The sequence below is a fragment of the Magnolia sinica genome, chromosome 8, assembly GCF_029962835.1.
Source record: "Magnolia sinica isolate HGM2019 chromosome 8, MsV1, whole genome shotgun sequence".
Taxonomy (NCBI): Eukaryota; Viridiplantae; Streptophyta; class Magnoliopsida; order Magnoliales; family Magnoliaceae; genus Magnolia; species Magnolia sinica.
In genome coordinates this window covers 17,298,744-17,442,922 of record NC_080580.1, presented here as the reverse complement: position 1 = coordinate 17,442,922, position 144,179 = coordinate 17,298,744, and the positions used below count along the sequence as shown (strand labels likewise).

The 144,179-nt window shown below is 41.6% G+C and overlaps 3 protein-coding genes across 4 annotated transcripts; 1 reads left to right on the top strand and 2 right to left on the bottom strand.

Moving 5' to 3' along the window:
* Positions 1-34,329: 34,329 nt before the first annotated feature.
* Positions 34,330-80,744, top strand: LOC131253009 (ABC transporter B family member 6-like). Of its 2 annotated transcripts, XM_058253828.1 has the most exons (11): positions 34,330-35,055; positions 61,012-61,066; positions 61,163-61,338; positions 61,485-61,685; positions 62,853-63,112; positions 63,206-63,516; positions 63,664-63,887; positions 63,992-64,332; positions 69,675-70,468; positions 70,594-70,835; positions 78,934-80,744. In XM_058253828.1, the coding sequence occupies exons 1-11, from the start codon at positions 34,669-34,671 to the stop codon at positions 80,161-80,163; spliced, it is 4,221 nt and encodes a 1,406-aa protein (XP_058109811.1). In that variant the 5' UTR covers positions 34,330-34,668; the 3' UTR covers positions 80,164-80,744. The 2 variants fall into 2 exon arrangements, with proteins under 2 accessions (XP_058109811.1, XP_058109812.1); XM_058253829.1 differs by lacking the exons at positions 34,330-35,055; positions 61,012-61,066; positions 61,163-61,338; positions 61,485-61,685 and adding an exon at positions 61,849-61,868.
* A 1,671-nt stretch (positions 80,745-82,415) lies between these two features.
* Positions 82,416-98,696, bottom strand: LOC131253008 (photosynthetic NDH subunit of lumenal location 1, chloroplastic). Its single transcript, XM_058253827.1, has 8 exons — positions 98,525-98,696; positions 98,361-98,457; positions 90,049-90,132; positions 89,441-89,514; positions 88,770-88,892; positions 88,539-88,610; positions 82,888-82,984; positions 82,416-82,695 (listed from the first exon to the last, which is right to left on the bottom strand). The coding sequence occupies exons 1-8, from the start codon at positions 98,573-98,575 to the stop codon at positions 82,592-82,594; spliced, it is 702 nt and encodes a 233-aa protein (XP_058109810.1). The 5' UTR covers positions 98,576-98,696; the 3' UTR covers positions 82,416-82,591.
* Positions 98,697-100,937: 2,241 nt separating this feature from the next.
* On the bottom strand, positions 100,938-102,026 carry LOC131253883 (RING-H2 finger protein ATL32-like). Its single transcript, XM_058255005.1, has one exon. It carries the CDS (start codon positions 101,767-101,769, stop codon positions 101,044-101,046), a length of 726 nt encoding a protein of 241 aa, XP_058110988.1. The 5' UTR covers positions 101,770-102,026; the 3' UTR covers positions 100,938-101,043.
* Positions 102,027-144,179: the final 42,153 nt, after the last annotated feature.

Sequence of the window (144,179 nt, the reverse complement as noted above, 5' to 3'; positions counted from 1 at the left end):
TCCCCTTGCTGCAATCCAGGTCCCCGTATTATATGAGAAAAAAGCTTGATCATTACGGCTCTCAAAAGTTACTTTGATCTGAGGACGTTGACTGTTCAAGCAATTGAGAAATGGATGGTCACTATTCATCCTACAAGACAGGCTCAGTGATTCGGACCATTACATCATGTGGGCCCCCCACCTTTGATAATCCATCCTTCAAACAAAATCACTTTGATCAGATGATCATGAACATCCTATCAATGACAAGAAAAATGAAATTGTGTGGACGGGAGGATTCTCAGCTTTTTACTGGCCCACCCCACCGGTGATGTATACCAATCTAAAACAAGAACGGTCACATACAACTCCGACATTCTGAGCTGCCCATGCTGCACCATTGTCTGGCCTGCATCTCACATGTACGCTACATTTACGCTGCGTGAAAGGTGAGATGGGTGGAAACGGATTGGCTCTTCCCCCTGCCACCAGCCTGGTAGCTGGTGGTCGGTGCTCTGTGGGCCCCACCATGACGTATGTGTTTCATCCATTCCGTTCATCCATTTTTATAGATCATTTTAGGTGTTGATCCCAATAATTTGGGGATATAAATCTAAGTGGGATCACACCACAGGAAAACAATAGTGACTAAGTGAGATCACACCACAGGAAAACGATAGTGATTGGATATCCACCATTAAAATCCTCCTAAGCCCCACTGTACTATTTATTTCAAATCCAATCTGTTGATTGGGTCATACAGACGCAGATGAAAGGAAAAAACAAAGATAATTTGATCCAAAACTTTTATGCCCCCAGAAAGTTTTTAATGGTCTATGTTCATTCATCATTGTTTCCTTTAATATGGTCCAATTAAGAACAGGATATACCTCATTTTTGGTCTCACACCATAAAATGATCTAGAAACATGGATGAAAGGCATGAATGAAACACATATATCATTGTGGGGCCCACAGGGCACCTACGACCAGCCATTGGCTGGTGGCGGGGGGAGTAGCCAATCCGTTTCCGAGATAGGTCGGGTTAATCCACCCACTATTGGAAACGGATTGGCTACTCCAACTGCCATCAGCCCCATGGCTGGTGGTTAGTGATATATGGGCCCGGCCATGATGTATGTGCTTCATCCATGCCGTTCATCCATTTTAACAGATCCTTTTATGGCTTGATCCCAAAAAATAGAGGGGTATAAATCTCAGGTGGAACACACCACAGGTAAACAATAGTGATTGGATATCTACCATTAAAATCCTCTTAAGGCCCACTGTACTTTTTATTTGACATCCAATCTGTTGATTAGGTCATACAGACCTAGATGAATGGAAAAAACAAAGATCATCTTCATCCAAAACTTTTATGGCCTCCAAAAAGTTTTTAATGGTCCACATTCAGTCAGCACTGTTTCGTGTAATGTGGTCCACTTGAGATTTGAATATATCTCATTTTTGGTCTCATATCCTATACTGATCTAAAAGAAGATATGAACAGCATAGATGAAACACAACACATACACCATGTTGGGGCCCACGTAGTACCGAATGGCTGGGGAGTAGCCAATCCGTTTCACCCATTAGGTGGGCCTACGACACCCTGTCTAGGTGGGGCCACCATGATGTTTGTGAGAAATCCACACCGTACATCTGTTTTTCTATATCATGTTAGTACATGAGCCCAAAAACGAGTGAGATTCAAAATTCAAGTGGGCCGCACGACAGGAAGAATACTTACCATTGAAACCTCCCTAGATCCATTGTGATGTTAACATGCCATCCAATCCGTTCATAAGGTCATTCCTGCTGGGATGAACTGAAAGCATACAAATATTAGCCTGATCCAAAACTTCTGTGACCGCACGGATGTTTCAATGATCGACGTTAAATCTCACTGTTTACTGTTGTGCGGTCAATTGAGTTATGGATCTGCCTCATTCCATGTTCTAACATGATCTGGAAAAACGGATGGACGGATGGATATCTCATAAAAATCACGGTGGGCCCCACATAGCCTGTGACCGCAGGAATCCACGTCCCCAAACGTGCGCATTGTGTTGGACAATAGTCCGACCATGGATTCCAATTGCTGGAAAACAGCCTTGGGTACGTCGCCTTCAGTTCTGGGGCTACTTTTGCTAACGTGGGACAAACGGATTAATGTGCATAAAATCCACGCCGTCCATCACATTCACTACTCCTTTTTTAGGGTTAAACTTAAAATCAGGTTGATTCAAAACTTACGAGGACCAACCCAAAAACATTATAACTAAAATCTCTAAATTTACATGGAATGGCCCACCTGAGTTTTATAATATTGTGATTTTTGGGAAGTAATTTCATCCTAATGAGTCACATCATATGAATGGATTAGATGGTATTTAAACACCACAATGGATCCTACGCAAAATAATGGTTGATGTTTTATAACAATTGTTTCCTTCAGTGTAGCCTACTTGAGTTTTGGACTATCATAAGCTTTGGTTTCAATGGTTAAAATGAGTCAGCATACCTGATGAACGGTGTGGATCTCATGAAACTTCCACCCGCGTGGCTCTTGGAAAGCCAATAGTACAAAGTTGTACCAATTCTATTCCCAAAAGTAGTTTGATGCGGAGTTGGGTGCGGATTTCGTACTACCCCACCAGGACCTATCTAGAGACGAACGGTCCTTGCCGGGGCACTGTAGGTCCCACATTGATGTATATATTTTTATCCACATTGTCCGTCCATTTTTATAATAATTTTCAGGAATGAACCTAAAAAGAAGGTAGAACGAAGTCTTGAGTGGACCACACCACAAGAAGCAGTGGTGATAATGATGCCCACCATTGATAACTTCATTGAGCCTACCAGAAGGTAGGTCACGAAAGAAGGTAGATTTTCAAATGTAGTTGCTCCATCCCCTCCGTTTTCGCCTGTTTGGTTTTCTAGCTCAAGTGTAATTACCTTATAAATGAGTAATTATTATTAACGAAGCTAATTACCTGCATCTTTTCCGTGCTGGCTTGAAAAGTTACTTTTTAAGCACTTAAATTAAAAAATTTGTAAAATAAATATGGGACCCACCATAATGTGTGTGGCCTATCCACACTGCCTATTCATTTTGCCAAATGAATTTAAGACATGAGCCCAAAAATTAGGCAAATTCAAAAGTCAAGTGGACCACACCACATGAAATTATGAGAATTGAATGTCTACCATTATAAATTTATTGAGGCCCTTAGAAATTTTAAATCAGACTTATATTTATATTTTTCACTTATCTATGTCCATGTGATCCTATGAACGGGTTAGATGGTGAAAAAACCTCAATGTGGGCCCAATAAAAGAATCAACTTTTAATGGTGGACAAATTAAGTCCATTATTTCCTTTCATATGGGCCAATTGAACAGTAAATCTTTCTAATTTTTTCGGATCAAGCCTCAAAATATTCTAATAAAATAGATGGTCGACACGGATATATTATATACATTATGGTGGGGCCACGGATTTAAGTCAACATTTTTAAACCGATTTTCTAGGTAAAATTACTAACTCATTTCTAAACAAGTGAAAAAATGTAATAATTACTTTTTTTATAATGATTTACCCGGATTATGAAAAACCAAACAAGCCCTAAGTGTGGTATGCTTGAGCCTTAGATCTGACTTCTTTTGAGATGGATCGATGTCACTAATAAAATACATGTATCAAGGTGTGCCCACCGAGCCCCTAATAGGAAGGGAACGGATTGGCTACTCTCCTTGACACTAGCCACTGGCTGGTGGTCAGTGTTCTGTGGGCCCCACCATGATGTATGAGTTTCATCCATGCTGTCCATCTATTTTTACAGATTATTTCACAGTATGAGACCAAAAATGAGGTATATCCCAATCTCAACTGGACCACATTACAGGAAACAGTGCTGAATGAGCGTCGACCATTAAAAACATTTTGGGGGCCATAGAAGCTTTGGATCAAGCTGATTTTTGTTTTCCCCTTCATCTGGGCCTGCATGACCTAATCGGATATCAAATAAACAGTACAGTGGGCCTTAGGAGGATTTTAATGGTGGATATCCAATCACTATTGTTTTCATGTGGTGTGGACCACCTGAGATTTATATACCTCTAATTTTTGGGATCAAGCCCTCAAAATAATATTTAAAAATGGATGAACGGAATGGATGAAACACATACATCATGGTAGGGCCCACAGAGCACCGACCATCAGCCACCGGGCTGGTGGCAGGGGGAGTAGCCAATCCGTTTCCGATAGGACCGTCCATCTCTAGTTTGGCACTGATGGGAGGTACACAATCAGCATCCGAAATAAATAAATATTCGGTACGCCAGTGGAATCTGTGAGCCGTACTTCTCCTGCGCATAAAAGATGACTTTTCAGGAGCTTGCACGAGCGTCTTCAAATTCTTCCTGATGTCGCTGCTACATAGCTCCTGAACAATTGCGACCGTTCATAGCATTCATAGCATAGCCACAGTGCAAAGGACGCGAGTTAGCTACTACAGCGTCAATAGCGAAACTAGCTAAGTTACGTCACTAATTTCCGTGGGCCCATCACGATGCATGTGTTATATCCATACTACTCGTCCATTTGGTGAGATCATTTTAAGACATGAAGCAAAGAATGAGGCAGATCTAACACTTAACTGAACCTCACCATAGAAATCAGTGGAGATTGAAAACCCACCGTTTTAACTTATTGGCAGCCACGAAAGTTTTAGATCAAGCTGATATTTGTGTTCCCGTTCTTGCAAGTATGTGTTAACTTATGAACTACTTGGATCTTAAATAAACATCATGTTGGGCTCCGTGAAGGTTTCAACCCTGGGATCAGGGTCCCCACGGTTTTCTATGGTGGATCCACTTGAGTTCTCTATCTGCCTCATTATTTGGCTCATGTTCTTAAGGGCCCGTTTGGCAGGTCGGATTGGAAGGGATTGGATGGTATTGGAAGGGATTGGAAGTTAAATCCCAAGATTGGCCGGGCGTGCCAAACAGAGTCGGTGATCTGATCCCAATCCCATGGTCTTAAGACAATCCATGGAGAACACTACCATTACCTTTAAATCCCATCCAATCCACCTTAATCCACTCAAATTTGCCTGAGACATGTTTGGTTGGAGGGATTGGAAGGGATGGGAAGGTTTAATCCCAGGATTGGCCAGGCATGCCAAACAGACTGGTTATAGCAATCCCATGGATCTCAGGACAATCCACTGACAACACCATCGTTACCTAAAAATCCATGCCATCTACCCTAGTACTATTCAATGCCTTTCAATCCATCCGGCCAAACGGCCCCTAAATGATCTATCCAAATGAATAGATATTGAGGATATAACATGGCCATCAAGGTGGGGCCACATAACTTTGTGACATACAACTGAGGCTAACAGTAGATAATCTGCGCCTATCTTGATACATGTGTTTTGTCTACTCCCGTCCATTCATTTTACAGCATTAGCCCTAAAATGAGGCAGACCTAAATATCAGGTGGACTATATTATAGAAAATAAGGGTGATTGAAGGCTTGCCTGTTGAAACTTGCTCCCAAAGGCATACTCCACTATTTATTTGATATTCAAACTACTGATTAGGACACGGACTTTAATGAAGAAACACAACAGTAAGCTTGATCTAAAACTTTTGTAGCTTCCAATAAGCTTTTAATTACGGTTTTCAATCACCACGTTCCTCTAGTGTGTGAATCACGCCTTAAAATGAGCTGAGAAAATGCATGGACGACATGGATAAAATAAATACGTCATGATGAGCCAAGGACCTTTTCCAACAGCCTCGGTGTGGAGTACTAGAGGGGTCATTATCGAATCAAATCCTCATTTTGGTAGATGTGAGGTCATCTTATTTTAATTAATGATAATTATATATTACAAAACGAAATGTCTTTTAGTACATTATTATTAGTGGGCCCACCATTGCCAAGTGGGAAATTCATCCTTATCAAGAGGTCCGTGGGTAGACCGACTGTATGGTTGTGTAGCTTAATTTACAATACCATGTGTGAGGTCCACTGTAGCATGTGTATGACCTCCATCATGTTCATCATTAAGGGCATCTCATGTTCTCCTTACGCTCCCAAATCGGGGCCATCCAAATGCCGTGAGTTTTGGACTGGCCTGACTTTTGCACGTTCATTCATCTTACCGGGGCACGTACTATGAATGGATTGGATGTCATATACAAAATATTGTGGGGCCCACATACGGTATATAAGGTTTTTAATGGTCGGATTTCTATCCCATCTGTTTGCTTTGGCGTGGCCCACCTGATATTTGGATCTGTCTGTTTTCTGTATTCCGAAGTGAACATGTGAGAGTCCGCATGATGGACAGATTAGATATCATGCACCCATTAAGGTGGGCCCACACGTGGCGCCGTAGCTTAACCTGCAACGCTTCTCCTTTTTTCACACACACACCCCTACACGCAGTCGCACCACAGAGGAGGCTGGAATCCATGACCTCATTAAACTCCTGAAGTTTAACTTACGAAGCTGAGAAGTAAATCAAATATAAAAAAGAAGTGATAAGCCTATCACCTCCCACACGTGGCACACTTGTGGATCAATTGTGAAAGTTAGTTGGTTCCTTTCTCAAGTGGGAAAAGGACTGAGTAAACTCTCTGGGGCCGCCGTGATTTATGTATTTTATCCATGTTACTCATCTATTTTACTAGCTCATTTTAGTGTATTAGCCAAATCTTGAAGCATATCCAAAGCTCAAGTAGACCACAACACAGAAAATAGGATGAATTGAACACCCACTGTTGAACTTCTTAAGGGCCATGGAAGTTTTAGATCAAGTTGATATTTGTGTTTTCCCTTTTGTTTGCGCAATTCAACACGAAGGCCACACATGTTAGTGAGGGCATGTATTCAATTTTCATGTACGATTAGGAAAGTGCGGGTGTGTCAGAGTCAGTAACTTCTTGAGAATTTCCATACTAAGAACATATGACATCCAAGAGTAACTGGTAGAAGGTCGTATTGGCCCAACTAAGTTCCCTAATCATTTTAGAATTAGTGGAATCAGGAAGATTAAGACCGAATACCCATGTTAACTAATCATGAATGGGTAGCATTGTGAACTTACCTAATCTAAGCGCTAGTCGTTGAGCACAAAAAATCTTGTCTTAACTTATTCTAGAAATGTCCCAATTAGTCGAATTAGCTCTAGACCATTTGTTCATGGTCCACCAAACTTGAAAATATAGCAAAACGTCTGTCTTGTCGGGCTTGATGTCCATTGCATATGTTGAGCTAAGATCGCATCTAGGATTATACAACTTGGGCTCGCAGGTTGAGAGTGTGGAATGTGTGAATGCCTAACATGAACTCAAGTTAAATGTTCACCCTCTACTGTTGGCCGAAGTTGCGTCTTTCATATCGTTGGATCACAATCAAACTTAAGACACTAAGTCAAGTTGATGCCCTACACATATTTGTGTAGCCGCAACCTCAATTGACAATCGGTGACCGTCAAACAGAATTAGAACCATACCCATCGATCCACACATCCAAATAATGAAGCAGTCATATTCATGTGTAGATCTCAACTAGGCTCACCTATCCCATAGTGTAGATTGATCCATACACCTCCCTGTGCACCTTCGCCCTTTTATCCCTTCAATCAGAACCTTAACTGCTCCTAGATCCTTTATCGAATCTCTTTCATCAATGATCGGAGGTAATAAATGGATCGTACTTTCTAATATAGGTCTTCTTAGGTTGATTTCATGAATCTTACAATAGCTTGTATATTGATTAGGTTTCAGTGATATTGCATAAAACCCTAACCCTATAAGTGTTCTAAGCTGGGTAAAATGCTCTTAAGGTGTGGACCATTCTTTCTAGGTTTCCTTTTATCAACCCTCAAGAATCTCGGTAAATGAATTTGTATTGTGAATAGGTTTATGTATGATGTTATTCTTAGGTTTAATTTATTTTTGCAAGCCTTTTTATTAACTGCTCTCAATTACTAATATGGTCGATCAAATGTCTGAATGAATGAAATTACTAATTTTAGAGTTTGTGCATAACCTAGATAAGTTGCTTAGTAATTATCTAGCTTACTTGTTTGATAAGTAAAATTGTTATTGATGTGAGGTCAGCTCATAAAATGTCTAAGTTAGGGGGTAGCCCGTATTGGATCGGCCACTCTAGGCTTGTTCTATCAACCAGGGTTGAACACGGACAACTGACAGTAGCTGGACTACACTGAATGCTTTGCACCCAATGCTAGTTACACTAGGGTTCTCCCATGTCAATCAGATCAATCTAATGCATGGTTGATCATAGTATATTTATAATGTTTGATAACACTCAATTGAATATAGGATACCGTCATCCCCTTTGAATGAGTCCACTCACAATCATTAGCGCGTTACGATCCTACTAAGACTCAAGAGCCGAACATGGTGGTATTAGTATCGTGTTCGAGCTGTCAGCCTATGCTAGGGTGATGAGCCTCCCCGTAGTGACTTTTGAATAATGAAAAAGGCAAAATGTCTACCATGCGTAATTGAATAGGATGATAAATCCCAAAATAGATCAAGGGGCATGGTTAAGGAGTCGTTACGGCAGCGACGATCCTCATGATCCGGTTAAGACCCATGATATAATGGCAGTACCCTAACTTCTCTAATATGCCGTATGAATTGAACTTAATAACTACCTGACTAATCATGCATATCAATCGCATGTGTTGGTAATGTTGGTGATGAGCCACATTGCCCTAGGCTAAGTAGTTTGCAAAAGGTGTTGTACTCACGTGATGAGGGAATGTTAGCATATTACGAGATATGTGTTAAAGTTGCTTATTAAGGGAGTGTTGGATTGTGAGGATCATGCATCATCATATTATAGCATCCATGCACTTAAAAAAACGAGATAGGAAATGATTATTTATTCATGCTATCATTACCTACGTTATTGTGTTGATAACATGCACAATTTTGAATAAATAATAGCATTTAGTTGATCACTCATCTCCACTTCAGGATAGTATTTTAAAATAGTAACTAGATGTTGCTATAGATGTACATATCACCGAGGCCGACGCCTTGGAGGATGCTTACATGGACCTCGAGTAGTTTTCTTACTTCTAACTCTCTAATGGGCAATTCTAGTCGTCTCGCCTCGTGGACCGATTTGATGGATGTTTTGATGGGTAGACACTTGATTTTGACACATTTTATCTTTCTTTTGAATTGTTTATTAGGCCCCAGTTGTGGACCCCACACTTTGGGTACCTGTATGATGTATATTTTGAACTTGTTACTTTGAGTTGGAGACATTTATTTCAGAATATTATACATTGTTTAGTTTAGTTTTATGATTGCTTGGATATCGGATTAATCATATAGAGAATTTATGCTTTCGTAAAACAAAAAATGACACCCAAAATACTATGGATTAAATTCATGTTCGACTCCTAAAATTCAGGGCATTACAAAGTCGTACTCGACATAATGTTTGATTAAATGGTGGTACCCCTGTGTTGAGATTGATTGTTTAAGACGAACTTCTAAGATTCAGCCGCCCTCTCAACCACCGGATATAACAATGATAAGGTGATTTATATAAGGGTAGAAGTTAGTTCTTCATGATGGATTTTTTTTTCCTTGTGTCATAAGGACTTCTTCTTTCACTAGTAATTGTAACCAATGTATTTCTCAATGGAATGAAGATGTACATACTAAAATAGAAAGATTAAAAACAATGTCAATTTTTATTGATACATAAATAATGATTAATTTAATCAATAGATTAACAAATAGAACTATTGAATAAAAATAAAATGAGAGATGAATACTTGAACCGTCTATGAGGATAGACAATTTAGGCAAATGGTCAGCAGGATATGACCAGGATGTTTGATCTTCCAAATAGGAACTCGGTTGATTGGAATCCAAAAAAGGACGTGGATATTTATCCTACTCCTACGGTACTGTAGTGGTGACCTTGGGCAATGCCAATATTGTCACGTCCCAAACTCGGAAAACGGGCTCACAAAATTCCCGATCGCCGAATCCAGTGCTGACCTCCGTAGTGCCCCCATTCTCGGATTCCGACACTTCATGCCAGATTCCGATCCGGGATCCTACAAGGAGGATTTTCGAGAAATTTTTTTGTAATAGAGCATAACCATAAGCATAACCAAGTCACCAAACAACATCACCACATATCCACTATATCGAAAACTTTAAGTACAATGCGAGAAGGGAAATACGGGGTGATCAAAAGCTTCAAAATAAACTCGATGTACACTCCGCCTCGCTCGTCTAACACTACCGCACGCAATCGTGCATAAGCTTACAAAAGCTTAGAGGGTGGTGTAAGTGTGTGCACAAGGTAAGTGCTAAGTGTACAATATTAGAGTAATGCGAAAATATGTGGTAAGTCCATGAATACTATCAACTGTACCAAAGCTATATGATGCAGGCATGAATGCTATCGGCCATACCAAGGCCATGCGATGCGAGGCCTATGTAGCCAAATGTCATATGCAAGATGCAAAGCAAGCATGTCAATCCTCATCAAGTACACATATCAGTACAGTTCCACTCTGGATATCACCGGGGTCTAATACACTCACACTGACTGCCTCTTCTTGCACAGCCAAGCAAGTGGAAGAACCACACTATCTGCCTGACCAATAGTCTGTCAATACCTACTCGGCTCGTCGATAGCGGACTCATTTGCGAGCTGGTCAAACTCAGCCTAGCTTATAGCCCCCTCACTCGGGCGGATAAGGCCACACCCCCTTCCAACCAACCACGACACAGTTGGAGACGCGGCCTCATGGTATTCGACACTCGGGCACTCGTGTATCCACTCGGTCTAGACGTTAGAGCATCTCCTGGTACCAAAAAGGTTCTAGGACTTTCACCCAAGGACATCCTAAGTGCCCATAGTGCTATAACCAAGTATTTTTGGTATTCGATACAACCATCCACGATGTGCCTGTGGAGCCACGGCCCCGATGTCGCTAGGGCGTGCGTGATCAAGTCACACATATGCAAGATGCATGAGTCACACCGTACAATCATGCAACAGCAATCTCATGCGTACCACGCAATCATGTGGGGCACTCCGTCTCATAAGGAGTCCGTAAATAATCTTAACCAACGGCTTATATTATGATCAAGCATTCCTCATATCAAGCATACATATGATGCATATGGGCATGTATCATGGAGCTATACTAAGCATGTTATAAAGTCAGGACTATCAACAAGTATGGGCCTATCGATGGGCCTTAAGGAGAGTTACAATGCGGACATTTAACCAACATTGTATTTACAATGTGGACGTCAAACCAACATCGCTCCCAAGGCATGGCTCGCCATAAAATACCATTACACAAACCATATGGAATCACACATTGCAATGGACCCTAAGGACATCCCATTGGGCCTCGACCCATGGGCCTTAGACACATTAAATGGGCCGTATCACATGGGCCTTACATTCGTCAAATGGGCCGCATTAATGGGCCTTGGAATCACACATTGCAATGGACCCTAAGGACATCCCATTGGGCCTCGACCCATGGGCCTTAGACACATTAAATGGGCCGTATCACATGGGCCTTACATTCGTCAAATGGGCCGCATTAATGGGCCTTACCAACGGGCCTTATGTACATTGCAAGGGGTTATAACCCACGTGCCTTAGAATATATCAGAATGGGCCTAATTACATGGGTTTTACATTCATCAAATGAGCCACATTAATGGGCCTTACTAACGGGCCTTATGTACATTGCAATGGGCTATATCCCACGGGCCTTAGAATATATCACAATGGGCCTTGTAACATGGGCCTCAAATACATTGAATGGGCCCCATCACATGGGCCGTACATGTATACCAAGGTGGGCCATACCAAAACACAAGCGGTGATGATGATTCCCACCATTAAAATCCCTAAGGCCCACCAAAAAAATATATAATATAATATAATATATAATGTATACAATATAACATATATAATATAATATATATATATATATATATAAATATATATATATACATATATATATATATATAGATAATAATATATATATTTATATACACACACCACACGCACGCACGCACACAGCACGCACGCACACACACGCACGCACGCACGCGCACAGGGGGGGTCCCACCGTCCAGGGAGGACGGTGCGGACGAACACATACAACAAGGTAGGCCCCACCGTCTGTCTGGACGGTGGCTACAACACATACATCACTGTGGGTCCCATGTGGGGCCCACCATAATATTTATATGGCATCCAATCCGTCCATAAGGTCACTGAGACCTATATGAAGAGTATAAACAAATTTCAGCTTGATCCGAAAACTGCCGTGGACCCAAAAAGGGTTTTAATGGTATACATTCAATCCACTGTTTCCTTTGGTGTGGGCCAACTGAGTCTTGGATCTGGCTGATTTTTGGAGGGGACCCACCTCAAGGGGTGGTCCACCTCATGGACGGCGTGGATACAAAATATACATCATGGTGGGACCCACATGAGGGGCCGTGGGTCCCTGCACGGACGCTGCTACGCGCAGGCAGCGCCTGCGCCTCTGGCGCTGTCAGCGGCAGCAGGGCTGCTGCCCTTAATATATATTTTTTTCAATGGTTTTTCATACATGGGGCCCGCATCAGGTAGATCTACCCCAGCCATTGGTCTCTACAGACCATAACAAATCCATCGAGTCCAATGTTGGATATTTTTTGGCATGAAACAAAGGTTCAAGTTAATTTAAACGGTGAAAACCACTGTTTTGAAAGGTATGGCCCACCAGCTGCTTGGATCGGCTTCATCTTTTAGCTCAATGCCTAAAATGATTTGAGAAATGAAATGGACGGTGTGGATTAGTCCCAAACATCAAGGTGGGGCCTAAACAAGTGGGCCACCAAGAAGCTTGTGAACCAAGCTTATATTTGTGTTTTTTTTTTTTTTTCAGTCAGGGACGTCCCTGGACAGGGACGGCCTGTGCACACGGCATGCACAAGGTGGGCCTTGCTCCTGTGGGCCACCAAATGGATGAATGGTAAGGGTAAAACATATATTAAGGTGGGGCCCATCCAAGTGGGTCACATGGCCACCCCATCACACACAAGGATAAATAAATAAATAAATAAAAGAGAATGAGAGAGAGAGATAGAGAGAGAAATGGGACACGCATGATGGAGGGCTCCGCCACTATGAGCCCTCCCTTACAAGCAATCATACATTGAGTGGGTCCCATTGCATGTGGGCCCACCAAATCAAGGATCAACGGTGGAGATCCCTTCTCCACCAAAATGAAAGGTCTAGATGACCCTTTTCAAGCTAGAAAATAAACATCATGATGGGGTTCATAGAGAATGGCCCCATCACGGAATGATCATGAAGATCAAGGTGGGCCATCGACCACATCTTAAGGTCCCAAGTGAGATCCATACCATTGATCGGTAGGCCTCACTTGGTCCATCATCAAAACATGAAAACCTATCCTATAAGGCACCCACCGGTCGATCTTCTCGGTCCGTTGGAATGCCGGCCTCCTTGAGCTTCACTTTAACGGTGGAAGATGGTGAATGAAAGGCTAGGATGGAGGGTTTGGGATGGGAAAGTGGACCACACACATGCACTCTCTCACATGGAGAAGCTTGGACGAGAGCTCTCTCCTTGGTTGCTTGGAGTTGAGTTGAGAAATGAGAAAGAGAGAGAGAGAGATGGGATGTAAAGAGAGAGAGTGATGGATGTGAGTGATGGGTGAGGTGATGTGTACTTGACTAGCATGGGTGTGTAAGAGAGAGGGTGAGAAAGGGTTGACTTTGAGAGAGAAAGCATGGGTTGCTTGTACTTGACATGAGGTGATGGATGGGACTGATTGATGGGATTGATTTGACACATTGTAGAGATTCTCTTGGGATTGCAAACGCGCGCGTTTTCTTGAAATAAACGCCGGCCCACATCTTCTGCCAGGGTATCGGATCGGTACAAGAGACGAACCGTCTATGAGGATAGACAATTTAGGCGAATGGTCAGCAGGATATGATCAGGATGTTTGATCTTCTAAATAGGAACTCGGTTGATTGGAATCTAAAAAAGGAAGGTCGTGGATATTTATCCTACTCCTACGGTATTGTAGCAGTGACCCTGGGCAGTAACGATCTAATATAAACCTCAAATGTTCTGTAGCATGGCTAAACAAAAGTAGATGGGCTAAACTATGTTATGTTAAGATAAAATATAAAGACTGTAAAGATAAATTGTGTTTGGCATGGACCTCGAGCTCTTTATTGCGTTCTTCTTTTATAGCTCCTAGAGGCGGCAAAACCTTCTTTAGATCTCCTTGTTGATCCAGGATCCTTTGTAGCCACGACGTTTATATGATCTTCCCACAAGCGATATCTGTAAATCCAAAACTGTTTTCAAATGTCTTGCTAGCATGACTACAAAAATTTGTAGACCTTTAGGGATCAGTCTTGTTGGACCCAATTTAGTCACAAACTATTTTCAAATCTCCTATACTGTGACCATGAAGATCTGTGGATCTGGTGGAACTGAACCCACTAGATCGGATCAATACCCAATCCATTACTTCTCATCCACTCAGATATTAATTCAATCTTTGAATCTTCGTAATCCCTACGAGAGCTCCGAATGTCTTAGGGAAGATCTTTCATTTTTTAAGGATTGTGAGAGGCGGCCTTGCCAAGCATATTCGAATTTGTCATATGATCATTGCATTGATGGGTCTTTTATAGATATGTTGGGTACGCTAACTCAGTCATGTGTCACACCAATTAGGGCTATGTGTCGTTTGATACTTCATTTCCTCTTGAAATGTTCATACAGTTTTGTGTCACACTATTTATAATGAGATATGTGTCTTTGTAAGAAAAATGGGCAAAAGATATCATTGTACACGAGTACAATTCAATAATTATTAAGCACGTAGTGCTAACACATGACAATATCTTATTGGTCCATGGGAGTGTGATAAGAATGGGTGTAAACACCTTCATCTATGCCTTTTTTACCTTATGAATGGGTTGGATGACAAATGAGCATCACTATGGGCCCTAAGAAGGTTTCAACGGTAGACATCATTATTCCCATTGTTTCCTGTGGTGTGGTCCACTTGAGCTTTGGATATGATTCTATTTTGGAATCATGCCATAAAAAGATATGTACAAGCTGATATACAACTTGAATGAGACACATACATCCATGGTGGACCCACAAAGTTTAATCAGTACCCAATCTGCTTCCCCTCATAATGGGCCACACATTCAAGTTGACTACGAACCATGAATAATTATCTCTACGTCAAATGTTACTGTATAAATGTCACCCTCTTTACCTTTTTTAATAAACGTGCACCAAACTGGCACATATGATACTGATATATCTTCGACCTCTACCGAAGAGTAGATTAATTGTTACCCAAGTAACAACTTAGTGGGTGTTACCCTAATCGTGTGGGACATGCCTTGATGTATTTTTTGTATATCCACACTATTCATCTGTTTTTACATCTTATTTTAGAAAGTGATCCCAAATTATAAGAAGATCCAAATCTCAGGTGGACCATACCAATAGAAACAATGATGAATAACCATTAAAAAAATTTTATGAGCCACAAAAGTGTTGGATTAATTGTTATTTTTATTTTCCATTCATCTATATATTCTTGACATTATCAACAGGTTAGATTGTAAATAAACATTACTAAAACCTTGTGATGGGCCCTTTGGGTTTTTTAATGGTTAAGCATTCAATCGCTATTATTTCTTGTGGTGTGGTGAACTCGAGATTTGGATCTACATAAATTTTAAAACCCCGTCCTAAAATGAGTTGGAAAAATGGATGGATGACATTGATATACAATACACTGTTCACAACCCCAAGTGCAGGGTCGCGATGTAGTAATAACTTGGTAAGAATGAGGTCAAATCCACAGGGACTAAACATGTACATATTTTGAAAATAACTAGAAGTATAACTAGAATCGGAAACTAATCTAAAATCTGGAATAGTTGGAGTAATTGTGAATAATGTTGATTTAAACTATCAATTAAAAGGTGGGAACTAAGGTACCAAGGATCCACTTGTAGCTATCAAAATGTTACCTTACTTGAATTGGAGTCATATCCTATCTAGTGGAAGATAAATTATTCAAGCACAATTTGAACTTTCATTGAAATAGTTCACACATGAAGATCCATTACATTAATTTGAAGGGATTCCATCATCCTACCATGCCCAGGAGACAATAGTAAACAATAGGATTTACCAATCTTCACAACTCCAAATAGATTAAGAAGATATCAAAAGCTTCCACAGAATCTATTGTAATTGAAGTCACAATAAATCATAGAAAATTGAAAATATTCCTTAAATCAAACTAGAACTCAATAATTGTTTAACATAAACAAGAATCAAAGCAAGATAATCGTCCCAACATGCTACAAGCTTCACCTCTTAGCCCTAGCTAAGAAGTTTAGTTCACCATAGACATGATTGAAACTAAATCTCTCAAATAAAACATAAAAATTAAACTACGAAAGGAAGAAAACTTCGTGGTGGCTGCTCCACCCTTTGGTTTTGCTCCTTAAAACCTAATTCGTGTTTTGAACTCCTTAGAAAACCCCTATTTATAGCCTTTTTCCGACTGACTTTGAAAACCACCTCAAATATACGTAGCATAGTTACGCTTCAATCGAACCGAAGTCGAGTTCAAGTTGTGATCGGATTCTATTTCAACAGTTGCCTGATTTTGGTCTCACCGAGCTGGGTTCAGTTAGACTGAACTTAAGTTTCGGTTGGACCGAATTTTCCTTCGATCAGACCAAATTAACTCTTCACAGCGCTGGAGCTTTTTGTGCACTTTCGATCGCACCGAATCCTTCCTTCAGTCGGACCGAATTATCCGTTGGTCGAACTGAATTAGCTCTGAATTTCATCTTTGGTTGTTGGACTGTTTTGTGTGATTTCGGTCGGATTGAACTTAGTTTCAGTCGGACCAAACTGGCTTGTCTTCTACTTGGAGCTTTGTAATCTTCTCCAGTCTTTCTTCATCCTTTGTATTTGGTTTTCTTGGATCTTAAGGTCTTGAAATCTTCAATCTTGGTCTCCTAAGATCCACTATTTTCTTTAGTGATTCTTGAGCATCAAATCAATGCTTTTAGCATTCTTTTCAATCTAAGTTCTCAGATTCACCTCGCAATATAAACATGTATAAAATATATCCATTAAACATTATTATGTTTATAAAACCATGATATAAACAGGGGAAAATATGCAATATTTGACAGTCAACACACATCATCAAGGTGGGCCCTGCGACAGGGGTAACACTATTACCCCTGTAACACCTAATCCCCCCCCCCCCCCCCCTCTCTCTATTGTGCTGACATTGTCGTTCTTACAATTTCTCTCCTGAAAATGATACTTTTGTTTTGTCCATTCATTTGGTGGCCACAAAGGTGGGTGAGCCAGTGGATATCTATCAATAAAGATTTTCATAGTAGCCAACAAAGGTACACCTGACATAATCATGGGACCTAGTAGATAGGTCATATATCATAACCATAAAATCCCATTGATCAATTACTCTAACCTTAAATAATGGATATATGTTTGTTTAATATGGGTCGTTAACTCTCTTTTGCCTTAATCATACCTTGGATGTGCATCCAATCAATTGACTACTGAAGACTTCACTTCATTATGACATTTTAAAATGAAGCCCAACTATTTAGAATGTTTATTTATAATAACTTGTGCCCCACTTTTACAATTTATGAATGAATGCATATGAAACATCATAATCTGTTAAGTATCAATGTTTATTTCTTTCGCCTCATCTCAGCTTTATGTAAGATTACTCATGTAAATGGGTTATATTCATACTCTCATGTACATGCAATATGAGGCTCGTATCCTAGTCTATATCATTCTGTAGACTTTTGCGGTCCTCCCGGTCGAATTCTGGCAACCCGCGACTTGTAATTAGTATTTACACGCAACCCTGAGTTGTATCCCATATTCTAGAGTCGGCTCGACCTGAGACTTTTACCCTTGCAACCGCGCCGTCACCACGGTTCCGACGCTGCGTCTCGTGCACTGAGGCGATACCCGGGCTAGGAGATGTGGGCCCGCGTTCAGTTCGAGAAAAATGCCACGCGTTATAAACTTCAAGAGAATATATCTCATCAATCAAGTATACATCACACATCAAATATCAAGTACAACACCATCGCTAAAGTCAACTCTCACTCTTACAACCCTTACCTATCAAGTACACCCATCACTCAATCCCCATCACTCCATCACTCACACCCATCCCCCTCTCTCTCTTTACATCCCATCCTCTCTCTCTCTCTCTCATTTCTCCATTTTCAAGCAAGCTCCCAAGAGAAACGTCCAAGCTCTATGGGAGATAACTAGTGTGGCCCACCTTCATATCACCTAATCCCACCCTCCAAGCTTCATCTCAACCGTTGAAATTCATCCTTCGGAGCTCTAGATCGCATTGATGGAAGAAAGAAGAGGAGATCGATGGTGGGTGATTTTATGAATTGATTTTGTGATTTGAGGGCTCACATATGTTGGGACCCATCTTGATGTATGCATTGTATAGGGAGGGCCCATAGTGGCGGGGTCCCTCTGCTACTCATGTCTCTCTCTCTCCCTCTCTCTCTCTCTCTCTTCCATATTTTGCGGCCCACCATGATGAATGTATTTTATCCATGCTGTCCACCGAGTGGGCCTACCTAGCAATCCGTTTGGTCGGGCCAGTTTAGACAGAAACCCAAATATCAGCTTGTTTCAGTGCTGGTGGGCCACACCCACGTGGACCCCATCTCAGCACACGTGTGTTGTGTACGCACTATCCGTGGTGACCCACCATGATATATGTGTTAAATCCAACATCCAGGCTGTCCAGGGCCTGGACGTTATAAAAAAATAATATTATATATATACATCACATATATACATATATATATATATATTAAAATATATTATGTTATGGTGGGCCCCACATGGGACCCACCTGCTGGTTGAGAATTTCATTAGCTGGCCAACCGCACACCAGCTATACAGCTGCGGTAGGTGGAAGAAATCCACACCGTCCGTCCATTTTTCTGACGGGTGGGACCACCCACACGTGTAGCACGTGTGGGGTGGGGCCCACCTCTGATATATGTATTTTATATCCAGCTCGTTCGTCTGTCTTGAGCTGGATGTGGGACCCACCTTGTATTTATGTACCATCCGTCCCTGGATGGTGTTGTGGGGCCAACCATAATGTATGTGTTCATCTCCACCGTCCAACGGACTGGACAGTGGGAACCACCGTGAGGTATATGTTCATCCTGGCAGTTCGGCCATGGACACCACCATGTTGTATGTATTTCATCCACACCGTCCACATATCTGGACGGTGCTAGATAATGTTTGGACGGTGTTGATTTTCTGGATAGTGTTTGGACGGTGCTGTCCAATGTTTGGACTGTGCTAATTTGCATGAACAATGTTTGGACGGTGCTGTCCAATGTTTGGACGGTGCTGATTTGCATGACAATGTTTGGACGGTGCTGTCCAATGTTTGGACAGTGCTGATTTACATGGACAATGTTTAGACGGTGCTGTCCAATGTTTGGATGGTGCAGATTTACATGGATAGTGTTTGGGCAGTGCTGTCCAATGTTTGGACAGTGCTGATTTACATAAACAATATTTGGCAGTGTTGATCATCATTAATGAGCCATCTGCCCTATAGAATGATAGTGTACAGTGATACACATGTTACACTTACAACTATTGAAATGATTTTTGGTGTAATCCAAGCTCTCTCTTGTGGCCCATTGATGCGGCCCACTTGTTGTATATTGAGGCCCATTGGTGCGGCCCATTGATGCGGGCCACTTGTTGTATATGAGGCCCATTGGTGCGACCCATTAATGCAGCCCACTCGTTGTATATGAGGCCCACTGGAGTGGCTATTGATGTAGCCCACTTAATGTATATTGAGGCCCATAGGTTACGGCCCATCATGATGTATATTAAGGCCCACGGGTCGTAGCCCATTGTGATGTATTTGGGGCTCATGGATCGTAGCCCATGGTGATGTATATTAGGCCCGTATGAGTGGCCCATTGTGACATATTTCCGGCCCATGCGTTGAGGATCAATGTGATGTATTTTCGACTCGTATGATGAGGCCCATTGTGATATATTTTTGGCCCATATGATGAGGCCCATTGTGATGTAATTCCGGCCCATTTGGTAAGGCCCATTGTAATGTATTTTCGGCCCATTTGGTAAGACCCAATGAGATGTATTTTCCGGCCCATATATTGCGGCCCATTTGACATATATGAGGCCCATGTATTGCGGCCCATTGTGATGTACATAAGGTCCATGAGCGAGGCCCGATGTAATGTATATATAGCCCTCGAGTGAGGCCCATTATGATATACGTTAGGCTCTTGTGTGTGGCCATGGGCCCACTATATATTTGGCCCTATGAGGGTCACTCCTTGGGAGTAATGTTGGTTAAATGTCCACATTGATGGACAATGATGGTTGACTATCCTCATTGTGACCTTTCCTTAGGCCTTGTTAGGCCCATTCTCATCATTTTCTAAGTAGGTTGACCCTAATTATTGAGCCTCATAGGAAGTCTAGTTTATTGCGCGATAGAGAGGGTAAGGAAGCCCACTTATTGCACTTAGACTCGGATCTGCCCTCGGTGGGGGATATTATGACGCTCCATCACTGTGATCACATATGGGCGGGCGCCCATGGGCGGACACTGAGTAGGCAGGGCATGAGGACCTGAGCGAGCTATCAGTGATTGACAGGCTACTGTGCACACAATGAAGGCAGAACTTTGTCTCACATAGTCCGATGTTGTGGTGGCTATAAGTTGAATTCTTTCCTTAACTATCGTGACACGTTTTAAATCAGTGAGTTTATCTTGATATTTGGACTAAATCCTTCATCCTTTTGTGGACCCTCATCATTCATATGCATGTTGTGATGGATGATTGATTAAAGCAGATGCCATTGGGTTGAAATGTTTATGAGACTCCTTGTGAGACGGAGTTATCCCCACATGATCGCGTGATACGCGCAGGTTTGATGTATGGCCTAGATGAGGTTAATGGTATTCGTGGCTCTTTAGGATTTGCATATTTCATTACATCATCGGCATATGATATTTAGCTCTTTATGATTCCACATTTACATAGTCGATCCGCATTGCATATTCTGATATCGAATGATTTATAGACTTGCAGTATTTCCGCTTACTCTGATATTGCATACTTGGCACTTATCTTGCGCACACACTTTCACCACCCTCTAAGCGTTCTATAAGCTTATGCACGATAGATGCATGTAGGTGGCGTTAGGTTGCAGTAGCGTTGAGCTTGGAGCGTGCAGCGGACTCCTGGAGCTTTGATTTTGACAAATGTATTTTCCTTTCAGCATTGTATTCAAATGTTTATATTAGTGGATATGTGATGATGATGTTGCCTTTGTGATTTGGGTATACTTATGGTTATGCTTCTTACGAGATAAATGTACGTTGGAAAATCCTCCTTGTAGGATCCCAGGATCGGAACATGGTATGTGGGCGCTGGAAGCCGATAATGGGGTACTATGGAGGCTGTCGGCACCAGATTCGGCGATTGGAAATTTTGTGAGCTCGGTTTCCAAGTTTGGGGTATGACATACGATCATGGCATACGTGTGGAGAATTTGAGTTGCTCATTGTGCATATCTCTCGCAAAAAAATTAACCCCAAAAGGCCTCCTCCGGTTATCAAGTAGGCTAATGATATGAGAATTGGACTGCTACAAATTCCACAAAGGGTCCAGGATGGGCTGTACGACCAACACTGTTGGGCCAGGGTCCTGTGATTCGCATGATCTTGTGGACTTGTGCATGTGGGGTCCATGAATAGGTGATTCAATGTGTTAATATGATGGGCCCCACCAACGATGGATGATATTCGTTAAAGATTTCCCTAAATGGACGGTTGAGAAGAAACTACTGTAATAGTCCATATTTAACGGTAAACATGGCCAATATCAAATCCCCGATATCTTTCAATCAGGAAGATCTTTGGGAAGAGGTTTCTAGGGTTCTGATGTATTGAGAAAAATGTTAATTGTCCTTATGTGCTGGTTTGTACATACAAGCCCATTACTTGGTTATCTTGACCATTGATTTAGAGATACACACAATGGATTATTAATGACTAGAAAAAAAATCCTAGATTAGACAATCTTGATCCTTGTATTAGTGGCTTGTGGTATGGGTAGGGACTAGGAGAAACAGAACAACAGTCCTAAATAACAGTAAAATCACCTAATATCCAAAAGTTCTTGTGCATGCTTCATTCCTTGCGGGGCCCTTGTACTAACAATCTGGATTAGAGGCGCATGGGCCATGCTTGTAACCTGGTTCAAAATAGATGCATCACAAAAATATTCAATGGTTTGGATCACATAACTAAGAGCATTCACGTTGTACAATTTCAACCATTTGAATCCACGTTGGGTCCACCACGGCTTACAAACGGAGGGCTAGACTCCTATAATAGTTCACCACTATTTGAAAATGGGGGGTTGGTTTGCATTCATACATGCGGCACATTTGTATCGCTATCTAGACTGTCCAAATCTCTTATCCATTTGTTTATAAAGTACAACCCAAAATTTCATTAAGATTAAGATTGGTGATCATCTGACTAAATTTCAATCACTTTATTATTTTACTATTAATCATCCACTTGATAATCATCAATTAGATGGTTGGGATTACTCGGTTAGTTTGATTTTAGAGGTAGTTAATTTTATCACTATCATTTGATGATCATCTAAATAGTTGAGTTGTTTGGGCCCACCGTCACGTGTGTATGACATGACATCCAAGTTGTCCATCATTTGGGACTCTCATGATCACCACACCAAAACCAGGCAAATGCAAGATTAATGTGGTATACACTGTATGAAACAATATAAATCCCTAAAAAACCTCCAATTCACAATGTGGCCATTTTCACATGGTGGGTCTCTATCCCCATTGTTCTTGTGGTGTGGCCCACTTGAGTTTTGGAGATGTCAGACCTTCTATGCTTAAGGCAACATGGATATACCTGATGAATAGGGTGGATGTATTTCCCACATCATTATAAGTCATGTATGCATTGCTTGTGGACTAAATACATATGACAATCAATTCTGATTATTTACACTCATTTCCAGTGCTCTGATGTGAACCAATGAAAAACCATTACAAGTCGACACTACGGGTTTAGTATTCACGAAAATTATACCGAAGATATATTTGGTTGATCTTCCTTCGGCAATATGCATTTTGTTATTAATGCGGTAGCACAAACCCTTACGCATACTTTTAGGGGAACGAACAAACTGTCGTATGCCACGTGGCCATGATTAATGGACCAATTAATGAGGCAAAGTGCCTGACATGTTTATAAAGACACACCAAAAAAAAGAATTATATCACATATATGGTTATGATGAACTCAACAACGCTTTCTCTCACGGTCCTTTTTAAATGAGAGATATTCCTAGATACGTTTGAAGGGTTGACAGTAATCATGAAGATTTCAAATATGCAAAGATTGGATAGATATTTAAGAGAATCTGGTTATGGTTCATACCGAAATCTAAAGAAGACAAACTATTGTTCGTACACTAATTAGAATTAATAGAATGAGAAAGCTCGATGGCTGTTTCGACCACTCCAGGACCACAATAAAAAATGAAAAAGAGTTTAAGGTCATGCAAGAAGTGGCTTGATTGGAGTCATTAAGATGCAGACCATGATCGATTTGAGGTCCGGGATCAGCGGTAGACGTTCCCCTGATTGATCTATTTTTAGGCGCAACATCGTCTATGGTATCATTTACACAAATAGATGAGAAACACATATCCAGATATGCACGGATCTTCCTATTTAGAATGCATGTCGTTAAAATATATTGAGGATCAAGAATTAGTAAAGAAATCCAACGAGGATTTTACTGCATTGACAACCTATAAAAGGAGCATGCGATGAAGAGATTGACGCCTACCATAAGACAAATATATATTCTTTACATTTATTTTTTTCAGTTATTCTAACATAGCATAACATAGCTTAGTTTTATCTTAGATCATTATTATCTAGCGTCATAACTAAAGTACTATAAAAATATATTAAATGTCTACAACCCTAAGTTATTGGATTCCGATCTATACAATTATATCTTTCGGGTGACATCTTGCTGACCATTTTCCCCAATCATCTGTTCTTACAAATAAGGTAAGGTATTTATCTCTTTTGTTTATTTCTCTAGTTTATGTTTTATTCTATCAATTGTCATAAGTCATATATCCAAATAGTAATAAAATCAACATGGTTTAAGCTGCTTTTTATTTATCTGTCCATCTTAATTCCTTCAAGAAATATTAATTGTAATTAATGGTGAAAAAAGTCGAGAAGTCGTAAGGAAAAAAATCCATTAGAGAGGACTATTGCTTATTCTTTTACAAATCACCTGATTGTTGATCACAATCAGTAGCTGACTCGATAGCTGGATTTTCAAATCTAACCCTACGCATTCGTTTTGGCATGGGGGTTACCAATGTTCAATCAAACATTGGGTCGAGAATGACTTTGGCATGCCCACACATCATAATCACACATGAAATCTAAATACAAGTCATCGATCACATGCGTGGCTTTTTTGTTTCATTGAACTTGCAGACACTTATAAAAAATTTAAAAATCATGTAATAGTTTTATAACGCCCTGAATTACAGGGGTCAAATGCGCACTCAATCACCAACATTCCAGGAGTCACTTTTGCTTTGCGGAAGCGTGATATTTCATTTTAGTCATAATAGTATCAAATCAATCATAAGAGTTAAGCTAATCAGTGTATATAAGTATAACTGCAAGTTGAATTATGATAATCACAAAATACATACAGTCGATCCCAACAAAGAAGTCTACTTAGCTAGGGACTCAAATATACGTGTCTAAAAATACATATAAAAAATGAATGTATAGTATCCGTGCACAACAGATCCAACAAATAACTGTAACGAAAGCTAGTTGGCATACACCTGCCCGTCTGAGAATTGAAAATACAGTGTTTCATTAACGGGGTCCATGTATGCCTTGTGTAACATCCCGAAAAATGTCACCCGAGTACATAGACTTTGATCCCGAGTTCCCGGGTGTTAACTTAATAAAATGTTCATGTGTCTTCATTCATATTCACATTCATTTCACACACAAATAGTCAGATTAACGCATTTCAACTTAACGGAATCAAAGCGAGGTAGAGATGACAAAGTTGGATAATATAGGGATAACACCTAAAAGTTACAGTTTCAAAAGTGGTGACTACCTATGCGAGGATTATACAAACCATAATAACTACGATAAGATATAATTAAAAATTATTACCAAGCGAGAAGAAGCTAGGGATCTACTAAGCACCCCAAGTGCACCACCGAATAGTTCTATTCTTGAATTATCTGCATATGTCAAATATGAGGCGTCAAATGCCAACATAGTGAAGAAATATTTTTAAGATTGTTACTAAGGACATTTCAGTGAATAACAGGTTCGTAACAAATACATATTCATACATGTAATATACTTAAACATGTTACTTTTAATGCACAAATTCTAAGCAGATTATAGATGTTACCAACACAATCAAGCTCAGGTAATGATGGCATAACGAACGAATAATTTTCTAATCTAGTTGTTAAGTATATTAATGTTATGATGAAGTGATGCATGCTTCTTACGATACATCACTCACTCATAAGTGACTTCGATGCCTATTTCATAAATACCAACGCTCCCTCATAGGCAACTTAAACCCTAAATCACAACTTATCCTAGGATATGCATAATTAGCCAAGTGATTATTAGTTTCAGTTCATATAGTTGGTTGGTAAAGCCAAGATACCATCATTATATCATAAGTCGTTATTCAGATCATGTGGCTCATTACGGCACGTGTCGGCTCCTCACCAGTATCCCTTGATCCAAATTAATGGATAACACGATACGAGTCATCACCCAACATAGAGTATGAACAATTAATTCAGAGGTGCAAGCTTGTTACTCAAAACGAAATCAATACAGAGTGAAGGGCTTGTCGCCCAATCTCATTTACGCCCAGTTGTTTAAACGGTACTCTGGCATGAAACTATCAGTTGACTAATTTGACGGGGTCATTCGAACAATAATCTATCGTCTCTATCAGTTTTCACTGGTCACTACGAGGAGACTCATTACTCCAACATAGGTCGACAGCTCGAACACGGTGTCCTATACCATCATGCTTAGCTCATGAGTCTTTGTAGGATCGTAACATACTAATGGTTATGAGTAAACTAAATCAATGATAATGATGGTATATTATATTCCATTGATTGTTAAACAATCACCAAGTATAAGAATGATCGAGCTTGCATATTAGACTGATGCGATCGACTACGAAGGACCTCGGACAAACCGACATTGGGTGCAAAGCATCCCGTGTAGCTCCAACTACTGTCGATCGTCTGTGTTCACTTCAATTGGCCGTATAAGCCTGGGATAGCCTCCTTAAAGTGGGCTATCCGTATATTCAAATAATTTACGGAGCTCGATCCACCACCACAAGACAATGATTATATTAACATTTCTTAGCATTCGACATTGAAGAATTTTAATGCTAAGAGTTTTATGTCATTCAAGTATTTTATCTAACATGTTATCAACCCAATAGGAAATAAACACACTCAGTTATTCTAAAATGTCAGGTAGAAACTTGAGGATGGATCTTCACCTTATAATTGAAATCCTCAACTCGGATACGGCTCTAACATCGGGAATTTGGAAAAAACACTCTAAATCTAAATTAAAGTATAATAATATCATTAATGGTGTGTATTTAATTCTAATTAAATGTTAAATAAGAAATTATGCCTTAACTAACTTGATTGGAAAGATCCTTCAACTCGGTTCGACGAATCGGGTTCAGAATCAATGTACAACCGAAAACCTAACGGAGTTGACCTGATTATGGTTCCCACGAGAGTATGGACCGCTCCAATTGAAAATTAAGATTCAAAGCCCTAACATACTTAACCCTAATAATAGGGTTCGCAAGAATCACGGAAATGAAATGGGTTTTTTAACCTTAATGGCTTGAAATGTAGGAAATGAAAGAAAGAGACAAAAAGATAACTAGGAAACCTCTTACCTAGCAAGGGATAAAGAATCTATTCCGAAATCATTGGATTTTGGTTGTGAAAAATGTGAACCCGATCGTAGAAGTGAGACCTTACAAGATCTGGCTAGCACGGGGATCGGATGGCGAGATCTAGCACCAGGTTCTACCATTTCTCCCTTCACCCTCTTCTTCTCTTCCTCCCTTTCTCTTTTTCTCTTATTTACTAGAAAAAAATTGTATGGGGAGAGGGGGAGTGAAATAAATGAGTATTTATAATGTCAGATGTGGTGTAAATAGCCATAAGGCATATGTTTTCATTATACTAGCCATATGAGAGGTTGTTTCTAACCTTTGGAGTCCACTATAAGGTGTAGGGGTTGTTATAAACCGTATGATAGTTGGCCCTAGTGATGATCTACGCATGAACATGATCAACCCGACATTCGGATGCACCGATCGATGAGTATGATCAAAGGTATGTTCAACGGTCACTAACCATCGATCGGGCCCATGACTATATGAATTTGTGTAGGGTATTACTTTAGGTTATTGTCCTAAATTTGGGAGCGATCTAACGGCCCGAAAGTCACAACTTGGGCAAAGACCGGATGGAGACAACTAACTTAAGTCATTGATTAATTTCAAGAATATTTGCATATCTCATGCACTAACCTTGCCAATCTAAGTTAAGCGATGCAAGGCACGATCTTGGCTCTATGTCTCGCATGGATGTCAAGCCCACTAAGACGAATGTCTTTCTATAATCTCGGGTTTAGTGACACACTAATGAACAGTTTAAACTTGTTCGGATAATCAAGGCATTATTGGAATGAATTAGGTAGTGAGATTTTTCGTGCGCAATGATTAGGATTAGGATTAACTAAGTTCATAGTGTGGCCTATTTATAATAAACAGGAATGATAATTTGATCATAATCACCCTAAATCGTTGGTTCTTAGGCTAAAGGAGTAAATGAGTAAGTTTGATTCGTTAATTAAGATTCAAACCCTAGTTGTCTCGACTTTTATTAGGTCATTATTTAGTTATGGTCTTCTTAATTAGTCAACGTTAGGTCGGCTAGGTTTGGGCTTTGGATGAAGAAATCATGAGGCTAGACTCGAGATTTAAGAGATCGGGTGGATTCGTTGGCTTCTTGCGGTTGATTAATCGGATTTGTGTAGTTCTTTATTGGTACCACCAGTGTGTAAGCTCACCTCGAGAATTAAGGGTCAGTAAGTGACAACATAAGATAGTTATATCAAAATCTTTTAAGGGTTTTTGAAAATAAAAAATAGCAAAAATTTAGAACGCTGCACCTCGTTTAGGGCATGGACTTGGTGGTACTTGTGTCAATAACGTCTAATGGGTATTTTAAAACACTATCTTAGGAGGAAGTAAGTGATAAACTCATTATTATTATTTTCTTAAGTTACATAGGTTTTCAACCCAATCAAACGTAGTTAATGATATCACAACATTAAAACCATTTCTTATACTAGTTAATTATGTACATGTATGTTATGATATGCAAAATATATCCTGAGTATAAAATAAGAGTTATTGAAACAGTACTCTAATACAAAACAATTGGTCAGGTATACAATAACAGCCGTTTGAACAATACTATGGTATAAAACAATCAGCCAAGTATACAATAAGGGTCGTTCAAACAATACTCTAGCACAGAACAATCGGGTATACAATAAGGGTCATTCGAATAGTACTCTGACGCGGAACAATCGATCGGGTATATAATAAGGGTCGTTCGAATAGTACTTTGGCATAGAATAATCGACCGGACACACAATAACGCCCATACAATGTATGCATGTTTAACTCAGTCTTTATTAGTCCCTTTACATACAACCATATTGGCGAAGCTAAAATACCTCCATCATATTACGAGTTGAATAAATTGGATTACGTGGTGTGTTGCCAATGTCCCTAAATCCAAATAAGTGTTCGTCACCCCAACATTAATCATAAATAATTAATTCAAAGGTAAAGGGCTCATAGCCCAAAGAGGTTAACAACACGGTAAAAGTCGTCACATGAAATCAACAAGTATGGTAGGCTCGTCACCTCCAACATGCTCATTGGACACTATGGGGGCTGTCACCCAGCATAAGACGATAACTCGAACACGGTGTCCCATACCACCATGCTCGACCCATGGATATTTAGTTAGGATTGCACTAATGGTTGTGATTGTCACTCTAATTCAATGAAATAGTAGTATCCCAAATTTTATAGAATATCACACAATAATCAAGCACATAAAATGATCAACTCTACATTTGACTGATCTGACTGATCACAATGAACTCCGACGAAATCGGCATTGGGTGTAAAACAGCTCATGTAGTTCTGAATACTGTCAACTGTCCGTGTTCTACCTTGGTTAATCGAACGAGCCTGGGATAACCAACCAAAGGCGAGTTGTCCAGTCATTCAAACTGTTAACAAAGTTTACTCCACAACAAAAATGATGCATATTATTAAGTACATTATTTAAGGTATAAGGCAATTTAATATCATACCATGGTAAGCTAAATCAAATATATGTACAAATTCTTAATCAATAATTCAACCGATTTATATAAATACAACTTAACTAGCAATGTATAATGATTCTAAAATTAAAATTCCATATCATTCAGACATTTCATCAAGCATGTTATCAAACAGTATAAATAGATCATAAGAGATACAATAATAAATTATTTATGGCATTTATAATATACAAAAACTCAACCCAATCATGAATTTACTAACTAAAACTATCAATGGATGATAAAATGTATCTTCGGAGAAATGATCCTCACCTTATAAGGGGGTTACGCGATCTAATTGCACTTAAGGTTATAGTTTTTGAAAAAAAAAACATCGATTCCTAAACTAAATTCAAATGGATTCTAATAAAAATACGAAATCTATTATTAAGTTATTAAATCAAAAGGCAGGATGCGATTCTTACCTCCGATTGCACATGGAGGCAGGTTCGATAGCAACTAGGGATTGATCGAAGGAATCCCACCCTACAAGCACCAAGCTCTCTCTCTCTCTCTCTCTCTCTCTCTCTCTCTCTCTCTCTCTCTCTCTCTTAAGCTATGGTAAAATTCGTATGAAGGAGAGAGGTTGCCCAAATGAGGGTATTTATAGTCTCAAGAGAGGTTTTTTCAGCCCTATAAATTGGTTTAAGTGTTAGCTAACCCTACGAAAAGTTGATTTTAACTTTTGGGGTCCACTATGGAGTGTATGGGTCAATTCATGCCATATAATTGTTGTCCCAAGTGGTGACCTATGTAAGGCTATGATCATTCCACAATTTAGACACGATAAATCGATGACTATGATTAAGAGATCAGTTTGATGGTTACCGATCATCGATCAAGGTCGTGGCTATAAGGATGTTTGTAAAATAGTAATTAGGGATAGTGCCCTTAATTTGATCGTGAACTAACAGTCTAAATGCTTCAACATTGAATAAGTTCAGATGTGTACGATTAACTTTTATAAGTTTCTAGGGAACTTCATACATCTCATATGCTCATCTTGCAAGTACAATTTGAACGATTTAATGCGCGGTTTTAACTTAATTTTCCATGAGGGACATCAAGCCTGGTAAGATGGATGTCTTTATATAGCTTCGAGTTTAACAGTCCACTAACGGAAGGTTTAGAGCTCGTTTGGTTAATCCAACCATTTATATAATGAATTGAGTAGCGTAGTTTCTTGTGCGCGATGGTTAGGGCCTGGATTAGCTAGGTACATCATTTGGCCTTCATGCGATTAGCAAAATAGGTGGTTTGGTGCAAATTATCACAAATAATTATTTCTAGGCTAAACAAGATAACTAATTGAGTTTGTATGGTTTCTTGACAATAACATTTGCTTATTTGCTAGGGTCACATACATTAAAATTTACGGGACTTTACAAGTTTACTCTTGAAAATACAATTACCTTTTATTGCACCAAATATCATGAAATTTCTCAGTGTTTTAATTAAGGGCCTTTTATATTAGAAATTGTTATGGTAATATAATGAAAAAGTATTATTATTATGATTTTATTGTCGCAAAATTAAGTGCAACAATTATTGATCAAATACAACATAAATGAATTTTTTTATCATTGTCTTTTTAAAATTGCACCATTGCATGAACCATTTCAAATCCAAATAGGCATATCGCCATGTGGATTCGATGATTTGATATTAAAGTATTGAAAAGATATAAACCAAATAAGCCGATTCTTGGTTAAATGCTATGTTTTTTGGAGACTAGCAAAGGATCATATAGTGGCTTGGGTTTGAGAGTATTTGAGTATATTTTAAATTCAACGGTTACCTTTTCTACATATGATTGTCATATTTGGAGGTAAAAGGAATTAGAAGATTATTTTAAATATACAGTTTTGGTATGTTTTGAAATCTCATATTTTTACTGGGATTTGTGTGCAACTTAATAAAAATGCATTTTTTGGCTTCCTTTTAAAGAAAGAAAAGTCGTACGTATAACAAACATGTCTGTAGGCTACTAATCTGTTGTATGTACATATATACGTTGATAGTACCTAAAATAATCCAATGATCGACTAAATACTAAAATCACATCAATAGAAAGATCCCAACTATCTAAGTTTTTGCCAACTAAATAGATTGTTAAAAAATGTCAGTGAGTCACTTATTTGTGATCTTGAAGTCTGTGGCTCACCCGAGACTCAAAAATTTATCATTTTTTTCTAAAGTATATATTTTAGTAAGTTTATTATGCTCATTCTAGCAAATACCAAATATGCATACTAATTGGGGGTATTAAAGTTAACTTAGTTAACTAAATTTATATCCTATAAGTATATTAAAGAATTTAATTGCATACCAAATATAAGCTCCAAAACAAAAGGTTTGGATTCCAATGTGTTATATGTATTTAAAAAAATTATAGGAAAAATATTAATGAAAAGGAAATCTCCTGCTGCCTTTTCATGCATTCAAAGGAAAAACTTTGTTTCACATTAGATGGGAAATTGGAGAAAAATGGGCTTATAAAGCATCATTCACTTATGACTCTTGTGAAAAGAGTTGAGTTGTGCCTAATACCATATGAGCACATAAGCCAGCGTAAGGGAGAAAATGAACCTAAAAAACTTTAATCGGTGGAAATTTTAATTAACCAGGTTTTATCAAAATCTGTGATGGTTTTTTTTTTTTTTTTTCCATCTTAGCAGTTGAATGTGACCCACTCATTATAAGGCCGCTTTTTATCGTGTGAGGCGTGCATCCTCAAATGGGTGCATCTCAATGGGTACATCATGCCTCAAATGATGCATCCCGTTAATCGTGGCGTTTCGGATTTTTAATAGATGCTTTTATCCTTTTTTTTTAAAAATAAAAAAATGATTTTTCTCTAATAAAATAATATACGAAGAAAAAAAAATCCTAGCACCATTTTCTAAAAAATATGATCCAAATCAATTCTCTTTGGCCATTTAAAGGACGAGCAAGGTGTTGTGGTGATGAGGTGCGAGAATTTCAATCACTGGGCTTTTATATCTTAGGGATAACATGTTGGGAGCTTTTATACCTGCCAAAATAGTCCGATGGGCATGAACTATCTCCGAAAAACCTATGGTGTTTCCGTCTCATCTTATTGACAAGTTGATTTTGTATTTATCATACGCTGGCGTATTAAGTTCCAAATTGCTTACTATTCGATTATTTCCTTTACATCAATTTATTGTAAACTCAACGCTGTGTACTGTTGTGAAACACATGTGGATTTGAAATTGCCGTAATTTCATTGCAATCACAATTTAAATTCAAATGTACTCCGAATACAAGCTCCAGTAGTTATAAAAAACTTAAAATGAAGGTACTTTTTTAATACATTATTATAGTAATCTTCAATCCAAACATGCTTTAGACGTCCATGATCCTCAATAACAATTATTGCAATATACTAGCACAACTTGCTATCAGTTTTTTTATTTTTTCGAAAGTTATTTATAAATTTTCAACTACATGCTCATCGTAATGGGAATGATGGGCTGCAAGTGGTTGTTGGGCTTTAACCTCTCACACAGTAATAAATTCTTGCTCACCTTCTAAACAAATAAAAAAATTTTAAAATATAGTTTTATTCTCATGAAAATCAACAAACGAATATTGGGAGAATTAAAAAATTTCATGAGTCTTAATTTCCTGTTTTTTACCATGAAATAATCTAGGTTTTAAGGCAAATAAACATTTAAAAGTGAAAGCAATTTATTATATTACTATATATTCATATTTCAAAATTTTTGTTAAAATTTTTATTATTTTATTTTTGATTTTCTAATAATATCGAGAGATAAACGTCAAAACACTAAAATATCGCGATAAATTTCCAGGAGAGGAACTGCCGAGCGACGCGACTTACATGCGCCACCCCATGAAGTTCTTGTGATTGGGAGCTATGTGGGGCCTACAAAGATGTCCATAATAAATCCACTCCGTCTATAGGTTTTGGAAGGCTACAATAGTGTCGGATTCAAAATATAAGGCAGATCAAAAACTTAGAAGGGCCACACCACACGAAATAGCGAGGATTGTATGTCTACCATCGGAAATTTGTGGGGTCCACCGAAGTTTTGTATCAGGATGATATTTATGCCTAAAGTTTATATGAGTGGTAAATAGTCGGCTGGGAGAAGGTTTCAATGATGGATGTTTTTGTTCTCTCTTTCGTGTGGTGTGGCGTATTTTAGTTTTGGATCTTCTTAATTTTGGTTTCTCATCCTATATTGGTATTGTGAAACTGATAGACGGAGTGGATTTATCATGAGAATATCCGTGGGCCCCACATAGCTTCCGACCACAGGAACTTCCTGTGGTCGGGAGGCACAGGCAAGTCGCGTTCGAGAGCGAGATTTCTACCTGTAGATGCAACGTGTACAGTCTTGGCACGTGCGCGCGTGTAGAAGCCTGGTAAAAGCTACTCGCGCGAGTAGCTTAGAAATTCATCTGGCAAAAAGCAAGAGACGTGGTGGAATGCACAAAAGGCGCAACGTAATGATGCCTGCCACTGTCGGATAAACTCTCCTAAAACACCAACAACCAAAAGCTATTGGCTCTTTGCTTTTCACGCCCCTCTTCCAAAACAAAAACCAAAAAAATCCCACTTTCTGCTGTCCAAACGCGCCTCCGCTTCTCAAAAAATCAAATTCACTCCGCTTCTGACCCTATCTCCCCCCAATTCCATTTCTCACACGCATCTGTTGTAAGACAAACCTCAGTCTCTCTCTCTCTCTCTCTCTCTCTCTCTCATTTCTCAGAGAAATCCATTTCTCAAGGTTTCCATGAATTAGGGTTAGGGTTTAGGGTTTTAGGTCTCTTCCCTCCATTGCCGGCACAATGATGGTCTCTCGCGGCCTCTTCGGGTGGTCCCCGCCGCACATCCAGCCGTTGACGCCGGTCTCGGAGGTGTCCGAGCCGCCTGAATCGCCCTCCCCGTACCTCGATTCGAACGCCGAGCCGGTGAGTTTGGAGGATGACGGTGGGGGCGGGATCGAGGAGGTGGAGGAGATCGAGCCGCCGCCTGCTGCTGTCCCGTTCTCGAGGCTGTTCGCCTGTGCCGACGGGTTTGATTGGTTTCTGATGGTTGTTGGGTCGGTTGCTGCCGCGGCCCATGGGACGGCGCTGGTCGTGTATTTGCATTTCTTCGGGAAGGTGTTGGAGTTGCTGAGTAGGAAGGGGTCGGGGGAGGTGTGGGAGGATGATATTTTTCGGGAGTTCACGAAGGTAAGTTGCGGACATTCTATCAATTATTTTTTTCTTTCCAAATTTGTGATTTTTTAAATTTAATTTAATTAATTAATTTATTTTTTTTAAATTTTGTACTTCTAACATTTTGTGCCCTTGATTGGAATGTATTATCTTGATTTTTGATGGATGTAATATATTATATTTATTTCAATAGCAAAATTCAGATCAGCGGGGATTTGTAGGTGGTTGACGATTTGTTAGTTCTGAAACATTTTAGTTTGATGTTGGTGATTTCTTTAACTATTTTCGTTTTATAGCCAAAACATAGGTTTTGAAATGAGTATTGTGCAAATAGAGTGACCAAGGGGCATTGCTGCCTTTTGCAACTGGAATGGCAGTTACAACAGGTTGTTTAATGAAAGTACAAAAAATGAAAAATCCATAAAACAAGGTGGAATGACTATAAGAACTAACCACTGTAACATTTTATTTGAGTCAGATATGACATTTACTTGTTGAATATAACATGTTCTACAACGGTTGCTATTTCATGAAAAAAGGGTGTTCTCTAAGGAAAAAAAGGGTGTTGGATATGCATGCCATTAGTTTTACATCTCGTTGTACTTCGAGCTGTTACTATTATAATGGTTGTGATGTTGGCCATTTAGCATTTTGTCATCCACAACTAAAACCTTCTTATGATTAGGCGTTGTCGAGGGATTAATTTAACTTTTTTCAAATGTGCAATTGATGGATGGATTATGTGACAGAGTTATTCCTCATCACGGGTTAGTTATTTAACCATGTGGCTGTTTCTAAGGGTTTTGAGGAGACTGATATCTGCTGGCATTGGAAAGGAGTGGATTTGATTCGACAGAACATTCAGTAACTTATTATATTGGTAAAAAAGTTACTTATGTAGTTACGCATACTTTTAAAATGCATTGATATCAAGCTGAGTGATTCTTTTGGCATCCATTTAAATTGCCACCAAATCCCAATTTAGGTGCATCCTTATGCATTTTCAATTAGAATTGGAAAAGGAAAGGCCGTTGGGCCATCTTTTGGTTTATGAAGCCAAAAAGGTGTATTTATCTCAAATAACCATAGCTTCACAAAACATGGCGAAAGTGGCAACATATTTGGGTGTTGAAGTGGGGAAGCATTTGTTTCAAAATGTTGGCAAGTATAAACATCTAGGAAGCACCATGAAAAAACCCATTTAGGAAGCAGAAATAGGTGTGCGAATGAATAGCATGTGAGTGCAAATCAATAGCACGATTTAAATTGTTGCAGAAGTAGTTTTGTGCATCTAAGATAACAAGAATCCTGCATCACAAGCATCCTCATTTTTACTAGGACTATAGAGGACCATTGTTCATGATTCAGAGCAAAAAGGGTCCACATCATTTGTCGTTTGAGTCCCCCCAAATGGGGATTACATTGGTAAGGGCTTCTAGTTGTAACTTTTTGAGACATTTTTGCATGGCTCTTGGGGGGGAAGACATGGAGCCGAATGATCTCTTTAAGGAAGATGTGAGCAATGTGGGAGGCATTTATAACATTCTTGTGTGGGATAAATTGTGATATTTTGGAGAAGCAATTGACTACCACGAAGATAAAATCATAGCCTCATTATGTTCTTGACATGCGAGCAGCAAATCCATACTAATGTCCAGTGTTTTAAATAGCGGTAGCGTGATGCGTAACACTCAGCCCTCTATAGCGTGTAGTGTAAATACGTAGCGTGTAGGTCAGTGTAAGCTACACAATACTTCTATTTTTTAATTTAAAAGTTGGATAAATATAATAAATAGTGAAAAGGAAAAAAATAAAAATGCCTAAAAGATGATTCATTTTATCAATTATACGCATGTTCAAACAAGTTATTAGTTATCATTTATCAAAAGCCAATCCACATATATAAACTAAATCACATAATTATCGCATCAACAACTTTCTAAGCAAACTACTTTAATTAATAATGTCTAATTGAAACCAAAAGTCACAATTATGAAAATAAATAAAAATCCCATAGGTTAAAAATATCAATTACAATACAAGTGCCACATTCCTCAACATTAGATACAAAGAAAGTATAAAAAAAATAAAAAAAATAAAATAGTAAAAAAATACATTGTAGCGTACGCTACATATGCTACGCGCTACGTAGTTGTAGTGTACACTACGACCTTGTAGCGTACGCTATAGGGTATTTACGCTATTTAGGACACTACGTAGCGTACGCTACCACTATTTAAAAAAATTGCAGTAATGTCTTCCCATGGATGAGTTGGTATATGTCACAAGTTTGTTGCTACTTTAGCTCTTTGACATATATTTTTCTTGTTTGAAGATTGGTGGAATTTATTAAGAGGCTAAGAGGCTAAAAGAAAACAAGAAGCAGTTCGACATATCATTTATTTATGAACAAACAGCACCACATCACGGTTCGATCGAGGCCAATAGCAATGGTCACAAACCACAATAATGGTCTTATCTTGACGAAAACGGCCCCTTAAGTCGTTACCATGTAGCTCAATGATGACTTGGAGTTGTAAGGATCTTTTGAGAAGCCAAAGTTTGTTCCCTTTGAGGATATAACCTTTCACGATGCTAAAGTTTGTCATTTCGCCCTTTTTTGTACTATTTTCAATTTTTTTTCCAAAATATGACTTGGTCTTATAATTTTCCGGTAGCAGATCAAATCCAATCATCTCAAAAGACAATATCTTGGGGAGACAAGATTTTCGACTAGGTGCATTTGCCTAGCACTGGATTTGTCGTGAATGACAAAGGTGTAGTCGTGTAATTAGGATACTTACCTAGCATGCCTTGCATCAAGCTTCCTTTGGGCATTGAGGAAGTGGATGGCCTCATGATCGGAGTATAATACAAGCCCTTTATGTATCAAGTAGTGATGTTAAAATCATTGGGTTGAATATGGCGTAAAACTCAACGTCATATGTGAAATACCATCTCTTGATATCGTTGAGTTTCTTGTTAAAGAAGGCTATTGGGTGCCCCATTTAGCTTAAGACAGCCTCAATGCCCAAGTAATGCATCACATTCTAACTCAAACACTTCATTAAAATTTGGCAAGCAAGCACCAAGTGTTTTAGTTAGCTTTTCCTTGATTAAGTTGAAACTCTCCCGGGCTTCTCGAGTCCAAGCAAAGTCTTTGGCCCTTATGCAATCAGTCACGTGAACAATAATGCTACTATAGTTCTTAATGAACCGCTAGCAAAATGCTATTAAGTTGTGAAAGCTTCTAACTTTCCAGACCGATTTTGGGGTTGGTCACTCCACGATTGCTTTGTTATTGCTCTTATCATCCTTGATGCCTTGATATGAGAATGTAGCCTCGGAAGACTACATTGTGAGTCATGAACGCACACATCTTGAGATTGATATAAAGCTCTCCCCTTTGCGAAACTTGCAACACTTGACGCATATGATTAATATGGTCATGATCAGAAGAACAGAAGAACGAAATATAAGAATATCGTTAAAATGAATGACCAGAATTTCCCCTTCAAAACTTGATTCATAAGTCTTATGAAGGTACCTGGTGTATTTGACAATCAAAATGACATGAGAAGCCAGCCATTCATAAAGGCCATCGTAGGTTTTAATAGTGGTTTTCCATTGGTCATCTGGCTGAATATGAATTTGGTGGTATCAACTTTTCCATTAGTCATTCGACTGGATATGAATTTAATGGTATCCACTTTTAAGGTCAAATTTTGTTAAAACCTTTGTACCATGTAGCATGGTGGTAGACTCTTAGGAGTTTCAACCCCCGATCAAGGGTTCGAGCATCCATAGGTGGTGAAATCCCACTATTGTGTGAGTGTGTGCGTGTGTAAAAAAAAAAAAAACTAATAAAAAAAATGAAGCATGCCCAACATGTCATCAAGTTGGGGAATTGGGAAGTTATATTTTATGGTTATTTTATTGATGGTTTGGCTATCAACACACATCCTTTAAGTTCCATCTTTCTTAGTGGTAAGAAGGGCGGGTATTGCTCATAGACTTGGGCTTTCTTGGATAAAACCTTTCTTTAACAACTCTTTCACTTGCCTTTGGAGTTCGGCATGCTCCATAGGGATCGTGCAATAGTGGGGTAAGTGTCGTAATGTGGCACCCGACACCAAATCGATTGCGTGTTGGATGTCACACATGGGTGGTAACCCATCTAGAAGCTCTTCGAGTGTAACATTAGAAAACTCTTACAAGAGTGGACCACCATACATTTGGGTATTTCTTTCATTTATTCTTTAGGGACGTCCAGTGTTTTAAATAGCGGTAGTGTGTTGTGTAGCGTTCAACCCTCCGTAGCGTGTAGCGAAATAGCGTAGCGTGTAGTGTAAGCTACGCAATACTTCTATTTTTAAATATATATATATATATATATATATATATATATATATTAAATAGTAAGAAAAAAGCAAAATATATAAATGTCACATTCTTAAAAATAACAATGCAAATCTACCCCTTCACGCACCTCATTGGGCCCCACGTGGGCCACACCATAGAAAATAATGCACATCCACCCCTTTATGCACCTCAGTGGGCCGCACCATAGAAAATAATGTACATCCCACCCCTTCACGCACCTCAGTGGGGCCCATGTGGGCCACACCATAGAAAATAATGCACATCCCACCCCTTCACGCACCTCAGTGGGGCCCACGTGGGCTATACCACAGAAAAAAAGTATAAAAAACAAAAAACCGACAGTAATCGGCATTTTAAAAGGGAAAAAATGAGAAAAAAACTGAAAATACCAAGTTATTTTCATTGTACATCGAAAAAATTCAAAAAAAAGGAATGAGCGTACCTATTTTTGTCTCAAGATGAGATTGAATCAGTGAAAACTGCAAATGTTGAAGCTCCACAGCGATCGGTTTGCATCTGAAAGCAGTTTTTCCAACTCAAGATTGAAAAGTGGGGAGAGGAGCAACGTGTAGCGTCGGTATGCGCATGACAGCAGATTTTCGACCTCAATAGTGAAGGGCAGGGAGAGGAGCAGCGTCGGCAACATCGATTTGGGCCTGTAAGGGGATTTTCGATCTCCAGATGGAAGGGTGGGGAGAGGAGCTGCGTCGGCTGCTTTTGGTTTGGGTGTGGAAGCCTTTCGAATAGGGTTTTTTTTTTTAAAACTTAAGTTGTGGCTTGTGGTGTGAGTTCACCACTGTTTCATGCAGTGAAAAAAAAAAATACCAGACAGGTAGCGCACGCTACCTACGCTACACGCTACGTATCTGTAGCGTATGCTACGTGCGCTACAGGGGATAAACGCTATTTGCGACGCTACGTAGTGATTTCGCTATGCTACGCTACGTAGCGTACGCTACCGCTATGCTACGGGCGTTATTGAAAACACCGGGGACGTCTTGGGCCACAAGGGCATAGATATGGGTCATTTCCTTATAAGTCCTTTCAAAATGTTTTAAAGACAAAAGATTAACATGTTGTTCCTTAAGGACATGAGGAGAGATTTCCTTTTAAGGAAAAACACGCTTTACTTATTAAGAGAGAATAAACATTTTTTTCTTCCATCATGATGGACATCTTGGTCACATTGCTATGGTCACCCAAGTAATAAGTGGCAAACATGTATAAGTAAGATATGCAACCAAAGTTCATCATAATATTTACTAATGGAGAATTTTACCAAACACCTTTCATCAATCGGGACTTCACTTCCCCTTTGAACCAAGAAATTTTGTAGGGGTTGCGATGCCTTTCACATTTTAATTTTAATTTTAATTTATCGACAAATTTTTGACAACCACATTTTCACTATTCCTGAATCAATCAAACACCAAACCTCTTCGACCATAAGTGGTACAAAAAGCATTAAAAATATTGCCTTGTAATCGATGGTCATTTTCTTAGCTTCTAGGGGTGGTTAGGATTCGTTTTATCACTTTCTACATGATTATTAGGGTCGCATACCTCTTGGTAGGTCTCATTGTCATCTTCGAAATCATAGCTAATCCCATTGTCATTTTTATCTATTAAATTCAATCGGTTGCTAACTTTCTTTTAAGGACACTTATCAGTTGAATGTACTCTCTCCACATCGAAAAGGTGTTTGATTGAGTTCCATTGCGGTATTTCGAAATCACAGATAAATAATTTTGACCCACTCAAGTATCTAGTTATCAATTGATTATCAGTTTCTTGCAATCCACCCGGCTTAAGTATAATAAAATTCCTTGGTGTAATTGGCCACTTTGGTCACTCTTTTGTCAGAGATGGTGAAACTTTCGCGATAAAGTTTAACAATAATCGAGAGGGAGGAATTTATCATCCCATTGACCTTCATTTCAGCAAGTGTTAATTTGTCAATTTCATCTCCACTCATGAATCAATTGGCATTGTTGGCACTAAATTATGGTGTGACCTTTGCGTTTTGTTGCGATGAATTTACCTTTCCTCTCTTTCAATAATTCTTTCCACTTAAAGAAAGTTTCTAAAGAAGCAACCAAATCACAATAAGATTTAGGGTTGAGTTTACCATTAAAGTCGGGAATGTCTACCTGAATGCTCTTGTCGGCGTTTTCTAGAGCATATGCAAGTTGCTTTGTTGCGCAAGTTGGTTGTGGTGGAACTTGTCGTGACAAAGATCTAATAAAACTTGAAGAATTAGAGTGCATTTATTCATTGAACAGATCGGGAACATTGAATGGTTGACCCATATGTGGAGGAGGTTCCATTGGGTTGTTCACGGGGCTTTGAGTTGGGAGTCTTACACAAAACCTCCTTCATCATACATTGAAGGTGGTTGTTGGCATGTTTCCATTCCTCAACTTTGGTACGCATATGGACATCTTCGAGTAGAGCTGTATGGTAGCATTGGTCTTATCCTTGCACCATGAAAATGCACTCGTGCCTTTGATACCAATTCATGTTGATTCAACGGACAAGAAGGAATAAAATACTCAATAAGTGGTAGAGAGAAGAAAAAAAGTTGATTGCTTGATTGAAAATGGTGGTGACTACACACAGTAGATGTCTTGGGTACTCACCCAACTACAAGAGAGGACTCACTCTTAAAGAGGATATGAAGATATCACAATGAATGGAAAATACACCATACCAATTCACGTTGATTCAAGAATAAAATACTCAATAAGTGGTAGAGAGAAGAAAAAAAGTTGATTGCTTGATTGAAAATGGAGGTGACGACGCACAGTAGATGTCTTGGGGACTCCCTCACCCAACTACAAGAGAGGACTCACTCTTAAAGAGGTTATGAGGATCTCGGATGATGACTAGAGCGAACTCGAGGAGAAGGCTATGATCCCCACCTGTCTGTGTCTATCGGATGAAGTCATGTATAACATTCTGAATGAGGAATCACCCCCTGGAGATGTGGAAGAAACTAGAAGAACTATACATGGTGAACTCCCTTATGAACAAGTTGTTTGTGAAGAAACAACTTTTTGGGCTACGAATGAAGGAATTATCCGATCTCCTAGAGCACATGAACTCGTTTACAAAGCTATGTAGCGAGTTGTTAAGGCTCGGAGTGACGATCGATGATGAAGATAAAGTCGTGTTACTTTTAGCATCACTTCCCACATCATACGGCCATCTTGTCACTATGCTGTATGGGAAGAATACAAAAAAGCTGAAAGAAATCACAGTGACTCTCATTTCTAACGAAATGAAGGAGAAGTCAAGCGATGAATAGTCTCAGGCAGGAGGGTTAGTTGTGGAAGAGGGTTATGGATGTGGGAGATCCGTGGAGCAATCTCGGTCTGACAAAAAGAAAAAGTCTAGATTGAAATCAAAGGCTAAGGATGGATGCTTCTATTGTGGTGTAAGTGGGCACTTCAAGAGAGACTGCCAGAAATGGAAGGATGACCTGAAAGCAAAGGTAAAAACAACATGCACGAATCAACTAGCGTAGCGGAAGAGAGCTTAGAAGATCTCCTCTCGGTCTCCTCATCTATGAGCCATCTTTTAGATACTTGGATACTCGATTTAGGATGTTCGTATCATATGTGTCCGGATAGGACTTGGTTTGATTCCTACAAGTCCTATGATGGTGGGAGTGTTCTGATGGGGAATGACACATCATGCAAGGCCATTGGAATAGGGACCATCAAGGTAAGGATGTTTGATGCAGTCGTACGAACTCTAGGTGATGTTAGGCATATCCTAGATCTGAAGAACTTGATATCCTTGGGTGTTCTAGATACGAGCGGGTGTACATTCACCATTTTTGGCAGTGTAATCAAAGTCACTAGAGGTGCAATGGTGTTTAATGAAGGGACATAAGACATGAAATCCATATAAGTTGGTTGGGAGCACGATTGTAAGTTAGGCTGCTATCACCTCACATGCAGAAATCGACACAGATGACACTAATCCGTGGCATATGTGGCTAGGGCATATGAGTGAGAGGAGCATGATGGAACTTCATAAATGGAAACTATTAAAGGGTGTTAAGGTGTGCAAGGTGAATTTCTACGAGCATTGTATCCATGGGAAGCATTGAAGGGTAAGGTTCAAGTCTGCTACACATACTAGCAGTGGGGTGCTCGATTACATACATTTTGATGTTTGGGGCCAGTGATGGTACCGTCTAAGGGATGAGTATGATACTTTGTGAGCTCCATAGACGATTACCCGAGGAAGGTTTGGGTCTACTTCTTAAAGCATGAGTCTGAGGTATTCGCTAAGTTCAATGAATGGAAGGTGGGAGTAGAAAAGCAAACCGGGAGATATGTTAAATGTCTCAGGTCGGATAATGGTATAGAGTACAGAGAGACAAAATTCATGCAATTCTGTAAGGAACATAGCATCACAAGGCACTTCTCAACTCCAGGGACCTCACATCAGAACGGGGTGGCAGAGAGGATGAATAGAACTCTATTGGAGAGGGTGAGAAGTATGCGGTTGCATGTGGGGGGCTGCCTAAAAGCTTCTTGGTAGAAGCGGTTAACATGACATGCTATATTGTGAATTGGTCACCATCTACAGAGCTGGACTCCAAGGTTGTAGAGGAAGTCTTGACAAGTAAGGACGTCAATTACTCATGATTGATGGTCTTCAGGTGTCCAACATACGTCCGCGTACAGAGTTGACAAAGGACGAAGTTGAATTCCAAATCTAAAAAGTGCATGTTTGTCAGGTATGAGAAATGTGTCAAGGATTATAAGATTTGAGATACAGTTTTTCAGAAGGTGGTCATTAGCAGAAATGTCATCTTCGATGAGGCATCGATGTTGAAGACCAACAAGGACGCTGTAGGGAAGTCATAAACACATGGTGATACAGAGAGATTATTGGTGCAGGTCGAGTTGAACCGGTTACTGAAGGTGAAATCCAACAAGAGCAAGAAACTGACCGAAACAATCAGTATGATACACGGGAAAGTATAGCCAGGAACAGGAAGAGAAGAACCAAAGTTCCAGTTCGATATGGGTTCGAGGACATGGTTTCTTTTGCATTGTTCACAGGGAGTGGAGATCCCTCCACCTTTCAAGAGGCTAAGTCTGGAAAGGATGACAACAAGTGGATGCTGGCCATGGCGGAGGAGATGGAATCTTTACACATGAATCAAATATCGGAGTTGGTGGAACTTCCAAAAGGTCAGAGGGCTATAGGGTGCAAGTGGGCTGTGAAAGACAAGGAGATAGTCTTGCTTAAGTCTTTGTTAAGCAAGGAGTTTGATATGAATGATTTGGGCACTATGAAGAAGATCCTAGGCATGGAGATTCATAAAAATAGAGTCTAAAAAGTTGTTGCTGTCTCAGAGGGGATATGTGCAGAAGGTACTAGAGAGGTTCCATATGGAAAGTGCTAAGCCAGTTAGCACGCCTCTAGCAGGTCACTTTAAGTTGTCAGACAAGTCATGTCCAAGCACAAAAGAGGAGATTTCAGACATGTCATGGGTGCTGTATGCGAGTGAAGTAGGGAGTCTCATGTATGTGATGGTTTGCACGGGGCCGGATATCTCACATGCAGTTAGTATGATTAATATATATATGATGAATCCAGGAAAGGAGCATTGGAATGTTGTTAAGTGGATTATCAGGTATCTCAAGGGTATAGTTGACATTGAGATCGTGTTTGAGAGACATGGAGCTTCAAGTTGAGTTGTAGGCTATGTGGATTTGGATTTTGCAGAAGATCTAGACAACAGGACGTCCACTACGGGATATGTTTTCACATTAGTAGGTGGACTGATATGTTGGAGATCTACGCTATAGTCTACTATAGCGTTGTTTACAACTAAGGTAGAATACATGGCGGTGACAGAGGCGTCGAAATAGGCATTATGGTTGAAGGGTCTTGATAGGAGAACTTGGGTTGAAGCAGGAGGCGATTTGGTTGCATCGTGATAGTCAGAGTGGTATCCATCTAGCGTTGAATCAGGTGTATCATGCGAGAACCAAGTACATCGATATGATGATGCAGACACCAGGCCATTCAAAGTATATCAACGCAGGAGGCGTGCATTACTTGTGTCAATGTGGTTAGATGACGGATACGGGTTGGGTCTCTAGAGGTTGAAGACCTTACACGTGTTCATGACATGTGTAAGTTGCTTAGAGGAGACATTGGGACCATTGGATCGCGAGGATGGTGTGACCGGACCGTTGGATCGTCACGGCCCACCTTCATTACACCACCTTCACGGCACTATTATCGGGGGCCCATCGAGCATCTTAAATTTACATTTGATTTTTGAGTTAATTAAGTTTTGAGACAGTTTGTTCACAATTTTGTGCGAATTTCTTTTTTTAGTAGGGGTATTTTGGTAATTTCATGTAATTACGAATTTATAAGGGTTGCCCTAAACCCATAGCATGTTATGTGATGTTTTATGAAAAAGAAAAGAAAAATCTTTTTGCTTCTGACGATTTCGTCTTCGACTTCCAGTGATTAGAAGAGGGTGTGAGGCCCAGGTAAACGATTTCTCATCCCCTACTTCTTTCTCCTTCTCTCTCTTTTCTCAAGGTAATCTTTTCTTTAATCTCATTCTCTGCTTTTTCTCCTAAAACCTTTAGATCTAGAAGATTCTTTTTTATCTAAATCATTAGATCTCAAAAGATTTTCATCCCCCACATAAAATCCATCACCCAAATCTAAATCTGAAGAACCACTAATTCTTTTCTGAATTTTCCAGATTTCCTAATCCAGGAAATTCCTATTTTTCTGGATTAGAAAATCCACTTGGATCGTTAGATAGACCTATTGCAAGACGAAAGTTCTATCTTTCGCCGGTTCCAACTAAACTCAGATTTTAAGATTCAATACTTCATGTTTGTGATGGATGGCCATAATCAATACTATATTAACCTTATTTCGTTCTTGTTTTATGATGTATAAGGCTGATATTTTATTTGTTTTTTTTTTTTTTTAAATTTTTATATTGCATAAATCTGACCCTTTCATATACCATGTTCATTTAAGGTTGTATTAGGTTGTCCCACATCAAATTTTGGTATCAGAGCTTAGGTTCTTGCATTGGGTCGTCTAAGATCGAGTTAACAAGAGTCTAGATTTTTATTTTTAATTTTATTTTTTTTAGGGTTTCATACATCGCATATAGAGTCTAGATCAGAAATTTTCAGATTTGCAAAAAAAAGAAAAAAGAAAAAAAGAGAGTCTAGATCTGAATTTTTTCACATTTGCATCATTCTAAAGGTTAGGATCGTCGGTGTCTATAGTCTTGTGTCACAACAATCTCCTAGAGTCGTGTTTTAGGAAACCTAAGTTGACTCTTATTGTGTATGCCCACTCGGACTGGTAGAGGATTTGGTCTACACCCGATTTTAAATATGGAACAGTTGACTGAGATGCTGAACACGATCACCCAACGTTTGGCCGCCATTGAGGCACAATCTAGGAACACAAATACCCGTATGGATCAGATAGAAGCGTCCCTAAGAGAAATCTTCGACATTGGAGGGGATGAACAGTTTCACGTAGGGTGAGTAGTTGAGGAACGGGTAGGAAATCGTGGTAGAGGTCGTGGAACACATGGTTGAGGGGTAGTACGTGGAGGGGCGCGAAATCCGCAGCCTGCTGTCGAGTATCAAGACCGTTATGATGTCGATGAGAGGGTCTTAAAGAGTGTTAAAGTAGATGCTCCTAGTTTTGATGGGCGTCTTGACCCAAAAGCATTCCTTGATTGGTTAGCGGATATGGACCATTATTTTGAATGGTATGAGATGTCTGAGAACCGACAGGTGCGGTTTGCGAAAATGAAACTTGTGGGCCAAGCTAAATTGTTTTGGACAAATACGGAGCGTAGGATCGAGAGATCAGAAGGTGTCCCAGTCGCACATTGGGTAGAGATGGAGTTATTAAAAGAAAAATATCTTCCTCTCTCTTACCGTCAAAAGCTCCTAGATCAACGGCAAGCATCACGCCAAGGATCTATGTCGGTTGCAGATTACATCGCAAAATTTGAGTATATGATGCGGTGTGATATTCAGGAGGATCCCTTAGTGACGCTGGCACGTTTCAAAGTGGGTCTTCGTGTGGATCTGCAGCATGAGCTTATGACTCATGCAGTGAGTGACTTGGATCAGGCTTACCAAGTTGTACAAGAGTTAGAGCTTTACCTATAGTCTCCTGTCACGAGGGGCTTTGAGTCCCGAGACTCTACTGTTAGATTTGGTTTTCAGGGAACCAAACCTAACATTGGAAGTTAGCCTAGGGCACAGGCTAGTGCACCGCCTAAGCCTAAGGATGATAAGGGAAAAAGTGTCCTTAGTGCCAATCCTGGCAGTGGTAGTCATTTGAGATGTTATGAGTGCGGAGGTACAGGTCATTTCGCATACCAGTGCACAGCAAAGACTCGCGGGAAAGCCTTAGTCATAGACGAGTCAAATGAAAATGCAGATGACATGAGTGATTATGAAGTTGAGGAATATCATCTAGAGATAGGTGCTAGTGATTATGAAGAAGAACTAGAGACTACACCACTAGTTGTAGTTAGATGTGCTTTAGCACAGGCCAAAGAGTGATGATTGGCGCAGAAGCACACTTTTCTACACGTTTATCAAGAGCGGTGACAAAAATTGCAAAGTCATCGTGGATAGTGGTAGTTGCACCAACGTGGTCTCAGCTAGCACAGTCACTTGTTTGGGTTTGAAACCCATTCCTCACCCTCAACCCTACAAGGTTTCTTGGGTTGACACGTCTTCTATGCCTTTGTCCCAGCAGTGCTTAGTCCCCATCCAAATCGGTTCATATAAAGACATGTTGTGGTGTGATGTTTTACCTTTGGATGTAGGTCACATCATTCTAGGGAGGCCGTGGTTATATGATAGAGATGTCATGATTTTTGGTCACTCGAACGTGTGTACATTCACGCATGAGGGCAAGAAAATCAAGATTAATCCGTTGCCACCCAACAGCCACGTGGACAAGGCTAGGGATGTGAAAACGAGTGAGTCAAGGAAGGATGTGAGGAAATCTATTCTGAAGTCTCTACATATCATAAATGCAAAAGAGTTTGAGAAAGAGACAGAGGATGATTCGACGGTGTACGCCCTAATGGCTAGGGAAGTTACACCCGAGGTTCATATAGAGTTAACCCCCTGAGATGACTTCGGTTCTTGAGGAGTATAGTGATGTATTCCCTGAGGATTTACCGGATGCGCTTCCACCTATGTGGGACATCTAGCATGCCATTGATTGTCCCAGGGTCTACTTTACCGAACCTTTCTCATTACAGGATGAATCCTGTAGAGCATGCAGAGTTGCATAGACAGGTAAATGAGCTCTTGCAAAAAGTTTTCATTCGTGAGAGCATGAGTCCGTGTGCCGTACCAGCGCTATTAATGCCAAAGAAAGATGGTACGTGGCGGATGTGTGTGGATAGTAGGGCCATTAATAAGATCATGATCAAGTATCGGTTTCTGATACTGAGGCTTGATGATATGTTAGACATGATGGCTAGATCCACCATTTTTTCCAAGATCGACCTCAAGAGCGGGTATCACCAGATACGCATACGCCCAGGAGATGAGTGGAAGATAGCCTTTAAGACGAAGGATGGGTTGTACGAGTGGTTGGTCATGCCCTTTGGCTTGACTAATGCACCCAGTACTTTTATGCGTGTGATGACCTAGGTTTTGAGACCCGTTATGGGGAAGTTCTTAGTGGTTTATTTTGATGACATACTCATAGTGCCACTAAAGAGCTGCATATCGACCACTTGAGGCAGGTCTGTAGTGTCCTGAGGGCGGAAAGGTTATGTGCGAACCTTAAGAAATGTTCGTTCTTGTCTGATAGGGTTATCTTCTTAGGGTTCATAGTGCCGTTTGTAGGGATGCGAGCAGATCCAGAAAAAGTCAAGGCCATAGTTGACTGGCCTGAACCGCGGAACATACATGAAGTGAGAAGCTTTCATGGCTTAGCCACATTTTATCGTCGGTTCATTCGAGGGTTTAGCACTATTATGGCTCCCATTACTGATTGCATTAAAAAGGGAGAGTTCATATGGTCTAAGGCAGCAGCTAAGACATTCAACGATATTAAGGGCAAGATGATAGAGGCTCCCGTCATGCGTCTTCCAGATTTTTCTAAAGTCTTTGAAGTAGCGTGTGATGCTTCAGGCGTAGGTATAGGAGTACTAAGCCAAGAGGGTCATCCAGTTGCCTATTTCAGTGAGAAACTGAATGAGGCAAAACAAAAGTATTCCACCTATGACAAAGAATTTTATGCGGTAGTGCAATCGCTACGTCATTGGCGTCATTATCTTCTACTGCAAGAATTTGTCTTGTTTTCTGATCACGAGGCTTTGAGGTATTTGAATTCCCAAAAGAAACTTAACCCAAGGCATGCCAAGTGGGCTGCGTTTCTTTAGGAATATTCATTTGTCCTGAAACATAAAGCCAGGATCGAGAACAAACCAGCCGATGCCCTTAGTAGGAGAGTGACATTGCTTAACTCCTTGAGTGTAGAAGTTGACAGGTTCGGGCAATTAAAAGACGAGTATCCCATGTGTCCAGATTTTGGGGGAACATACGTGTCACTCTTAGGTGCCCAGCATAATTCGGGTGAGTTCGTGCTGAAAGATGGTTTCCTTTTCAAAGGAGACCGACTTTGTAGTCCCCTCACTTTTCTCCGGGATTTCCTTGTTTGGGAGTTTCATGATGGAGGTATTGCTGGCCATTTTGGTCGAGATAAGACCATTGCCCTAGTGGAGGATCGATTTTATTGGCCAAGTCTCAAGCGAGACGTAGCCAAAATTTTAGGGCAATGTCGAACATGTCAACTGGCAAAACAAAATAAGCAGAATACTGGATTGTACACGCCATTGCCAATGCCACGCACCGTGGCAAGACATCAGTATGGATTTTGTGCTTGGACTTCCCAAGACAATTAAAAAGCACGATTCCATTTTTGTGGTCGTGGATCGTTTGTCAAAAATGGCTCACTTTCTCTCTTGTTCTAAAACCTTAGATGCGTCCAACATAGCCAAGATTTTCTTTGAGGGGGTAGTTCGATTACATGGTTTGCCTAAGACCATAGTGTCTGACAGGGATGTCCGGTTTACTAGTTATTTTTGGAAGACATTATGGCATATGATGGGTACGAGACTCCAGTTCTCGTCTGCCTACCATCCTCAAACTGATGGCCAAACTGAGGTTGTGAATCGAAGTCTCGGAAATCTACTACGATGTTTGGTGGGTGAACACATTAAAACTTGGGATTTAGTCCTGCCAGTCACCGAGTTTGCATATAACAGTTCAGTTAATAGGTCTACGGGTATGAGTCCATTCGAGATTGTTAGTGGTTATAAACCTAGACTACCCATAGATTTGTTACCTATGTCAGTCACCCAGAGGACCTCAGAGTCAGCCGATGCATTTTCCCATCACATTCATGAGTTGCATGCAGAGATTAGGAGGCGGATAAATGCTAGTAATGAACAATACAAAATTTCGGCTGACTTACATCGTAGAATTCAAGAATTTAATGAGGGTGATTATGTAATGGTTAGGATGAGGCCAGAACGATTCTCACAAGGTACCGTTAAGAAGTTACAAGCACGCAATGCTGGACCTTTTAAGATTTTGAAAAAGATTGGGTCCAATGCGTATATGATAGATCTTCCACCTCGCATGGGGATTAGTTCAACATTCAATGTGGAGGATCTAATGCCTTGTTCAAGCCATCCCATAGACCCTAATTTTGTTCCAAACCATTGGCCAATTTCTGAATTTTCTTCCCAACCTACACGACCTATGCCTACTATACCTGAGATAAGAGAAGAAATTGAAGGAATTGTGGATGAGCAAATTGTTTCCACTTGAGACGGTGGATTTCAGAGGTACTTAGTGAAGTGGAAGAACAAATCATCATCCGACTGTACATGGTTGACGGAAGCAGAGTTGCAGCGACTAGATCCAGATTTGTTAGAAAAGCACAAGAGTTTTATCTCGCTGGAGTCGAGATCTTCTCAGCCGAGGGGAGTTGATGCGGACACCAGGCCATTCAAAGTATATCAACACAGGAGGCGTGCATTACCCGTGTCAATGTGGTTAGATGACGGATGCGGGTTGGGTCTCTAGAGGTTGAAGACCTTACACGTGTTCATGACATGTGTAGGTTGCTTAGAGGAGACATTGGGACCATTGGATCGCGAGGATGGTGTGACCGGACCGTTGGATCGTCACAGCCCACCTTCATTACACCATCTTCACGGCACTATTATCGGGGGCCCATCGGGCATCTCAAATTTACATTTAGTTTATGAACATTTGAGTTAATTAAGTTTTGAGACAGTTTGTGTACAATTTTGTGCGAATTTCTTTTTTTTGAAATTTTTTTTAGTACGGGTATTTTGGTAATTTCATGTAATTACGAATTTATAAGGGTTGCCCTAAACCCATAGCATGTTATGTGATGTTTTATGAAAAAGAAAAAAAAAAAGCTTTTTGCTTTTGACGATTTCGTCTTCGACTTCCAGTGATTGGAAGAGGGCGTGAGGCCCAGGTAAACGATTTCTCATCCCCTACTTCTTTCTCCTTCTCTCTCTTTTCTCAAGGTAATCTTTTCTTTAATCTCATTCTCTTCTTTTTCTCCTAAAACCTTTAGATCTAGAAGATTCTTTTTTATCTAAATCATTAGATCTCAAAAGATTTTCATCCCCCACATAAAATCCATCACCCAAATCTAAATCTGAAGAACCACCAATTCTTTTATGAATTTTTCAGATTTTCCAATCCAGGAAATTCCTATTTTTCTGGATTAGAAAATCCACTTGGATCGTTAGACAGACCTATTGTAAGACGAAAGTTCTATCTTTCGCCGGATCCAACTAAACTCAGATTTTAAGATTCAAAACTTCATGTTTGTGATGGATGGCCATAATCAATATTATATTAACCTTATTTCGTTCTTGTTTTATGATGTATAAGGCTGATATATATTTTTTTCTTTTACATTGCATAAATCTGCCCCTTTCATATACGATGTTCATTTAAGGTTGGATTAGGTCGTCCTACATCACATGAGGTTCCACAAGATAAAAGCACTCATTACTTTAGGAGATATTCAGTTTTAGAAGATTCATACGGACAAGAATGCCACAGACATGTTGACAAAGTAGGTGACCATAGACAAGTTCAATCACTGCTTGGGCTTGATTAATCTCATTAGCCATTGACGAGATTGGGCACCCTTGCATAGTTGTGCGGATGGAGCTACATTCCAGGTAGAGAATGCAGGGAGTGGTTTATGCTCAAAGTGGAGGTGAGTAGGGGGATCTTCTGGGTGACTTGGCAGAATACAAGTCAAGGTGGAGATTGTTGTGTAAATGCATGGGATTCTGCATAGTCTGGGAAACAAAGTACGGCCTTGTCAATCGGACCGATAGAGTGTTGGTCCGATCAACAATGTACATGATTTCTCAATTTGGGAGCAGAGTCGGGCTTTGTTGGTCCAACTGACGGCCTTGTTGGTCTAATTGATAGTTAGCATCGGTTCGACCGGCAGACATCGATTACTTATGTGGTTTTGTGGAAATCGGGGTATTTAAGCCTAATTGCGATTAGGGCTTGGTAATACTAGTGTTTTCTCTCTAAGGGCAAGGGTTTTGCGAGGTGAGAGGGTTCTTTATACTTGTAAGGGCTTTGGAAGTGATTTTCTCAAGGGGCTAGGGTTTTCCTAGGTACGCATCTCAAGGCGAGATCGGGTGATTTTGTAATTGGAGAAGGTGAGTGGTGTAAACTCCAAGGTTTTTTATTATAGTGGAGATCTCTGTCGCTTTGTGCCGTAGTTTTTTCCCGCAAAGTTTTTTCCATGTTTAATGTTGTGTATTCTGTGTTTGCTTGATTGTTTTGTTATCGATTTGATTGTTCTATCTTCGTTGAACGTGCTTTTGCAAAGCGCACAGATTGGTGGTTGTATTATATCTGAATTTCTAATACCTAGGGTTGATCCGGGTTTGTTGGGTTTCGGGATTACAACAATGTTGTATCAGAGCCGTGCCCGGTTTATCACAACATTTGCATTCATTAATGGATTTAACCAAAGTTGTTTGAACTTTGTGTAATTCCATGTGTTTAATAGTTTTTTTAACTAAAATTTGTCATCTTGTGTTTAAATTTGTTAAAATGGGCTTGAATGTGTTTAAATTTCTACAAAGATGTGGTAGGTTAAATTTGTTTCATATATTTTTGTTCATCCCCACAATTTCCCAAAATTTCTGAATTTTATTCTCTTTATAAATTTTCATTTTTTAAAATTATTTTTAATTATTTTTATTAATTTCTCTGGTTCTGGTTGTATGACTCATCCAATCTTGTATTAGTCATACTAGTTTTGCTTGGTTCGCTTGTGGAGAATTGAGTTACATGCAATATGGATGGCTGCTTGGTTGTCACAGTGAAGAGGAATAGGATCCGAAGGAGGATAGCCAAGTTCTTTAAGAAGGTTGCGAAGCCACACGAGCTCACACGTCGCATGAGCCATAACACAATATTCTGCTTCAGTCGAGGACCAAGCAACAATCAGTTTCTTTTTGCTTTTCCATGTTATAAGATTGCCACCTAGGAAGGTACAGAAGCCGGATGTAGAGTGGCGATCACAAGTACTATCTGCACAATCAGCATCGGAATAGCCAGAAAGATGAAGATGACTATGCAGTTGAAAGTGGAAGCTAAAGACCCGGGGTTGATTTTAGATACCGAAGTATGTGGTAGACAGCCGTGAGATGGGAAGTATGGGGAGCTTGCATGAATTGGATAACAACGCCCACCGCAAATGAGAGGTCTGGGCGAGTAATAGTCAAGAAAATAAGCTGGCTTACAAGCCGTTGATACATCCCGCGATCCGTAAGGAGAGCACCATCATCTGGTCGAAGCTTCTGTGAAGTATCTATGCGAGTGGTAGCGAGCTTACACCCTGACATGCCGGTCGCCATGAGAAGATTGAGCGCATATTTTCGTTGTGACAAAACCAATCTGGATGATGAGTGACCAACTTCAATTCCGAGGAAGTAGCGAAGAGGATTAATATCCTTGATCTCAAACTTGGTCTTAAAAAAATTCTTAACCTTCCTCATTCCAACAGAATCACTACCGGACATGATAATATCATCCACATAGACAATGAGAACCATAATGCCCGTCAATCGACGACATATAAAGAGAGAATGATCGGCATGACTACGAACAAAGCCGAACTCCAAGAGAGCCTGACTGAATTTTTCGAACCATGCACGTGGGGATTGTTTGAGTCCATAAAGAGCTTTCTTCAACTGACATACAAGCGTAGGGTTGTGAGGAGCAATAAAGTCAGAAGGTTGATGTATGTAAACTTCCTCTGCAAGGTCCCCATGGAGAAATGCATTCTCAACATCAAGTTGAAACAAGGGCCGTGATAAATTAACGGCCAAGTAGATCACAACGCGAATCGAATTAAGCTTAGCCACCGGAGAGAATGTTTCAAAGTAATCCACACCATGAGTCTGTGTGTTAACGCTTAGCAACAAGATGGGCTTTATAGCGATCAATGGAGCCGTCTGGAGGAAACTCGATTGTATAAACCCTTAGCTCCATTGATCGTTTAAACCCATCGACATCCAACAGGTTTATGACTTAAAGGAAGTGGCACAAGGTCCCACGTATGATTCTTCTCAAGAGTAAACATTTCTTTTATCATTGCCCTCGTCCAGTTAGGACTTTGAAGAGCATGTGAGAGAGACCGAGGAATAGTCTGTGATGAAAGGGAAGCTGCAAACGACTGAAAAGACGGTGAAAGATGATCATATGAAATGAAATTACTAATGGGGTGTTGAGTACAAGATTGTGACCCTTTGTGCAAGGCAATGAAAAGATCTAAACTCGAGGTAGGAGAGTCATCTGAGCTAACATCCAAAGTGAGCGGAAGGGTGGATGGCTGAGCGTGTGAAGATTTATCTCGACGATGATACACCCGCAGAGGCTTAGGCTCACCCAAATCACCAACAGGATGCTGAATGGAGGGGAGAGGAGTTTCCCCATGATTACTAGTGGAAAGAAGAATAGGATAAGAGTCATACTCCCCCTACAGAGGGATCGGCCTGGAGTTGAGAAAAAATAAATATCCTTAAAGAAGGTCACATCGGCAGGGACATATTTCTTGCGAGTCAATGGGTCAAAACATTTATACCCTTTCTGACTCCGAGTATACCCTAAAAAGACATTTAATTGCCCTGGGGCTAAGTTTATCATTACTTCCATCCAAAATTTGTACAAAACATGTACAATAAAAAACTTTAGGCGGTAGAGGAAATTGATTATCATGAGGATACAATATAGTAAATGAAGATTTGTGAGATAGGATACGTGAGGGTATACGATTAATAAGAAAATTAGCAGTTAGAAGAGCATCACCCCAAAAATGTTTAGGTAGATGCATACCAAGCAGAAGGGTGCAAGCAACTTTAAGAAGATGACGATTCTTTCATTCTGCAATATCATTTTGTTGAGGTGTGCGAGCACACGACGTCTTAGACAAAATACTATGTTCCTGCAAGAAGGACAGAAAGGGAGTAAACATGTATTCCCCCCCATTATTAGAATGGAGGGTTTTGATGGAATATTGAAATTGAGTGCATACTTCATGATAAAACACTTTAAATGCATCAAACACTTTTAGATTTCAAAAAATAAATCCAAGTCATGCGTGAATAATCATCAATAAAAGTAACAAAATATCTAAATTCAAAAGTGGAGGTAACAGGAGCTGGTCTCCAAACATTCGAGTGAACCAAAACAAAAGGTTGAGATTTCCTCCCAGAAGAGCTAGGAGGAAACGTAGCATGATGATGTTTAGACAATTCACAAATATCACAGCATAATGGTTTAGTGACAAATACGGAGGGAAACAAAATTTTTAATCTAGCTATTGATGGGTGGCCTAAGCAGCAGTGCCACCGTGTCATGGACTCTCGATCCAGAGAAAGGGTATTAAAAGCGACAATGGGTGTATTATCTAGAAGATAAACGCCTCCTCTCTCATGCCCCCCCACCAATCACTCTCTTCATTTGTAGGTCCTGAAACAAACAATAAGAAGGGAAAAAAGTAATGGAATAATTTAATGATTTAGTAAGAGAGCTAACAGACAATAAGTTTAATGAAAAATGAGGCACATGAAAGACCGATGACAGAGACAAAGAAGAAGAAAGAGGGATGAAACCAATCCCAGAGATGGTAGTTTGGGTTCCATCTGTGATTGTGACATACAGTGTGGGGAGAAGGAGAATAAGAGGAAAAGAATTGAGACTTACCAGTCATATAGGAGGAAGCTCCAGAGTCTATGACCCAAGAGGTAGGAGAGGATGATGCAAGAAGAGCGTACTTGACTGGGCCGAAGCTGCGTGAGATGGCTCAAGAATATCACGAATGTGAAGCCACATAAGGGCATCATATGCAGCCCGAGAAATGATAAGAGACTCTCCTGAAGTAGACTGCTCAGCTGTTGGGGTGGAAGACTGTCTCAGGAGCAATTGTGGATGCAAAAAAAGCAGCGGCATACGTAGAATGACCATGTATCTGCCAGTAATAATCAATGGTGTGACTAGTTCCACTGCAATGTGAACAAATGCGGGAACCATCATGTCCTCGTCCACGTCTACTACGACCATGAAGACTACGGCTGCCATGACTGCGATCTCCCTCGCGGCCTTTACCACAACCACCAAAACCAAAAATGTGCCTTGAACTCAAGTATGGTACCCGAAGGCCAAAAGAGGACTGATCGCTAGCAAGATGTGCCGAACGCTCGTGTGACACAAATGAACGAGAAAGAAGAGTAGAGATAGTAGCATGCGACATATGGCATAGACTGTCGTCAATGGGAGAAGAGGATCCTGCACAACAACCTGATCTCGAACATGAAGATAATTGGAATTCAACCTAGCTAGGAACTGCATGATATAATTATCATCCCGCTGCTTATGGGCATGTTCATGATCCTCTTTACATTTGGAAGGAAGAGGCTGATACATATCCAATTCATCCCACATACCTTGAAGCGTCAAATAGTAATCTTTTAATGATCTTGAGTTTTGTTGGAATCGACCAATTTCTTGAATAAGCTGGAATACCCATAAAAAATTCTAAGATTCTGAGAACATATTATGAAGCGTATCCTAAATGCCTTTAGCCGAGGATAAAAACATCATTGAGTGGCTAATCGAGGAATTCATAGTATTCAACAACCATGAAATAACTTGATAATTCTCCTTTATCTAAGACTTTTAGGTAACATCTGTAGAGCTTGGGGGATCATCTAAAATATACGATAACTTCTCACGGGCTCCTAAGAATACTTTTACAGATTGTACCCATTGAAGATAGTTGTCACCATTCAACTTATTGGAGGTAATCTGCAAGAGGTTGGATTCAAGAGACCTTATGCCAAGAGATGAGGGCCCTTTGTCAGCCATAGGAGAGTCTACGAGAGATAAGCCTATGCCAAGAGAGGCCCTATGCCAAGAAGGATTGATTCTAACAACTCTATCTCACTTAATCCTTCAAGATAATAAGAGATAAACCTCAAACAAATAGCAATCATACAAAATAACATGAAACTTAGTAAAAAACGGCCCATCCGAGTGAAAAACAGCTCAGTTGCACGTCCGTTTGAGGTTAAAACCCTCTCAAACATGGATCTTAGGTTAAAAAATCTGCCATGGGTAGCTTGGGAGGAAGATTTCGGTCCATCTTGAGCAAAGAAACCAAAGAAAAGCTTACCAATTTGAGATAGATCGAAGAAAAACGGAAGAAGAGCCCGATTTTCGAATTTCTCTATTTCGCCCAAAATACCATGAAAGGAGGTCCAAAAAATTTTCAAAAAATCATGACAAATCTTTTAAAATCAAGATCTATCAAACTCCTAAACTTTTATCTCTAACGGATTCCATGTGTCCGTACAACGCTGACGTTAGCCATACGACTGCTGACTTTAGCAAGGTGACGTGCTGTCTCTTAATCTGTTGGATGCGGAATGCCTGAATCTATGTTCTGATACCAAGTAGAGAATGGTTTGATGATAATAATGTGAAGAAAAGAGGAGAAGATTGAGAGAGGAGGAGAGTTTGGGAAAGGTGTTGTGTTAGGCTTGCTTGCCCTAACACACAATATTTTATTATAATAGAGCATATAGCACACTGTAGGAGAAGAGGAAAGTGTGCACATGCACATGCACTTACACTAAAAGGGCTACATACACAATACACTAGCATTCTCTATATAGACATCAACCTTCCTTTCCTCCTTTGCTTGGGCTCTGGAACTGGCCATGACAGAGCTCACAATCACCATTCTTGGTCATCTAGTGAAAGATTTTCTAGGATATACTTCTTTGATGGTAAAGGGTTCATTTGAGTTAGGTCTTAGTTTCTAAATAAGAATGCAATGGTTGAAAGGCATTAACTTCTATAAACTGTGTGACTTAGAATTTCTGATGGACCTCCATGCCCGGCCCATTGACAGACAGGTAGCCTGAAAAGCCTGTTCCAAGTCAGCATGACCTGCACGGCTTGTCCTGGACTGGAGTTTGCTTGCAACCTTAGGACCCCTTATCTTTTAGAGTCTATCATGTTGCTTCTCTGCCCCTACTTTATCTCTAGGAATTGAAGGGCTCTGTCCATGGGTATTGGAGATATCCCAATTCCTTTTGGTCACCTGTTTCAAACAGAAGTCCCCTTTTTTTAGAGATGAATTCAATCTAGGTCCTCACCATTTACTTAAGGGTGTGTGAATGGAGTTCTTTGGTTTGAGTAAATCAAAGAGTGTGTGGGGCTTCTTTTCAGGTGGGTATGTTTGAATGGATGAAAGTGAATCATGATGAGGCTTTGCTGATTTTAAATGAATTGGGATCGGAACTCCAACATTGTCTAGGAGATGGCCAGTATTGAGAAAGGAATAAGTGGAAAAGTTGAGATAGGGGAAAACGAGTGAAGGCAACTGAAAGAAGGAATTCCGGAACAAGGCTAGACATCTTCTTTTTAGACCTCTAGGAGGCTGTGATAAGTGTAAGCCTTGTTGTCATCAAGCGTTCTTTTCTGGTTTGCTTCATTTTTCTTTCAACTATGAACTGGAGATTTCAGATCCCTATTGGCTTTTTTCTTTTTGTTAAATTTAAAGGTTGGACCCTCCATTGAAAAAAGAAAAGAAGAAAAGAAAAAAGAATAAGAAAAAAAGAATAGACATCTTCTTTTTGGGCCTCTAGGAGGATGTGATGAGTGTAAGCCTTGTTGTCATTAAGTGTTCTTTTCTGGTTTGCTTCATTTTTCTTTCAATTATGAACTGGAGATTTCTGATCCCTGTTGGTGTTTTTCTTTTTGTTAAGTTTAAAGGTTGAACCCTCCGTTGAAAAAAAGAAAGAAAAGAAAAACAGAAAAAGGAAAAGAAAAAGAAAAAAAGAAAAGTAGAAGAAAGAAAAGACAGAAAAAAGTTGGAACCCCTTACCTCAATTTTATGCACTGAGGGCATCATCACTAGGACATGTTTCCGATGATGTCGTCTGCCATGTGAATTTCATAGCCATCTCGTAAGGCAAAGTAGTTTAATAATTGTTGAGATGTAGTGTTATCCAAAAAGGTAATAGGAACACTCCAGTGTTACTGATACCACCACAAGTAATGGTGGTACCGGAATCTTGTGGACCTCATGTGGTCTGTGCATGCCATTCAACCTATCAATGGTGCGCCCACCATTATGGCGTGATTCCCCAAAAACAATGCCGGCCAACCATCAGGAAGCCCACACCTAGGGGAACAATGAAAAGCGCTAAAAAATCTCCAAATTTGTTGGGGACCATTTAGTGGTTGGTTTGGCCAGATTTTTGTGCATCCCCATCATTAGGGTGGGTCACATCTTTTGCACTGTGGATTCTTTGCACATACCTCTTGGGCCCCATCACTTGAATTTGGTATACTCGGGCAGTTGTACATTGGTTTCTATGCTGTGGTCCACATGATTGGTTCAGCCTGATAGTTTTGCTGGGTGCACTTTGTGGTGGGGCACACTTGTTGAATGGATTGGATATCTCACACACACCCACCCACCCACCAGGGGGAGCCTGGAACAGTCTGGTGCTGTCATTACTTATGATGGCACTGGTACCACTTGTGTATCCTCCAAAAGGTAATGGGACAAACTTATCCTCTTAGCTTTATAGCCATTTTGGCTTTCGACCTTCATCCCTAACAATTCTAATTCGCTAATCATGAAACTTGTCATATAGTATCAATTTGTTAGCACATTAGGCATGTGACTGTCAAATATAGAGTTATTTGGGTATCAGATTTATTCAGTGGTTTTACCTCACACCCCCCACCCAAAAACTCACATACTTGAGCCTCTTTATGTTCTTTATGTTTGTTGTTATTGTATGTGCCACAGCTGCTACAAGTTTGTACGAAGACCTGTTCTCAGATTTAATTCACATCTGTCACAAGTTCTGCTTTAACTTCTCCTTTTTGTTATATTATTATTTTGCAGCATGCTCTGTACATTGTTTATATAGCGTCAGGTGTTTTTGCTGCTGGATGGATAGGTAAGATCAAACTCTTGTCATTGTCAGTCCTTAATGCATCGTGTCATATGCGATAAGCATTTGGAACTTTGGGGACTGATTCAATCTCTGCAATAGAGGTCTCATGCTGGATTCTTACTGGAGAGAGGCAGACTGCAGTCATCAGGTCAAAGTATGTCCAAGTACTGCTAAACCAGGATATGAGTTTTTTTGACACATATGGGAATAATGGGGACATCGTGAGTCAAGTATTGAGTGACGTGCTGCTCATTCAATCAGCTCTTAGTGAGAAAGTATGTTTCTTACTCAATGTTGCTTCATGCAACAGACAGCTTTGTTTCACTTGGCTATTTTGTACCTTCTCTTGTGAATTCTACATGCTTCATGAATGCTGTATTTAATTGGAGTTTCCTCTGACAATCGGGTTTTTATGCAACAGGTTGGAAATTATATTCATAATATGGCAACATTTTTTGGTGGTCTTGTCATTGGACTGATCAACTCTTGGCAGATTGCACTTCTGACATTAGGCACAGGCCCTTTCATTGTTGCTGCAGGAGGAATATCAAACATATTTCTGCATAGGCTTGCTGAAAATATTCAAGATGCATATGCTGAAGCTGCGAGCATTGCTGAGCAGGTTACATTTTCCCATTTGTATAATATAATTTGGAGCATTTCAAATCTAAAAGAAGCTGATGGCTTGAAAATACACTGCTTTCCATTTAAAAATCTATTTGGGTTGGCGCTCGTTGTCCTTCATCCCTTGAGGGAGGGAGGGAGCCAAGTGTATGGTGGATGAGTCACCACTGTTTCTGAAATGGTAGGGAACGAACTTTGAATAACAGCTAGTTAAAATACAAGAACCTTCTTAATTCTTCTAATTTCTGATGCTCCAAATTAAAATTGTGAAGTTAGCAACTCTTTGACACAATTCTCAAGTTTGCTTGGATTGAGATGTCTATTTCATATGATATATGCAAATAGAACATGCTCTGCTATCATAATGTTTGTGTGGTTATAAATCACTTGATCTCTTTTTCTCCAAAGTAACTTGGTACTCTTTCATCATGTGGTTTGAAGCCGTCTTCTCAAGTAGCAGAAGAAACCGTTGCAGAAAACCAAAGCATTGGGACCTGATACTCAATGGTGGATGTTTTTGTTGCAATGGTTTTGCCAATTGAAACTCGTCTGTTTGACATAAACCATATGTGCAAGGCGTGCATTATCTGCTTTAATTCATTTTTTGGGATTCCGTATTTCCTTCTTCATTATTGACTTAATTCAGTATTTCTAACCTTTTCAAGAAGTAGTTTGTTTAACAAATTGCAGTCGAAAGAAAGTTCTGTTTTTATTTTCTTAATACCCTTTCTTTTTCCTTTGTGTTATTTGCATCATTGTCCAAGGGTTGTTCATTAGCCCTATGCTAGCTCTAGTTTAATCTACAAAGAGGCAACTGAAATTTTGGTTGCAGTTGGCTGCTTTATTCCATATCTTTATATTGCCATTTTGTGACAGTTCAAACTGGACATGCTGATAGTGCTCTTATAAAAGACGAAAGCAACTCAAGTTTCAAAATATCTTGTTAGCATTGTCTTGTCCATCTTTGATGCTGGCTTAGAAGCTTCTGAGAGTTAGTCGCATTTTGAAGTGGTTGAAAGGCAGCCAACACTCGACTTTCCTTTTAACGAATAGAACTAGAACTGTCTGGCCATAAAAAAACCATGACTTGGTTGCGTTGTGATGCTTGTGAAGTGTGTCATATCAGTGGCTTGGAAGCTGAACCTAATTTTTTTTGCTCATATAGGCAATCTCTTACATTAGGACTTTATATGCATTCACAAATGAGACGTTGGCGAAATATTCTTATGCAACTTCACTTCAAGCAACTCTGAGATACGGTATATTGATAAGTCTTGTGCAAGGACTTGGACTCGGATTTACATATGGACTTGCGATATGTTCTTGTGCTTTGCAACTTTGGGTTGGGAGGTTCCTGGTTTCTCATGGAAAAGCCAGTGGTGGTGAAATTTTAACAGCTGTCTTTGCTGTTATTTTGAGTGGCCTGTGAGCATCTCTTCTTTTTATGCGCATCCTACAATGTTCTATCACATTATCTCCCATTTCTCTTAACGTGTTTGTCTTATTTTCTTTTTATAGTGGACTGAATCAAGCAGCAACAAATTTTTATTCATTCGAGCAAGGGAGAATTGCTGCCTACAGACTGTATGAGATGATAAGCCGCTCGACCTCAACTGTTAATCAGGATGGAAGTACCTTGGATTCGGTGCAAGGAAACATTGAGTTCCGCAATGTGTATTTCAGTTACCTGTCTCGTCCTGAAATCCCCATCTTAAGTGGGTTTTACCTAACTGTGCCTGCTAGAAAAACTGTGGCACTTGTTGGCAGGAATGGCTCAGGAAAAAGTAGTATAATTCCTCTCATGGAACGTTTCTATGATCCTACATTAGGTAGTCTTAACTACATCATGAACATCCATTTCTATCTTCTTCTTCTTCTTCTTGTTTTTTTATTCTTTTCGTTTCTAAAGTATGACTGAGTATATTGTGATCCTTTTTATCTGCACAATTCATTGGATATTTTATCTTGTTGTACAGGAGAGGTTCTTTTGGATGGGCAAAATATTAAAAGCCTGAAACTAGAATGGTTAAGAAGCCAAATAGGACTGGTCACCCAGGAACCTGCCTTGCTAAGTTTGAGCATTAGGGACAACATTGCTTATGGAAGGTCAACTGCTACATTGGATCAGATTGAAGAGGCAGCCAAAAAAGCTCATGCACATACATTTATCAGCTCACTTGACAAAGGATATGAGACACAGGTACAAATTGGGATATCAATTTGAGCTCATCTCGATGGATGGTCAATTTCTTTTTCCCTTTCATCTTCCACTATTTTGTTTGATGTTATGGTTATCCTTTTCAGGTGGGTATGGCTGGCTTGGCATTAACTGAAGAGCTAAAAATAAAACTCTCAATTGCTAGGGCAGTGCTTTCAGATCCATCTATACTTCTGCTTGATGAGGTTACTGGTGGCCTTGACTTCGAAGCAGAAAGGGCTGTTCAGGCGGCTCTGGATATCCTTATGCTGGGACGCTCAACTATAATAATAGCTCGGCGTCTTAGCCTTATAAGAAATGCTGATTATATAGCCGTGATGGAGGAGGGTCAGCTTGTTGAAATGGGTACACATGATGAATTGCTTACACTGGATGGCCTCTATGCAGAACTCCTGAGATGCGAAGAAGCAGCAAAGCTTCCTAAAAGGTAAGTTGCATACTCATATGAAGCTTGTTATATTTGGTCCCAAACCTATTGGTTTTCTGCATTTATTGAAGCATTGTAGCCGTTATCTAGAAGCTTATTGCTATTGTTTTGAGCATTCGTTAAGATCCTACTAACTGTGACTGTGAGCAATGTTTTTTGTATTGTCATCGACGGATGTTTCTCACCCTAGGGATATGAAAACATATTGGTTATCGCTTGGGAAATTTCGGACGTATCGCGTAATGTATTATTGCTTTTGGGAAACATGGGGAAACATTGGGAAACTGGTTGAATTTTTCAATGGAACTTTAGGGAATATTAAAAATGACATCAATACACACTTAGAAGTCAAAAGATTACAAAAAATAAGTGCATATAATTGGTTTCCTTTGTATAGTGTCCTAATTTATGCACTGTTTGACTGAAGTGATGTAATTATATTCAAAGTGAATTCATATAATTTATAAATGTAAGAAAACATGTATGGAAACCCAAGTAATACATTCAAAAGCACAAGAAGTAGAAAACTAGAAATATACTTGTGAATGATGTGTGTGGTTGTGGCTTAGACTCACATATAGTTGCATAGTGGCTGAAAATCACCATCTTTGTCTTGATGGGGCTGGGCACAATACTACACAAAATGACAATACTGTGGTCAGTTCATTATAGAATGATACCAGTGAAGATACTCTTTGACATAACACTGGTACTCATCCTCTTAGAACTGGATCTATATGTCCATCCGTGGGTATTGTGTAATCATCATCGTTTGTGGATGATATGAATCTATAGTTGGATATGGTGTGGGTACATATGAAACTCCTGAATGCATCTGCCCATAGTCATACTGTGGATATCCCTGCCTGCGTGCGGAAGCGTACTCCTGCCCGTGGTTGAAAAACTGTGCTGTAATTGTTGGAGTTGCTCGCCACATATCCACCAGGTCCATAGTTGCCATATGATCCATACCCATACTGTGACCGGGGCACAGGACTAGAGCTAGCTTGCTTATCACCAATGTCTATTGACCTCATGCTCCATGATAAGAGCTCATCTACATTAGTTAGCCGTGGGTTCTTATTCTTCTTCTTAAGAATAGGACGAGTGTAAGCCTTATTTTGGATGTTATGGGGTTGTGGTTCTTGTGGATGAGAACCACTGTCTTCATCCTGGGTTGATCAAAATCCCTCTCCCCAGTGAACATGTTTAAAGGCCTCTGAGTTTGACTCTGAGCTCGGGTCGAGCTCTGACTTAGAGGTTGAGTCTCACTCTTGTCGCCTACATAGTACTGTTGCCATCCTCGTCTCCACCAACACCATCTCCATCGTCATCATCATCATCGGGCCCATCACCTCCGCTCCTCACATCACTCTCGGTATTGGATGGTGTGGCCGCCACGTGTCCCATGAGAAAATGACTGTTGCCGGTTGTCTTCCACATTCCTTATCAACAGGTCGAAAGCTTTCGGGGGGAAACTAGCCTTCTCTACATGAGCGTCAACATCAGTGCCTTGCGACGTTGCCTTCTCTGATACATGTGGATCTGGGCGGCCATCTGCTCAATCCAGGTCATCTTACTTAACCTACTCATAAAGTGGGTCATCTGTATCATCGTCATGGTATGCATGATGATTGATGACTAATCATCATTAAGTCCAACGGGTCTTCTACTCTTCTTTTTTTCCCCTAGCTTATGCACTTAGCAACCTCTCTCGTAGCTTAATGTTGTAATGGCAATAAACTAACTTCTAAAACATCTCATAACTAATCTATTTCGCTTGTTGGTGTGAATGATAGAGAAGGTGCTCCAGTTTCTTTTACATGGTGATGAGGACATTGTCTGTGCAAGCACATTGATAACCAATCGTTGCAATGTCTCGTAGCTGCTCTTGTACATGACTCACCATTTGCCCACGAAATTGATCACTGCCCCCTTAGTTTTAACTTTAAATGATGCAACAACTCACATGATTTCATCATCTTCCTCGATGATCTCGCTGCCTCACACGCCCAAACATACCCTCTGCATTACAGAAAGTGACAATCTGTTAATGGCATTTAACATTAATTGTGAGCATAAAGCCTTGGAGGAAATTAGAGAATAGCTAAGTGCATAACATATTTACCTCGTTGCCGGAACTGGATTTCCCTGAAGAATTGGGGAATATCATCTTATATACATTGTGCAACGCGTTCTTCAAGCTATTATCCTCGGGGAGTCTACGATTGTAGTGATACTTGGGATCTAGGGAGTGTGAAATTCAACATGGTGCACATACTTACATATTAGTACAAGAAAAGAACTATGCATGCTATGCAAAGAACCAATAAATTATTGAAACATATGAAAAATTAAATATAACTTGTATAATTACTTACAAGCCTTATGAAATGGGTGCGGAAGAGTTCTTTTTCGGTGGTCATCAATTATTTCATGCATTCATTTATATGAATTGAGGATTTTAACCTTGACGGCTTCTTTCATTAACCGCATGGATTTGTACAAGGAACCCATCGATGGATATGTCTAGTTATCCATTGTCCTTAGCACTGTATATATGGGCTCCAAAATACCCACTATACTTCTCATGCAATCTCAGAAGGAGCTGCTTAAAACAAGCTCTTCGATCCTCCATGCCATTCTCTTGCCACTCCGATTCCAATCAGAATACTCAAAGCTGAAGTGCTCTCTTAGCCTTTGCCTTTGTTTTAGGAGGCTGTCCAACATGTTGAAATTTGTGGCGAATTGTGTTGCCCCAGGCCACACTACATCCCCACCACATCTCCTGCATATCTTGGCTAATAGCTAGGTGTGGTTATAGATGAAATTTGCGATTACCCTGGTATTAATAATCACACTCTTCACTGAAGGTGTATCCCCTATTGTCTCAAGCATGAGATGTATACAATGGGTTGCACATGGGGTCCGGCACAAGTTCTACTTCATTAAATCATTCCCCGCCTTTATAAATGTGCTCTCATTGTTTGTGGCGAACTATACGTTGTTCTTCCTCCCAACTTCTTTCATGACATCATGCATCTTTTTAATTTCATTACTAGCAAGCATATATGGACTTCAAGAATATGGTCCTATAGTAGACCATGAAATTTATGACGAACATCCTCGTTGGTCCCGTTTATCCTTCAAACATCAAAGTAATGCTGTGCGTCTCCCATAACAGCCTTAGCTCATCAACATAACGCTGTACCTCAATGACCTCATCATCTAAATACTTCCCCTACTTCCCCATAAGCTCACATGGCGTGAGTGACACCACATTCTCACATTTCATTGCACTTCAACGATCATGTTTTTAAAGTGCAGGCACGCTGATGCATTCACTGGTATGTACTCATAAAAAAATAATAATTAGAGATGAACTTTCCCTCTCTTCGTCACATCTCCTATGCTAAATATTTCCGTTAGTCTTCTACTTTCCCATCTCTTTATGCGTCGTTGGATCTGAAGGTACATTTGTCATCCACACATTACTACTACCCCCTCCCTAATGTAGGGGCGTTCTCACACCGGGCTCGAGTGGGGTGGCCTGTAAGATGTAGGGGCTATCTTAGGGTGGGCGGCTCATGTGAGATGGGTGGCTTGTGTAAGGCGGGCCCTATTTGTGTGAGGTAGGTAGCTCATGTGAGGCGGAACCCACGTGATGTGGGGCCCACGAGGGAGGTTCAGCTGATGACCTAACCCATGGGATGTGGGGCCTAGGCTGAGATAAAGGGATTGATTTGCCATGCTCTATTAGTTCGAGCTTTTAGAGCACATGGTTAGTTGTCCTGCATCAAAGTGGTATTAGAGCAAGATGTCTCGTATTCGAGACTCCTCACTGGGGGTGATTAATGCAGGGAGATTTTCACACTAGGCTCGAGTGGTGTGGCCTATGGGATGTAAGGGCACACTCGGGGTGGGTGGCCCTTGTGAGGCGGAACCCATGTAATGTGGGGCCCACGAAGGGGTTTTCGGCCAAGGACCCAACTTATGGGATGTGGGGCCTGGGCTATGAGGTAAAAGGATTGATTTGCCACACTCTATCAGTTCGAGCTTTTAAAGCAAGTGGTTAGTTGTCTTGCATCCCTCTCCCCCTGTGCTGCCATTCGATATTAAGATGTCTCCTTTTTCCTCCCGCCATCCAATCTCTGTGGATGGACAAACAATTTCCATAATTAAGTGAATGGACAGTCAAATGATAAAATGGACAGCTGGATTGGTGTAGAAATGCATGTTCACATATATTAATTGATAAAATGGACGGTTGGATTGATGTAGAAATGCATGTTCATATAGATTAACAGATGGGTGGATGGTTGGGATGCCTGGATGTATGGATATACAGATAATCTAACGGTTGGATGTCATGATTAATGGGTGGATGATTAACAGATCAAGTATCTAATGGTTGGATTATTCTATAATTGCATGGATATATCAATTAATGGCCGGATGATAAAATGGATAGTTGGATTGATGTAGAAATGCATGTTCATATAGATTAACGGATGGGTGGATGGTCGGGTGCCTAGATGTATGGATATACAGATAATCTAACGGTTGAATGTCATGATTAATGGGTGTATGATTAACGGATCAAATATCTAATGGTTGGATCCTATAATTGCATGGGTATATCAATGAATGGGTGGATGATTAAATGGACGGATTGGATTTCTTAAAATTTTTTATAGCCCTAAAATTCACTAGGGTCATTACACTATAACCATACCCTTGATCTGCTTATGTTTTAAATTTTTTTCAGCTTTTATTTGGAAAACAGGGCATATCTCCTTGTATCCGTCAATATGGGAGATAATACTGGTTTCTGTGGTGACTTGTACAGTATGTACACAAACTGAGTTTTGTCCTTGTTTGCAACGAATACAGTTCCTAAAACTTGGGACTCGTTACTGAGATCCATTCATTAGAGAAATTTGGACTTCTGATTGTGATGACAATTCATTTTCCGGGGTGGTGGATTCTTTTGAAGGATTTTGTTCTGTTATCTTCTTTAGAGTTATAAACAGCATATGGCTCTCTTACTGGCCCATCCAGATTTAAGAATTGATTTTGTGCTGGAGTGCTGTTATGCTACTAAAATTCTTTCGGAAAATCCAGATTTAAGAATTGAGTAATGTTTGTGTCAGACCTCATCATTGGATCTCATTGTTTGCAGTGTCAATTTTAGTATTATTGCTACTGGCCTAATTCTCGCATAATTTAATGTTCTGGCCTCATGGCATTCTCTGGATCATATGCTTTTCTGTAAGCTTTAGGAGTGTAGAACTACGACAAACTTGCTGTTTTCTTTTTGATGTTTGTGCATGCTGTTCTAGGATGCCAATGAAGAACTATAGGGAAGCTGCAACTTTCCAAATTGAAAAAGATTCTTCAGCAAGCCAAAGCTTCCAAGAGTCATCATCTCCTAAGCTGGCCAAATCACCATCTCTACAGAGAGTGCCTGGGGGCCATGGATTACGGCACCAGGATGTGAATGTTAACTCACAAGAATCACCGAAGACTCATAGCCCACCTCCTGAGCAAATGTTTGAAAATGGGATGTCCTTGGATGTGCCAGAAAAAGCACCACCATCCATAAAAAGGCAGGATAGTTTTGAATCAAGATTACCTGAATTACCCAAAATTGATGTTCATCCTGTACATCGTCAAACGTCCAGCGCTTCAGATCCTGAGTCACCAATTTCACCACTCTTGACATCTGATCCTAAAAATGAGCGTTCTCACTCCAAGACTTTTAGTCGACCCCTCAGTCAATCAGATGAATTGCCAAGTACACAAAGGGACTCAAAGGATTTGCAACATCAGAAACCTCCTTCCTTTTGGAGGCTTGTGGAGCTCAGTCTTGCAGAGTGGCTTTATGCTCTTCTGGGGAGCACTGGTGCTGCTATATTTGGTTCTTTTAACCCCGTTCTAGCTTACATCCTTGCGCTGATAGTGGAAGCATATTATAGACACACTGGTGATCGCCTACGCGATGAGGTGGATAAGTGGTGCTTGATCATTGCGTGCATGGGTATAGTGACAGTGGTTGCCAATTTCTTGCAGCACTTCTATTTTGGTATAATGGGGGAGAAAATGACTGAGCGAGTTAGGAGAATGATGTTCTCAGGTAAATGGCATTATCTGTATTGGATATATTTCTTCTCTGGCTTATGCCAATATTGTTTATATGGAATCATATCATATCTGGCAAATTGTCTTATTTGTAACTAACAGACTTGTATCTCATTTCAGCAATGTTGCGGAATGAAGTTGGATGGTTTGATGAAGAAGAGAACAGTGCAGACACCTTATCAATGCGCTTGGCAAATGATGCTACGTTTGTTCGTGCTGCTTTCAGCAACCGACTATCTATATTTATCCAGGACACCGCAGCTGTTATTGTGGCTCTTCTTATTGGGGTGCTGCTGGAATGGCGATTGGCACTTGTGGCTTTGGCCACTCTTCCAATTCTTGTACTTTCTGCTATTGCACAGGTTTGCGTTTATGCCTGTATACCTTTCTCCATAGAAATGTGTCTTTATTTACTGCAAGGTTCCCATTCTGGGGAAATTTCAATTTTTGAAAGTGAGGAATGGCTACATATGCCTCAATGGATGATGTTAAGTTACCACCCAACTACGTCATATGCGTCAACTTGTCTTGTACTTGAGTCATCCATCTGGTGAGAAAATAAGGCCATTCCACCATCTTGTTGTCCACACCATACGAAAAGAATGCCACATGTGGTTCACCTGATGACGAGATGACCTGGTTTTTGCATCTACAGTTTCATCATTGGACCTACCTTTTAGAAAGAGCAGATGATGTACACTGTACACATGTGACTCATGGGCATGTGCGCCACATGGTGACCAATGTTCAAAATATTGGTTTGATACACTAAGGTGTTCTGTAGCGGTGGTGATGCCCACCGTTACTGATACGTTGTATTGGTGTAATGGTCGATACGGGGGGCATAACAATCGATACAACCCTTGTATCGGTCTTTTTTTTTTTTTTGCTCGAAAAAATCCAGAAAAATGTAAATATTCCAAACATGCATTCATTTATAATATTTAATATGCTTATGGTAGTGGAACAATGTACTCTTTGGTGAGAATGTTGTATCAGATTGTCTGATGAATTTATGAACTTGACAACCTGGAATTGACTACAAAACTTTTACATTTAATTTTGCATCTAATACCAAAGATAAATATATTAAAATGAATGAAATACCAAAATATCTTACATTTGCAGGTGCTTGCTATTATTTACCATATTTTAATGTACACTACATACCTTGGGACTCGCATACATTATAATATACATTCCATTTAAAGTTTTCAACATATTAGACTTTTGTGTCCTATCCTGTGATTCATGTCTTGTCATCTCCAAGGAAAAAAATAGTATTGTTTGGTTAACCCCCCTACAACTTAATCATGGGTAACTTAATTGTTTGTCAGGAAAGTTATTTTAAGCACAAGTTCGGTAGTGTCAAGTGTATGCTTGCTTGGTGAATGTGTGGGTGTAGAAATACTTACTTTAAATGTTAATAATATTAAAAAATACTTTCCTTAGTAAAAACTCATGACTAAGTCACCCTTACCAAAACAAAAATCTGCTTTGTTGTGGTTGCTTGACCTTCACGTCCTTGTCATTATCCGGTTGTAGCTGTGGAACAGGTGTTGCATATCTATAATATATAGTGTTGGAGGGAAAAATCAGGTCAACGAAACTAGAGGATGATTGATCCCTATTAGGCAACGACCTCGATCCTGAGTAAGGATATCCAACAGTGCTAGACGTATAGCTTTGTTGTTGCTTGTACTCGTACTGCTGAGTGTGAGACTTATGGATAATTTGAATTTGGATCTAGATATCTGTATCCATATGAAACATGTGGATCAGGATGACTACTCCAGCATGAATGGGGCGCAACAGGCTCCGTATATTGCCATTGGTCATATTTGTAAGAATATTCATAATGTCCATGACCGCAAGTCTGATGATGTCCTGTGCTCCTTGAGTGCAGCTGGTGCCAACCTCCCCATGATGCCCCTCCCCCCTGGCTGGTTGCATCGTGACTCAGTAGACTCACAAGTCCAACCTCGTATACCTCATCAATTTTCATTGGCCTTGCGATTTATAGACGACTGTATGGTGTGTTGTGCAACAACAAAAGTAGAACCAGTATCGGGTGCATCATCATCACAATTGTCATGATCATTCGTCTTGGTCAGTGTTTTAAATATCGACGATATCGGCCGATATATCCTACGATATATTTTGTATCCCACCTGTGCAATACAAAACACACAATTAGTGGGATATATCCCCACATGTTCGATCCGGTGAACATTTTTTATTTTTTATTTTTATTTTCGATCCTTTTTAAATCCATTATTTTTCATGTTTTGCATGGCATGAAAAATCATGGATTGGGAACTTTTATTTCAAGATTTGGAGGAAAAGGACCGAGTTGCGGAAAATTGGAAAAAAATCAAAATCAAACATGTATGTAACCTAATCTAGTGATTCTTCTATTGCTTTTAAATGTATTGCTTGTGTTTCTACATGTCTTCTTACATTTATAAATTATATGAACAGACTTTGAATATACTTGCATCAATTCAGTTAGACACCGCATAGATTGGGACCCCATACAAAGAAAACCCATTATGTGCACTTGTTTTTTGTAATGTTTTGATTTGTAAATGTGTATTGATGTCTTTTTTAATAGTCACTAAAATTTCGTTGAAAAATTCGACCAGTTTTCAAACTTTCCCCATGTTTCCAACAACAACGATACATTACACGATATAGCCAATATATCCCATGCGATAACCAATACATATCTGTATCCCAAGGGTGCGATACGTAACGCAATACCGATATTTCGAACATTGGTCTCAGTATTGTTGCTGCTAGTGTTTGTACTCTTCTATTGGGTCAGGCTTTGGATGGAATTTGGGTCCAAGACAACCACACGCCTCTTGTTGCGCCACGCGTGCCGTTGGGTCATCGACTTCTAATTCTTTAGCCCTCTTCAACCTGTTTCGCCCTTTCCTCCAACCAAGGCAGAAGTGGGTCATCCTCATCATAAATGGTATCCAAGTTTATTGGACCGTAGTTGGTGTCACCGTTGGCATATTGCTCTTCTTATGTCACCGCATTCTTAGCCTCATATTGTAGTGCATAAAGACAAGTTAGTCCAACATCTTAGTTTGCAATTTATTTTTGTTCTTTGAATGAATGAGCGTAAGACAACTTTTAGTTCCTCTCGTAGCTAGAGGAAGTAGTGTGACTCAAAACTTTGATTGCAATCATTTGAAGAGCCGTCGCACTCTCCAAAATTCATCCACCATTCAATCGATTACAACTTAACTATTGCATGTTGTGCGAGAGCATCTCCAAAGTTGCCAATTTTCAAATGTATCCAATTCATTCAATGCCCTTATTTGCACATCTGAGTTAGGCTTTAATCTCTTTATCACATTCTGTAGCTTGACACAAACTTCATCATCCTCGACAAATGATTGGGCATCTCTGTACATTGGATTTAAATAGTAACTTGCTGCATGAATATTGTGGTGGAGCTGTTGCATCCATCTCTTGTCGATCATCCATATGGGTCTAAAGGTAGCCACGTGTGCCTTCACATCCACATAATCAGCATCCGTCCATTTCTCCCTAATCTCCCTGTTCGTGGGTGCCTTAATTACTTCGCTTGCTTTTGTTGCTGCGTTGATTACCACTTGCCAGTGTGGAGAGTTGGCTGCATTTGGGGGTATATTGGCATGTATAAATAATTTAGTTGTTGCCCTACTCATCTTCTCAATGAAAGTTCTACACCACATTTGTTTGATCTTCTTATGTTTACTTGACTCTTTCCTAAACAAGATCGGATCACTAGAGGGTCTCGTGAACTCCACATTCACATCCACGGATGCATCATGTGAAGATGTCTCCCATAGGCTACCAAACATATGTCATAATCCACTAAACCTATCCCCACTTGCAGTTGCGCTCCCACTGGCCCCCACATCACTTACGGACCACCTCCCGCTATACATCCGCCGACGTTTTTCATCTTCACAAACAATGCACACGCTTTACCTCCTAGCCATAGTCACCTCCTGTTCTGAATGTTCGTCAGATTCAACATTCTCCTCATCATGAATAGAGGTGGTTATCGAGTCGAGTCGAACCGGATTGGGTCCAACTCGACTCGATTCGATTTTTCCAAGAACCTGACCCGAACTCGATTCGATCCGGGACCGAGTCCAGTAGGGTTGACTTGATCCGATCTGAATCCTTGCTGGCCTGACCTGAACCGAGTTCGACTCGGTCAGGGAAACTGAGTCGGATCGAGTTGAGTCTGTTCGGAGACTCTTTTGCTAGGAAGGAAAGGAAATCGGGAGAGAGGGGAAGAAAGGAGGAGAGAAAGAAGGAGAGGAGGGAAATCGGGAGAGGAGGAGGGAGTGAAAGGAGGAGAGAAAGAAGGAGAGGAGGGAAATCGGGAGAGAAAGAGGGAGAGAAAGGAGGAGAGCCAGGGCCGAATGCTGCAGCCGATGCAACAAGGTCCCGACCTCGGTCGAACCACAAGCGAGCCAGGGCAAAATACAAGGAGAAATAAAAAATAAAATAAAATAAATGGAACCTACCTGATGAATGGAGGAGGATGAGCGGTGAAGATGGGTTGCTGGGTTGCTGAGTGGCCGGATTGAATGGGTGGGTGTGGAGCCGCTCGTTTGGGTAGAGAAGATGATTTAGGGATTAGGGCTTTCATTCGGGTGAGGGTAGTAAAAAAAAAAAAAAGAAAGTAAAAATATGTTATATAGGACCCGACCGGATCGGATCGGATCGGTTCGGATTAGCCACTAACCCAAACTCGACTCAATGTACGGTCAGATCTGAGTGGGCCTACTCGATCCTAGCCTTCGGTTCGGGTCAGATCGGATTTGACCGGTTTGATCGGGTCGGATCCGTCGCATTGGGTCAGATCGTGCCCAACTCTAATCATGAAGGTCCATATGATCAAGACCAAACACCTCCTATTAGGCCGCTTTCAAAATCTCACTTTTCTTCTTCTGTACGACAACTTGTTTCCCCTTCGACTCATCCAAACTTTGTTGCATTAAGATCATTATCTCTTAACACTTTGGTACACCCCGTGACTTGGCCCTTTTGGTGTGCCAAATGTTGTTTAAGTTATGTGATTCCACCAGTTATCAATCCATAACAATAGTTGCACTTAATTTGGTGCCTAATACCCACCTATCCTCTCACAATGTTGACATCCAATATCTTCACTTCCCAGAGGACTGCTATTTTCTTACTAGTTATGGCTTATGGGAATCCAAGTCTAAACAAATTATTTATGGCAGAACGAATTAATTAAGTAAATTTCAAAACTTTTAATTGGATCCAAATGGATTAAGTAAAGTTCGAAGCAATAAAGAACGAATTAAAACCTTATTGAGCTTCAAAACCCTGCCCAAAATAACAAAATATGAACATAAAGTCACTAATCCAAAAATTAAAAAGAAATAAAAAAATAAAAATGAAGCCATTAATATGAAAGAAGCACATGATTATGATCATTTATGCATGGCACATCGTATTGAAGCATTGAATCAATAAAAAAATGGAAAATAATTAATTTTCTTATTTTAAAAAAAGGGCATAAATTGATCTAAAAATAAAAATTTATAAAAATGATAAAATGGCATTAATAATCTGTTATAAGCAATCATCTATGAATGACACATTAGATTGGAGCATCGAATTAGTAAATAAATTTTTTTTTCCTATTTTTTACGAACCATAGAAAATATTCCATAAATACCAAAAAATATATAAAATGGCGTCGATAATATGAAAGACGCACATGATTATGATCATTTATGCATGGCACATCAATTGAAGAGTTGAATTAGTTAATTAGAAGGAAAATATAATTATTTTTCTTGTTTCTCAAAAATGGTAGAATATATTTCGTAAATACAAAAAATCTAAAAAATTGAAAATGAAGTAATTAATCTGAAAGAAGTACATGATTATGATTATCTATGGATGGCACATCAAATTAAAGCATCGAATCAGTAAATCAGAAAGAAAAATGGGTACAAATACCTATTTTCGATTTTTCAGAAAAATGGCCCACGGAGCCAGTGTTCAAAATATCGGTATTGCATTACGTATTGTACCCTTGGGAAACGGATATGCATCGGTTGTATTGCATAATGTATCGACGTTGTTGGAAACATGGGAAAACATTCGGAAATTGGTTGAGTTTTTTAATGAAACTTCAATGATTGTTAAAAAAGACATTAATACACACTTATAAATCAAAACATTACAGAAAACAAGTGCACATAATAAGTTTTCTTTGTATGGGGTCCTAATCTATGTGATGTCTAACTGAATTGATGCAAGTATCTTAAAAGTCTATTCATATAATTTATAAATGCAAGAAGATGTGTGAAAACACAAACAATACATTCAAAAGCAAAAGACGAATCACTAGATCAGGTTACATACATGTTTGATTTTATGTTTGGACACAAAGATTGCAACTGATTTGCGATAAAATGGGAAATTGTGATTTTTTTTTTTTTTCAATTTTCCACAACTTGGCCCATCTCGAAATCGAAGTTCCCAATCCATAATTTTTCTTGCAAAACATGAAACATCATGGATTTGTAATAATTTGACACTGATTTAACATGATTTATAGAAAAAAAGGATTGAAAATAAAAAATGCTCACCGGATCGAACATGTGGGATATATCCCACTATTTGTGTGTTTCGTATCGCACAAGCGGGATTTTAGATATATCGTGGGATATATCGGCTGATATTGTCGACACTTAAAAACACTGCACGGAGCGTTAATTTGCCCAAATCACTACTATCCAATGTTTTGATCCTAAAAACACTAAGAGTAGTCAAAATCAGTAGTAGAGTGATTTTGATGGCTGAAAAGCGAGAAATTGTAGGAAAAAAATGGAAGTTAAATAGGCTAGAAATTTTCTGTATTTCGACTATGAGGGGTAGTGGCCGTTGCGTTCCTCTTTTTCTAGACCCTCCCATTTTAGACCCGAATCGGGTAACGACTACAGCCGTTACTGTTACGCAAAACATGTGATATTTCTTTTACACTATGAAAACTTGGGGATTTTTTTCCAGGGAAATATTGGGTGAACTTGGGGATTTTTTTTTTCTTTCCAAAAATGCCAAATTTCCTCCAACCCACTTTGTTCTGCCAAAATAATGCATTTTTCCCTGATTTGATTACAGTAGAAGCTTGAAAATCATGTTTTGGGGCTTCAGAAAGGCAGATCCAAAATTTTGGTAGGAGAAAGGAGGGATATGGTTAGAAAAATGGGTGAAAAGAGTGAAAAATAAAGGAAGGAGCTTATAAAGAAATGAGCCCCACTGGTCTGACCTGGCTATATCGCTTGAGTCTCACCCAACTTGGACAAGTCAGGCCGAGTCAACCCCGCACCCCTCTAAATAACTGACTCGTGGTCTCAAAGTGCTTCGTAGTCCAAGCCAGCTCGAATGAGTCTTAAAACCATGGAAGGAGAGAGCAATTCTCTGGTACCAAAATTGGTGCAACCATATTGAAGGAACAAGTTTCAAATTGATTTGTACCTTCTGAGATGACCCAATCAGGAATTACAACAGATAAATTGGACCGTGAAGATGAGATAAAGCAACACATGCTAGGATGAAATTCAAGCAACTAATACTGTGGTGGGGAGCAACATGCTAAACACTGCAAAATAAACCTTTTCTTTTTCAGTCAATCAATCAGTCATGAACTACTCACAAACGTTTTTTTTTTTTTTTTTAATACATGTGTGTGTGTACTTTCTTCAAAACAAATGGAAGCTCATATATTCCTAACCTTTCATTAGTTCTTCTCCAAACCATCTAATCCCAATAAAATTTTGTAAATGGCTAAAATATTCCCAAATCCTGTCACAACATACTTGTTGTCTGTAAATCAGCCATGGTATCGGGTTTGCATAATCTTGGGTTATTTGTAAGCTAACTCAACAAGCTTGCAAATAAGACTTTCACATGATTTGTACATTGTTTGATACCTAAAAACTGACCCACAAAATAAATTACAAAAAATAATAGAGGTAAACTTTCTGAACATGATTTACTCAGACTTGAATAACTAATAAAATAATAAATGCTCTGGCCTTGTGGATCTTGCAGTCCAATTGGACTATTTGCCCCCCTATATCTGGAATGTTGGATTTGCCAGATCTTTGATCAGAAGTCAGAACCCCTTGGTTCGGCTCAGTCTTCAATTGTCCAGCTTGTGAGATCATCTGTGCCCCATCTGATGTTGGTGTGATCTTCATGTGGTTGCCCGCCTTCTGCACTGATCTCGTCCTACGCCTGTGACATGTTGGCATGTGAGTGGGTTGCATGCATTTACCGTTATAGGTGGCATTTCCTCATTATTATTGTTATGATTATTACTATTATTGTTATTTATCACTGATAGGACTTTTTTTATCCTTTCTCCTTGGATTCTGAATGGCAGTATATCTGTATCTGCAGAAAATGTGGCTGGCAGGATTCTCTAGAGGCATTCAAGATATGCACAGGAAGGCCTCGTTGGTCCTTGAGGATGCAGTCAGAAACATCTACACAGTCGTGGCGTTCTGTGCTGGTAACAAGGTAATGGAACTCTACAGATTCCAGCTTGATAGAATATTCAAGCAGAGTTTTCTACATGGAACGGCCATTGGTTTTGCCTTTGGCCTCTCACAGTTCCTGCTTTTTGCCTGCAATGCTCTCCTGCTTTGGTACACAGCCATCGCTGTGAGAGATCATTACCTGACTCTCCCAATGGCTCTCAAAGAATACGTCGTATTCTCTTTCGCAACATTTGCACTGGTGGAACCTTTCGGCCTTGCACCATACATCCTCAAACGGCGGAAATCGCTCACTTCCGTGTTCGAAATCATAGACCGTGTCCCCAAGATAGACCCAGATGATACTGAGGGCCTTAAACCACCCAATGTCTATGGAAGCCTTGAGCTGAAGAATGTCGATTTCTGTTATCCGACACGTCCTGAAGTGATGGTATTAAGTAATTTCAGCCTTAAAGCCAATGGTGGACAGACCGTAGCAGTGGTTGGAGTTTCAGGCTCTGGGAAGAGCACGATAATCTCATTGATAGAGAGATTCTATGATCCAGTTGCTGGCCAAGTCTTATTGGATGGTCGAGATTTGAAGCTGTTTAATCTGAGATGGTTGAGGAATCACCTAGGTCTGGTTCAGCAGGAACCCATCATGTTCTCGACTACCGTCAGGGAGAACATAATTTATGCGAGGCATAACGCGACTGAGGCCGAGATGAAGGAGGCTGCAAGAATAGCAAATGCCCATCACTTCATCAGCAGCTTGCCTCATGGCTATGACACGCACGTAGGCATGAGGGGTGTTGATCTGACACCGGGACAGAAGCAGAGGATTGTCATCGCTCGGGTTGTGCTGAAGAATGCCCCCATCTTGTTATTAGATGAGGCCAGTTCCTCGATCGAGTCAGAATCAAGCCGGGTGGTGCAGGAGGCGCTTGATACGCTGATCATGGGAAACAAGACGACCATACTCATTGCCCACAGGGCAGCAATGATGAGACATGTAGACAACATTGTTGTTCTCAATGGTGGCCGGATTGTCGAGCAGGGAAGCCATGATTCTCTAGTCGCGATGAATGGTCTGTACGTCCGGCTGATGCAGCCTCATTTTGGCAAGGGCCTTCGGCAACATCGACTCGTTTAGACAGCAGGATTTTCTGGCCAATGTAATTTATGGTTTCTTTTGTTCTCTTCACCCATTTTCCGCTTGTCGGAGACAACGCTAACACCGAATTGTCTCGATGATATTTGTTGTGGGTGATTGTATAATGAACGGGTGAAGAAGAGAAGGGATGAGCTTGTGAGTGTTCTTTTGGGTTGGTGGTGGTAGTTAACATTTGTGCAGAAGTAGGATTAGAGATAGGGTTGGGTTTGCCGGGGTGATGGGGCGGGCCATTCACTTGGAACAGTGTGTGATGCATTCTTTTGGGGGCTGGCATTCTTGGTGCAGGATGGCATTGTCTCCATGGTATATTAATTTGTTATAAAATCGGGAAAAAAAATGTGTTGTTATAATCTATACTGAGGTTGTGGTTTGAGAATGGTAGATGCTGTGATTCAATTTTTCTTGCACAGGTGAAGATTGTGCTCCCTCATGCTTTCTGTCCTTCTGTTGCAGCTCAGGAAGTAGAACTTGGGAACCATGACGGTAGCCTTCTACGGTCCACACATCAGTTGTAAATTTGCTGAGAAGTTCATATGATTGCGTCTCTTTCCTCAGTCCAACTCAATGGCAGGCAGACGATGGCCAGACAGAATTACTTGTCCTTTGTGCATTTTCTGTACATAGTTCCCAGTTTTTCTGTGAGTTCATGCGAGATATTCTAAAGCTGTTCTTTGAGGCAGAGCTGTGATCTTGCTTCACGTCAGATTTGCACTATTCATCAGATGGAGGCACTACTGACATGCTAAAGATCGGGCTGGGCCCCACTGATCAGGTTAGCTGCACATGCTCGTTTAATATAGACCTTTGCCAGGGTGACATGCTCCTGGTATGTGTTCAGCCCACAGGATAAGTGGCCCAGATCTCACACATTTCACCAAATTGGGGTGTGCGCTGCGAACCAGCCCTCTGAACTCTCCTCAGTCAAAAACACCTTGGCATTTTGCAGTGGGATCACATGATTGCTTTCAGGGGAGTTATTTGATATTCTGGCAGTATGTTGAGGTTGATCCGCAGGTATTGACACATTAAACAAAATCGAACTGTCCAAATGGTGGAACCCAGTGTGGAATGTGGATAGGTTGTCATCTGAAGGGAAGATTGATTGAAATTAATCTAATCCGTGATTAATGATCATTTGCTTGTTGGGTCATGACCAACTTACTCTGTTCATTTTGACCATTCTTCACTAAAACAGGTTTAGTTTTAGGCTACTCAGGAAGAGGCTGTGAGAGGTAATTCAAAATAATGTAGCCTTGTCTTGTTGTTTCTTCATGCCACCTGGGTGGGACAACTTTTGTCTTTTGCTTGCAACCTCTCATGTGCCTGCGTAGGCCACCTCAACTGATATCAGGCTTGTTTGGATTTGGGTTTTGGGCAAATTTGGAATCTCCCATTTGTGTTGAAATTTACTCCTAGGCATTTGATCGGTAGCTTTGAAATGGACCATGAAAGTGATGGCCACTTTGAATTCTTGGCCATTCCAAGTAGGGGCCACAATCTAGCAGGTCCGGACCCACTCCACCCCGTGCCACATGTATGGAGGATAATTAGTAGTGAGCTGTTTGAGTTTTGACCCGAGCCCTATTGAATCATTTTCCATTTTCTTTCAGTATGCAATTGGAAATGCATGAGGTTCATACAAATGCAAGTGGCCTGCTGTGAACATGTCCTGATCCAAAAATCAGGCATATCCAGCTTCTCATTGGGTGGGCTACCTGTATGAGAGAAGCAGACCAGGAAAAACAATCAATGGTCTATGCTAAACATCATACGAGTGCTGGAAGACATCCAGCCTGATTTTTGAGTCAGGTGGACCACACCTGATGAAATGCGTAGATCTTAAAAATGCTTGCGGGTTTGCACATTGGCACACCTGTCATCATGACACCGAAATCAATCTCAATCAACCATGGGTGTTTGAATGTCTCGAAATTTTAGCTTGTTTCCCATTAAAACGAGTAGAATAATGATTTCTAGCTGGTTTGAAAGGAAAATTGAAATGACTCAATGGCAGAATGCGCATTGCAGACAAATTTCATGCGGGTGGTCTTGAAGCAATTTCATTGTAGTGGTTTGTTAGTCCTTCCAAACACAGCCTAAATCATGTAGTCATCTCTTTGAAAATGAACAAGCATCCCTGAAAAATCTTCTCAACCCTCACTCGTGTAATTGAATTTGGCTATTTTGTGAGCTTCTGATGGGTGGACAGGTTGAATCTACAATATCAAAGCTGTGACAGACCCATCCATTCGTGTCCTTAATTTCCACAGAAGCAAAAGAAAATATGGATCTTTATGGTTGTGTATATACAAGAAACATAGATAACAATTTTCTTTAGCGAATATTGAATATTGAATCGGTAAAATCAATCGGCAATACAACTAACTTTTGGACTGAAAATTTATCTTCAGATGTCCAGTAGTTTGAAAGAGTCGGCGACCACTTTAAGCTTTTTCCGCAGCCTGCTCCATCGTCTTTCGTTTGCTCCCACGATCAGTGTATAATATCTCCCTTTCCAAAATGCAAAGAAAGCCAAAGTTAGATGTAGCACAAAATGAGAATAAGATGGAATGTGGACATGGTTTGGTGCATGTTGAAGAGACGTAGCCTTGGAGCCCATCTGCTCAATGCAGATGTCTGGATGCATCAAAATCCCAATCCAAAAATAGGGCCAAAATGTCAACAAGTTAGAACTACTAATACCATTGCCGATTGCTATGGTTGCAAAGGCGCTACGAGAAAAGTTCGGCGATGCAAGCTCATACTCAAAAGTCCAGTAGTTCTTCCCATTAGTGGTCCGCTGCAGACAATACATAATTTATTAATTAAAAACTGTGTCCGTAACGTAGTGGGTGCGTGGAGAAAAGAGGAGATCACCTCTTCTTTCCCTACAATAGTCGTTGAACCCACAAGGAGAGAATCTCTAAAACTGATAATAAAAACGGATATTATTCAATGAAATGTGTTGTTTACAATGGACCTGATGGACTCGTATACACAACGCCCTAGATGACTCGAAATGGAAAACTTTTCTGAACTAGTAAAGTTTCCGAATCAGTAAGCTTACTAAAAATAGTAGAACACATCTAATCCTACTCAAAAACTTGTAATAAAGTCTTGTTCGACTTTGTTTTTTTTTTGGACGACACAAGGTGTCTCGCCTCTTTTGAGGCGAGACTATTCCCTGGGAATGCATGCAATCACCAGCAATCACGTGCATCGGGCAATGCCGGGGAGGGGAGTCAAACCCACACCCGTAGGGAGCAACCCCATGGTGCTGGCCGCTCGCCCAAACCCCATCTCAAGCATGGTCTAGAGAATCTACCTAGAGAAAACTATCTTTGGTGATTGAGGGCCCATTTGGAAGTCACTGTATTTCATTTAGCAGCATGAGCATTTTTCTCATTTGGGCCACTTTTAGCATTGAGCTCAATTGTCAGTTTGGGCTGATCTGACATCGACTCCACTCAATGTCAGTTGGGGTTTCCACAAAATTTCCCAGTAAAAGCCTATTTCAAAACGTAAGGGAAAGCAATTTTAAATAGGATGAAATGCGTTTTTTTTTTTTTTTTTGCCTTTTGCAAAACTGGATCTAACTTACAGGATTGTAAGCAAATAGATCAATTAACTAGATAATATAACAAATGCCAAGTACTAGTAGAGCTCTACTATAAAAAACCAGTGCGTGAAAATCATCAATCGTCCTCCAAATTTTAGTTACTATCCAAAGGGGTATGTCATGGCTTGGAGGTAGACTCACGAGTTTCAACATAGAGATCATTGCTTCGAGTACCCATTGTGGTGTGTGTTGTGAGTGTGCGTGTGTAAAAATAAAAATAAAATCTCTACTGCAGTCGCATAAAAGGGCAAGTAAACAACAATATTCAAGAAACACAATTACCTCATCTCCTGACCTTTTCATCATGGGCTTAGGCTAATAATCTTTCGGATCCTCTAAAAAGCACATTGCAAATGAAACTCATTTTGGGTGACATGTATAAAATGGGATTGCACATCAAGTTTGATTGGCTTTAGGACTAGTTGGGGATTCTTGGATGTGTATGCCCTAAAAAGCCAACAGGCCTAGAGTATTGGAACTTATCACTTGTGACCATTTTCTGATGATTTAAATTAAGTTATTATTGACTTATTTATTTCACGATTATATTATTAATTGTATGTGAAACTTGGCATTATAAGTTTAGTGGGTTATAGGAATTCCTTTATGGAGTCTTTTTAGCTGGCCCCTGAGGAAAGAATGAAGTGGGCACAACAGTCAATAAGGCTAAGGGTAAGTTGTTGTATCACAGCTGTCAAGTACTCTAATTCCATAACCACTCCAACGGGTCTGGGTGACTTGGGATTAGTTTTGCCATTATCACGTGTGAATAGAAACCGACGACAAGTTCGATTTGGATTAATCTCTACCATCGGACATTTGTTGTTTGTCCCTTCACCACATGGGAGTGTGGATGTTCACTAATTTATGGGTACTAGTGATAAAATCGATTAAATATTGGTATTGAAGGATCAAATCAACTTTCCTAACATGGAGGCCGGTCATGCTTGGATTAGATTGACTTGATCATGTACTAGCTTTGACCAATCTTTAGACATGAGGTTATGAAAGGACTTCATGGTCTAGTGTGGTGACTTTGACATACCTTTAGAGTTCACTTTAGTCGCCAACATCTAGGTCTGATTGGTTAGATATATTAGGATTAAGTAGAAGCCTAATGTATACTGATATGGGACCCACTATTTTTTCCAGGACTCAGTTTGTGATACATCTTATTAATTAGATTCTCCATCAAGCCTTATATAGCTGGTTAGCAACTCGAATTGTTTCCAAAGGTTTCTCGAATGTTTTTATGTTGGATATTTTGATTTCACCATTACAATGTTTTATCTAGCTTGGTGAAAGTTTGATTGTTGGATCTTTTGGTCCACCTCATGTGTTTGCATTGGATTTTGGGCCAAAAGAGTGGACATAAGGCTCGAAATGGGCTAGGACTAAGCCCAGAAAAATGAAAATTTTGAATAAGGGCCTGGCTTGACCAGTTCAAAATCCACGCCCTTGCCTAGTCCATTGCCAAGCCGAAGTGGACACGACTAATAATGGAAGGATTTGGGTAATATGGGTGATAGAATAGACAGGTTAACGGGTTTTCGATGATGTAGGCCATTTTGAAGTCTAGAGTTGTCGACCTGTACTTGGGCTAATTGAGTTCAGGTCATGCTCGGTGCAGGCCCTTTTGGGTCCAGGTCTCATTCTCGAAGACCTGGACTTGGATTGGATTGAGTTTGAGTACTCGTTGGGTACCCATTGGGTCTTTAGATCTAGATTTCTAGTTGGGTTTGGGTAAAATAAGAGCATTTAGATGGTCAGGCTCACAGGATGGATGGATTTAGATCGCACAAACATGTAGCACATTGGCACATGCATGGTTTGTATATAGCTCTCTTACATGCATGTGGTTTAGGAAACCTTAATACATACATACATAGACACACACACACACACATCGATTTTAACTGAGGCCTAGTGGATGGGCCTGACCCGATTTCTTAGCGGGTTTCAAAAATTGGATAGAAACCCTTTAAAATTGGGTTGGGTCCATCGAGTAGCCAAAGGTCCGTGTGCCCATTGACAGCCAAGGTATTTCGTAACAGTAACGGTGGCCATAACGGCCACCATCGTTACCTTTACGATACGGGTTATAACAGCCGTTACGGCCCCCGTAACAGCTGTTACGGTCTCTCTCTCTCTCTCTCTCTCTCTTATTCTATTGAAAAAAACCCGAAAAACCTGTATCGGCCCCGTAACGGGCTGTTACAGGTCCATTACAGCCTTTATGGGGGATGTAACAAGTCGTTACGGGGGCTGTAACGGCCTTTACGGGTCATTTTATCTGTAATGGCCGTTAAGACTTTTACGACCTCATAACGTGTAACGGTTGCCACCGTTACCTTTACGTAACGGCCTTTATGGAACACCATGTTGACAGCCCTACCGAAGTCCATGGGGGTGAGAACTACTGAGAGTTGTTCTCCAAGAGAAACGTAATTGCTCCTATATAACATTTGATCCTATTCCCAAAGGTGATAGCCCTTCTGATGAGGACATCACTTCACGTACACCCTTGCGTACATATCCATGATCGTGCTGAAGACCCTATGTGTATATGTGAGCATTTGGAAGACCCCATACTGGGCAGATGCACATGGGCTACTTTATGGAGTGATCTAGACCGTTGGATCGGAGGGACGTGACGATCGGGCCGTTGGATCACATGATCGGGCCATTGATCCTGAATTGTCTACACTAGTTTTCTTAGATTTTATCAGCATTATAGGATTTAGTTTTTATTTTTTATTTTTTATTTTTATTTTATTTTTTTATGTTATGTTTGAACATCATTATGAGTGCTTTAGTTGATTTTAGTTAGACTAGGGCTATTTTCGTCAAAATTCACAAAACATGGTGTTAATTGTAATTTTTCAACTTTCTTAAAGCTATAAAAAGAGGGTGGGCATGTGACCCTCTCCCTCATTAGGTTTTGTGAAAAAAAAGAAGAAAAGAAAAGAAGAGAAAAGGCTCTTGCTTTCTTCTTCTTCCATCTTCATGCGATTTGAAGATATATTTCGATGCGATTTGGAAGAGAGATTGGTGCGACGTTAATCTTCATCAACGGAGGTGCGAGGCTTCCATCTATCCCCACACCACCATCTCTTTTCTCCTCCATCAAGGTATTGTCTTTAAGTTCTTCGATTCTCACAACCTAAGCCTTCGTCTTCTCCTAAGCCCCTTTCTTCCATTCCTGAAACCCTAACCCTAAATCTAAAATCCCTAACTTTCCTACTTTCCCAAATTACCCAAACCCTAATTCTTACTCTAGGTTATATTAGGTTTTCTACTTTGAAATAGACTATACCCTATACTAATTGGATGTTCCTACATCCATTAGATCCTAGTTTCTTCTTATTTAATGATCTTGTGACACGGTGTTGGTAACTTAGGATAGGATTATGCATGATGTTCTTCTGGTTTTCATGAGATTCGTGATGATTATGGCAATGCTTGTGTTTTTTTTGTTAATTGTCTTAATTCTACTACTTGATGTCACATGTTCTTTGGTTCATGCATCGGTCCTGCATCACCTCCCCCCCTCCAAAAAAAGTCCAGAGCAACGAGAAATGATATAGGAAAAGAAAATTAGAGAGATAAAAAGGGAAGATGGATCTCATCTCTTCTGTTCTCTTATTTATCCATCCATCTATGTGTCCACCTATTGGACAGGTCCCTTTTCTCTAATCACAAGCCTATAGTGTGATTGAAAGAATATTCTATGGCCTTCCCTTTGTTGGAGATAGATTGAGGAGAGACCTTATCATCGAAGAAGAAATGATATAGGAAAAGAAAAGGTACAGAGAAAAGGGGAAGATGCATCTCATCCCCTCTGTTCTCTTATCCACCCATCCATCCGTGTAGTCCACCTATTGGATGGGTCCCTTTTCTCCAATCACGGCCCTGTAGTATGATTGAGAGAATACTCTGACCTTACCTTTCTAGATCGAGGAGAGACCTTATCATCAAAGAATGAACGGAAATGAATCTACACATACCAAAGGACATGATCACAAGTATAATCTAGACCTTCTGTTTTGATTATTAGAAATCTGACTTCATCTAGATGGGAATAAGATCTTAGAAAGTTAAAAGTCTGAGAATTTTTCGAACTTACGCTTCTGTCTTTCACAAAATCCCAACATTTAACAACGATACAAGTTCAGTAACCAAATTCTCCAAGTATATGAGGAAATGGACTCTCTTTCCTACTAGAAGGAAACTAAACTTTTCTGATCATGTCTCCCATACAGTAGAACTCAACTTATGACAAACAAGCTGAAAGTGGTTCCTAAATCTTCTTCTGGATTCATAACGAATTTCGAGTATTCATCCAATTCTTATTTATATACATAGAAATTTAGAATGAATTTAATGCCATCTTGATTTGAATTTCAGTAATTAGTTCAATAAAGCTTAAATGAGCAAATTGCAACAGTTGTCCATAGTATTTGCATTGGGAATTAGGTTCAAACATGAGATATCTTAGCTAGGGGTGGACTGAAATGAATATAACTTCATTTTTGGGGGCCCCTTTTAATGTGATTGATTATTGCAATTCATTTCATTAGTGCATCCAAATGGAAACAGATGATAGGTACATAAATCACAAATGCTAGAAGGAAGCATCATGGAAAAAAATAGTTCTGCAGGCACCTCAGATCAGACCATAACACAAAATAAACACATACACAGGAAGCAAGAAGAATTCGGAAAGAACATAAACCTCCTGGATATCAAATATGGTTGGTCTTTGAGTTGGCGCAGCAAAAATGTTCTTCACCAGGCTGAAAATGACCTGCGAAATAAAGGGAATTCAGAACAAGAACCATACAACATTCAGATAAGTAGCCCATTTTTATCTTTTCTAAGGAGACAACATAGCAATGCTCATGGCTAGCTGAAGCTCAAAACTGTATTGATAGAAGATATGAACCAACATGATAAATGGTTTTACCTCATCCATTGGACCCAAATCTCGGATGTCACTTTTATCGGTTGGTTTGAAACTGACTCTAACATTTTGTAACGGTAGAGTGCGATCTTTAAATGCCGAATCATGGCCCCGAAAATCAAAGTCCTACATGAGGAGAAAAGAAGAAGAAGAAATTTTAAGGTACAACACAGGGATCAGGAGCTGTGATTAAGCCCATGCACACCTCTACATGCTGCCATAGTGCCAACCTGGCATGTGTGTAGGACATCCTAGCTTGGTATCTGGTAGGCCTCTCTGGTTAGACGAACTGGCCCAAAAATCAGGCAGTCAAATGATGATGTACAAAAGCCCAATGGGCAGTATTGGGCAAACATTTGTGGCCCTCCTGATGAGTTGACTGACTTGATTTTTAGGCCAGGTTGTCTGAATAATGAGATCCATCAGAGGAAACAGCTCAGATCACCGCATATGGAGGTGCATTTGGCATTTAGCAGAATTAATAAATATATTGTAAGATTCTCTCAGAAACTAGTGAGTTGGACTCTCTCTCTCTCTCTCTCTCTCTCTCTCTATATATATATATATATATATATATATATATATATATATATCTCAAATGGAACATCTATAACTCTTGTTTGCAACTGAGGATTTGAATCCTAACAAGTAACAAAACCCAGTTTGTGACCTACCCTCCAATCTGAGGGATAATAATAGGTGTACCCATCTGGAAAATCGACAAAAGCTTTGAAGTTCTCTGGTATTTCTGCACAGATAACAGAACTTTCATTTGGCATAACCACATGTTTGAAGATTGAAGAGAAGAATTCTACAATAATAAATAAATAAATTAGCTAAGCCCACATGTCCTCATTGAACTGGCACACACATGGGTCATCCAAGCCATGCAGTAAGTAGGCCCCACCAACTAGATGGCCAGATGGAGAAAGGGCCCATGAACTCATTAGATTGGCCACACGTACTAAAAAATGGGTTCTTTAAGAAAATGCCAACACTCCACATCCAACATACACGTGTCGCCTCCTAATGAGCAAGCTCATGTAATCTTTGGGCCAGGTCATCTACACTGTGGGTCCTGCCACAAGCACTAGCCTGATGTATCACATGCAAGCCATGTTGACATCCATGGCAGCACTTAGAGGTGCATGCGATGAGCTGATTGTGGGCTCAGTAGAACTCATAAAAATAAGATACGACATCCAAATGCAAATCACTCATATAAACTTATCAATGGTCCAAGGAAAACCAAAAGCATAGAAACAGTAATCTGAGATGGCACCTTCAGCCAAAGCAAAGCTTCCGGAGAATATACTTGCCGTCAACGCCCCTATTCCAGACAATGCCGACCTTCTTCCAATAAAACCTGAACATGCAGAGTTGTATGAAAAGATCATTAGTTTTAAAAAGAAAAATAAATAAATCTAGCTAGAAAACCAAATTAAAACATGGGCCTATATAGTCATGTAACACTTTAATTTCACAAAAGGTCTAAGCATACAAGGACTCACTTTGACATTTGCAGATAATTTGCCGTATCTGGTTTAAGGGGACTTGAAAACTCTGACACGTGACTCACTTCATTTAGCTATTGATCGGGAACTTTCAACACGTGTGTGGTGCACAAATCATTATCATCATCATAGCCTTGTCCCAACTATTTGGGGTCAGCTTTATGAATCCCATTTTGCCAATCATTCATGATTGAAAATCTGTCGTACTGCATGAGTACACATCAAAATCCCATTGTCAGAACCCTTCATGACTCTCATGCCTTCAGTTTAGCTATACCACTCACTGTATTGACAATGGGTCTACGAAAAAAAATAATCTAGGAGGGCCTCTATGGAAAGAGAGGTAGATCTCTCTCTCTCTCTCTCTCTCTCTCTCTCTCTCTCTACGCGCACACCCTCACACCCACACACACCATAACGGGTACTCGAACCCATGACTTAAGCTTTGAAACTCTTGTGAGTCTATGATGCAGGACAACTAGCCACTTGCTCTAAAATCTCGAACCGATAGAGCATGGCGAATCAATCCCTTTATCTCATAACCCAGGCCCCACATCCCATGGGTTAGGACCTCGGCCGAACCCCCCTCATGGGCCCCACTTCACATGAGTTCTGCTTCGCACGAGACATCTGCCTCACACGGGCTGCTCACCCTGTGTGTGCCCCTGCATCCCACAGGCCACCCCACTCAAGCCCGGTGTGAAAATGCCCCTACATTAGTCTACCACTAAGCCATGCGTAGGGACCCAAAGGTAGAGATCTCTTGCTGCTAATGGAAAGATGTCACTTGACACACATGTCTATGAATGCTCTTTGGCCAAGGAAGGGTTCTCGTTGGATGGAAGTCTGAAATTATTAAATGCACAAAAATCAATCATGGTTGAATGGCCAGAAATTAACAAGGGACACCAAGCTATGTGAATGGCTAACTTGAAGGCAATCTAGGGACCAATGTAAACTGCAACACACATAAGAATAGTTAACTAGTAATGTGATGGGCTGTGTACAGCTTACCATATGTCAATGTGACGAAACTCTTACACAGCATATGAAAAAAAAATATATTGGATTTGAATGGAATGCAAGAGAATAGCAACGGTTTTGAAAGAAATTGTCCTTCGGATTTTAGAGCTGTGTTATAATGCTTGGGCACACAAAACAACATAGCATATTTCATGCAGGTCAGTGACCATAATGGCAGAGCCAGCCTTTCCATGGTACAAATCATTCATCATTATCCAATGTTGCTCTTCACTGCCAGTAACAGCGGCAATAACCACTGTCATTGCTAACAACAACAACACTCGTTGTTGCCATCAAAAGTGGCAACAGCTGCCGCTGCGGCCTCCAGTGGCCAAGGTATTCAAAAATGGTAATGGTGCCTCTAATGGCCCCGTAACAATATATATATATATATATATATATATATATAGAGAGAGAGAGAGAGAGAGAGAGAGAGAGAGAGAGAGAGAGAGAGAGAGAGAGAGAGAGAGAGAGAGAGAGAGAGAGAGAGAGAGAGAGAGAGAGAGAGAGAGAGAGAGAGAGAGAGAGAGAGAGAGAGAGAGAGAGAGAGAGAGAGAGAGAGAGAGAGAGAGAGAGAGAGAGAGAGAGAGAGAGAGAGAGAGAGAGAGAGAGAGTGCATCTGCCCTATATCGGAGCGTTACAAGCCTGTAATGGCTGTTATGGGCGTTTTTTTTTTCCAGAATTGCAGTTACAGCCCCAAATCATGTAATGGCCCCTGCCATACCATTATGTAACAACCATTACGGCCATTACATGACCTTTTTTAATATATGCCGGAGGCAGCAGCTGCCGCCGCCACCACCATTGCCAGCGGTAACAACTGTCGTCACCATTTGTGACCCCAATGTGAGAGGTCAGTGCAGAGTTTTTCTTTTTCGTTATTGTTTGCGGCCGTTCAATATTAACACGTTGTAGTTCATTCCCCTTAGTTCCTACCTACACGTAATAGATCATGGATAGTCATAAGGCTAGCTTCACAGAGTTAGTAGATGAGCACCCTAGCTTGTGCATCACCACCATCAACTAGATGGTCACAATTACCTTACTTGGTCACAACCTGTGAAATTTATCTTGGGGAAAAGAGAGTCTTTATCTCTACAAGCAAACTTGCTCCACCTGCTGGAGACCCATCTTGTGAAGATTGGGAATTTGATAATTTCACTGTCATCGGTGACATTTTTGGCCCATTGATGATGTGCTCAATGGCCCAACAGATTTGAAACACGGTTGCAAAGATGTTCTTCCACCATGATAACCTAGCTTGGGCATATCAGTTTCATAGGGAAATCACGAACATGCACTAGGGAGAATCTACGATGTAGGCATATTATGCCTCCCTTTGATAGCAACAGGAGGAACTCGATCACTACATGCCATAGTCCACCCCTTCTGAAGACATACGTAAGTGGCACGAAAAGCTACTGCATCTTCAAGTTCCTAGGCAGGCTCATTGATGACTTTGAACCTCAATGCGTTCAGGTTTTGGGGTGAGGGTCACTTCCCTCTTTCTCAAGGCCATTTATATTCAGAGGGAGGCTAATAGACGTGCTTCCACGATGACATCTACTGCTGAGAGGTCAGCCTCTGCATTTGGTCCAAGTGAAGTAGGAGAGGATACATTGCAAAAGGCTAGACCAGCGAGCATACAAATCGCCCACCTACACACTTTACTGATATGGATAGTTTGGTTTGCACTCACTTTGTTCAATACTACCAATTGAGATATCGTTGCTATGATCTGCATCGACACCTTTGACATAAGCCCAAACATGGGGCTAACACTATTGTGGTTGAGGGGGAAAGCCATTTTGCTGAGAATAGTATTGTTCTTGAGCCTGGTCATGGTGTAGGGCACCATCATTTATCTACATATGCTACTGGTACATCAAAGGATCACTCAGGTATCTCTGCAAATCATATCTCCCAACATACATCTCATTCTAGTACATTTTGGATCATCGATTCCGGTGCTACAGATCACGTGACTAGTAAGGAAGGTAACTTTCTTATGTGTTCTTCCTTCTTCTTTTTGGAATAAGCTAGCTTATGGATCTTATTCCAAAGTCTCGGGGAAAGGCTCTTGTCATCTTAGCTCATTTCTTACTCTGCCATCTGTTGTTCACATTATGTCATTTCCACCTAATTTTCTCTCTGTCAGTGCTTTAACTAAACGGTTTCATTGTTCTGTCACTTTCTTTCTAAATTCTTGTGTTGTTCAGGATCTACAAACTGGGAAGATTATTAGTGGTGGACATCAGTTTGATGACTTGTACTTGCTTGATGTGAGCAATACATCATTCTCCTGTGGTGCAACTCTCAGAGATAATAACAAGTAATCTCTCCAGCTTTGGCGTAATCGTTTAGGTTATATTTCTGGTTGTGCTCTTTATAGCCTTTTTACAAGTAAGTTTAGTTCTAATCTACATTCAAATGTGAAACATGTGAATTTTCTAAGCAAGTTCGGACTTCTTATCTTAGTAAAGATAAGACTACTTCTATATTTGAATTAGTTCATTCTGATGTGTGGGGTCCTACCCAATTGCTTCCATGTTTGGTTTTAAGTATTTTATTTCCATTATAGATGGTTATTCCAAATTTATATGGTTGCATTTGATGAAAAGCATAATTAAGGTGTCTTCCATAATTTAATCATTCATCAAGTATTCAACATACAGTTTAGTGAAATTGTTAAAGTGTTCAGTCAGAAAATGCTAAAGAATACATGAACAATGAGTTATAGAACTAAATTACTAGTTGGGGAATTGACTGTCAAACATTGTGTGTGTACACACCCCAACAAAATGAAGTTGTTGAACAAAAGAATCATCATCTACTAGATATAATTAGAGCCACGATGACTAAGACATTTGTTCCTATGAGGTAGTGGTCACGGCCTCATATATGAAAAATTGCGTGCCATCTCGGTCCCAAGGAGAGAGTTACCCTCTTCAACTTTTGAAGGCCAGTTCTCCTTCTTCAGCATACCTCTCTAAAAGTGTTTGGGTGTATGTGTTACATTAATATCATTGGTCCTTCACAAGACAAACTCATGTCTCGATCGATTCGATGCAATTTTTCCTGGTACCTGGAAGGAGTATAAATGTCATTGTCCGGTTACCAACCATAGGTATGTTTCCAAAGATGTCACTTTCTTTGAAGATGTTGCTTACTTTAGAACTAGGGTACCTATCTCATTGTTTCCTCTTTGAGTCTTGGATGATATAGGCTTGATGCTACCACAAACATTGAACGGGGTGATCCTGAGAATCATAGTTATGCACCATCGACGCCTAGGCTGTAGAACCTAGTAATACTTCGTTGTCACCTGATCTTCCTATTGTTGTTTGAAAATCTAAGCGAACAGTTGTTCCCCTACCTCTGTATCATATTGATTGTAGCATGACACACCCCATTGGTAATCATATTTCTTATACTTGTTTTTCTCCATCTTTCCAAGCTTTTTCTGCCAGCCATTTGTCTGTTTCTATTCCTTCTACAATTGCAAAGGACTTGAAGGATCCACGGAGGAAGGCAACAATGATAGATGAGATGACTACGCTTGGTAGGCAAGGAAAGTGGAAGTGATGTAGGACAATTAACCACTTGCTCTAAAAGCTCGAACGGTTAGAGTATGACGAATTAATCCCTTTATCTCATAGCCCAGGCCCCATATCTCATGGGTTAGGACTTCAGCCGAACTCCCTTCGTGGGCCCCAAATCATATGGGCCGCCCACCCCGAGTGTGTTCCCGCATCCCACGGGCTACCCCACTTGAGCCCGGTGTGAAATGCGCATTAATCACCCCTGGTAAGGAGTCTTGAACATGAGACCTCCCCCCGTAGGCCCTAAATCACATGGGTCACCCACCCTGAATGTGCCTCTGCATCTAACGGGCGACCCCACTCGAGCCCAGTGTGAAAATGCCCCTGCATTAATCACCCCCGATGAGGAGTCTCGAACACGAGACCTCCCACTCTGATACCAATTTGATGTAGGACAATTAACCACTTGCTCTAAAAGCTTGAACTGTTAGAGTATGACGAATTAATCCCTTTATCTCATAGCCCAGGCCCCATATCTCATGGGTTAGGACTTCGGCCGAACCCCCTTCGTGGGCCCCAAATCACATGGGCCGCCCACCTCGAGTGTGTTCCCGCATCCCACGGGCTACCCCACTTGAGCCCGGTGTGAAATGCGCATTAATCACCCCCGATAAGGAGTCTTGAACACGAGACCTCCCCCGTGGGCCCCAAATCGCATGGGTCACCCACCCCGAATGTGCCCCTGCATCCAACAGGCGACCCCACTTAAGCCCAAGGTGAAAATGCCCCTGCATTAGGAAGTCAGTCACACCCCCAAAAGGACATCATGTTATTGGATGTAAATGGGTCTACGCTCTCAAGTATAATACAAATGGTTTTGTTGCTTGGTACAAAGTAGGTCTTATTGTCAAAGGGGTTCACTTAGAAGTAAGGGGTTGACAACCATGATACATTGGCCAATCTCACTTCCATTCATGGTGTTCTCTCTATTGCCGCTCATAGGAAATGACCCCTTTATCAAGTTGACATTAAGAATGCCTTACTACATGGAGACCTTCGGGAAGATATATATATATATATATATATATATATATATATATATATATGCAACCATGTTTTGGATTTCCTCCTAGTGGCTCATAAGGAAAGGTGTAACGACTGCAGAAAGCTGTATATGGTCTCAAGCAGTTCCCCACGTGCGCAGTTTGAGTGTTTCATTTCTACAATTCTTTACGTTAGTTTCCAAATGTGTGTTTCATACCACTCTGTCTTTGTCAAGCGACATGGAACTTCTATTACTCTTCTATCCATTTACGTGGATGACATTGTGGTGACATGTAGTATCCCATAGGAGATCTCCTTAATGGAAATACGCACTTGATCTCTTACGTTCTACTCATTCTACCAGCATGGCTTGGAGCGTGCCCAGTGGACGCCTCATTGAGGTGAATCATAGATTGTTTTCCATGGACTCAACTCCTCTTGCCAACCTTGCTCAGTATTGGCGGCTAGTTGGAAAGCTTATTTACATATATATTACTTGACTGGACAATGCCTGTTGTCAAAAAGGGATGTCTTAAATCTATCTGAGATATTCGACCAGTCGAGGGACTGGCTCGACTAGTCGAAGGTCCCTTCGATTGGTCGAAGACAGTTCGACTCAAATTCTAGCAACGATGTATTTGGGATTTTCGGGATGCTCGACCAGTCGAAGCCTTGGCTCGACTAGTCGAAGGTTACCCAAATTGCGTAAATTTGAGGCAGTTTCTGGACTGTTTTAAAGTCGGTGCAGAAGTGTGGTTTCTTAAACTATAAATAGGAGTCCCTAAGGCCATTCTAATATATTCTAAGGCTTCTTAAAGGTATTCCAAGGGTTTCTAAAAGGGTTTTAGAGTTATCAAAGGGTGTAGCAAGGGTGAGATTCAAGGTTCAAATCGGGTAAGTCCTCTCTCTTTGTAATTTGTGCTTTCATAGTGGATTTCTGTCGCTTTGTGCCGTGGTTTTTTCCCACAAGGGTTTTCCACTTTAAATCTTTGTGTTCTCGTGTTTACTTGGTGCTCTTGGATTGCTATCCTAGATCCATATCTATGTGATTCCGCAGCACAAACCCCAACAATGCCTACATAGTGAACATGGTCAGTCAGTTCATGCAGACTCCTTGTGCCCATCGTCTTGTAGCCATCCATCATATTCTCCATTATGTCTCCAGGAAAAGGCATTTTTTTAAAAAAGAAAATCATGGCGATCTCAATATCTGTGCCTATTGTGATGTCGACCGGGCTCTACCATTGGTTTGTATACATTTGTTAGCGGCAACTTAGTGTCTTGGAAGAGTAAGAAGCAATCAGTTTTTGCTCGTTTTTCTGTAGAAGCTGAACATAGATCTATGTGACATGGTACAAGCAAGGTTTCCTAGCAACGATCTTTTATGTCTGAGCTAGGTATTGTCTTCGCCTCCCCTATTGCCTTGTACTATGACAATCAGGCAGCAATCCATATTGCGTCTGATCCAATCTTTCATGAGAGGACTAAACACATCAAATTTAGTTGTCACTTGTATGAGAGAAGCTGTCAAGTGGTGTAATTTGTACACCCCACCTGACTTCCAAAGATCAACTGGCTGATATCTTTACAAAGGCAGTTGTGGGGTCACATCTTTTTGATCTTATTTTCAAATTGGGCATGATAGACATCTATGCTCCAGCTTGAAGGAGAGTGATAGAGTGTGGAGAGTGTGTACATTGTTTTTTTGTGGTCCTTTGAACCACCATTTTTATGTTTATAAATAAGAGAAAGGGGGAGGAGATGCTATCTAACCATAGTTTTTCCTGCACCATAGTATTCAATCATATATCATTTCAGGGAGGATCAACAGTATTTCATTGCCATCAATATGGATTCTTGAAAAGAATGAGACAAGTTATTTGGATAATTCTCATCAACTAACTCCGAAGTATTGTATTCTTTATTTGATACGAATAGTTGAAGCAGATTCTCTGAAGGAAAGATGGGATGGGGCCCATCAAATGAAAGGTTTGGATCATGCAAAGGTGGGTCCCACCAGTAACTTTGAGGGCCTAGCAGAAAATCTTTGTGCTCAGATATAATGTACTTTGTGGTCCAGCCCAAAAGGACATTGGTTGATAGATGATTCTACCAAATACTCATCTGGGCATCAAAAAAACCAAAATTCAGATGTACAGATTGCAATAAAGATCAACTCAATTGAAAATTAGATATGCTGTGGTCGATGCTCAAAACAGAACAATCCTCTACAAAAATGCCCAAAGCACGAGGAACTTTCTAGAATCAAAGCATAACAAATATCTAAATTGCAGAACCAACAAAAGCTCACATCAAATACTCTCACACATATTTAAAAAAAATGCAATTTCCATGTGAATTCGAAGAAATAAAGAAATGGGTATGTTAAAATTTCCATTGAAATTCACATACAAACCCAACAAATTGCAATTTTCATGTGAAATTGAATAGAAACGAAATGGGTGTTTTACCTTTTTCATTTAAATGCATTTCTTTTGAATGCGCCTTTACAGTAGATGTAGGAATTGCATTAGAACGACTGATAGATGGCGAATTCGGCATGTATAACTGCAAAACATCAAAATTGAGAGAGAGAGAGAGAGAGAGAGAGAGAGAGAGAGAGAGAGAGAGAGACCTGTTTTGGAAGGGAAGAGACCCAGCTTCCTGACAGAGAGGAAGCTGCCATTTTTGTGCTTGCAGAGAATAAACAGTTACTTCAAAATGGATTAGGCCATCTGCAATCTGTGCGCCTTCTTTCTTTTCTTTTCTTTTATTCCCCTTTGATTTTCTTCGGGAAATTTGAACGGATAATGTAACGTTACGTTTTTATGGAAAGTCATTTGATACTCTGGCAGAGTATGATGGTTGATACACAGGCACTCAGAAATCCTAAATATAACATACCATAAAATAGTTAACCATTAAACTTGTAGATCGCAATGTAGAAAGCCTATCTTCCAAAGTTCATATTTATTAAATGATCCTAACCTCCGATCAAAGGTCTTTTTTTTTTTGTTGAATTAGGACTGTTGATCATTTTCGTTTTTAAACTTACACCTATCAACCATTCAGGATCTCAAATTCGTGAAATTTTGGGTCTATGAACCATCTATAATGGGACCCACGGTTTCAACGGCTTGATTTGAGTTACCTGTATGCCACCTGTGCAAATAATTTGTGCCTGTGATCATTTTTCCTACTTTTAGATGGACGGTGATCTGTGGGCCCCATCATGATGTATGTGTTTCATCCATGCCGTCCATCCATTGTATCATTATTTAGGGCATGAGGTAGATCCAAATCTCGAGTGGGCCATATCATGAGAAAAAAGTGGTGCATTAGAAACTTCCTAAGGTCCACTGTAACATTTATTTTCCATCCAACCTGTTGATTAGGACACACAGATATTGATGAAGGGGAAAAAAAAATTTCAGCTTGATCCAAAACTTTTGTGGCCCTCAAAAAGTTTTTAATGGTTGGCGTCCAATCAACACTCTTTCCTCTGGTGTGGTGCACCTGGAACTTTTATCTGTCTCATTTTTGGGATAATGACATAAAATGATCTGGAAAAATGGATGGACGGAGTAGATAAAACATATATATATCATGATGGGGCCCACAGAGCGACGTCCAGTAGCGAGTGGCTGCTTCAGTCCACGTCCTATTGCTATACACCATTGTTTTGATATTTATGATGCTTCTATATTCATGCGCATGGAAATTGGGCACTTGGCATCATTTACCTCAAAATAAACGGTCCAAATAGTGGGGCCCTTTGTAGATGGGCCAAAAAACGAAAATCACACTGAATGCATGACCTTCACTAGATGATTCTGAATATTTAGGACAAAAAATAGTTAACGGTCCACACAAATACATGCCCATGAAACTGATGCCATATGATGATCTGGTCATTTGTATTCCCATACGTTGCCCGAACAACAAACTAGCCTACGCGTTGAACGGTTTGGATTGATTCAAAGGTATACTATATGTATGGTGGATGACGCATGAGCATAATCCACCATATCTGAGACTGAGTATGGTACAGGACCCAGCCTGAGTAAACTGGACGCGGATTGCCTGGTGCCCCAGTCACCAGAGATATGACCCAACTCTGTGGGGCCCACCATGTTGTATGTGTTTTATCCACCTCGACCATCCGTTTTTAGAGATCATTTAAGTGCGTGATCCCAAAAATGAGTCAGATACAAAGCTTGATTGGACCACACTACAGGAAACAGTGGGGATAATGACATCCACCGTTGAAACCTTCCTAGGGCCCACGGTGATGTTCTTTTATCATCCAACCTATTCATAAACTCATACAGTCATGGATGAAGATACCAAAAAAATAAACAAACAAAGATCAGCTTAATCCAAAACTTTTGTGGCCCCAAGAAGTTTTCAATGGTAGGATTTCAATTTCCAGTCTTTCATGTGGTGTGGTCCCCTTGAGCTTTGTATATACTTAATTTTTGGGCTTATGCCCTCAAATAATCTTAAAAAACATATGGACGGCGTGGATAAGATACATACATCACAGTAGGGTCCACAGAGTTATAGCTACTGAGTTCCACAGTGGGAAATCCGTGTCCATTGAAATCAAGGCCTACTCATCACGTGGGCCACAACAGTATGTTGAAAATAAACCATCGGGTATCTATTTTTCTCATACACGGACCCGATCTTGTACACGTGTGCCACACGCCACGTGTGCGGCCAAACCGCTCTTCAATCTGTCCTTGAAAGTTACATTTTCTTCTTCTGATTTTCATACTCTCGGGAAATAATAATATAATTCCTTCCACTTCTCAATTTTGACGGTACAGATTTCACAGTCGTCTGGCCCACCACGAACACGTTCCAGCCCAAATCAATCCGGTCCGTTCATCAGGTGACCAAACACGTCCAATAAAACAAGGACAGTTGGAAAAAAGAAAATAACCAAAAAAAAAAAAAAAACAAATAAGACCACCCAGCCAGTACAAGTTGAAGGCGTGCCCCACCTGATGAACGGCCCAGATTTTACCCTCACTTGGATCTCCCTACATTTCTCCTTCCTCATCGATCCAACCCTTGAATTTTCATCAAAGAACACTATCTAACCGCCCAAGTTCTTACTTCATGAATAGAATATCTAATCCATTCACATTAGCCGTTGATCATCGAAGGTGGGCCATCCCTATGATCACCCTGTTCATGCAAACGATCATTCGCAACTGCAGCCGATGATGAAACTGCAGATTCCAATCTGGACCGTTCATCACTCTCCGATCTTCTCCAAACAGGCGAATTCTCCATGATCTCCGGTTCTATAACAGCATAACCATGCCATCTTTCTCTATAAGCTTCTTCTCTCCGTAGTGTCTGTAACAGAGCAAACATGGAGATAGAATAGTCATCCTGACCGTTGAAATTAATCACAACATTCGATCGGCAGAGCGGGCAGCTGGAGTGGGTCCGGAACCATGTATCAATGCAAGAGATATGAAAGATATGGCCACAGTTCGGGAGCGATCTCAACCGTTCACCGTCTTCAAACTCGCCCAAACAAACGGCGCAGTCGGTATCGGTGGGGCCCACTTTGCCAGCGTCCACCTTCTTGAATTGGATGGTGGGGAGCGCGTTTATGATGGCAGAATCCAGAGCACGGCTCTGGAATTGCGATGAAGGGTCGTCGAAGATGGCCTCATTGAGGAGGCGATGACGTGGGCCGTCCATTGAGTGGGGCCCAAATAAGGGACACTGTCGTCTGAGTATGTTGTAGTAGCTGAGGAAGAGGAAGATTGCGCAGACGACTGCAACGAGAGAGATGACGATCGGGTTCCAGGTGTTGCCTTGAAGGCCCGGCGGGGATGGTGAGGGACCCGACGGCATGATTTTAGTGAAGGATTGTGGAGGGTGTGTTGTAGATTTTTCATTTTATGTATTGATGTAGATGTGTTGTTTGGATTTTTAAGAGAGACTTAGAACAAGATGGGATTTGAAGAGAGGACAAAGGTGGGCCGATGAGATCGATGCCGTTGGGATCGAGACAAGGGCGAGGATCTTAGGTTGGTGATGATTCTTATGGATCAGATCCACTGATGCTTTCCTTGAGTGATCAGGTTGGCCCCAAATAGAGCCGTACACTAGTCCGGTTAGCTCGATTGGCTCGCTTGACTTGACTTGGCTCGGCTCGAAACTAGATTCAGACCGAGTCGAGCTGGTTTTTGGAGATCGAAAAAATTTCGAGCTGAGTTTGAGCTTGTCCAAGCTTGGCTGGACTCACATCGAACCTTAAGTTGAATTGATTTGGATTGAATTGGTAGTAAGAAATGGATACGAAACGAATCAATATATATATATATATATATATATATATATATATATATATATATATATATATATATAAAACTTTACATTATAAAACTACTATCATACCTTGATTTTGATGTTGCCGGCTCTATGTTTGATGAAATACTTATAAAATGTTGCTACCGTTTCGCATTCTATGAAAAATTTAAGATGTACTTTATGTGTTTGAGAAAATTTCACAGCCTTGAACTGACGTGAGCTACTCACCGTACCAAGCTGAGCTTAGTTCAAGCTAGGGTTTGTAGCTAGTGGCCTAGCCGAGCCAAGCTGTGCCATGCTCAACTCAGTTAGACTCATGTACAGCTCTACTGCCCCCCATCTATGGTTTCTATTTTTCTTTGTTCTTTTTTATATCTGTATCATTTGGGGAGCACCTCATGATTCGAGGGGCCTGATTCTTAGATGTTTTGGTGTACCTGTACCATGTACTTGATGAACGGTTTGGATCTCTCGAAATAGCCTTCATCTTACGTAATTGTCTTTGTCATGCTAAACTCCATCAGTGAAGACAAAGGTTCATTTTTTAAGAATCCTCGAAATCGCATACATCTTATATGTAAATGCCAAACGCATGATCCATATTCTTATTCTCTATGCAACTACTATCAGGACTTGATTGGCACGGTCCGCCACTTATCAGAATCCGAATTTAAGAAGACAAACGGTCCAGATCCGAAGCAGAGATCTGGTGGGCCATGAGCTGGGCCAGTATTTGGCATCCATCAAGCAATGCCTTCCAAAACCCAATTCACAGATCAACCGCTCAGATTCATCGAATGGAATGGCCCGCTAGAAAAAAAACTGGCCATATGAGCGTAGTGCTTTTCGTGTTAGCCACCCCCGCTAGGGATCGATACCAAGGCCTCAAGTGTTGAAAGGAGGTATCTTCACTCAGTCTGCCAGTTGAACTATGGATCTGGGTGTTTGAGCGTAGTGCTTGACGGTTGGATCAAAACATTCATGGCCCACTTCCACAAGGCCCACATGAGACATCAGTAGGGCTGTTCACGAGTCAAGTTAGCTCGAAAAGCTCGCTCAACTCGGCTCGAGTCAGCTTGAATGGACTCGGCTTAAATAGCCAGATCAAGCCGAGCCAAGCTAATTATTTGAAGCTCGAGTTGAGTTCAAGTCAAGTTCGACCAGGGGGCATTTCAACTCGACTCGACTCGAAGCTTAAACTCGAGCTCTACTTGGCTCGATTAATAAATATATTAAATATTATATATATATATATATATATATAAGTTTTAAGTTTAAACTTTACAAAAAAAAAAAAAAAACAAACTCTAGAATCTTTACTCGACCGCACACACCCCCTTCCCTTTCCCTTTCTTCTCTTTCTCTGCCTACTGCCAGCCGCACGCCCACCCCGACCACCACCACCAGTTTTCATTTCAGCTTCACAATAGTATGATTTCAATATCTTGAGATCTGCTTCTTAGGCGAGAAACCCAAGAAATTTGAGATGAGTTCTTCTCAGATTTGTTAGAGCTTCAAGGAAATCCAATGATCTGATTGGCTAGAGCTTTTTACTTGGATTTTTGATATGTGTTATGCTCTATTTCTTTTCTAGTACTTGGATTTTTGCTGGTGGAAGAAGATCAAGAACAAATCGGTTCTTACAGGTTTTATCATCCAATTCGAAGCTTTGTTTGGTTTTTTCATCGGGTTTTGCTTTGATTCTCTTAAGATTTTTGAATTTTTCATCAATGGAGGAGGATCAAGAATAGAATCTATTACTCTCTTACCCAACAAGCTCGAGCTCGACTCGAGGTAAACTCGACTCGACTCGAACCACAAGCTTGACTCGAACTCGACTTGATAGCTTTGGCAAACAAGCCAAGCTTCGATGTTAAGCTCGAGGCAAAGCTCGAGCTCGAGCTCGAGCTCGAACTCGAGTACATCATGGACAAGCCAAGCCAAGCTTGGCCCACCTCGACTCGACTCAGCTCGATGCCCACCTCTAGACATCAGTGGAACAGTAGTTGGTCTCAACCCACCATCCATATATTCAACCTACTGAATTTAAGCCCGGCTCACCGGGCCTACTTATTGGGCCTTAGGTTCATGGGCCTAAAACTAGTGTTCTACAACTCTCATTTGGGCCCAGACATGCCACCATGAAGTTACCTTGAGGGGAGGATCTGTTCCATCTAAATAGTTTACCACAAATGAGTGGTCTTGTTGCAAGAATCTGGACCCCCCTCTGTTGAACCCTGAGTGCTCGAGACGAACCCTGGTCCTGCACAGAACAATAAACCAAGGAGACCCTGGTTCAAGCAGGGGACCCTCCGATGCCAAAGTCAGTCTAGGGAAACTGGGTCTAAGTTATGTAGAGTAGAGTGGGGGTGCGAGATCTTGCGTACTTGTTGCAATGGGTTTCCCTGGTATTTATACATGTGGATCGAGAGGGTCAATGTCATTAAACTCCATCAAGCGGGCATTGCGCGCGTGGAGATATCGACCGTTATCCTTTAGATCGTGTTCCCGATTATCCTCTCATATGCCTTATTGGGTTGAGCTCTGTACGTGATCTTCGGCCACGTTCCTATCTAGGCTAGCCTCACAACTCGGATTCCTGAGCCTGAAGAGAGACTAACCTTACTCGGACCTCCAATTCAACCTTTCCGAGCCCCATAGTTGGAGTCTGCTAGGAACGCCTATCTTATATTCAATCTCTGGTCCAGCGGCTAGAGATAGGGCTCGGGTCGGCCAATTTAGGGCCGTAGTTCTTCAGATGAGAGCTCGGGTCGGCCAATCCAGGGCCGTAGTTCTTCAGATGAGAGCTCGGGTCAGCCGATCTAGGGCCGTAGTTCTTCGGATGAGAACTCGGGTCGGCCGATCTAGGGCCGTAGTTCTTCTGATGAGGACTCAAGTTGGCTGATCCAGGGTCGTAGTTCTTCGGATGAGAACCCAAGTCGACCGATCCAAGGCCGTAGTTCTTCGGATGAGGGCTTGGGTCGCCCAGGGAGCCCAACTTGCCTCTCTTCCAGAACCCTAGTTGTGGAATCGTAGTCTGGAGGTGTAGCCGGCCCTGATATAGCACTGTCCTTTTGTGGTTTTACTCATCGGTTCGGTTTGCTCGAGTTGGCCCTTATTGGCTCAGACCAGATTTTCCCATAACAGAAGACCCCTACTCTCCTGGTTCGAGCTCGGACTTGGAGAGTAAATGCCTTAGGAAATGAGGCATCACTTTCACTTATGATGACAGGTTAGGGTAATCGAAGCACGATCGCCACTATGATGATGCTTCGGGATATGTACGCGGTACGACGGCTGCAACCTTTTGACTTCTGACCTCTGGATGTGGACGCGTGGCGGCGGTTACAAATTTTAATCGATAGGGCGAGCGGGGCGATGCCGCGTGTCCATAGGGAGGCGAGAGGCTGCCTATGCCATAAATGACATTCAATGCCAATAGCACTCGGCCCTGGGTGCATGGGCCTAAACGTATAGTTTCCTTCCACGTGTCCCCATAGACTCGATGTCGAGCCACTCTAGCTTCGGGGACAGTTGTCTGCAATGATGGCGCTGGGCAAGTGAAGGTTATAAAATTCTTCCCCACTCTCACTTGGACTCTCTTGTATTTGCTTTCTTGCTTTTTCGCTCTCCATTCCCCCTGCTTTCCTCAGATTGCTTTCTGTTGGAAAAAGGGTTCTCCTTGCCGGGAAGTGAGAGTTTGCCAGTCGGAGAGGGGATTTTGCTCGACGAAAGCGGTCAGAGAAGAGAGAATTTCCACCGGAGTAAATCGCCCAAAGCGCTGTGAGTCCTCCACTGTCTTAGCTTTTTCTTCCATTATGTCAGGCAACTCGGACGAAGTCCAAGAGGTCCGATGGATGTATGTGGACTCCGAGCCAAAGGTTACAAACTTGGAGCTCGGGGACTCCAAAGGTCTATTAGAAGCCGTACTGCTGTGCTCATCGGTCAAGAAGACTGCGGGTCCAGGCGCAAAGAGTCAAGGCACGAGACCGAAGAAGGCGCCTTGGGACCCGGCAGGAAGGTCTAAGGCTAGCCCTTCAGGGAGCAGATCTGAAGCGAAAGTTCTTGGGGGCTCGATTTTGGTCCAGTCTCAGATGGCCTAGCTCTGCGTTGACTACCAAATTCCTGACTCGGTGCATATCCGAACTCCCTCTCCTCTGGATCAACCGAGTGTGCTCGCTGACGGGGACGTTGCGATATTCGTCTGCGCCCTCTAGTGTGGACTTCAGTTCCACATCCATCCGTTTGTGCATTTGGTGACCACACGTCTTCAGCTGGCCCCGGGTCAGTTGGTTCCTAACGCCTGGCAGATCTTGGTTTCTGCCTACATTCTTTGGCACTGGGCACAGAACTAGCACCTAACGCTAGGTGAGTTTTTGTATCTATACTCGACCAAGCACGATAAGTCCGATCTGGCCTGGTATTACTTCTCGGCCAGACCCCAGTGTACCTTGAGTCGACTTCCCACCTCTAACAAGGATTGGAAGGAAAAATGGTTTTGGGCCTCGGGGGAATGGGAAGCACCCACTGCTGAGCTCGGTAACTTGTGGGTCTGAGTTCCCACAAGATTTTCTAACCTAGGTTGAGCGCCTTTTATTTTGTGTTGCATTTCTTACATCTGATTTTTCAATCATACTCTGACCCATTTTCCATTTTTATTTACAGCCTAACTAAAAGGGCTTCCCGATCTCTCTCCCTTTCACCGAGCCCAAGTTGTCAGAGCTCGGGTACTCCAAGAGGACCAACGCACCTGGCACGACCTCATCGGTGTAGATAGCTTTCTGTCATCAGGCTTCTATAGGTTCGAACCTCACCCCTTTGCTCTGAGTAAGCATCATGTTACTTTATTTAATGATTTCTTTGTGTTTATGCTTGAGCCAACTCTCTTTTAGGCAAGAATGGCCGAGGCGGCAGGCTCGAAAAGGAGGCTGGCCATAGTGCGCCCTCCTATGAGCGTAGTCCTGGCCGCTGAGTCGAGGGTGAAGATAATGGCGAAGAAGAGGAAGACTCCTGCCACGGAGTCCACCCTAGTCAGAGTTGAGCCCCCAACTGCGCCAACCTTTGCCCTTGAGACAGCCCCCCGAGGCTGTGGTCAGAGCTGAGCCTGCAACCGCTCCAACCTCTGCCCCCAAGACACAGCCCCCAAGGCACCACTCGCTACTCCTTCCTGCCCTTCTGAGATTGGGAGGAAGGTCGTCGGAGAGACTGCTGACGCCGAACTATCCCAGCATGGGAAAACTTCCGTGGTCCTTGCCCATGCCTCCGTCCGCCTTACTGCCGTTGAGGTTGATTTCTTCGTTGGCAGGACAGATACTTTGGTTGGGAATGCTACTACGCCCGAGGCTGAGCACGAGGCTTTCGAAGCCAGCGGTGTGGGGAGAGTAGCTGACTCGACTCCCTCAGAAACTTTTCCCCCTGGCTATCACATGTCTTTGTTGAATGATTGGGCAGCTAAGCATGCGCCTGAGATGTCCATTGCCAACACCCTCTCCCAAGCCTACGATTCATTCGTGAATGCTTACGCCTCGGTCTGCTATACGGTAAGTTTTTGAGGTTGACTTGTTGACTTCATTTGTCACTCGTAGTTTCTAACTTTCTTTGCCATTCTAGTCGCTGCCGATGTTTGTTGCAGTTGGAGATAGGCTAAGGGAGATGAGTCGTCTTGAAGCCAAAAAGGCCAAGCTTGAAAGGCTCTTGAAGGCCTTAGCGAGCAAGCGAGAAGAATTGAAAGGGCTCATGGAGGAAGGCCGGTCGAGGGAATTAGCTTTTCAGGATGAGGTTAACTAGCTTCAAGCTTGCTTGGACGCAGCAGAGCCTGAGCTTATACACTTAAAGGCTGTTGTCGAGCGCACGGAGGCTTACGTCGAGCGCGTGAAAGCAGACAATGCACGCCTTTCACTTGAAGTAGAGATGACGAGGCGTGAAGCTGCCGAAGAGCTCTCTAAGTAGCGGGTTGAGCTGGAGGCCTTGGCCACCGAGGGACTGGCTAAGCAGCGGGCTGAGCTTGAGGCCTCGACTGCGTTGTGGGCTGTTGCGGCAGTTGAGGAATATAAGGTGTCCTCGGAGAGATCCAAGGAGTTGGATAGGCTATATTGCTATGCCTACAACACTGCTTACAACGCCTGTCTTGCCGATGTTCGAGATCTCCATCCTAACATTCACCTCGATTCCCTGGCCACAGATGACACCGAGGAAGCTCTTGCCGAGGAAGCCGAAGCAGCTCCGGCCACTGCCCAGGAGGCTGGAGAAGTTCCAGATATCGCCGATGCGGCCCCCAACGCCCCACCCTTTAGTTCAGCAGTTGGCCCCTCCTCTCGGAGGGAATGATATATATATATTTTTACTTCTCTGACATTAACACAAAGAATATTTTAACAATTTTTAATTTTTGACATGTGGATGGTGATTTGTTGATCGTTTATGATAAATTACTTTTGCAAAGCCTGTCAAATGACGAGCTGACCTCTTCTTTAAGGGGTCAGTTCGTCGAGGGATATCATTTTTGCACGTGAGAAATGGTCCCTCGTAGCACACTCGGAGTAATCATTTAATAAATAATCTGAAGTAGAAAGAAGATAACTTTTTATTGAAAGCCAAAATGGCAAGTAGACTCGAGTCGTACACAGTTGATCCGAGTCGTACATAGTAGATCTGAGTACATTACTTTCCCCCTCAGGGGTAGTAAATCTTCAAGTGTTCGGCATTCTAGGGGTGGGGTAGCGGACGTCCCTCCAAATCTTCCGATACGACCCCATTTTTGCTGAACCGACTACCTGGTAGGGTCCCTCCCAGTTCGAGCCCAGGGACCCCACCCCTAGTTCAGCGGTGTTCTGGAAGACATGGCGAAGAACGAGGTCTCCTTGTTTGAATCACCTTGTTTGGACTCTGGAATTGTAGAATTGGGCGACTCGCTAATGCTGAGCTGCGACTAGGAGTCTAGCGACGTCTCTCACTTCTTTAAGTAGGTCAAGGTTTACCAAGATTTGCTCATCATTTTGATCTTCCTGATAGCTCCTTACCCTCGTGGTGGGGAGGCCGATCTTGACTGGGATGATTACCTCTGAGCCATAAGATAGGGAAAAGGGGATTTTCTCTGTGGATGACTAAGCCGTAGTCCTGTAAGCCCAGAAAACGAACGGGAGCTCGTCGACCCAGTTGCCTTTGGCATTTTTCAGCTTCGTCTTGAGGTGGTGTTTGATAACCTTGTTCATAGTTTCCACTTATCCATTGGACTGAGGGTGTGGGGGCGAGGAGTAAGCGTTGGCAATGCCGAGCCTCCGGCACATGCCTTCGAATATGTCGTTGTCAAACTGCTTACCATTATCAGTCACGATAATGTGTGGGATTCCGAACCAATAGATGATGTTCTTCCACACAAAATCTGTCACTTTCTTCTCAGTAATTTTCGCCACTGGCTCCTCGGCTCACTTAGTGAAGTAGTCGACTGCCACAATTGCGAACTTGGTCTGGCCCTTCCCGGGAGGCAGAGGCCCAATAATGTCAATCCCCCACTGGGCGAACGACCATGGCCAGCTCATGGGGGTCAGCTCTTCAGGTTTGCTGCCTTAGCACGACAGCGAACCTTTGGCATTTGTCACACCTCTTGACGAAGCTTTTGAAATCTTCTCAGATTTGTTGGCCAGAAGTACCCTTGACAAAGTATCTTCTAGGCTAAAGCTCGGTTCTCAAAATGGTTTCCGCAGATCCCTTCATGGAACTCTCGGATCACATAATCTACTTCGTCGGGTTGGAGACACTTGAGGTATAGCTAAGAGTAGCCCTTCTTGTATAATGTGTCATTCAGAATCACGTACCACACCGCTCTAATCTTCAGACGCAGAGCCTCCAACCTATCTTGAGGAACTTCACTAGCGGCGAGATACTTTATGATTGGATTCATCCAGCTCGGAGTCACTTGCACTAGATTGACCATCTCTTGGTCGGTTCGGTTGATGCTCGGGCTATCCAAGAATTTCACAAGGACAATCCTTGGGATCTTCTTCTTTGTAGTCGAGGCCAGCTTTGCGAGGGTGTTGGCCCAAGAGTTTTCAATTCTTGGGATCTGGTTGATGACGCAATCTCTGAACTTCCCAGTCAACTTTTTGGCCTCGGCCAAGTAAGATATCATCCTTGCCTCCTTGGCCTTATACTCTGTCGATATGTGGTTCACGATGAACTGAGAGTCGCAACGTATGTCGAGGAGCTGGACTCCAAGACTAGCGGCTAGTCTGAGTCCTTCCGGTAGAGATTCATACTCAGCTTCATTGTTGGAGGCCTTGAAACCAAGCCTGATCGCGTATTGGATGGTAGTTGAGTCGGGAGTGACTAGGACGATCCCCGCCTCGGCTCGTTTCGAATTGGACGATCCGTTCACGAAAAGAGTCCATCTACTATCTCCCCCCTGACTTTGTATCCTTGAGAAGAGGGAGGGCCAGAAGAACTTCAGGGGTGGTCCCCAGGCTTATGTTCCTGAATCGTCACTTGGAATGGTGAACTCGGCTATAAAGTCGGCCACGACTTGGCCCTTAATCGCAGTCCTCGGTCGATATTAGATATCGAACTCTCTGAATTCTATCGCCCATTTGGTGAGCCGCCTGGACACCTTAGGCTTCTGGAGGACCTGTTGGAGGGGAGAATCCATGAGGATGATGATGGAATGCGCCTAAAAGTACAGACGTAGCCTCCAAGTAGAGACGACTAAGCTGAGAGCTAACTTCTCCATGCTCGGGTACCTGGTCTTGGCTGGGACCATTGCTTTGCTTGTGTAGTAGATAGGGCGCCGCTTGCCTTCTACTTCTCGGATGAGCGATGAGCTAACGGCCAAGCTTAAGACTGCTAAGTATAGAAATAAGGGCCTGCTGAAAAGTTTGCTCACAGTTTAAGGTCCATTCCACTTTCTTGTGACCCTTCAACTGCTGGAAGAAGAGGAGACACTTATCAGTGGCTCTGGATATGAATCGTCCGAGCACGGCTACTCATCTTGTGAGGCACTGAATTTCTTTCATCGTCTGTGGTGAGCTCATGTCGAGCAATGCCTTGATCTTGTCGGGATTAGCCTCGATACCTCTCTGGCTGACTTGAAACCCGATGAACTTGCCCGAGCCTACACCAAAGGCACACTTAGCAGGGTTTAATTTCACATGATACTCTTGGAGAACCGAGAAGGTTTTTTCGAGGTCTGTGATGTGGTTGGATGCTCTAATACTTTTGACAAGCATGTCGTCGACGTAGACCTCCATGGTCCGACCAATTTGTTAGGCGAACATCTGGTTCACCAGCTTCTAATATGTCACCCCAGCATTCTTCAGGCCGAATAGCATGACCTGGTAACAGTAGAGTCCTTTGTCCGTGATGAAGGTCATCTTCTGCCTGTTTGAGGGGTACATCGCGATCTGATTGTACTCGGAGTATGCGTTAAGGAAGGAGAGCCGCTCGTGGCCAGCTGTGCTATCAACTAGCTGATCGATCTAAGGTAATGGGAAGCTGTCCTTGGGGCATGCTTTGTTCAGATCAGAGTAATCTACACAAATATGCCACTTTCCATTAGCCTTCTTAACGAGGACAACATTTGTGATCCAGTCCGGGTAGTGGATTTCTTTAATGAAACCGACGCCGAGGAGTTTTAATACCTTGTCGGCTATAGCTGTGTATCTCTTGGGCTTGAACGCTCTCCTCTTCTGCTTCACTGGTTTGTGCTCGGGATCCACGTTTAACCTGTGAATCATTAATTTCGGAGGGATGCCTAACATGTCTTCGCGTGACCATGCGAAGACGTCCTTGTGTTCTCGCAGGAAGACTAGCATTTGAGCTCATTACTCGACATTTAGCGACGAGCTGAGCTGAACAGTTTTGCTCGAATCGGCCTCCTCAAGCTGGACGGGCACTAGATCCTCTGTGAAGGAGTCTTTCGTAGGGTCTCTAGAGTCGAGTACATTAATGGTGAGAGCTTGCTTTGTTGAACCCTTCCTTACTGCCATCGAGTAACATCTCCGTGCCTCTCGCTGGTCTCCTTGGACGTTCTCGACCCCCTCATTCCGTGAAAAATTTCATCATCAGATGATAAGTAGATACAACTGCCCTCATTGCATTAATGGACGGTCGACCTATATGACGTTGTGGACTGATGGCACATTCACTATCAAGAAGTCCACTAGTAGAGTCACCTGGTTCTACCCTTCTCCCGCCGTGATTGAGAGGGAAATGACACCTTTGGAGATAACCTTATCTCCAGCAAATCCGTGCAGTGGGGTCTTCACAGGTCAGAGGCGCGACCTATCGATTCCCATCTTGTCAAATGCCTCAGAGTGGATTATATTGGTCGAGCTTCCCGTGTAGGATATGGTAGACTTTGTGGTTGGCTATTGTCATAGTCACCACTAGATATCATCATGAGGATGCTAGATTCCGCGTGTGTCGTCCTCTGTGAATGTAAGGTTGTAAGGGCTTACTCGGAGCTCTTTCCTTGGCCTTTCTGCCAAGTGGACTTAGTGCACGGGGTCGGAACTCCGGGAATAGGCTTTATGGGCCTTATTCGAATCGCCACCTCTGGAGGGACCGCCATAGATCGTTCGGATCTCTGCAGCTTCTTCTGTGGCCCTGCTCGGCTGATCATCCTTCCGAGCTGGTTTCTCTTCCTTTAGGTATTGACGCAAGTGACCTTTGCGGATGAGGTTCTCGATTTCTTCTTTTAGATCAACACAGTTGCTGGTGTTGTGCCCATGATCGCGATGAAGGTGACAGTACTTGCGCTTATCTCGCTGGCCAGCGTCTGTTTTCATGCAACTCGGCCAATGTAGTAGCCTCTGATCTTAGATGTCCAATAGGATCTGCTCCGGAGACATGTTGAGAGGAGTATATGAGCTGAACTTGCTCTTGGGCTTCTTACTCGGCCTTCGGTCTCGAGAGGTTCTGTCATCCGATCTCTTGTTAGTCGACTGTGGCTCATCGTCCCTCAGCCTCTTCCCTTTAGACAAATGCTCTGGGGCTTGGACATTTTATGTGAGCTGAAGAATTCTTCAGCGTTTGTGTACTTCTGAGCTTGGTTGATGAGCTCAACCAGTGTGGTCGGTGGATTCTTCCCTATGGAAAAGAGGAACTTTCCTTCCTTGAGTCCGCTAATCATGGCGGACAATGTGATTTTATCATCATAGTCGTCCACCTGGAGAGCTTCCTCGTTGAAGCGAGAGATAAAATCCTCTAACGACTCTCTGCTCCCTTGCTTTAGTGTAAGCAGGTGAGTCGATGGCTTCCGGCTCTTCTTGCCTATGATGAATTGAGTTAGGAATAATCTGCTAAGCTCGGCGAAGGTGCTGATCGACTTCGGCTTCAGCTGTTGATACCAATTCCTTGCAGCCCCGGCTAGAGTTATCGAGAAAGCTCAACACATCATTGCTTCCGGGGCTGACTGGATTTGCATCCATGATCGGTAGGACTCAACATGCTCTATAGGGTCCCCATACCCTGAGTACTGAATGACGGGAGGCATCCTGAACCTCGGAGGCATCACCTCATTCATAATGTCCGGGAGAGAGAGAGAGAGAGAGAGAGAGAGAGAGAGAGAGAGAGAATCGGTCGCTGACTGAGATTACTGTCCGTCCAGCAAGAGATCCAGCCAATGACCAACCTCCCCTCCTGCTGGACGTACCAAGAAAAGAAAAGAAAGAGAGAAAGAAGAAGGAAAGAAAAGGGAGAAAGAAAGGAAAGGAGAGAAAAAGAAAAGAAAGGAAAAAAGAAAGAAGAAGAAGAGCTCTGACTTGCCGAGTCAACTTGGCTGAGTTAATCTGAGTCTGGAAAGCTGGAGTGTCGATTTAGTTATCCTACCCAAGTCTGGCCCATCTCCTTGACATTTAGATCTTAGCAATCCAAACGAAGGAAGAGAAAGAGAGAGAGAAGGCATTGTATTGTGACTCACAAAGTCATAGTCGAGTTTGAATAAAGGTAAGATTTCCATTTTTAATTAAGAGGGTTACAACTATTAAATCTAATTCTAACATCAACATAAATTGAACCCTAGATAAATCCTAATTGTTCAAACCATGTGATTTAGGATATAGTCTGATATACAAGTGTGTACATGGACATCTAGCCTCAATTGAGGACGATTCGATTTGAAGGTGAGGGTTTTATCCTTTAAGCTTACACTAATTTAAGTTATTATATTTATCCTGCCTTTCCATGCTGTTAAAGATATGAATTATCCTGCCCTTTTCATACCTTTAATGATGTGAATTATCTTGCTTTTTCATACCTTTAATGATGTGAATCATCCTGCCTCTCATGTTTATATTTTTCTGGGAATTATTCTATCAATTGATTCAGTTATTATCATTACATTTATTGGCCTTGCTGGGATTATGACATTATGTCAATTATAAGTGATGTATCTGAATTTATGTGAGGCCATGAATACAAGCCTACCCCTGACTTATCAATTTATTGAGTTCGCCCTGTGACACCTCTCTTTATTTGAGTTGGCCACTGCCACTCTCCGTATTATAGAGTTGACCATTGTCACTCTTCTCTTCTTATGATTGGCCGTTGCCACTTGTGTTGAGTTGACCCTTGTCACTCTTCTCTTTATTATTTTGGCTTCGTGCCGTTTATTTTTACGGCTTGGGCATGTATCACGCCCAAACTCGAAAACCGGACTCACAAAATTTTTGATCGCCGAATTAGGCGCTTCTTGGCTCCCAGCACCCATTTACCAGGTTCCGATCCTGGGATCCTAAAAGGAGGATTTCTAATATCATTTTAATTCATAATGAGCATAACCACAAGCATAACCCACGAACAATAACCACAAGAACACCATCACCAAATCTACCATGATAAAAAACTTTTAAGTACAATGCGTCTGAAAGGAAATACAAGATAATGCAAATAACAAAAACTCCAAAAGCTCGACTGCACGCTCCAACTCTGACGAGGCTACGGCTGTGTCCTGGCGTCACTTGCACGCATCGATCGTGCATAAGCTTATAGAAAGCTTAGAGGGTGGTGTAAGTGTGTGCACAATATAAGCGTGCTCAGAATGCAAGGTCAGAATAATGTGGAATCATAGTGATGAGTGCATGAATGCAATCAGCCGTACCAAGGCTATGCGGTGCAAAATATGAATGCTATCGGCCATGACACGGCCATGCGATGCGAGATGCAACTCAAGCATGTCAATCCTCATCATATATCAGTACAGTTCTCATTCTGGATAATCACCAGGGTTTAGTACACTTCAAGTGGCACTGCCGCTCTCTTAGCCGCACAGTCTAAGTGAGCGTAAGAAACCTCACCATCCGCCTGGCCAATACCTATCCGATATGTCGATAGTGGATCCATTCATGAGCTGGTCAAACTTAGCCTAGTATTTCCCCCTACCCTCAGGCGAGTAAGGCCACACCCCTTTCCAACTGACCATGACATAGTGGGAGATGAGGCCTCCTGGTATTCGGCTCTCGTGCGCTCATATATCCACTCGGTCTCGACATTGGAGTCATCCTCTGGTACCATCGGGTTTAGAAATTTTCACCCAGGGATATCTATGATGCCCCGATGCTTAGTAACGATATTTTCGGTATCCAATCCAACCACCCACGATGTGTCTATGGAGGCTATGGCCCTGGTGTCACTAGGGCATACAATAAACACAATCACACAAATGCAAGCGCATGAATCATACTATCAGACATGCAACAATCCTGCGCGTAGCGAGCGCTCATGTAGGGCGACTTCGCCTATCAGGGAGCCCATAAACGATTTGCCCGTAGGCATATGCTATGATCAGTGACTTCTCATATCAGGCATACATATGATGCGTATGATCATGAATCATGGATCTATACTATACATGTTTTGTGGTGATGGGCTTTGATCAAAACGAAGATGGGCCTAGACGGCCTATATACTATAAGTATGGGCCTATTAATGGGTCCTAGGGAGAGAGTGACAATGCGGACATTTAACCAACATCATCCTTACAATGTGGACATCAAACCATCATTGCTCCTAAGGCATGGCCTGTCATGAATCACACATTGCAATGGGCCTTATATAGATATTGTTGGGCCTCGACCCAAGGGCCCAAATACATTAAATGGGCCTCAAACCATGGACTCATATATCTCAAGTGGGCCTTAGTGGGCGGCCACAAATATATTAAGATGGGCCTCAACAAATGGCCTTATACAAATCAAAGTGGGCCTCAATGGACGGCCCACAAATACACCAAGATGGGCCTCAACACATGGCCTTAAAATAATCTGCAAAATGGTTGGACAGTTTAAATGAAACTCATGCATCACAGTAGGTCCCATAAGGATGGAAGGCATAGATAAATCACATACTTCATGGTGGAGGTCCACACTGATGAAAGGTGTGGACATAATACATACATAAGTGGGGCCCACCATAATGTTTATTTTCCACCCAACCTGCTGATGAGGTCACAAGGACCTAGGGCCCACTAAAATGTTTATTTTCTATCCAACCTGGGGCCCACCATAATGTTTATTTTCCAGCCAACCTGTTGATAGGGTCACGTGGACTTGGGGTGGGACTGGGGCCCACCGTAATGTTTATTTTCCATCCAACCCTTTGATAAGGTCACACGTGACCTGGGCCCACTGTGATATTTATCTGACATCCAACCTATTTAGGGAAAATTGGGCCCACTGGAATGTTTATTTTACGCCCAGCCTATTGGTAAGGTCCCACGGACCAGGGGCTACCGTGATGTTTATTTATCATCCAACCTGTGGATAAGGCTACATAAACATGGGGCCCACCGAAATGATTATATGCCATCCAAACGGTTGATAAGGTCACTGGGACCTGAATGGATAGGAAAAACAAATTTCATTTTGATCCAAACTTCTGACCCCAAAAAAAGGGGTTTTAATGATATACATCCAATCCCACTATTTCCTATGGTGTGGGCCACCTGAGCTTCGGATAGAGTTGGTTTTTGGGGTGGGGCCCACTGCCCTTACGGGCCATCAAATGCATGGAGTTGATGTGGATCCACATCACAGTGGGGCCACAGTTGGGACCCACGTTCTAGGCCAGCATGTGCATTACGGTAGGGCCTGCCTGGCAGCACACAGCGCAGCAGCGCCTGCTGCACGCGTCAGTGGCAGCAAGTGATGTTGCTGTATTTTTTTTATTTTTTTTAAAAAAGGGAATTTCATGGTTTTCCCCAGGTGGGCCCCGCATCAGGTGGATCTGGCCCAGCTATTAGTCTCCATAGCTCTATATAAACCCATCAAGTCCAATATTGGATGGGTTTTGATGTACAACAATATTAGAGTGTATTTCAACGGTAGAAAACCTTATTTGCTATGCTATGGCCCACTAGAAACTCGGATTGAGTTCATTTTTTGGCTCAATGCCTAAAATGATCTGAAGGAAAGGATGGACGGATTGGATTGAGTACATACATCAAGGTAGGGCCTGCATGAGTGGCCCACCATTTTCTCTTTTTTTTGGGCTCGATAGTACACTCCCATGTCAGTACACGCACTCCATGTTACCCGCCCCTAGCACGTCCAGCGTCCAGACGGCATGGATAAATAGGGCATCATGGTGGGTCCCACATGTACGTGGCCCACCTCCACGCATATATATATATATATATATATATATAGTATTAATATAAAATAATTATAATATATTATATATAGCATGTGGGACTTCCCACCGGATGGTGGATTTGCCTAAAATGTGGTGGGCCACACCATGATGAATGGAATGGATTTAACATAATTTGGTGGGGCCCACTTCATTCTAAAGAGAGGAGAGAGAGAGAGAGAAAGAGAGAGAGAGAGAGAGAGAGAGAGAGAGAGAGATATGGTGATAGAGAGGAGGGACCCCGACACTATGGGCCCTCCATTGATACAACACATACATCAAGTGGGTCCTATAACAAGTGGGCCTTTAAAGTTGAAATAAATGATGGATCACCCACCTCTAGGCTTCCTTCTTGCTCTCTTAGCCTCCTTAGCTTCTTGCCTTCTCTTCTGATGGTGGTAGATGATGGATCAACGGTTGAGATGAGAGATGAGAAAGTAGGGAAGTGGGACACACTTGGCATTTGGGAGGGAGAAGCTTGGACGTGTGAGAGTTTGTTGCTTAGAGAGATTTTTGAGAAATGAGGAAGAGAGAGAAGTGATGGGTGAAAAGGATGGGCGAGGTGTGATGGGTGATGGGTGGAATGATGGGTTGTAAGAAAGGGATGGGTGGAGAGAGAGAGAGAGTTGACTTTAGGTAGCTTGTGTAAGAGATAGGTAAGGGTAGGGTATGTGTTGTTGTACTTGGGGTATGGAGTGACTTGACTTGTACTTGACATGAGTGATTGATTGATTGATTGGACGTTTTGTAGAGATTCTCTCGAAATTCACAACGCGTGGTATTTTCTTCGAATTGAACGCAGGCCCACATCTTCTGGCCTGGGTATCGGTTCGGTGCGCGAGTCACGGCGTTGGAACTGCGGCGACGACGTGGTCGCTAAGATACAAGTTTCGGTTCGAGCCGACTTCGGTATGCGAGACTCGGCTTAGGATCGCGCGTAAACGTCGGATACGGGTCGAGGATTGTCGAAATTCGACCGGAAGGACCGCGGAAGCTAATGAAACGGTACGGACTAGGACACGGGTCTTACAGCATGTGTCTTGATATTCCAGAACTTACATAATTCAGTTGATATTGTTTATGATTCAGATTCAGTTATATTTGTTATGATTCAGTTATATTTTCTATAAGTGCAAGTGATGTGTAAGATGTATCATGACTAGTGATTCAAATATTCTATTATGGACGTAATACGCTCTGGGTAGAGACCCTCTTGGGGCACGTAAGTCATTGAGCCTTTGGGTAGTGGTGCATAAATCGATGTGTGTAATTCACAAATGCAGTGTCACATCACTTCAGGATTGGATGTCGCAAATAGTGGCTCCATGAACAAATCGTTGTACGTAATTCACCCAGCTCATGTGTTGTGCGCTCTAAGGAGTTCTCGTAAATCCATGGTAGCGTTGGCCATGTCGGTGAATATTCGTAGTTATGGGATGCGGGTTGAGCCGGTTATCTATAAATCGTATTCCATAATGTGATGATCACTACGTATGATGAGCCTTACATACTTTGCTAGACATGCATCTCATGTAGGTTGTTTGCGCATTCTGATATCATCGTATTAATGAACTACAGGACATATTAGAACCCTTTACGTTACTTTTGTGAATCTCTTGAATTATTGTTAATATTAAAGGATAAACATCACTATGAGTAGGGCATTGAACCTCTCCCAACCCTACAGATTATACAGGTGACGTACAGGTTTAAAGACTTAGAGGGCCCACTTCTAGTAGAAGACTACGTTGAAAGAATTTGAAGCTAAATTATTTAATTAGATTTATACTTCCGTTGTGAACTTGATGAATGTAATAAGCTTCCATTGGGAAGGCCTTGATTATTCCTTTTACTCTGATTATATATAATCAATGTAGTTGATTTTATTCTTGTGAATCTTACCTTCATAAATGTATCTGAATGTAAACAAATGAAAAAAATAGGGTGCAATTTCAGAGCTTCCAGTTATATATTATTAACACCCGGTTTCCTCGAGCACGAGTATGTACTTTGGCCGTGAAAATTTGAGATGTTACAGTTGGTATCAGAGCACGAGAATGAAATTAATTGGGCCTGAGGGGAGTGGACCATCATAAGCTTTACGTTACTAGGATTCGGATGATTAATTAGACACATGTGGTTAGGGTTATTTCCCCAAAGAAATTATGAAGTCGAGAAATTAGAAACCCATATTCAGGTTCCCCGTTAAGAATGTTGAGTTGGATGTGGAAATTTAGAGACTATGAATCTAGGTACCTTTAAAAAAAATTTCTCAAAATCCCCAAATAAACTGGTTTTGAACTAAAAGTCATCCTTAAATAGGGCCTCAATCAAGAAGAAATAGATTTCCCTTATGGGAATAGAGACTTCTAAATTTTTCTAGAATTTTTTACTATATCGATGAAATTTTGACATGTTGCGGAATCCCCACTAGATATAACAATTGGACATACCAAAAAATTTTAAAACTTTTCTAGTAGATCACTTAGGTCTCAATTAACCTTCCTCTAAAATTTTGTCTCAATTAGATTTGTACAAAATTCTCTAAAAATATGATAGTAGCACAAATTAGTAAAAATTGCTGCTGGTCAGCAAGCGGTTATACACCTCACAAGGGTGAAACACCTCCCAAAGCATTAGATCTTTCATGGATTTTTCTAGAGCCTCAAGAACAAGTCAGGAGCTTAGGCTCCAAATTTTGAAGGAATTAGACGTATGGATCTTAATTTAAAATTCTCGGAGTGACAGACTGTCAGTATAAGATGATTTTTTTTTTTTTGGTATTCACGATGACGACGCTAAAACCTTGTTTCAAGTAATGAATGGATGATTTGGTCTACCCTTTATGTAAAACTGATCTATCCATTGTCGTCTAGTCCGGTTAGGATATCTGGCTTTCACCCAGACGACCCGGGTTCAAATCCTAGCAACGGAACCACAATCAGGAAAGAGTAAGTGGGCTAAGTCAATTATCAAATCTCGGGGTCGAGATTTTGTTTAAGTGGGGTAGGCTATAGCGTCCCCAATTCATGTAATTAGTTACACGTACCCAGATATATAAATATCCACCTTACGAGTGATACGTTGAAAATCCAAGCATAATGAATCAGCGATGACAATATTTTGGGCAATGTATCAGATAATCAAGTACGCAATAGAAGCTTAATAGGCCACGTAGAATCATCCATTACGAGGGGGTAAGACTTCGTAACATTTTCCCATAAGTTTAGAATAATCGAAGTTACGGACTGATGGAACCATACTTACGTGAAATTTACATGGTTTGACTCAAATTTTAAATCTTAGAAAATCTCAAAAATTTTAATGCCCTGATCAAGCAAAGGATCGAGATTCAACAGGATTATGAATTGATACCAGTAAATCCTCTGTACTGCGCAGACAAAGGATCTGTGTATCGAGCTCAAACCTATTATAACCATTAATTCGTATCATCTCAAACACAGGAAATAAGGAATCCTTAGAGACATGGAAAATGGCTTGTGTATTAGAAGTACTAAATTTCAGGGGTGAAATTAGGTTTAAGGGGGGGTAGATTGTAACGCCCCGAACATTTCAATACTCGAGTATTGAAAGTTCTCGAGCATTACTTAGAAATTAACTTACATGTACACGTATACGATACCAATCCAACTAGCCTAGCTTTACATCCTCGCCCTGACACAAATCTAACCGTTGGGAAGTACATCTATTCAACAAATCCAACCATTTGACCGTTGATTTTAAGGCAAAACCATTCATCACTTGATTTGATGTAGGTGCTTTCCCATTGACAACACGATGAATAACCCCCTATCCGTAATTATTTAAATGTACATTCTTTAATAAGAATTACTTAGAATCATTCCTACTACCATGTAGACCCATTAGATGTCGCAAAACTCTTAGATTATCAATAATTATGATAATGCCACTAACCTAGACCCTTGAGTTCTTGATCACCCAGTTCTCACGATCTGTTTAACGTTAAAAGTTATACCATGCATAGGAACCATAAATCAGCCGTACACGTCGAATTACAGCCCTTAGATCTTTATAAAGGTGGCCCAATGGATAGATCTTGATATTGGGGCCCACCAGGGCCTTAGATATGTTTCAAATTTGGGCTCAAGCCCTTAAATTATACGGAGAAACAAATAGACGGTGCAGATTTAACAACACACATCACTGTGGGCCCTATGATCATCACCCGCGCCATGTTGAAACCCGGAATCGGTCAAGACTACTTTGACCCGACTCGTTTGTGAAAAGGCCTTCGCACCGCACGCCATCGTCTGCTGGGACGAACAGTGGCCCACCATCAAGGAGCAAATGGAGAATCTAAACCGTTCATCAGGTAGCTCAGAAAAATCCATCCCAACCCGAGAAATATCAGGTAAGACTGTCAATGGTTGCACACGCAACCTTCGGCCAAAAAGTCGCCTCTGCATTGTGAAATTGAGGGATAGAGTTAGTTTGAAGGCACTCGTGGACCACCATCGCGATGATCTGAGCCGGCCATCTTGTCTAAATAGAGGATTCGACCATCAGCACGCTGAATTCAAAACAGAATCAACGCCGATCTGCAAGACAGCAGGGAGTTGGGTGCTCTGTTTTCTCGGCTGTGAAAACAAATAGCGTAGGTCTTATGCAATTGTTATTGCTATGTAAACAGACTTATGTAGAGAAGTTTCGGGACTTCAGACAGGCTATAAAAGGGGATGCCTTGACGTCCACAAGACAAAACAAAAGAAACGAAGAAACGAGAGAGAGAGAGAGAGAGAGAGAGAGAGAGAGAGAGAGAGAATTGGTCGCCGATTGAGATTGCTGTCCGTCCAACAAGAGATCCAGTCAACGACCAGCCTCCCCTCCTACTGGACATACCAAGAAAAGAAGAGAAAGAGACAAAGAAGAAGGAAAGAAAAGAAAGAGAGAAAGAAGAAGGAAAGAAAAGGGAGAAAGAAAGGAAAGGAGAGAAAAAGAAAAGAAAGGAAAAAAGAAAGAAGAAGAAGAGCTCTGACTTGCCGAGTCAACTCGACTGAGTTAATATGAGTCTGAAAAGCTCGTGTAAGACCCATATCCTAGTCCGTACCGTTCTGTAGGCTTCCGCGGTCCTTCCGTCAAATTCTGGCAATTCTCGACCCGTATCCAACATTTACGCACGATCCTAAGCTGGGTCCCGCATACCGAAGTCAGCTTGAACCAGAACTTGTATCATAACGACCGCGCCGTCGTCGCGGTTGCAACGTCGTGACTCGCGCACCGAACTGATACCCAGGATAGAAGATGTCAGCCCATGTTCATTTTGAGAAAAACGCCACGCATTGTGGACTTCGAGGGAATCTCTAAGGAATGTCATATCAAATCAAGACAAGTACACCACCTTACCTCCATGCCACCTCACCCAACAACAAGTACAAGTGGCCTCTCTACCTTTTCCCATAAGTCAAACCTCTCTCTCCCCTTACCATTCCTCCTTTTTACAATTTTCAAACATAACCATACTCCTTTTACAAATTTTTAAAACTCACCCATACACATCCATCTCCCATCCTTACAACACCACTCCATCCATCCTTACACCCATTATTTCTATCTCCCTCTCTCATTCTCTAGCAAATATTCAAATCCCATGAGAAATTCCACACGTCCAACACTCTCTCTCAACTCCAAGTGTGGCCCACCTTCTCATCTCTCATCTCCACCATCAAAACCCCATCAACCTCCATCAAAGTTGAAGGCAAGGAGCTTAGGAGCCTAAGGGAGCAAGGAGAAGGCCTAAAGGTGGGTGATCGACTTTTAATTTTAAAATTTAGGGTCCACTTGTTGTGGGACCCACTTGATGTATGTGTTGTATCAATGGAGGGCCCATAGTGGCGGGGTCCCTCCTCTCTATCACCGTATCTCTTTCTCTCTCTCTCTCTCTTTTCTCTCCCTAGAATGAAGTGGGCCCCACCAAATCATGTTAAATCCACTCCATTCATCAATGGTGTGGCCCACCACATTTTGGATGAAATCCATCATCCATTTTTGGGATGGTGGGAAGTCCCACATACTATATATAATATATTATATTTATTTTATATTAATACTATATATATATGCATAGTGGTGGGCCACGTGCATGTGGGACCCACCATGGTGCATGTGTTGTATCAACATTGTCCAGCATCCAGGGACGCTGGACGTGCAGCTGTGGGCGTGTTATGGCTAATAGCAAAGTGTGAACTGACGTTGGGGTGTGCTCTCCAACTAAGCTTGGGGGTGGGCCACTTATGCAAGCCCCACCTTGATGCAGGTACTTAATCCAAGCCATCCATCCTCTTCCTCAGATCATTTTAGGCGTTGAGCCGAAAAATGAACTCAATCTGATTTATTGGCGGACCATAGCATAGAGAATGGTATTCTTGCTGTTGAAATACACCCCGATATTTTCGTACATCAAAACCCATCCAATATTGGACTTGACGGATTTGTAGTGAGCCTAAAAAGACCAATGGACGGGGTGGATTTCTTTGATGCGGGCCCCACATGTGAAAAACCTTGAGAAAATAAAAAATAAAATAGAAAAATAAAATAAAAATATGGTGCAGCAGCGTCAGCTGCTACTGTCAGAACGCAGCAGCGTCCTGCGCTGGTGGGCGGGCGGACGGGCTGGCCCTCACGGTCCCAGATGTGGGCCCCACTGTGATGCGTTTCGAACATCAACACTGTGCATTTAAGGCGTCCCCTTTAAATTATGGGATATCCCAAGAATCAGCCGTATACGGAACTCAGGTGGGCCACACCATCTAAATCATGTGAAGACATGCCTAAAACATATAAAATCACTTGGTGGGGCCTACCTGAAATTTGGATGCGGCTGAAACTTGGTCTGAACCCTTAGCTAAGTGGGACACACATAATGGGTGGGCTGGATTTGCGAACCACATTACGGGGGGCCCCTGACCGTGACCCTATGAACAGTTTAGGTGGCAAATAAACATTACAGTGGGCCCCAGTTTTCACAGGTCCACATGACCTTTTAAATAGGTTGGATGTTAGATAAATATCACGGTGGGCCCCATGTATACGTTGGATGGCAAATACATATCACAGTGGGCCCCCAGGTCCACGTGACCTTATAAACAGGTTGGGTGTAAATAAATATTATGGTGGGCCCCCAGGCCTGCATGACCCTATCAACAAATTGGGTGAAAAATAAACATTTCGGTGGGCCCCATGTTGGGTGGGAAATAAACATTATGGTGGGTCCTACTTGGGACCCACTTGTGTATGAATTGTGTCCACACCTTTCATCAGTGTGGACCTCCACCATGAAGTATGTGATTTATCTATGCCTTCCATCCCTATGGGACCTACAATGATGCATATGTTTTATCCAAATCATCCAACCATTTTAGAGGTTATTTTAAGGCCATGTGATAAGGCCCATCTTGGTGTGTTTGTGGGCCGTCCATTGAGGCCCACCTTAATTTGTACAAGGCCCATATTATGAGGCCCATTGTGACGTATGCAAGGCTCATGTGATTAGGCCTAACTTGATGTATTTGTGGCCCGCCCACTAAGGCCCACTTGAGATATATGAGTCTATGGCTTGAGGCCCATTTGATGTATTTGGGCCCTTGGGTCGAGGCCCAACAAGATCTATATAAGGCCTATTGCAATGTGTGATTCATGGCAGGCCGTACCTTGGGAGCAATGATGGTTTGATGTCCACATTGTAAGGATGATATTGGTTAAATGTTCGCATTGTCACTCTCCCTAGGGCCCTTTGATAAGCCCATACTTGTAATGTGTAGGCCGTCTAGGCCCATCTTCGTTTTGATCAAAGCCCATCACCACATAACATGCTTAGTATAGATCCATGATTCATGATCATACACATCATATGTATGCCTGATGTGAGGATTGACTGATCATTGCACATGCCTTTGGGTAAATTGTTTATGGACTCCCTGATAGGCGGAGTTGCCCTACATGAGCACGCGGTACGTGCAAGATTGTTGCATGTCTGATAGTATGATTCATGCACTTGCATTTGTGTGATTGTGATTATTGTATGCCCTAGCGACATCAGGGTCATAGCCTCCACAGACACATTGTGGGTGGCTGGATTGGATACCAAAAATATTGTTACTAAGCATCGGGGTGCCATAGATGTCCCTGGGTAAAAATCTCTAAACCCGATGGTACTAGAGGATGACTTCAACGTCGAGACCGAGTGGATATATGAGCGCACGAGGGCCGAATACTAGGAGGCCGCGTCTCCCACTGTGTCGTGGTCGGTTAGAAAGGGGTGTGGCCTTACTTGCCCGAGGGTAGGGGCAATACTAGGCTGAGTTTGATCAGCTCGTGAATGGGTCTGCTATTGACGTGCCAGATAGGTATTGACAGACTATTGGCTAGGCGGATAGTGAGATTTCTTACGCTTACTTGGACTGTGCGGTTTGGAGAGCGGCAGTGCCATTTGGAGTGTACTAAACCCCGGTGATTATCTAGAATGAGAACTGTACTAATATTTGATGAGCTGTATGAGGATCGGCTTGCTCGAGCTACATCTCGGATCGCATGGTCTTGTTATGGCCGATAGCATTCATATCCTGCACCGCATAGCCTTAGTACAGCTGATTGCATTCATGTACTCATCAGCATAATTCTGCATTACTCTGACCTTACATTCTGAGCACGCTCATATTGCGCACACACTTACACCACCCTCTAAGCTTTCTATAAGCTTATGCACGATTGATGGGTGCAGGTGTCACCAGGACGCAACCGTAGCCTCGCCATAGTTGGAGTGTGTAGCCGAGCTTCTGGAGTTTTTGTTGCTTTCATTATATTGTATTTTCCTTTCATACACACTGTATTCAAAAGTTTTTTTTATCATAGTGGAATTTGTGATGGTGTTCTTGTGGTTATTGTTCATTGGTTATGTTTTTGGTTATGCTCATTACGAATCAAATTGATATTAGAAATCCTCCTTGTAAGATCCCAGGATCGAAACCTGGTAAATGGGTGCCAGGAGCGGAGAATGGAGTTCTGCGGAGGCTGTCAGCGCCGGATTCGGCGATCAGGAATTTTGTGAGCTCGGTTTTCGAGTTCGGGGCATGACAGAAGTTGGTATCAGAGCATAACTTGGGAATAACCGAGAACAGCATCACATGTTTGTTATGAGTTTAAGGCGGTTAGTTTCGAGTACGAAACCTTCTGATTGAGTTCCCTAACGTACGATTCTCAAGGTTGATTGATGTCATTGTTCTTTTCTATAGGACATGCCGCTTAGGAGAGCGACCCGAGCACACCCCACTCCACCACCTGAGGCTCCAGCTTTACCACCTGCCACTCCCGTTCCACCGCCAGAGATCCCTGCTCCCCTACCTGAGGATGACGTTCATCCACCAGATGCCGGTGCGGATCCGACCGTGCCTATGAGTGCCTCATAGTTATAGCAGATGTTGCAGGCTGTGACTGCTGCGTTTTAGGGGCAGGGCAGGCGCCCAGTTGTTTCTCCAGCCCAGGCCGAGCAGGAGCGCGCGAGTCCCTTCTTCGAGAGTTCAGACAGCTTGATCCTCCACGTTTCTAGGGCGAGCCAGATCCGACTGTAGCCGAGAGATGACGCTCTGATGTGGAGAAGATCTTCGATACCATGTCATGTACGACCGAGCAGCGAGTCCGGTTGGCTATATTTCTTCTCCAGGGAGAGGCCGAGCACTGGTGGACCTTTGTTACCCGTGTTGCAGGACTTGATTATGTCTGGACATGGGAGGACTTTATCGACCGATTCGAGGAGCAGTACTTCCCTGACCACATTCGACGTCAGAGAGCACTGGAGTTTGAGACTGGTGTAAGGGGACATGACCGTGGCGCAGTACGCAGCTCATTTTGTGGCGCTATCAAGGTTCGCACCATATATAGTTGATGATGAGGGGTGGAAGGCCCGCCGTTTCGAGAACGGCTTACGTTACGGTCTTCGAGGCCGTGTGATTGGGCACGAGCTCCCGACTTTTCAGGTAGTAGTGCGGAGGGCCTAGATTTATGAGACTGAGTGGGCCGGCTCACAGAGCGACCGAGATCAGAGGAGGGGTCGGAATCGAAAGAGGCAGGCTCCCTCTAGTAGCTCCCAGCAGCATCGACGGCCACAGAGGTATAGGAGCCACCCACCTGCTAGAGCACCAGCAGCACCTCCAGCGTGCCATTTGTAGGGACCTGTTTTGGATGCGATGGGACAGGGCACCGCCTGTCTGAGTGCCCTCGCCCTCATCTACAGCAGTCGAGAGGTCCATAACAGCTTCCAGCGCAGCAGCGACCTCAGCAGCAGCCTCCAGCACAACAGCGACCGCAGCCACCTCAGCCTCCGAGGCCCCAGCAGCAGTAGAGACAGCAGTGCAGGTCGCCGCAGAAGCAGCAATAGCACCAGGGACCTTAGAGGGGACAGACACCTCCCCAGCCAACTCAGGCTAGGTTCTACGTGCGTCAGCAGGATCCGCAGTTATATGGAGGAGTCATTGAGGGTATTCTTTCCGTCTCCACATGTATCGCATGTGTACTGTTTGATTCTGGTGCATCGCATTCATTCATGTCCGAGGATTTTTGTCATTCGACTGGATTGCTGTTCACTCCCCAAGTATAGGGTTGTGATGTAATAATAAACTCTGTGAGACCGAGGTCGAATCCCAAGGGACCGATACTTGTACGTTACCTGAAACTAGGTAGAAATAGAACTAATCTAAGCTGAAATCTAAATCGAATGGCTTTTAGGGAATAATTGTGAAATAATTATGTAAAACTTAAGAAAATCAAAATTAAGAAACTAGGGATTCAGAGGATCCACTTATAGAGATCAGGGAGATCTTATGCCTGCTTCAAGAATTATGGAAATTAAACTGAACTTATTTGATTTAGTTTTCAAGAGATGAAAGGTATATGAATTAGAATGGATTCCATTACCAAACCATGCCCAGGAGACAAAACAAACAACAGAATTAAACTAATTACCAACCAATCAACATGCTATGAAGGTTAGGAAGGGTACCGTCATCCGACCATGCCCAGGAGATGATGGCGAACAACAGGGCTTCTTGACGTCATAATCAAACTAAGGAAAAAGAAATACTCAAAGCCATCGCAGACCCATTGTAATTACAGTCACAACAGACCATTAAAAACTAAAAATATTTCCATAATAAAATTAAATCAAAATCCATTCAATCTAAACAAAAGGGCACACACATAAATTCTCCCATCACGCTACAAGCTTCACCTCTTAGCCCTAGCTAAGAGGTTTAGCCAACCATAATTTTGATCAATTAACAACTCTTAGGAAAGAAAAACGAAAAGAAAAGCATAAGGAGATGACCAACCACGATTAATCCCTCTCTCTGCTTCACGTGTAGACTCCCCAGCTTGAACCCCTGCCAAATTGAATTCTTTTCCTTTCTTTTCTCTTTGCTTTTTATAAAAACTGTAGTCCGTCCCCTGGAGTCATGGAAAACAACTCAATTTACGCAGCTCCATGCGTAGAAGATCCGGACGCATACCCTACTTTTGCGTATCAAGGGAACGTTGAAAAATTCCTGCATTTGGCCTCGGTTTGGGAGGCTAGCCGTCCAGCTTCCTCAAAACTGACTTCTTGGCTGTGCTTATGGGTACCCGTTTCAGCCCGTGAATGGTCCAGATCATGGATTCAGACGCCCTCTTGATCACAGAACGGCCCCTCAGCGCCGGTTTTCACGGACGCGTGTAAGCTAACGCACGAGGGCTGCGCTGAGGTGGTCGGCGGGCTCGTGATTAGTGTATTCTGGAAAATCCACTCCGTCCATTGGAATTATCTCGAAAAACCGTTGGGGAAGGGCGAGACCAGTTTGATTTCGTTGTGGCCCACAAGACTTGGCGTTCACCGTTCATCTTGCGTTGAACGGCTGGGATCGTGAAGACGCTTGCATAGTGGCAAAAGGACACCTAGGCGTTGTTCTTGGCCATCTCCTAAGACAAGTGGACGGGTTGGATCATCGAACTGGATGATGAGTGAGGCCCACAGCGATCACCCGGTGAAAATAGCGTCGGACGCTGTTTCCTTTTCAAAAACGGACGTCGGGTCAGCCCTTTGTTTGACCGGACTCTCTGTCTGGTGCACTTCTCGTGCACATGTACCCTATGTACATGCAATGTACATATGGGTTCATCGTGATGTTCGAGAGAAATCTGTGCCGTCCATCCATTTTTTCGCCTCATTTAAGGCGTTGAGTCCAAAATTGAAGCGTATCCAGAAACTAGGTGGGCCCCAAATTGGAGATTAATGGGCTGATCTGTCCGTTGGCCCATTTCTCCAGATCTCCAATGGTTGAAATTTAATATGTACGGTTTATTTATATCTCCCAAGCCATGTATGAATTTTTGAGCCAATCAGATGGCGGGAACTATGTGATCTTGCATTCTTCACTAATTTCGGGCCTCTTTAACGTGAATGGCTTGATTTCCTCGGATCCCTGGCATGTAAATTCTTCAGTCTTGGTTCTCTGGAGTGCGTCCCTTGCTCTGGTGACTTCGAAGTGTGAAATCCATGCTTTTGATACTATTTTTCAGTCCACGCTCCTGATTACATCCTGCAAAAAAAATAATTAAAATATGAGATTAAGCATTATCATGTACGTAAAATCAGGCAATAACTGGGGTCTGATATGTAATATTTGACCCTCAACACAACCCCCAACCAGCATTTTGCTAGTCCCAAGTAAAGTATGCGAAAAATAAGTTGAGAATTACAGGACAATTTATATGAACTCGAGTGATTTTTGAAAATAATCCAGAAATAGAAGTCTAAGATTCATGATTGTTGGCATTACTTTCTCCTGAAATCAAGCTCCCGGTAAACTTCATAATCAAGTTCAAATATTAATCCATTAATTAGAACAATTTTAAACATCGAGTTCCATGGGTGTATAGTGTAATCACGGCTTACCATCCTTAAGAGATCCAATTATCAATTCCTATGATACATTGATGATCGAATGAGCATTCAAGACAACCAAAACCTAAACCAGAAATTGCCTTACAATTCTCTCTCTCTCTTTTTTTTCTTTTTTTTCATTCTTCCAGCTTTTGATTTTTCCATCGAGGGGAAAGGTAATCGCATCCACACTTATAAGGAGCAAACCTATGTTGAAGATCGTACACCCAACCCTTTCCTGATGACAACTGTTTTTTTTTTTAGCTGGGTATTCTTTTTCTTTCATTCATTCATTCATTCTTTTCTCTTTTTTTTTATTATATTCTTTGTATTGAACAAGATGGACAATTCCCCAGGTTGGTTCCTTCTATGCTTAATGATCACCAAGTTACAATTCAATATCGAACTGAAACCTTAATGTGCAAGCGAGATGTGTCCTGAGAATTCATGACTCAATCAATGTTTACAACTTCTAATAATGGATTAACAATTCAAACTTAGCTGTGAAATCTAACAGATAACTGAATCCAAGAGCCATAAATTACCAACATCATGTATTTTGCAATTCCAAGTGTCCCAGATGGCCATCAAAATCACTTTGAATTCATACGAAATTCCAGAAAAATTTAAAATTTTCACAATTTTCACAATTTTCGCTCAAGACCAAGAAAACCTGATTAGGAAACCTAATCTCCCACCCCCATCCTAAAATCTACATTGTCCTCAATGTAAAAGAAATAAGCATGCAATGCATATGGAAAAAAATATAAGAGGAGTGATGGAAAGATAGTACCTGGACGAAAGAATCAAGAGGCTTTCCAAAGATATCTACGTAAGAGCGGGTCAGCACAAGAGAGAAATCAACAGAAGTAAAATAAAAATAATAAAAATAAAATTCTACTTACACCACTTTCGCAGGTGTTCTAGATTACATTTAGCGTATGCAACAAACCTTTAAACCCCTAGGTTGCCCTTAGTGGATGAGTTGTAGTCTCGTGAGGGTTTGCAGCAATGTTACCTACAAACATTGAACTAACTAACTAGGAAAATGAAATAGAATGAAAAACTGGGTTGGCTCCCAGGAGTGCTAAGTTTACCGTCTTCAGCCAGACAAATAAAGCAAACTACCTTAGTCCTATGAAAGCGATAAACCTACCTATACTTCCATCAGACTAGGAGATCAATCCTAGTAAACAGAGCAGTCAGAGGCATGAACATGTCCTCTGAATCAAATTTCTCGACAAATGGCTTTGAGCGATGTCCATTTACTTTAAACTCCTTGCCATTGTCAGGATCTCTTATCTCAACGACCCCATGAGGATACGCAGTGACTACAATGTAAGGGCCAGTCCAACGAGATCGAAGCTTACCTGAAAAGAAATGTAATCGAAAATTATACAAAAGGACTTTTTGACTAAGTGTGAATGATTTTCGTAGAATATATTGGTCATGAAATGCCTTCATTCTGTCTTTGTAAATTCTCGAGTTCTCGTACGCATCGTTCCGAATTTCTTCAAGTTCATTTAATTGAAGTTTACGTAGCGAGCCAGCGTTGTCCAGATTTAAATTCAAATTTTTGATCACCCAGTACGCTTTATGTTCCAACTCTACAGGCAAGTGACAATCTTTCCCATAGACAAGTCTAAAGGGAGACGTTCTAATAGGGGTTTTAAAAGCAGTACGGTATGCCCATAAGGCATCGGTCAATCGGATTGACCAATCCTTATGATCAGGGTTAACCATTTTCTTTAGAATATGTTTGATATTCCTATTGGAAATCTCAACTTGTCCACTTGTCTGTGGATGGTATGGGGTACTCACCTTATGAGAGATACCGTATTTCTTCATTAAGCTCTCGAATGGTCTATTACAAAAGTGTGAGCTTCCATCACTAATAATGGCTCGAGGCATCCCGAACCGCGAAAAGATGTTCTCTTTTAAGAATTTAATGACCGTGCGATGGTCATTATTTCGGTACGGGATTGCTTCAACCCATTTAGTGACATAATCTACGGTGAGCAAAATATACAAATTTCCAAATGATTGGGGGAATGGTCCCATGAAATCGATACCCCAGCAGTCAAATGCTTCTATGATAAGGATGAGATTCAAAGGCATTATATTTCGATGGGATAATGCTCCTAATTTTTGACAACGCTCACAAGCCTTACAAAACTCATGAGTGTCCCTGAACATAGTGGGCCAATAAAAGCCACACTGTAAAATTTTGGCCGTGGTCTTTTTAGCAGAAAAGTGACCACCACAGGCCTGTGAGTGACAGAAGGAGATGATACTTTGATGCTCATCGTCTGGCACACATCTCCTCAAGATTTGGTCTGGGCAATATTTAAACAAATATGGATCGTCCCAGAAAAAGTTGCGCACCTTAGTGAAAAATTTCTTCTTATCTTGCGCAGTCCAATGTGTCGGTATGGAACCTGTGGTAAGATAATTAGCAATATCAGCGAACCAAGGGGAATGGGAGACTCTGAACAGTTGTTCATCAGGGAACATATCATTGATATGGGCCGCCTCAAGGGAATCAGAGGTATTAAGGCGAGAAAGGTGATCGGCCACTACGTTCTCTACTCCCTTTTTATCTTTAATTTTCAAATCAAATTCTTGGAGTAGAAGAATCCATCGTATCAAACGGGGCTTAGAATCATTCTTAGAAAGAAAATACTTAAGTGCCGCATGATCTGTGTAGATAATGATCTTGGATCCGATCAGGTAGGACCTAAATTTATCCAAAGCGAACACTACAGCCAGGAGTTCCTTTTCCGTAGTCGAGTAGTTCACTTGGGTGGAATTTAAAGTTCTACTTGCGTAATGAATGACGTAGGGCCTCTTATCTTTTCTCTGGCCTAGAACCGCCCCAAGAGCATAATCAGAAGCATCGCACATAAGCTCAAAAGGAAGGCTCCAATAGGGTGGTTGCATGATGGGTGCAGTGGTTAACATGCCCTTAAGCTTAGTGAAAGCTTCCTGACATGGCTCAGTCCACTCGTATGGTGCATCCTTTTGAAGTAGATTACATAAAGGACGAGAGAGGAGACTAAAGTCCTTTATGAATCGTCTATAAAACCCTACGTGTCCTAAGAAGGATCGCACATCTCTGATGTTCTTGGGTGGAGGTAGGTTAGAGATAAGATCGATTTTTGCCTTGTCCACCTCGATTCCTTTGGACGAGATAATATGTCCAAGGACAATTCCTTTATGAACCATGAAATGACACTTCTCCCAATTAAGTACCAAGTTCTTCTCTTCACATCTTTTCAGCACACATTTAAGACTCTCTAAGCACTCGCTGAAAGATGAACCGAAAATAGAGAAATCGTCCATGAAGACCTCTAGATATTTTCCCACCATGTCAAAAAAGATACTCATCATACATCGCTGAAAGGTGGCAGGGGCATTACATAATCCGAATGGCATCCTTCTGTAGGTAAAGGTGCCGTAGGGACATGTAAATGTAGTCTTTTCCTGGTCCTTAGGGGTGATTTCAATCTGATTGTAGCCCAAATACCCGTCAAGGAAACAGTAATAGGAATGACCAGGTAGCCTTTCCAAGATTTGATCAATGAAGGGCAACGAAAAGTGGTCCTTCCTTGTGACGGTATTCAGCTTCCTGTAGTCAATGCACATTCTCTAACCAGTAGTAATTCTAGTTGGCACGAGTTCATTATTAGCATTGGCTACGATGGTGATCCCGAACTTCTTAGGAACCACCTGAGTTGTACTCACCCATTGACTATCGGATATGGGGTATATGATATCCACATCTAATAGTTTAAGAACCTCAGCCTTAACCACTTCCCTCATGTTTGGATTTAGTCTACGTTGTGATTGCCGAGTGGTCTTAGCATTATCCTCAAGATAAATGCGGTGAGTACAAATCGAGGGGTTGATTCCCTTGAGGTCCACTATCGTCCATCCAAGGGCTCCCTTATGCTCAATGAGAGTAGATATGAGCATACTCTCCTGTTCTTTCTCCAGGTGGGCAGAGATCACCACCGGGTATGTCTCATCTTGACCTAAATAGACATATTTCAAATCAGAGGACAAAGGTTTTAGGTCAAGCTTCGGTGGCTTGAGGTTAGACGGTAGAGGCACTACATCAGTTTGTGGCAACTCTTCAAATTGTGGCCTCCACCGATTAACTTCAAGTACCGGTGTAGTATCAAGCAAGGCACATGTCTCCCTAATCATGTCATCATCAAAATCATAGGAGTGGGCCAGACACGTCTCTAGAGGGTCAGAGGATAAGGTTAGAGGTGTCGTATCTTCCACTAAAGAGTCAATCATGTTAATGTCGTGGAAATCATCATCATCCTCTAAGTTTCTGCCGTTATTGAAAAAGATGTTTGACTCCAATGTCATATCCCCAAAGGACATAGTCATGACACCATTCCTGCAATTGATAATTGTATTTGAAGTGGCAAGGAATGGGCGACCAAGAATGATGAGAATTTGAGTGCTCATGTTATCGATGGGTTCAGTGTCCAGGATGATAAAATCTACAGGGTAGTAAAATCTATCAACTTGGACCAACACATCCTCGATTATCCCTCTTGGTACACGAACAGAGCGATCAGCAAGTTGTAGTGTGGTTAGGGTGGGTTTTAATTCACCCAAACCTAACTGTTTGTATACCGAGTAGGGAATCAGATTGACGCTCACTCCTAAGTCAAGAAGTGCATGATCAATTCGATGGTCCCTAATTACACATGATATGGTTGGGCTACCAGGATCTTTGAATTTCTGTGGCACGTCTTGCTTTAGGATGTCACTCACTTTCTCAGTCAAGAAGATCTTCTTTTGAATACTCTGCCGTCATTTGGTCGTGCATAAGTCTTTCAGGAATTTGGCATATGAAGGTATCTGTTTTACGACATCAAGCAGAGGAATGTTGACTTTCACTTGTTTCAACACCTCTAGGATATCCTGAGAGTTAGAGAGAGGTTTTGGTGTGACCAACCGTTGGGAAAATGGAGCAACTAGTTTTTCTAGAAATTCCAGTTCTAATTTTTGTGGAGCCTCACTAGATCCATTATTGTTGCCCTCTTCTGGTTCTTGAGGCTTTTCGGGCCTAACCGGAAGGGTTTTATCAATGATCTTCCCACTCCTAAGAGTGGTGATGGATTTAGCGTGCCCCGTTTGATTTGAAGAGCTGGGATCACTTATCTCGTATTGCGGTTTAGGATTGGGGAGCGGTTGTGCAGGAAGCATCCCCTTTTCTATAACCGTCATACATGAATCCATCTTTTGCATAAAGTCTCGCATTGCATGGGTCAGCTCTTGCATAGAATTTTGAACCGGTTCTTCTTGAGGTTTCCCCTGATTTGGATTTTGATTGAAGAAACTTTGAGGGGTAGCAGTTTGTCCATTTCTCCAACTAAAGTTTGGATGATTTTTTCAACCAGGATTGTACGTATTAGAGGTTGGTCCATTGAAAGGTCTTTGATAATTATTTACGGCATTGGATTGTTCATTCAACACTTCTCGAAAGGCGGGTATTGTAGGACAATTTTCAGTTGTATGAATGTTGCAATCATAGATGCCACAAACACTTTCATTAACCTTATCCTTCTTTCCTTCCATGGCCTCAACTTTTCTTATGAGCGTAATCACTTTACACTTGAGATCATCCTCTTCTTTCAAGAGATACAATCCACCTTTCTCCTTTAATTGAGTCGGCCTAGACGTGGTGTTCGACTTTGGGTAATAGTCCCATGATTGTGTTTTTTCAGCAAGACTATCGAGGTAATCCCATACCTCGTCAACATTTTTATTAATGAATTCTCCATTACACATTGTCTCGACCATTTGGCGCATGGAAGATGTCAGTCCATCGTAGAAAAAATTTGTAATGTGCCACGTTTCAAAGCCGTGTTTTGGGCATGAACTGACCAAATCATTGAACCTTTCCCAACATTGGTAAAATGTTTCATCCTCCTTTTGGGTGAAGTTCATGATTGCTTTTCTAAGGGTAATCGTTTTATGATGTGGAAAAAATTTCTTTATAAATTCCCTTTGCATATCATTCCATGTGCCAATGGATCTAGGATGCAGTGAATGTAACCACGTCTTAGCCTTCTCTTTTAAGGAAAAAGGAAAGAGTCTCAGCCTGACTGTGTCCTCAGACACATTTTGAAAATATAAAGTGGCTCTGATCTCATCAAATTCTTTCAAATGTAGGTATGGTTCTTTAGATTCAAGCCCATGGAACTTAGGAAGGAGTTGGATAACCCCTGGCTTGATGTCCATATGTCCTGTATTTTTAGAAAAAATCATGCATGAGGGCGTACTCACCCCCGCTGGTTGTAAATAATCTCGTAAAGTACGTGGCGGGGTACTTGATACACCTCATTCTCATCCTGAATGTCCTCCACCCTAGGTTGGGGTAGAAGAGGTTGGTTTTTAGCCATCACTTCAATTAACTCAGGGGATTTCGAGTGGTGTCTAGTCCTGCGATGGATAGTCAACCCCTCAACCAATCCTCCTTCAGTCAAGAGACGTCGAGTGTTGTTATGGGCCCACTTGGGCATGAAACACTCGCAACCCTCAATCAAATTCGAAACCTAATCCTAAGAAAGGAAAAGAAAATCTAGAAAGAAAGAGAGAGTTAGAAAGAAATTACCAAATTGAAGTCCCTAAGTTAAAGACTTGCAAAAGAAAACAAACAAGTCAATTTCTAAAGAGAAGGTCTAGAATTAGAAAATCCTTAAAAAGAAAGATAGAAGTAAACTAGTTTCTAAAAGAAGAAATTCCTAAAAGAAAGTGGAAATTTTTAAAATAAATTAAGAAAATCCTAAACTTAGAAAGTAGGTTACTAAAAGAGATCTGAAAAATAGAAAGGAGAGAAAGAGCTTACCGAATTAGAAATTTCTATCTTAAAAGCCTACGAAATAAGAAAGTTAGTTTCTAAACAAAAAGTCTACAAGTAGAAAATTTATAAAAATAAATTAGGAAACAAAGTTAGATTCTAAAAGAGTTAGAATTAGAAAGTTTCTAAAAATAAAATAAAGGAAAGATGAGTTAGTTTATAAAATTAGAAAGAATTTCTAAAAAGGGAAATAACTAACCTATTTCTAAAAACAAAAGAGGAAAGTTTCTAAACATAAACTATTTCCTAAAAATAAAAAAATACTAGAATTAGAAATTTCTAAAATTCAAACCCTAATTCTTAAAATAGAAAAAGTAGAGGAATTAGAAACGGATTACCAATTTAGAAGTTTGTGTCAGGGTCCTACAAAACAGGAAAATAGGTTAGTTTCTAAAATAGAAAATCTAAACCTAAAGTTAGAAAAAAATCCTAATCTTAAACTAATCCTAAAACTAGTTAATTTCAGAAAAACGTAACCGTCAATCCCCGGCAACGGCACCAAAAACTTGTTCACTCCCCAAGTATAGGGTTGTGATGTAGTAATAAACTCGGTGAGACTGAGGTCGAATCCCAAGGGACTGATACTTGTACGTTACCTGAAACTAGGTAGAAATAGAACTAGCCTAAGATGAAATCTAAATCGAATGGCCTTTAGGGAATAATTATGAAATAATTATGTAAAACTTAAGAAAATCAGAATTAAGAAACTAGGGATTCAGAGGATCCACTTATAGAGATCAGGGAGATCTTATGCCTGCTTCAAGAATTATGGAAATTAAACTAAACTTACTTGATTTAGTTTTCAAGAGATGAAAGGTATATGAATTAGAATGGATTCCATTACCAAACCATGCCCAGGAGACAAAACAAACAACAGAATTAAACTAATTACCAACCAATCAACATGCTATGAAGGTTAGGAAGGGTACCGTCATCCGACCATGCCCAGGAGACGATGGCGAACAACAGGGCTTCCTGAAGTCATAATTAAAATAAGGAAAAAGAAATACTCAAAGTCATCGCAAATCCATTGTAATTTCAATCACAACAGACCATTAAAAACTAAAAATATTTCCATAATAAAATTAAATCAAAATCCATTCAATCTAAATAAAAGGGCACACACATAAATTCTCCCATCACGCTACAAGCTTCACCTCTTAGCCCTAGCTAAGAGGTTTAGCCAACCATAGTTTTGATCAATTAACAACTCTTAGGAAAGAAAAATGAAAAGAAAAGCATAAGGAGATGACCAGCCACGATCAATCCCTCTCTCTGCTTCACGTGTAGACTCCCCAGCTTGAACCCCTGCCAAATTGAATTCTTTTCCTTTCTTTTCTCTTTGCTTTTTATAAAAACTATAGTCCGTCCCCTGGAGTCATGGAAAACGACTCAATTTACGTAGCTCCATGCGTAGAAGATCCGGACGCATACCCTGTTTTTACGTATCAAGGGAACGTTGAAAAATTCCTGCGTTTGGCCTCAGTTTGGGAGGCTAGCCGTCCAGCTTCCTCAAAACTGACTTCTTGGCTGTGCTTATGGGTACCCGTTTCAGCCTGTGAACGGTCCAGATCATGGATTCGGACGCCCTCTTGATAACAGAACGGCCCCTCAGCGCCGGTTTTCACGGACGCGCGTAAGCTTACGCACGAGGGCTGCGCTGAGGTGGTCGGTGGGCCCGTGATTAGTGTATTATGAAAAATCCACTCCGTCCATTAGAATTATCTCGAAAAACCGTTGGGGAAGGGCGAGACCGGTTTGATTTCGTTGTGGCCCACAAGACTTAGCGTTACACCCTTCATCTTGCGTTGAACGGCTAAGATCGTGAAGACGCATGCATAGTGGCAAAAGGACACCTAGGCGTTGTTCTTGGCCATCTCCTAAGACAAGTGGACGGGTTGGATCATCGAACTGGATGATGAGTGAGGCCCACAGTGATCACCCGGCGAAAACAGCGTCGGACGCTGTTTCCTTTTCAAAAACGGACGTCGGGTCAGCCCTTTGTTTGACCGGACTCTCTGTCCGGTGCACTTCTCGTGCACATGTACCCTATGTACATGCAATGTACATATGGGTTCATCGTGATGTTCGAGAGAAATCTGTGCCGTCCATCCATTTTTTCGCCTCATTTAAGGCGTTGAGTCCAAAATTGAAGCGTATCCAGAAACTAGGTGGGCCTTAAATTGGAGATTAATGGGCTGATCTGTCCGTTGGCCCATTTCTCTAGATCTCCGATAGTTGAAATTTAATATGTACAGTTTATTTATATCTCCTAGGCCATGAATGAATTTTTGAGCCAATCAGATGGCGGGAACTATGTGATCTTGCATTCTTCACCAATTTCGGGCCTCTTTAACGTGAATGGCTTGATTTCCTCGGATCCCTGACATGTAAATTCTTTAGTCTTGGTTCTCTGGAGTGCGTCCCTTGCTCTGGTGACTTCGAAGTGTCAAATCCACGCTCCTGATTACATCCTGTAAAAAAAATAATTAAAATATGACATTAAGCATTATCATGTACGTAAAATCAGGCAATAATTGGGGTCTGATATGTAATATTTGACCCTCAACAATTGCCAACAGAGTCTGCTTGCGAGGGGTTGACCGTATCGACGCCCTTGGGGAAGACCACAGTATTGGGTCATTTCTGTTCATCTTGCCCGGTTCTGGTCAGTGATATCTTTTTGCCCACTGATTTATTGGTGCTGCCGATGTCAGATTTCGATTTCATCCTAGGCATGGATTGGCTTGCCAAGTACCATGCGTATTGGACTGTTCAGCGAGGACCGTCACATTCTTTATACCCGGCTGACCACAGTTTCAGTTCGTCGCCGAGCCTAGAGGAGAGCCGTTGTCATGCTTGATGTCCTATGCCGTCGAGGAGCCTATTACCATTTCTATTGATCAGTGCCCGGTTGTTTGTGATTTCCTCGGCGTGTTCCAGGAGATTTCGAGATTACCACCGCGCCGTCATATTGAGTTCCAGATAGATCTTGTGCCTGGTACTGCGCCTATCTCGAAGGCCCCGTACCGTATGGCACCGATGGAGTTGCGTGAGCTGCAGCGGCAGTTGGACGAGACGTGAGCTGAGATTCATTCGTCCGAGCAGTTCACCTTGGGGAGCGCCTGTACTCTTTGTCAGGAAGAAGGATGGTTCGTTGAGGCTCTGTATAGATTACCGCGAGCTCAACCGAGTCACAATCAAGAACAAGTACCTGCTCCCGAGGATAGATGATTTATTTGATCAGCTGCAGGGTGCACAGTTCTTTTTGAAAATTGACCTGCGTTTCGGTTATCACCAGATTCGTGTCCGAGAGGAGGACATCCCGAAGATGGCTTTCAAGACGCGTTACGGTCATTTTGAGTTTCAGGTCATGTCCTTTGGACTGACCAATGCACCCGCGGTTTTCATACAGTTGATGAACGAGGTCTTCCGTCCATATCTCGATCAGTTTGTTGTGGTATTCATCGACGACATTTTGATCTATTCAAGGACCCGTGAGGAGCATGAGTAGCATCTGGAGATCACTTTGCAGACCCTCCGTGCCCACCAACTGTATGCGAAGCTAGAGAAGTGCGAGTTCTGGTAGGAGGAGGTGAGATTCCTCGGTCAAGTGGTGATGAGGGAGGGTGTCGCAGTGGATCCCTCGAAGGTTGAGGCAGTGTGTTAGTGGGGTCAACCCACGACTACGTTCGAGATCCGCAGTTTCCTTAGTTTAGCGGGATACTATCAACGTTTTATTGAGGGCTTCTCCCATATTGCAGCCCTGTTGACCAGGTTGACTCGGAAGGGCGCAGAGTTTATTTGGAGTGACGCTGTGAGCGAGCATTTGTGGAGCTGAAGGACTGTCTGATGTCCGCTCCTGTCCTCACTCTTCCCTCTGGGAGTGATGGATTTGATGTATTTACTGATGTCTCACGTATTGGTTTAGGTGTTGTCTTGATGCAGTACGACAGGCCTGTAGCCTTCGCGTCTCGTCAGCTCAAGGTCCATGAGCTGAAATACTCCACGTATGATTTGGAGCTGACAGCAGTTGTCCTTGCACTGAAGGTGTGGAGACACTATCTCTATAGGGTCAGATTTGAGCTCTTCTCTGACCACAAGAGCTTGAAGTATTTATTCTCTTAGTCCGAGCTGAACATGAGACAGACGCTGGATGGAACTTCTGAAGGACTATGATTTTGACCTCCAGTACCACCCAGGTAAGGCGAATGTGGTGGCAGATGCCCTCAGTCGTCAGCCACGAGGCTTGGTGGCACATATGATGATTCAGGAGTGGAGGATGCTTGAGGATATAGAAGAGTACGACTTTGATTTTGGTCTGCAGTCTTCTATTGTTCAGCTATCGAGCCTGTTGATTCAACCCTCTCTTGTCGCAAGGGTAATCGAGGCTCAGCAGACAGATGAGTCGTTACAGGATTATCGAGCAGAGGCAGCATCTGAGAGTCAGACAGATTAGCAGATTGGTGCTGATGGTAGACTTCGCTTCAGAGGCCGATTATGTGTCCCAGATATTCCCGAGTTGTGCATAGATCTTGTGACCGAGGCATATCGATTGCAGTTTTCTATCTACCCTGGCTCGACGAAGATGTATCGTGATATGAGGAGACAGTATTTTTAGGCGAGGATGAAGCGCCAGATCGCTGATTTTGTGGTTGAGTGTGACAAGTGCCAGCGTGTCAAGGCCGATCATCAGAGACCCCCTGGTCTATTGCAGCCATTGAGTGTCCCGATGTGGAAGTGGGAGCACGTATCTACCGATTTTATCATGGGTTTGCCGAGGATTCAGTGCAGTCATGACGCCATCTGGGTTGTCGTGGACCGTCTGACGAAGTCGGCACATTTTCTTGCGATTCGTGTGACTTGGCCTTTCGACCAGCTTGCGAGGTTATTCATCGAGGAGATTGTGAGACTGCACGGCGTTCCAGTCTCGATCGTTTCTGACCAAGATCCAAGGTTCACGTCTCAGTTTTGGAGGAGCTTTCAGAGAGCTATGAGTAGTGATTTGCAGCTTAGCACCGCGTACCATTCGCAGACCGATGGCCAGACCGAGAGGGTCAACCAGATCCTTGAGGATATGCATCGGGCCTGCGTGATTGACTTCGGGGTTAGCTGGGATGAGCATCTGCAATTGGCTGAGTTCGCATACAACAACAGCTATCATGCGACCATTGGCATGGCTCCTTTTGAGGCATTGTTGTTGAGGATCAAATATTGCATATCAGACTCCCCTTATTGCCTGGATTTATGAACATGGTACTGTTTAACGGCTTAAGTTAATCGTGTTTGTGATGCAAGGTGTATTTAAGAGCTTGGACTGAAAAAGGGTGCTAAATACATGGATTTGACATTCTAGAATTCACCAAAATAAGGGACAGATTCCAGGGGACCAAGATCGACGGATTTACACACCAGAGATCTGAGAAAATTAAGAAACTAAAGCTGAAGTGGCCTAAAAGACGTCCAGAATGTAAGATCACAAGGTTCTCACTATCCGTTCGGCTCGAAAATTCATACATGGCCTGAGGACCATAAATTAACCGTACACATAAAAAAATCAACCATTGGATCTTGGTGAAAGTAGCCCAATGGACAAATCAGCCCATAAAATAGTGAATTGGGGCTCACCTGAAATCTGGATATACTTCAATTTTAGACTCGACACCTTAAATGAGATGATGAGATGGATGGACGGAGAGGATTCGCCATAACCATCACTGTGGACCCCACCTGAGTTGTGTGTACACCATGCACATGTGCACCAGAGGTGCACGGCTAGTCTAAGACGGTCAAACCGCATTGGACCCGTTCTTCATTCAAAAACAGCAATTGCCGTTTTCTCTGGCGTGAAACATGGGCGCCATTTGATATTAGTGGGCCTTCATCATGGCCCATGCAAACGATCTGAGCCGTCCATCATGCATAGGGGATCGATCTGGTTAAATTCATGCTAACCTTGTGCACTCATGCAAGCACACGTGCTGATTTCAATAGTCATAAACGGACTGCCCTACAACTTTCGCAGTTGATTTCTTCCTTGGGTCACGCCAAATCTGATCCAAAATCATCCCGTCCCCACCTAAAATCTCGTGAAGAATCAGATGGTCGGAGTGGATTTCTTAGAAAACTTCCATAATGGGCCCCACAAAATAACGCAAAGCATATGGAATCCCAGCTTTAGTCAGATTTTCCACCGCGCACGCAGCGTCCATTGCGAGTTACTGTGATCCACTCCTGTGATCGGACAGGAATATCAGGACCGTCCATTCGGTCCACGAGGCGTCCACGACCCTTACCAAGGCTTCTTCCTGATCCTATGTATGCACACACTGACAGATTACATTCACTTGTAAGATGAACGGCAAAGAAAAATATCCTGTGGGCCTCATCAACAGAAGGAAAAAATTACAGATATCCAACCGAAATTGCAACAAAAAGTTTATGGACGGTGTGGATCTCTTAACTGATATCGATCATTTGGCCCATCAAGCATCAGCGCAA

Excerpts from the sequence above, each read along its gene's own strand:
- LOC131253009 (XM_058253828.1), top strand. The coding sequence starts at position 34,669 with ATGATGGTCTCTCGCGGCCTCTTCGGGTGGTCCCCGCCGCACATCCAG. Across the intron at positions 61,339-61,484 it reads AATCAGCTCTTAGTGAGAAA|GTTGGAAATTATATTCATAA; the intron begins GTATGTTTCTTA and ends TTTATGCAACAG. Across the intron at positions 63,517-63,663 it reads TTTCTATGATCCTACATTAG|GAGAGGTTCTTTTGGATGGG; the intron begins GTAGTCTTAACT and ends CTTGTTGTACAG.
- LOC131253008 (XM_058253827.1), bottom strand. The coding sequence starts at position 98,575 with ATGGCAGCTTCCTCTCTGTCAGGAAGCTGGGTCTCTTCCCTTCCAAAA. Across the intron at positions 89,515-90,048 it reads AAGCTTTGCTTTGGCTGAAG|AAATACCAGAGAACTTCAAA; the intron begins GTGCCATCTCAG and ends TTATCTGTGCAG. Across the intron at positions 82,696-82,887 it reads AACCATAGCAATCGGCAATG|GGAGATATTATACACTGATC; the intron begins GTATTAGTAGTT and ends CATTTTGGAAAG.
- LOC131253883 (XM_058255005.1), bottom strand. The coding sequence starts at position 101,769 with ATGCCGTCGGGTCCCTCACCATCCCCGCCGGGCCTTCAAGGCAACACC.